The sequence below is a fragment of the Pyxicephalus adspersus genome, chromosome 4 (assembly GCF_032062135.1).
Source record: "Pyxicephalus adspersus chromosome 4, UCB_Pads_2.0, whole genome shotgun sequence".
Taxonomy (NCBI): Eukaryota; Metazoa; Chordata; class Amphibia; order Anura; family Pyxicephalidae; genus Pyxicephalus; species Pyxicephalus adspersus.
The window spans coordinates 31,981,650-32,125,828 of record NC_092861.1 but is presented as its reverse complement, the minus strand read 5'-3'; the positions used below and the strand labels follow the sequence as shown (position 1 = coordinate 32,125,828).

General features: G+C 37.5%; 2 protein-coding genes and 1 long non-coding RNA gene across 4 annotated transcripts; 1 reads left to right on the top strand and 2 right to left on the bottom strand.

Moving 5' to 3' along the window:
• The first annotated feature begins 11,144 nt into the window (after positions 1-11,144).
• Positions 11,145-19,017, top strand: LOC140328271 (beta-galactoside alpha-2,6-sialyltransferase 1-like). Its single transcript, XM_072407728.1, has 5 exons — positions 11,145-11,766; positions 12,742-12,839; positions 14,545-14,646; positions 15,126-15,300; positions 16,400-19,017. The coding sequence occupies exons 1-5, from the start codon at positions 11,145-11,147 to the stop codon at positions 16,639-16,641; spliced, it is 1,239 nt and encodes a 412-aa protein (XP_072263829.1). The 3' UTR covers positions 16,642-19,017.
• On the bottom strand, positions 11,615-34,118 carry LOC140328273 (uncharacterized). The gene is made up of 3 exons (XR_011920262.1): positions 33,849-34,118; positions 31,536-31,599; positions 11,615-11,750 (listed from the first exon to the last, which is right to left on the bottom strand). It is a non-coding gene; the product is annotated as an uncharacterized lncRNA (long non-coding RNA).
• A 32,253-nt stretch (positions 34,119-66,371) lies between these two features.
• LOC140328270 (vertebrate ancient opsin-like) lies at positions 66,372-140,651 on the bottom strand. Of its 2 annotated transcripts, XM_072407726.1 has the most exons (4): positions 139,837-140,646; positions 127,867-128,195; positions 88,936-89,169; positions 66,372-68,248 (listed from the first exon to the last, which is right to left on the bottom strand). In XM_072407726.1, the coding sequence occupies exons 1-4, from the start codon at positions 140,186-140,188 to the stop codon at positions 67,973-67,975; spliced, it is 1,191 nt and encodes a 396-aa protein (XP_072263827.1). In that variant the 5' UTR covers positions 140,189-140,646; the 3' UTR covers positions 66,372-67,972. The 2 variants fall into 2 exon arrangements, with proteins under 2 accessions (XP_072263827.1, XP_072263828.1); XM_072407727.1 differs by lacking the exon at positions 88,936-89,169 and having other exon boundaries at positions 139,837-140,651.
• Between the last annotated feature and the right edge of the window lie 3,528 nt (positions 140,652-144,179).

The window sequence follows — 144,179 nt, the reverse complement described above, 5'->3', positions numbered from 1 at the left end:
TTAGATTGTGAAATGCAGGTGTGAATTGAAGAGCCAGGGGTGTGGGCAACATTTAGGCAGGAACAAAGCAGAATAATGCAAACAGTGGAATGTTTACAGAGAAAAAAAAATCAAATGAGTAATGTTCGGTCAAGAAAAAATCCAATGACAAGGAAGAAAGTCATCACAATGACAAATCATTATAGTTATCAAACATTTCAGAAAAATTGACAGGAACATTTCCTGGGTTAGAATATAATATTGATGCAATTTTTGTTCTGAATGCTACAGCAGCTTGTGTGCTGCCATCTGCTTTGAGGAACATGGTGGACTGGCAATTACAAAATGGGCATCATTGTGAGTGTTTAAACCTTTGAAGGTAATATATATGTGCTCTTAAACCCACACCGGCACTGCTACCGTGGTTCTGTCCACTTTTGAACTTTGCAGCACAAAGTTGGTCTGCAGATTATTGGGTGCTGTTTATCCATATCTACTTCCAATAACTGATCTCTTTTTTCAAAGTTTGACTCTTATAAACCAATTCTTCAATGACACAGATGAGGATGATATTTGATCCCACTAGAAGTGGGCCCCTTTTCAGGACAGTAGATGTTATTTCTGAAGGTCATTATTATAACCATTGACTTCAAATCTCAGGGATAATACTAAAGGTATTTATGTTAATTTTAGGGAATATTAAATCTGGGCGTTGTTAGCACTGCCACTGACACCAAAAAACCAAGGCTTGTTTTACTTCTACTTTTTCCTATAAACCCTAGCAAAGTAAAGGGAGAAAATTGCCACTTAACAACCTAAATTAAGTAAACCCCTCTTCATAGGCTATGTCTACTGCTTTTACTATTTGGTCTTGCCCACAAGTATTTGGCAGGGGACATGTTATTAGTTGTTAATTCTTATTTGGATACTACCTTTGCCATTCAAAAGGCAAATTTTTTCCCACTACATTAGAGAAACCAGAAATTTTCCTGGAGAGGAACCACCAATGTTATGAATCATTTTATTAATATCTCTGTCTTATGTATAGAACCCTGAAACACATGCATATTGCCCATTATCCCCAAATCGTTTTTTATTCCTATGAGGTCTTCTTTGGTATGTCACTTCTATCCTTCTGTATTGCCATTGCTATATCATTTCCTAACTTTGAATAGATTTTGGGGCCAAGTTTATCTTGCCCTAACACTATGCAGCTCTGGCACTGCTTTATTGTATTGCAATGGCATTCTGAAGCTGAGTCTGCTTCTTCTGGTTGCTCAAAAAGAAAAAAACACACTGGGGCTTCTCTAAATTAATGTTTGCCATAGGGTTTATCAGTTCTGATAACCTTTATGACAGCATATATATACTGACATCATTATCATTAACCAGGTAATGGATTGTAGTCTAGCCAAATAACAAAACCTTGACTTACTGCTGTTGCTGCATTTGAAATTTCCTGGAATTTGCAAATACTTTATTGATATTATGTCTGACATCTAGCCTTTCCCCGATTGATAAAGAGGTCAGAAAAAGAAAGACTAACAAAAAGACCAGGTATTCCAACAGCAGCCCTATAATGAGTGAGCAGCCTCTGATCATTCATAATGATCTTGTTATAAATCTGATAAATAATTCACATTATTGGCTCATATCATCATGTTCTGTTTTATAGTAGATATATAGATATTGCTTAACCCCAGCCAAATTAGTTTTTTTTTGTTAAATTGTTTGGTTTTAGGATAAAATATGGATGGGAAGTGTGAGTTGGTAAAGTAAATCTTTCTTCACTAAGTACAGTGCTAAATGTAGACTTGCCTGGACCCAAATCATTGTATTTGCATGATTTTATTTTTGCTTGGATTGTTTATACAGCCTAATTCCTAAATCAATGATTCTACAAAATTAAAAATATTATTCTGTTAGCCTAGATGCTGAAAAGGCTTTTGATCGCCTCAGTTGGCCTTTTCTCTTTTCTACCCTGAACAAAATGGGCTTTAAGGGCCCCTTTGTTACGGCGAATGAAGCCTTGTACTCGGCCCCATCGGCCTCGGTTAAGCTACCCCACGCATCCTCTGCTGTGTTCACGAATAAAAATGGGACAAGGCAGGGATGCCCTTTGTCACGCCTGCTTTTCGCTTTATGTATAGAGCCTCTGGCGGCCTGTATCCGCTCCAATCTAAATATACACGGGATTCCAGTGAAAGGGAAGGAATACAAGCTCTCCTTATATGCTGATGATATCCTATTGACTTTGTCCCAACCGACTATCTCTCTCCCCAACTTATGGAAAGAGTTAAAGGTATATGGTGAAATCGCAGGATTTAAAGTTAACTCCTCTAAAACAGAGGCTTTGCCTCTTCATATTCCCCCACTGGCTCTGCAACCCCTGCGGGACTCCTTTCCCTTTATCTGGCAAGGGTGCTCCCTCCGCTACTTAGGGACACACATTACCTCCACCTACTCTTAATTGTACCCCTACAACTTTCCTCCACTATTTCGGGAGGTGACCAATATATTGGGTAAATGGCGGAACCATCCCCTATCGTTACTAGGTAGGATTGCCTTGGTTAAAATGATGCTCCTCCCTAAATTGCTATATTTATTTGAGACATTGTCAGTTAAAGTGCGCTACCGGCACTGAAAAGAGTTCAAACAGAATTTCTGCAATTCATACGGGCTTTTAAAAGACACAGAGTGGCTAAGCGTATTGTTTGTACACCCAGAGAGAAGGGAGGGTTGGAGGCTCCAGATGTTCAAAAGTATTATCTGGCGGCCCAACTACGACATCTTTTGCTGTGGACCTCCCCATCCCCCCTAGTATTTGTGTGGAACTGGAAAAGGAATGGATAGCCCCTACTCATCCCAATGTTATGTTGTGGAGCTCCTCCTTATTGTTGATGGGATCGGACTTGACAGCGCCTATGGCATTTACGAGGAATATGTGGAGAGCTTGCAAGACTAAATATAATCTGGCATCCTCTCCTTCGAAGTTAACCTCCATAATCTTCAACCCTCAGATACCTGATAGCCTCTCGAGTTCAATGGCTGGCCCCTGGAAGGACAGAGGTTTATATCAAATCAGGCATATTCTGCACCCAGTTGAGCGGAGGCTACTTACTTTTGCTGAGCTGGGCGATAGAGTTGAACTACCCCGTACCTCTTTCTATGCCTACCTACAGATAAGGCATTATGTCTTGTCTCTACAACCCTCAGCCACCTTCCAGGGCCTCACTGCATTTGAGAGACTGTGTATGGAGGGCCCCCGCACCAAAGGAACAATCTCCTCCATTAACCGTTTTCTGCATGCTTCTACACAGGGCAGTTCCTTTAAATTTGGTTATATGCTCAAATGGGAGGAAGTTCTAGGTCAGTCTTTAACCCCTAAAGATTGGCTTGATATCTGGGAGGCAGCGCATAAAAGTTATATCTTCGCCCTGTACAAAGAAAATTTGTACTAAATTGTACTTAGATGGTATCACACACCGACGGTGCTTCATCGTCTGTTTTCTAATGTAGATCCTATGTGTTGGAGATGTGGTGCCCACCAAGGTACACTAGAACATATATTCTGGTTTTGTCCCCTTATTCAGCCATATTGGTCGCGAGTCAATGATTTGATATCAGCAGTGACCCAGAAACATATGATATTGGACCCTCTTTTCCATCTCCTAGGGCGGTCCCCCTTAACTTTGCCAAAAATGTCCCGTAAACTGATATCCCATATTCTGGTTGCAGTGCGCCTCCAGATGGAAATCGACGCTGCCGCCCTCCCTGGAGATCTATATAATAATCTATACACGCGGATCCAAGAGATCTGCCTTATGGAGTACCTTACGGCAATCATTAGAGACACGATTGCTAAATTAGAGACGGTTTGGGAGGCATGGGACCATTATTATGTAAATTTCTCTGGCTGATATCTACAGCCAGGCTGATATCTGGCTGATATCTATTAAATGGGAAATGTTATATGGCTCAGGTCTTATCTGTTTCACCCTTACACCTTCAGATGTTTATAAGCTATTTTTTTTTGCAAAAATTATTGGATGATGTTTTTTCTTTTTTTTCTCTGTGACTCTGGAATATGTTTTGATGCATCCTTATAGTGTTACCACCCCCTTATGTTCCCCCCCCCCTTTTTTTTTTCCTTTCTGTACCCTGTTGAAAATTTCAATAAAAATATAATTTCAAAAAAAATTATTCTGCAGTTGGCACTATTTATAATTATCTAAACTTTATATATATATATATATATATATATATATATATATATTTATCTATTTATTTTTTTTACAAATCACAGTAACATTATTTAGAAATGAAATATTAGATTCATTTGTGCCCATTTCATTGTGATATTATACAAGCAAACTAATACACTAAAGACACTGGAAATAATTTATTTAAAATTTATTATAAATTTTATAATTTATCCCCTTAATAGCAGGGGAAGCAGTGTGGTTTGTCTGGTGTAAATAATCATATTAGCATGGTGTAGGTGATAGTATGGGATTTGAAAATTGAAACCCTTTAGCCATACACACAGAGAGTTAAATGGCGTACAAATACCTTGGAACCAAACCATTTAAAAAAAAATAAAGTTTACTTTATGTCTCGAGAGCAAAGTTCACATCATCCAGCAGTGTAAATCCACATCAGTCACAATGACTGTTACCTTGTCACACACCTATGCTAAACATTGAATCCCCTGCACCGATAGCATTTCCTGCATTATTTCTGCAGATTCCAGTAGTCATTCCCGGGAGAGCAGCTGCTAATTTTTGCATCATCATTCATAGTACAGTCAAAAATTAAATTAGAATTTGTAATTAAATATTCTTATTTTTCTGAATCATACACACAGTCATTGATCACAGTTACATAAACGTCTGTCTGCACAAACTAACAATGGTGTTTACTTACTTTTCCAGTTCCTTAAAGACAAAGGTTAGAAGCAGGTTGGGTCAATTCATTTCCTTTTATCCCCTACATAATATTGATTCCAAGCAGTAAAGGCATTTGTGCAATGTTACTTGAATCAGTCAGGTGAAAACATTTTGGGCCTGATTTATTAAAGCTCTCTGAGGCTGGAGAGGATACACTATCATCAGTGAAGCTGGGTGATCCAGCAAACCTGGAATAGATCTGATCCAGAATTCAAAACATTTGCTAGCAAATGCAAATGACTTTGAAGAAAACCATTTCAGATTTGCTGAATCGCTAAGCTTTATTGATAAAAGTGTATTTTCTTCAGCCTTGGAGAACTTTAATGAATCAGGCCTATTCTCCTTAATGTGAGACTGATCATTAGAGGCATAACATATCACCTATGCCTCTTCTGTAAAATACAAAAAAATGAATATAGGTTGGAGGGTAGTGTTTGTATATGCGTTGGAGAAAGGATATTTTTGCATTGAATTGCACAGTGTTAGGGAATTTTCCCCAAATACATTGCAGCCTGACTCAGAAAATGAATGACACTACAGTGAACTGCACTGCACTGCATGTGTTTTTATGTGTGTTACTGTAACGTAACAGTGTGAAAGGAACCTAAATGTTTTCTATTATTCTAAATCTAATATATTTATTTAAATAGATTATCTAATAGACCTAATTATGAAGTCAACAGATCCCTGTTCATCAGTATGACCTGCACTTGCCTACAATAAAAAAAAAAATATATATATATATATATATATATCTGTGTTATTAGCAAATTAGTATTTAGGTAATATGTCCCAGGTTTGTTGAATCACCCAGGTTATTCTACCTTCCCCAGTCTTGGAGAGCTTTAATATAACAGGCCCCTTTTCTTTATTCTGTCATTGTTCTCTGAGTAGGATAATTAATAATCATTACAGTAACTTTATAAAGTTCTAGAACCGAAATTATTGTGGATATTAACACAAAGCCGAAAATAAAAAGTTTCCTAGCAGGCATTATATGCAGAGAGGGGTGCTAAAGGTACAATGGGGGAATATGTGTGCAGAAGATAACCTAAGGCTATTACAGGGGAACAATATGTGCAGGAGTGGGGTGTGGATGGTATGATTGTGTGCAGTATGTGCAGGAAAGGAATTTGGATGAGAGAGTTTTGATGAGGTATGACAGAAAGCATTATGTACAGAAAAGTCTCAAGGGTATGAGAGCAGAAAGAATAGTTTTTTTGACTGGTTTAAATAACCCTATTAGCATGGTGTAGGTCAGGGGTCGGCAAACTTTTATGGCCACTAGGACATTTCAGGGGTGGGCGGGAGCACAGTAGGCCGGACTCTGAAAAAACACAGCTAAGATCATACTTACCTAAAAGATCATCTGAGAAATAAACAAATAAAATAAAACAATCGGATGGGAATCGGTATTCGCAGAGCGCGGTGACTGTTGTAATGGTGGAAACAATACTGAAGCATACAGCTCTGTAACAGTTGTCTCATACAACTTAAGACTACACTGACTCTGAATTGGAATAAAAGAGGGTTATCAACGGCCCTCTGGGTATTGATATGTTTATGAGCCCCACAAAAGTCAATGGCATTGTAACATGCAGGCATGCCCAGGATAGTGCTAGGCAGTGTCAAAGGAAAGACAGTAATAGAACCTCAGTAAGTATTACATCTGTCGAGGGTGGCTTAGTATAACTTAGAGGAAGGGGCATACAGTATAACTGCACTATATTTGAGAATACAGTAATTCTTTACAGTTTATCCTTCATTATATATTCCTATATTCATTTTACTACAACTCCATGCCCTTATTTTTGGGATGTTGACACATATGGATGATTAATGATGATTAATGGTACCTAAACTTACAGATTATTAGCAGTGATAATATTTCAAATCTACCAAACACCCAAACACACAGAATTCATGAGAAACTGACTTTTAGTTTTTTTATCTATTTGTTTTAGAAAGGATAAAGATCAGGTGAAATGGACCATTTATTTTACTTTTTCCATATGAGGGTGAGGTACAGTTTCTGCAGATGTATTTGTGTAGCAGATGTGCTGTAAAGCTGTGCAGAATGTGGTGAAAAAAGTATGATACCATTGTGTGAATTACTGTTGTGTGGTTTGAATTTAAATATAGCATTTTTTGTTTGTAACTCTGTTTCATTACATTGCTACAATATCAGCCATCAGCACAGTGTTGTATAAATAGCAATAAAACACAATACCCTTCTGTAGTCTTGGGTTGTGTATAGTTTATGGGGCTGAAGTTACATACTAGAAACGTCTCTTACTCCGGAACCGCCATTTACTAAATTATAGCTAGATGATGGAATTATGAGAGATTGAAGGGATGGAGAACTTCTGCTGGGTAATGGAACAAGTAGATGGTAGATTACTTTTCGTTTCTGGTGATCACTTCCAATCAAATTTATGATTCTTAGAGGATCAAAGTTGGTGAAAATTGAAAAATGTTCCTCTCCCTCTCGGACATTGTGTTTGTACATAGCTTTATTCTGCTTTCATCTAGTTAGTAATAAAATATATACCATGAGTGTATCTGTTTACTGAGGGCTGTTCTTTAACCAAGTGAGACTCCACCAAGAGTACACGGATCTTGACAAAAAAGAACACTTTTAAAACTGAGCTTATATTGTGAAAATGTGTAAAAACATTCCTACCTATTGTGTGACTGTTTATTCCTCAAAACTTTGCTAAAGACAAATACAATTACTTTAATGCTATAAATAGATAAAAGAAAAACCTGCATGCTTACTGTAGAAACTATAGGACATAATTATTTAAAAAAAAACTGCATTTGTTTCACAGTACTATGCCCATTTTACTACTAAAAATAACATTTATCTCATCATGTTAATATTTCTGTCACTTACTGCCCTCATGACAATGTTCACCAGGACAAATAAAGGAAGTAAATCTCTATAGCAGTGACACAGGCAACAATAAGAAACGCTAAAATATAAAAAAAGATGTTTTTCCTTTTTTATCCTGTGCCCCAAATAGTTGGTCTCAGTGTATGTGTGTGTGTGTGTGTGTGGTATGGACATTGGGATGTAAGCTTTGTAAGGGGTAGACTCTGATGTGAAGTGCTGTATTATATGTCAGTGGTGTATAAATATAGTAAATGCTGAACCAACATCAGTGTGTTCTTCCAATACAACTTCAGTTCATTAACTCACAAGGCAGAAACTGGGGGTATGCATAGAAGGAGAGGTAAAAGTAGTCACTTGTGAATGGTGTTGGCAGCACTGTGTTGCAGACTTTCTTACAAACCAAAGAAGCAATGGGGAAACATTTGCTAGGAAGATTTGTATATTCAGTGGTTTCTGCCTTACCACACCACATTCTGTAAGACCCAGGAATTAAATCATTTTTTGATTGCTTTGCAAAGATATGCTTTTCTGATCAAAACAGATTCTGTCACTTGATCATCATTGTTGAGCTGGAGACAACAAAGAACATTGCAGGAAAGAGAACGTAGAGAACTAGGTAAGAGAAGGAAGCTAATAAATAATTGGTATCACTTATGGAGTGCAGTAAACCATCATTTAATGTTCTCCTAGTTGATATACTTCTTTATTTCATTTATCTCAAAAATTAAAAGCAGTTCTTCATAGGTTACAAGTTTAGATGCAGCAAAAAACTCATCCTTAAGACGTCATGTGAGTCCAGTGAAATCTGTGCAGTAGTGCCACTCTTTAGGTGAGAAAAGCAAATAAAGGCATTATAGGGCAGAACTGTATTACCTAAAAAATGGGAAACGTGACACTTATGTATTAACTACCATGCACCTAAACTGGACCTGAAATGAAAATGAAATTATAGTTTGGCTTATTAAATGGAACATTTAGAATTGTTATTTGTGAATAAGCAGCATATTGCTGGTAAAGGTGATCAGAGGATCAGTATCCGATGTGGGTATTACACAGAGCACTCTGCATGTAAATTTAGTCTGTCTAGGAATGCCCAGGCTGACAACCACCCTTCAAACTGTTTTGAAATTTGTTTAATTCTTACAAGAGCCAACTCACTGCGTGTATCAGTTCTGGGGGTACTTGAGAGAGGTACTGGGCCTGATTTAATAAAGCTCTACAAGGCTGGAGAGGATATACTTTCATCAGTGAAGCCAGGTGATCCAGCAAACCTGGAATGGATCTGGTCCAAGATTCAAATATTTGCTAGCAAAAAGCAAAATAATTTGAATAAATCTATTCCTGTTTTGCTGGCTTTACTAGTAAAAGTGTATCCTCTCCAGCCTTGTAGAGCTTTATTAAATCAGGCCCACTAAGTCAGGGTCCTTTGTTTTTTTTTCAGGTAGATATGTTCAGCAACTTGCCATAATCTCATATTTCAAAGAGACCCAGTCATTACATCACTAGGTCTACAGTAAGGTATGTCATTAAAATTGCAGGGCTTATTTACATATTCAACCAGTATGTTAGGGGTTGGGCTACAGAATATAGATATTAAAAGTTAAATTTAATTTGGAACAACAGCACCTTTTTTCTTTTGGTTATAGTGGGAAAAGGTTTTCCATTTCAAGAAGATATGTATTCATGTATATAGGAGGAAGTTTATGCTTACTTTTTTTGGAGTCACTGGGACAATAATTTGTTTTTAAGTAGAGTTTTGCACTACACAGCTGTTGATAAACTTAAAGGACTTTGCAGAGATTGTGCAACTTGTGTGGCCAGCTTAATGTTGACTATTACCATACCAAGCTGTACATCCTGGAGCAGATAAAGTGCTTTTAGCATTCATATTAGATGCTAGCATTGCATTAGAGGACACAAAAAAGACCTACTAGAGGTCTTCATTTTTTAGGCACAGTTCAAAGAGGAATCCTCAAAAATCTCAAATCAATCAAGTCATCAATAAAATTTAGCTAATTGTGCTACCTGTTTTTTAAAATAGAATTGCATAAAAATACAAGTACTCAAGCACATTTCCATCAGATAACCATAATAATAAATAAATAAATAAATAAAGATAATCATATTGAAAGTATACCTGCTTCCTGTGAAAGGGTGGTACAAGCAATTCCTTAGTGAAATTTGTGGTTACACAAGCAATAAAATAACCTCAGCAAATCTTAGAGGATGAGATTGTTGAAGTACTGTTCAAGTTGTAAATTATCATTATATCTATCTATATATATATATATATATATATATATATATATATATATATATATAATTATTATTACCATCATACAAATTACAGTTCTATTTAACAGGCAATTAACATTAAGGAGCCTATGCATGAGCACATAAAATGTTACTTTTAGTTAACTCTGGTTACGGTAGAAGTTGTTGTAAAATTTGCATGTGAGATATATTTAGAATGTAATAATATAACAAATAACTGTATAAAAATAGCCAGATGAAGAAAGTACACCCTCTTTCCATTGTAAGGTTTTCTATGTCAGGACGTAAAAAAAATATTATCCGGTCTTTAGTAGGTCTTACTAAAGGTTTAGTAATTTAGGTATAGACAACTACTCATGATATAATATAGTGTGTCATTATTTTTTAATACATCCTTACCACTCCAGGCAGTAACCATTTGGATTCGATAGAAATGCAGAGCTAGTGGTTTATCAGGAGGCCCAATATACTCAGCAAAATGTCTTGTAAGTCACTTTGTAAAATTTATTTAAAATGATGATTTATTACAAGAATGTAAAACTCTGTTGTAGACAAGACGAATTTAAAAATGATCTAAAACTGTTACAAAACAATCATGTCCTTTTCAATTAATTACCAATTATTACAGCTGAGTGTTATTATGAAGTTGAAATATAGGAGAGAGATTTTATGTAGTACTCATTCTTTCTGTTCTGCATAATACATTCCTAAGGACCCCACCAGGTGTTTTTAACCCCAAAAAGTTCCTGCAGAATGACACATTGAATGTTCATTTACATGTGCATACCATGTTACCTTAGCTTTATACTACTTTGTCTTGTTAAACAATATCCAAGTTAAAGTTTATTATTATTTTTGTTATTATTAAACAGGATTTAGCGCCAATATATTACACAACGCTGTAGTTTATGCAAGGTAAATAAAATATAATATTTATTATATGTTTTATTTTGGAATTGTTTATTTGCTCTTTTAGAGAAGTCTTTTAATATAATATTTATGATACACTTTTATTGTTTTGTGTCTTTTTTTCTAGATCAGTAACAATGGTCCATTTCAGCTATAAAATAGGTTTTGTTTCCTCAATACTCCTTTGCATTTTATGTGTTGTCTTTCTGGACCTGCATAGTAATCCTTCATATGTACAAATCAGATTAGGTAACCTTAACCCAGCTTTCATACCCAGGCAAAACAAGTTACATTCAGCAAGGATTACAAATGAAGGTACTTCACAATTCCTCCATACAACTACTACAAACAAATTGACAAATGTTAAGAAAAATCCAATGATTATAAAGTCACCCCACAGTAACATTATAATGACAGGGATGGGATCTAATGCCAAATTGTGGCCTAAAGAGATGACATCCAAAGACCTTATACGGAGATTGCAACAGGTGAGGAAGAACTTCCAGCGTTTCAACAGTTACAAAGTTACATTCAAAGGACAAATAAATCAAAATCACAGTGCAGAGGAAATCCTTTGCCATCTTAAGAACCGGGTTAATGTTTCAACCCTAACATCTTGGGATCTCCCTCCGAGCGTTGCTTCCTGGAGCCAAGACTTACCCAAGAAGAGCCTTCAAGAAGAGGTGGGAAACCTTGGGCGTTGTGCTGTAGTAACATCAGCAGGATCTTTAAAATTCTCTAAACTTGGGAAAGAGATTGGTAAGATTATTAAAGTCACAATATTTCTCAGCTTCTTAAAAAAAAAGAATTATGGTAAAAAAAAATTGAAACAGATGTACCTTAAATACGTTAAGCTCAAAACATTTCTATACATTTATGGACAACTACAATGCAACAAAACTTACTATCAAACAGACCTCACTATGTTGGTAGTATTTGTAGTATTTAATTCAAATGAAATAGTTGTTTTACCACAGCAAGTTAAAAGAATTTGCATGCTTTGTATATAACAACCACAAACATGTAGGGCTGAAAAGCACTTGTGTCTGAGCACGTTATGGTGCCATTCATTGTCAATGACATCCTAATGCATGAAGGCAAAGACAGTATTTCCAAAAGAAAAAGAAGGTAAATTTGTATTATTACTGTGTCATGATTATTGACAAATGTATCACTATAATATTGCTGAAATGTGAAAATTGTTTCCCCAGTGATTAAATGCCTATGTTTGAAATTGCCAAAAGAGGACTGGGCACAGCAGAGCATTTTTTCTTAATTACCTTATCTTTGCCACATACCTTGGTTTAAAACATCTTTATAATAACTTAAAACCATACAAAAGCTATATGGGTATTTATAAGCATTTAAAATTATAGGCAGTGGTGTAGACTTAGCATTATGGGTGTACAGGGTTGGACAAGGTTGCCTCACCATCAGTGCTATCTGGGATGTTCCTCAAAGCACCAATAAAACTACCTGTGCCCCTGGAGTTCTTTATGTTCCTATAGGAAATCCAGTGTTGGGTACATGCATATTTTTTTCTGTGCCTTCACAGGAATATGCATTATGGAAAAATTGTAGATGGAGGGTTTCACAAAGATCCAAAAGAGCACTGAGGATGGACAGGTTACCCTTCCCTCTCAGGACAGACAATTCCATAAATCTTGCTTGCTATTTAGGTGTCTAATATAGAGCTACCACAAAAAATACTAATGTTGTTTGTTGTGTGTTTAGATTCCCATGATGCTGTTTTGAGATTCAACAGGGCTCCTACTGGGGGATTTGAGACTGATGTCGGATCAAAAACTACATTTCGTCTGATAAATTCACAGGTGAAAAAATCCTGTATAACTATCTAAACATTTTTTATCCCTAAAGGCAGTGGATTGTGTAGTGGCGGCCCCATCTTAATATTGACATAAAACATCCTGTGGATTAATGGCCTTGGCTGCCCTTTATTGTCAACAATTATGCAGTATACCAAGATATGTAACAAAATATGTACCATGAGCTTTTATATTTATTAGCTTATTATAAATAAAAACTACAGCCCGCTAGGCATGCTGGGTGCACTATAACACCTCATCTATGTTGGGTAATAGGCTTGGAGCCCTTCCCACTTTACCCACCCTACCTCCCTTTTATTATTATTTAGGAAATTGTATTGTTACTGCATGTTTTTTTTTTATTGACAAAATGTAAAATTGTTAAACATTTTGTGAACATTTACACACTTCTGTACCATGATTATACCATCTGTCATTAATTGTCATTTATATCATTCAATAAACACAAATTGGCCCATTAATATAAATAACAACAACAGTGCAATCAAGTAAAACTCCCCCCCCCCCAATAATACTTGTTACCCAAACCCTCTAGACACTGATGTTACAGGTCCTCAAAAAGCCCTGACCACCACCAACATCAATCTTGGGATCTGCCACCAAATTGCCTCTGACTTTGGAATGATATCTCACACATGTAGGCCCTTGACCATCTTTGTTCCTTCTCAGGAACACTATAGCTCAGTTCGTTCCCCCCAACCACTGAAATGATGGCCAAACACTACTGCCCTCAAGCACCTCTAACCACCACCCACACATTACCTTTACTCCAGCACTGGGTGGGTGAGCAACTTTCTTGCTCAAATTTCCAGAAAGCCTGCTTCCTTCCTCTCTCCCTCGTTCTTATAACCTCCCATCTCCACTCCCTTTTTGAATATCCCCAATCACCTTTCCTGACCTGAATATCCCCAATCACCTTTCCTGACCTTCCTACTTCACCTCTCACCCTGTTCCCTATCTCCCTGAGCCCCCTGTAATGGCAGCCTTTCTCATTTCCCCTTAGGTGTCTGTTTCCAGGATCTACTTACCTGGTATCTTTTTTTTTTTTTGTTAACATAACTGCAGTAAACTTAACTTTTATACAATGTTTACCAATTTGTATATGTATCATTGTACCGTTATGATTAGTATTTTATGGAATTCTTCCAAAATTTATGTCATACAATAAGTAATACTAAATTACCTTTTTCATCACACAATAAAACATTTTACTCTTTGACTATAGAGAAGAGAACATATAATAAATGTGGATTCTGAGGATTATGTGGATTCACTGCATCATGTGAAATGATATGTCAGTAAAAAACAACTTAAAAGTACACAAGTCACTTATGCATATGAATGACCAGGAAAATCAAAGGCAATTTTCCTATGTACCTCCAATGACGGGAAGAGCAGAATATCACACACATGTGTGCTTGGTTTGCGGACTAATGACTGAAGGAATATGGAGTTCAATTGGTCAAACTGGCACATGATTCACCTGTGCACACTAAGCCAAATGTTTCTGTCCTTAATGAAATTATGTGTAATGATGTGTTAGTTACATTTAACTCACCTATTCTATTGTGAATAAAAACACAAATATCTTGCTGGATAACACTACTAGTAAATTCTATTAGAATAATCAATTTTGTCATGAGTATGTTCCAAATAACCCCACTTGACTAACTTTTCAATCTTTTTACAGCTTTTTTCTGTTCCCAGTTTTAAATTCCAGGATAATCCACTTTATAAAAAGGGAATATTGATTATGTGGGACCCAGCACCATACAATGCAGATGTATATCAGGTGAGTCTGGTGTGAGACTTTGCAAAATACAAATATTAGCTAAATTATTTTGCACATGAAGTGTTCATGGCTCTGAACTGAAGACAAAACCCAGAGGAATGGAAAATAAATTAAAAGATTGAATAGCTGAAAAAAAGTTAAATAACCCATCTCATGGATTTAGTATTGAAGGTGAATCTACTGTCCTTCCAAGAGGATTATTGGGAATACAAATTACAGTAGATTTTCTACCTAGTGCAGACTTGTCATCTCATGAAATTTGGGTTACTCAGCCTTTCATCTAGCCTGGATAGTGATACCCTCCTTATACCCTCATTGCATATGTTCAGAGGTGAAAGTGTGGGAAATATATGTATTTTAACTAAATAACTGTTTTGTGAATAAACCAGGTGTGATTGTAACACATTCTGATCCATTAGCTCTGTGTGTAGACATTTCATTGTGCATCATTCTTTGTTTACATTTTATTTCTTCACCAGTGGTATAAGAAGCCAGAATATTCCTTCCTTGAACTATACACTAAGTATCGCAAGCAGAACCCTAACCAACCATTTTACATCATGAAACCAAAAACCAGCTGGCAGCTGTGGGATATAGTACAGGAAAACTCTCCAGAGAAAATCCAACCAGATCCACCATCTTCAGGGTCACTGGGTAGGTACATTCATGAGGTCATTCACTAAAGAATGTCCTAATAAAAATAACAATATACATCTGTATCAGAGAACTACCATTCTGTTGTAGATAGCTACCTATTCCATGTGCAGTTCCATTCCAAATTAATTCTCAGTTGTACGGTGGAGCAGGGCCCTATCACCATTGTCATTTTTCTGCTTTCTTGGATCAAGGCAGGCTGATTTCATTTCAGTTACTGACTTGGTAACCTCAAAAACCCACCTTTTCTTTATGGATACAACCTACAATTTCCCTATTCCCATGATGATGGAATGCACCTGTTTTTTGTCTGTGATAATGTTAGATCCTGGCCAAGCATTAGTAAAGCTACGTACACACGGCAGATTTTTATCGCCCGATAATCGGCATCGGCCAATTATCGGGCGAAAATCTTCCGTGTGTACAGTCGGTGTCGTCCATCGTCCGGACGACCGACCTGCCGGATCCACGGACGATGGACGACAGCCGATCGTAATGAAAGGGAAGGGGAGAGCGCGCAGCAGGGTGCCGCTCCGTCGCTCTCCCCCTCCCCTCTCCATAGAGCATGAACGGTGCTGTATGTACAGCATCGTTCATGCATCTTGCAGCCCCTTGTCGTTGGAAAGGATCGTGAAAGATCCTTTCCAACGACAAAAATTGGAAGTGTGTACGCAGCTTAAGTATTCAGACATCAATCCCCAAATCTAATACTGCATACTTGACCTATGGTTTAGCACACCCTTAGCCTCAGGGGGCTAGTAGCAGTGTCCCTGCACTTAGTTGTCACCCAGGACCTAAGTGTGTAAGTGTTTATAGGGTGGAGGATGAAAGACTGCCAAAAAACTGCATGGTTTTGGAATGTGGGAGGAAACCAAAGTATCCAGAAGAAACCCACACAAACTTGGGGAGAACCTGCAAACTCCATGCATATAGTGTCTTGGCCAAAATTCAAACCTGGGACCTAGTGCTGCAGAGGCCAGAGTGTTAACCTCTAAGACACCGTGCTGCCCTTCATTTTGTGTTTTTAGCTTGTATAATATATAATGAGATGCAGCAAGTTCAGGAAAAATACTTTAAATTACTTTGCGTCTCTTGCCAGGAATATTGCTGATGATGAACCTCTGTGATGAAGTCAACGTTTATGAGTTTTTGCCATCCACTCGTCAAAGCGACCTGTGCTATTATTACGAAAGGCACTATGACCGTGCATGCACAGTCGGAGCATATCATCCTCTAATGTACGAGAAGAATTTAGTGATGAAGATTAACCAGGGGGATATAGAAACAATTCACAAGTATGGGAAGGTAACATTGCCTGGATTTAGGAAACTGAAGTGCTAAATCCCATATGAGGATTACAGAGGTGAATACAAGAACTCTGAGAATAATAAAGTATGCAAACTTCTCCTACCCAGCTTTGGTGGACATGGAAGAAACAATGGTGTACCTTGGCTGACCACGAGGACAAAGAAACTGATTCCTTGATTGCACAAACACATTGTTCTACCCATAATTTAAATACTCTGGTCAGCTGGTTAGCAGCTGGGGGTATGGATTTATTTAAACAATAATTGAAAATGTTTCACCCTTTTAATGCAATTCCCCTTATTCCATTGGATATTTACCTTTATAAATAGTATTTATTTCCTATTCTTCTACCATGAGCCTTAACAGCAATTTAAAAGACTCCAAGCATGAAATAATTGCATCTTGTTGATGACATACTACTGCCTTTAATTTTTTTAACCGCATGGATTTCATACAACAGTCTTTCCCATTCCTTTTTCCCTTTAGGTTTTTGGTAACCTAAAGCTCTTGGAACATTATACTGCTAAAATGCAAAATTACCATGGCAAGTCAATCCAAGGTTTCCAAATTCACCTGAAAATACACACAATGCATAGGGGAAACTATTATGTTTTACTAATTTTCAGTTTTAAATCTATAATTTATGTTTTTGTAAATATATATATTGAATTGTAAATACATGTTTAATTCAGGGATATATATTAATAGTCATGTGGTGGGGTGCAGAAGCATAGCTGCAGCTTTATGAGGAATTTATGAACAAACCAAACAGGTAGGGGAAGAGTGGGTGACATAAGTTGCTACGTGTTGTTGCTTTCTGCAGCATACAACAACCACCCATGACTGAAGAAAAAATACCTGAGCAACTGGATTAGGCATTCTTTTAAAAAAAGGTATATATATATATATATATATATATATATATATATATATATATGTTTTTTTTATTTTTTCAACTTGTGTGGTTGCCTTAAGGGACAGTGGGGGAGGGGTCAGAATATGAGGTTGAGTGAGCTGTAGTTTGGCCTTAATGTATGGAATGCAATAACTGTTATGAAATTACTTGAATCAGGTCTTTAGGTTTTTTGGTTTTAGGGTTAAATCTAGTGCCACAGCCAAACTACACACCAACAAATAAAACTACCTGCCCAATTTTGAACACCTACACTGTGAAATCTCTGATCTGTTGAGGCATGGGCTACACTCCAAAATGTTAGCAGCAAGTTACATTGCCTTCACCAGCCTTTCTTCTTCCAGTAGTGCAGTCTGCTGGTATTTCTTTCCTATGTAAAACCATGCATTAGCATTTTACAAATACCATTACAAGAAACAGTGATTCATCAGAACCGGCCACTTTTTTCTCTTACACCTGGATCCAGTTCTGATACCTATTAAAATTGCTTTCCTTGGACAGGGATCAGCATAGGCTTTGATGCTAGCTTAGAGCTATGCACCCATATGCACAGCAAGCTCCAATCGGACATATTTCACTCATGACCAGCATGTCAATAGCATTTCTGTAGGCTTAGACAAAATGCCCCCCAACACATGCATGCGTGAAATAATGGGTCTTGGGCATCAATGGCTATGTCACCAGTTCACCTGTCCTCCCATGGTCTACATACAAAGAACACCATAGATACTCTGACTCCAGTCTTCAAGCCATTACAATTTGGCCCTTGTCAATGTCACTGAAATCATTATACTTGCCATTTTTTTGCCTCCAACACAACACCTTCAAAAACTGAATGTTCATTTGCTTTCTAATATGTCTTATATTTCACAGGTATCATTGTAATAAAAAAATATTATTAATTTACCCCAGCAATGTTATGAGTGATCAGTGTATTAAACAAATCTGTATGTATTTATTTATATATAATGTCGTAAATAGGTACAAAAAAGAATTGGGGTAATTTCTTTGTAATTTATGTTAACATAATTTAAATTATGTAATACAGGGAAGATGCACATTTTGTAAAATATATTTTGTAGATAAAAATGTATATATGTATATTGTATGCTAAATGTAAAACTAAAATGTATTATTTTATGGTACAGAATGAAAACTTACCTGTACTGGTATTTTTAGAGAATAGTGATAATGATAAAGTGATAATGTATTTGCACACATCAGAACATTCAACAAATATGTTCGGTTCCTTGACTTACATTCAATGTTTCTCATTTTCCCAGGCGAAATTAAAAATTCTGTGGAAAGAGGTTGATATGAGGGAGGTTTGAGCAATATTTCCTAGTCGCATATATTTAATGCTCATAATTAAAACAGCTGTATTTCTGCAATAATAAGAGAATACTGTGAACTAGCTCTGTATCAGTGTTGAAAAATGATCACAGATTTTTTGTATGTGATACATTTAGGTTACAAAAATAAAGAGTTTAAAAAGATGTCTTGTTTTGTTCACATTGCAAAGTGCACTCTGCAAAGGATATTTCAGTATGTTTTTAGAATGCTGTAAAAATTCATCTGGCAGAGAATACCCAACCATGTACCAGTAAATGTAAAAATATAAATGATAGTTTGTTTGCAATGGATTGGATAGATAAAGTCATCAGAACTTCGCCTCATTTCCTTCTTATTCAAAACACAATACTCAGTGAGATCTTTGCAGACTGATATTGTAATTCACTGCACTTAGTGAACAGCCTTTATCCTTTAGTAACAGCAAAGTAACCCCCAATGCATTTACTGTGCATGTAAAACTAATATGTAACCACCAGTTACTGTACTACTACTACTACTAATAACAAAAAGCTCCAAACTCTTAATTGGATGTACCGTCCCTGTTTTGGCCTCCATAGTTTTACATTTGTCATGTTGTTGTTGAATGGAAAACGTACTTGTGGGTTAAAACAATTGGTTATCCAGAAGTTTTTCTCTTCCCAGTTCTAATAAAGGCAAGGTTTACTTTTAACATGTTTCATGTTGAAAATGTTTTTTTCACACTTTTTCACAAGATTTTAGATGTGAACTGCTTCTATTCAATAAACTTTCTGTTCCTGTTCTGACTCATTTTCTAAAGTGAAGTGCAACCAGCTGAATGAGCAATGAACATTGAATATTTTGTAGGAACCTTAAAAAGAGTACATTTAATTTTAGCAACCTGTTGATCACACATAATCTTCCCCTGAACTGAATTCTCAAAATAATGTTTAACACCTCCATAAACATTTATTATAACCCTGAAAGTAAACCTGGCATAAAGCCCTGTAAGGGTGCTTAATATTTGTAGCTGGAAACATTTGTTAGTGCTAGTTCACTATAGTGGTTTTTACAAGAAGTTGTAAGCTTTTTTATCTAACACCCCCCCCCCCATCTCTTATCTACAGCAAACCTTTTCTCTGTGCCTAGCATTTCCACCCTCCTCAACTGTACCCCATCGTCCTCACTCATATACACTACCACTTCCACAACATCCTTCCTGCCCCCCTACCTTAACCTGCTACACCTTATCCACACCCCATGGCTTCATCCTCCCAATCCAATACCCCTGCTTCCACTGGACCTTACCCAAACTTCCTCTTATTCACTCACTTTACATACAAAATAGATGCTGATGGGTCAAACACAATTCTTTCCCTGAGCACAAAGGCACAAGCAGTCAGATATTGTGCCAGTCTGTTGTCAACAGTATACAGTGCCAGGTCACAACAAAAAGAGACTGGGTAGTGCCAATGATATGGTATGCTGTAGACACAACCTAATTACCCCTTCCCACGCGCACAAAACAAACGTATATAAAGTAAATCTAGGTTGATGAGAACTAATAACAATTGTATTGCATTGTATTATGGCAGCTCTTCCCCTGGTGTCATAAAATAGTTTGCACATTTGATACAGGACGCCTGATTATTGCCCCAGTCAAAAAGCAAGGTCACAGATTCCAAGTGTTTTATCAATATTCCTTTTATCAATATCAAATACTTCCTTAACCCAGACATAGTTGTGTAGAACACCTTTATCATCCAGTCAACATTTCCAGGATGCAACACCATGGATGAATGGCGTACACGTTTTTATAAGGATTCCAAAGACGCATTCCACATATCTTTTTACATGGGTAAAGATGTAATTTAAAAACTACTTTATAGCATCTAAATTTTTTTGGTTTTATGGATTCACAAACTAAAATAAAGTCCAAAGGCCTCATCATCTACAAATTGTGAAGCATGGCTTAACCTTCATCCAGAAGGTTGAGGTCTCCAGAATACAGTTTTTCTTAGTATTAGAAGCCCATAAGACATGGGCATTGTCACACTTACCTGTTCCTCACTAAAGCACAGGCATTTCTCTCCTGCACATGCAGGCAGTTCACAATAATCATGTTTGTACCAGCACTAAGGAGTCTCCATTTTTTATTGTCTAGGCAAAACATCCCCACATTCCGTCTCCTAAACACTGTTCCACTGAAGTACCCACACTCTGTGCCCTGCAGAGGGTTTTCAACCGTATTTGGGCCTCAACATCAGAACACCTAGAGCAGTCGGCTGCCTGTTACAAGAAGTTTGCGGATCGGCATCGCTGCAAGGCGCATCCTCTCCAGCCTGGGGCCAAAGTCTGGCTATCCACCAGAAATAATCATTGCAAGGTGCCTTCTCTAAAGTTTGCGCCATGTTTTATCTGACCTTATGTCTTCTCTGCCAAGGTTAACCCAGTTTGTTATACGTTATGCCTTTCTTCCCATCTCAAGTTGCCCAGTGCTTTCCATGTGTCCCTACTTAAGCCGTTGGTCCTGAACCACTTTTCTCGTTCCTCTCCACTGGCTACTCCTGCAACCGATTCTTCTCAGGAATTTGAAGTTCATCAAATTTTGGATTCCAAAATTTCTCGTAAGACGCAGATGTATCTCATCGACTGGAAAGGTTTTGGTCCTGAGAAGAGATCGTGCGTTCCAGCTACAGATGTGTCTGCACCTCTTCTTCCCAAGAGGTTTCATCTCCGTATTCCCCTTAAACCCAGACCCCGGTGGGTGGGGAGGCTCCGTAAAAGGGGGAGTAATGTCACACTTACCTCTTCCTCACTAAAGCACAGGCATCTCTCTCCTGTGCATGCGGGCAGCTCTGATGCTGGGTGTGCTTGTCCATGCTGCTGGCCAATCAGAAAATAGCCTCTTAACCAGCCCTGGCTATTTAGCTAGCTCTCAGACTGCATTTTGTGTTCGTGCAACAAGTTGTGTCTCCTTTGTGTCTCCATTGTGCTGAGCCCTTAGTTCTGTGAACTAGTTCCCGTACACCTGCTGCTTAATCCAGTGATTCCTGTCTCCAGCTCCTGTGTTAACCCTTCGTTGTCCAGTTTGTTGGTTCCCAGCCAACTTCCCTGTGCTGTTCCTGTGTTCCTGTCTGCCTGTGGATATCCCTGCATCACCTGTACCTCTGTACCTCCTGCTGTTTCCAGTGTCTCCTGTGTTCCCTGTGCCCCCAGTGGCCTCTGGGTCATTGCTGTCTGTCTCCTGGATCCCTGGCTAATGACCCCTGGCGTGTGACCTGACCTCTCTTGCTTGCTGCCTGTCTCGACCCCGGCTTCCCTTGACTATCCTTCTGCTTTGTGATTTGGTACCGTGCTTTGACCACCCTGGTGTTCCCAAGGACTGCAACCGGGCAGTAACCAGCGGCGCAACATCCTCACCATCAGAGGCTCTGGAGAAGACCTGATTACTGCTTAGACGCTGCGCCTTGGCCCTTCTCAGGGCTCACACCACCTCCATGCAAGCCATAGTGCCCCTCTGTCAGAGCATGACAGACATCAGTGGAACTTTTGCAGGTTTACTCGTCAATGGCTCTACACATATAGTAGGTGTCTGAAACTGCTGCAAGAATGATGGCATCTATTGCTCCTGCACATTTGGGGAACCTTCCAGTGTACTTGAAGCCTTCAGCCTACAGACCAATAGTCCAATTTCCTCTCGCTGTAGCTATTCTTGGTATAGTTAGGTTATTATTGGTTTCAGCAAATTGATTCTTAGTTAATATAAAGTAACAAAGAAACTTTTTTTGTTCACACTTTGAATATAGTTTCAATAACCCTTAATCTTTGACAAAAAGGAACAAATAAAATTTGACAGATTTAATTAATAAATCTATCTACAGACAATTCAAAGTCTTTAATAGTACTTTAATCCAAGTGTAATATAGTTTATTATGGCAGACTCAGCTTACTAAATATGTTTCTGGATGCAACTGCCTCTCCATCACATACAGCAACTGTGTGCTACTTGCAGGGACATAACAACAGACCATTGGACCCCATGGTGATATCTCTCACTGTCAACTGTGACAATTGTAACTGATATTGTAACTGATCTCAACATTTTGCCAAAATTAAGAACAGATGGTAATAGGGCTGTCATCATAGTCAGTGCTGTAGCGATCATTGTTGTTGAATAGATTTGAGGGAAGGTGATCAGGGGTAGCAGTGCACAGAATTAACTTTTATAGATAGATAATATGCTCCCAGTAGATCACTAGTCTTTTTTTTAACAATGACTAATTATTTAAAGTATATAATACATAAAGTATATATACAGTGCAAATTGTATACCCACCAATTCCTTCCACAACGTATTTTGAAACAATCACACAAAGGCAGCGAGTCAGATACAACCCACCTCAAATGCTGGCTACAGGGTCCCTTAGTGTTTTGGAAACCTTATTGGTTAAGGAGAACTGATACTTTAACTATAACATAATAAACAACAAAAAGCAAAACTGCATGTTCTTAGTTTCCAATAAGGTTTCAGTTTTTAACATCTGTGTAGAGAGTATGATTAGCTGACGGAATTATCACATGAGGCAATCTAGGTCCCTTTCACCATCTTATATTGCAAGTTAAAGTACGCAAATCAAATCAAAAATCTCAAAATTGCATGCCTATATTATGTTAAATGCACATATAATTTTAAAAGAGAATTGTTGTTGAAATGTACGATTTGGTGACAGGGTCTCTTTACCTCTATGCAACAAGTAAAACTTAAACTTTGTGAACTGTTAGCTCTATCCAGAAACATTCAAAGTCCTTTTAGTTTACTGTAATCCATGTTTTTTTTATAATTCTCTATATCAGACATGCTTCCAAAGTAACTGCATTTATTTGTCACATATTTGTGAGCTTTGTGTAAAAGCATAACCCTAAAATAAATAAATATCACTGATATCTTACCCCTTCCACTGCCACAGCAAGCAAATGTTAAAATAATAGTAATTAAAGTAATGTTATATTATATTTTTTACACCTGCACTGATGATGCTAAAATATGACTTAGGTTAGTTTATGGTCTGTTTGGCAGATGCTAGAGGCAAAAATTTGGGATGTTGAATCAGAACTGAGGTTTATCTAGCTCTTTGACTTTACATAGCAGGAAACTGCTGCTTGATGTGTTTAGCAACAATAGGTAATTTGCTGCCGGTAACTAATGTTAATATTATGTTGTAAGCCTCTTGTAAAGGTACAGCAGTCAGGGTTCCCATTGGCTGGTGGCTATTATAAGGTTCTACCCCGACAGTCATCAGCCAACGGGAAGGCTGGCCACTGTGTACCTTAACAAAAGATTGTTGAACAAACCTGAAGTTTACATTAGTTACAAGAAACTCATTGATACCCGAAAACCATACTTGTACACTATTAAAGTAATTGGAGGAGAAATTAATGGTCAGCCACCTGCTCTGTTCTCTGAGACAAGCTTGTTCTCCAAAGAACAGGGTGTTGTACCTATGCACAATTAATTGTGCATTTAATGCTGTTGGCAGATGTTAGATATTACAGTGGTTTTGCCAGAAGGTTATATATGAAAGATTGCTAAGAAAGTAGAGGTCCTGCATAAAAAATATATTTGAACGCTGCAGCTATTCCTGGATAACGTTGCTGACAATTTAGAACAGGTAACAGGTCACTGATCTGATGGAATCCTCATGAGTTTTTTGGGGGCACCCTGGTTCCTCTCCCAAAAGGTCACTGCTGTGCAATTTCCTCTTCTGCTGAATCCCCCTGTCCATTGCTCTGTTACTATTTGCCTTCAGCCCATGTTCAGTCACAGACTTTATCATCTACCTCTCCTCATCCTGACCAGATTTCAGTCTCACAATGAAAGCCAGGTGGTGGCCGCTCACTTTCTGAAAGCCTCTGTTATACTGTGTTATCTCTTATTCTGTCATCCTTTGGCCTGCACTCCCCTATTATTCCTCAAAGCAAATTCTTAGTTGGGCATCACAATGCCAACATGCTCCCTCTGCATGTTTTGAATCTTTCCTCAACATTCCTAGCATGAAATTCTGAAATATTCTTTAAAATGCTTATTTTGGACTGCTTTAGAAAGTCTGTAGGATTTGACATGGAAAGAAGTCGGTTCATGGCTCACCAGAAATTGGTTGATCTGTTTCTAGAAGAAAAAGGTTGTTTAAGTTGCCCTGTGGTGGGTCACCAACTTGTGCTGGGTTATACAAAGTGCTACAGTTGTAAGTATTCCTTATACAGCTTGTTCGTGCTAAAGCCTGAGGAGCCAATTCCATTCACCCCCTGAGACAACTACAGCTAGTGCCACTGTCTTTTTCTCTTTGCCCATGTTCCTCTCAGTTCTTGAATAAATCCAAAATATAAATTAAGAGACAAAAGTTGTCATTCATTTTTCATTATTCTGCAAAATATTGGCACAATGTGGTTGCAATGGTGACACAATTAACAAACATTTGCAGAAATCTTGTATTTTTTTCTTTTGGAATTAACAGTGGGGACCAAATTGCTCATCCAAATGATAAATATACAAACTGTATAACTGCCAACAGAACAACATGGAGAAGTGTACTTTAAATGGTATTTATATACAATTTGGATAGTGTTTTGAAAGTGCCCGTTCATTTTTTGTGTGAGAATTCAGCTGGGCGAATGTACTCAAATGAAAAAAGGAGAAATATAATGAACTGTAATAAATTTAGGACTGGGTCTACAGGGACTGTTTCCCCAGCATTTACCTGAGACTTTTAAAAGGCCATGTTGGAAATACAGGCGTTTTAAAGCTTGCCTTTAAAATGCTGGAAAACATCTATGCTGTGTTGTACTGCGTTTTTACCGCAATTATGTTTTCCAGCACTTACAAATGCAGACCCCCCCTTTGAAATTAATGGAAGCTGAAGGGTTAAAATAGCTAATCTAACTTGAGCCATATATGTTCCCGTAGGGAAGTTGTATTTCTTTTCCTGTCTACGCAGTTTAAATGTAAACAGATGTCGGAAATTGTAAATTCTTTGAGATACGATGTATGCCTTGTATGCCTTACAATGTATCAAATAACACTATATATGGCTAAAACTTAAATAGCTGTATGTAACTAAAGACCACCCCTTATATTGTGTATAAAAAGACCACCTTCTCAAGTAAACATTAGAGTATATTCCTAAAACCATACTGTGTGCGTGTGTGTTATTGGGATATCTTTCCAGACGTCTGTCTCTCTGGTGCAGGGGAAGTCACGGTGCATTCGAGGAACTAGAAGTAGAAGCAGATCCTTTCAGAAGCGTTTACCCGTGTTAACCTGTCTTTTTAAAACGTTGCAAGGAGCGTTATCTAGAACACTTACCCTAGTGTAGATAAGTCCTTAAGAGGTATTAAACAGATATATGCAAATGTACTACATAGAGAATGTACTGCATAATGGTATTTATCTATAAATGTATGGGATATGCTTTCACCTTGTTCTACTAATGTATTTTAGGTAACTTCCATTGCAACCTAATATTTTTTAAGAGGAAATAAAAGTACATCATTTCTATATAAAAATCTATATATTGTATTCTAGGGTTACTTTTTCAATACCATTTACACTACCACTATGTACGAAGCACTATAAAAACCAACACTATGTACTCAACCTTTTATATGCAGCACTACATAATTATATATAAATTTATGATCATTAAAACACTAGCTACACTTATAGGGAGCCTGACAATCAGGCTTCTAAATGTTGGAGTAGACACATTCCAAGGTGGAGAGCAGAAGCTTCATTCATAGAGTAACTGTTTTCTACTTTCCAAAATGACAGCTAATGGTAAAAAACCATAAAGAGTAATAAAACGGCATACAAAAATATAAAAATGAAGAATCACCATTTGAAAATGATAAAGAATATAACAAAAATGTAAAAATTAAATAAAATGTGCAAAACTTCAAAATAAAAGACAGATCACAAAGGAAAGTAAAGCAAACCCCCAAAGTCTTTTTAACTATAATAACAGCAAAAAGATCAGATTTAAGCATGTAGGCCCCTTTAATGATGTCTCTGGGTTGGTAACTGGGGATAAAGAAAAGGTGATTTCCTAAACTTTTTTATACCTCTGTGAACACAAAGGAAAATGGTAGAGCTTAAGCCCAAATTGCTAATACCAATGTCACTGCCTTAGATGAGCCACCATGGCTTAAAATCGATATAATTGAGAAACAGTTGGGCAAAATTAAGGTTGACAAAGCACCAGGACCTGATGGATTACATCCACGTGCCCTTAAAGAGCTGAGTTCAGTTATTTCAAAGCCATTATTTCTAACTTTTAGAGACTCTTTATTCACTGGCATGGTACCAATGGATTGGTGTAAGGTCAATGTGGTTCTTATTTTCAAAAAGGGAGCAAAGTCATAACCAGGTAACTACAGACCGGTTAGTTTAACATCCATAGCTGGAAAGGTCCTGGAGAGTTCGAAAGAACCACATTGAGTAGTTTCTGTGAAAAGTGAAAGTCAGCATGGATTCAAGAAAGACTGAATTTGTCAAACAATTTTTCTCTTTTTATGAGGAGGCAAGTAAACAGATAGACAGTGGAATATCAGTTGACATAGTGTACTTGGACTTCACTAAAGCATTTGACACTGTACCCCACAGATGGTAGTATGCAAGTTAGGGTCAATAGGGTTGAGAAAAGCCAATCTGTAAATAGATAGAGATTTGGTTTAAAGACTGCATCCAGAGAGTAGGGGTTAATGATTCATACTCTGAATGGTCTAAGGTTATTAGTGGTGTACCCCTGGGTTCAGTTTACCATCTTTATAAATGATATTGAGTTTGGCATTAAAAGTACCATTTCTTTGTTTGCAGATGACACCAAATTATCTAATGGAAGTCCATACAGGATGTCTATAATCTGCAAACAGACCTGGATGTACTGTTTGATTGGGCAGCCAAGTGGCAAATGGCATTTAATCCCCCTAGTGGTAATCCAGAGTGTGACTCAGGGTGGATTGCACTTGCAAAAAGTGGTAATCCTGAGTCACACTCAGGGTAACTTTAGAAGCCCCCCTTACCTTTGCCCTGCACTCCAGCGGCGATCTGATGGTCCCGCTGTGATGCCGGAGCACCGGTCCGTTGGGGGGCGTGCTCGCATCTCCTGGAAGATGGGATGCATTGTGCTTTGCATCTCCCTGGAGATGCAGAGCAGCAGCAGCAACGTTGGGGTCTACCAGTGAAATAAATTTAACACGGGGCGTGTACAAATGGGTGTGTACAATGACATACCCCTCCTTTGAACCCCAATTCCTCTGGAATGGGGAGATGTACAAAGCCAAAAATGTAGGTTCAAGTGGAGGACACCTGTGACTAACACCCCCTAAAATTTAATTGTTAGGCTATCATCAGAACATAAAGAACTCTGCCCATCAAAAAAATCTACCGTTACACATTGCTGGAGGCACCTGAACCCCAATTTCTCTGGAACAGAAAGGGGGTACAGGTGAACAAAATTGAAGGTGCAAGTGGGGGACACCTGTGGCTAACACCTCCTAAAAACTCCACCCATCAAAAACCCCTACCCTGTTACACATTGTTGGAGGCTTCTAGCACCTAAACCCCAATTTATCTGGAAACGGGGGTACAGGTGAAAATAATTTGAGGTGCAAGTATGGGACACCTGTGGCTAACACCTCCTAAAAATTCATAAAAACTCCTATCAAAAAAATCTATCCTGTTACACATTGCTGGAAGCATCTAGCATCTGAACCCCAATTTCTCTGGAACGGGGGGGAGGCGGTACAGGTGACCAAAATAGAGGTGCAAGTGGGGGACACTTATGGCTAACACCACTTACAATTGAATCGCTAAGGCATCGTCAGAAAATAAAGAACTCTGCCCATCAAAATAATCTACCCTGTTACACATTGCTGGAGGCTTCTAGCACCTGAACCCCAATTACTCAAGATTAGGGGGTACAGGTGAACAAAATTAAAGCTGCAAATGAGGGACACCTGTGGCTAACACCCCTTAAAATTTCATCGCTAAGGCATCGTCAGAACATAAAGAACTCTGCCCATCAAAAAAATCTACCCTGTTACGTTAGCCTCCAGCTTCTAATGTAACAGGATGATACGTTAGAAGCTGGAGGCTTCTAGGGGCATAGTTCAGTGTTTAATTTATTTCAAAGTAGGCCTACACATGCACACTTGTTGTAACAGGTAAAATTAAAAAAATATTAAAACTTTTAAAAGTTTATAAACTGTGTTATGTTTTGCGGCTCCAGACTATTTTTCTTTAGTGGAAGAGGAGGCAAAATGGCTCTTTTGATAGTAAAGGTTGCTGACCCCTGGTCTAAGTGAATGTGTGAGTTTTCTGAGGTTATTCACATGTGAACCATTCATCATTCTTGTTTATGTAAAAGTAAAAAATGCTTTTTAAACTGTGCAAATTTTGTAACCTTTAATATTTTCAGTATTTATAGAAACTGTAAAAAAAGCCATATGGAACTCAAATTTATTGTTTGTGCAACAAAGAGCAGAAAGTGAAACCTGCAGCTGCTGCTTTTTTATTTGTGCACAGAACCCCAAATCTCACCTTTTGATGTATTTCGGTTCTGCCACCCACCATTTCCTCTGCTGTTCACTTGCATTATGATATATTATACACACTAACCTATTTAATTATGGGGCATGGTGCAGTAATACATAGCAGGTGAATTTCTGGTTCTGCTAGTAAAAGCCACTTGTATAAAAAGAAGCAATGTTAGGCATTTGCAGGCAGCACTATGAGGCAGCAAGGGTGGCAAACCTCCCCTGGATGCTACATGTAGCATCGCCAAAAACATGCAGCAATGTTGCCACCTTTTACAACCTGTCATTAAAGAATAATGAACTAACTAAAATGAATTAACTAATTTGATTCAATGTTAACTATTTGTTATAAAGACCATCTGCTTTGTTTGCATATCTTAACAGATGCATCTTTTAGTTGACAAGCAATTGTAATAGAAGAAATATATACTAATTCAGCCACAGACAGTCTATGGACAGCAATTATGCTATAAAAAATCTTAAAATTTCAGCTCATTTGAAACAATTTAGCATTTTTAAAAAATGCTTCCTATTATTTCCAAATTCTGTAATTAGTTAATTTCATAGCTAAATTAGTGCTTATTATTGTGGCTCACCATAGGCAAGATGAGCTGTAGTTTTTTGGCAAAATCACAGAAAAATAACAACCTTTGCATTGATCACAATAAAACAGACCTAAAAATTATGCTAACTTACTTGCAAACAAAAAGTGCATGCAAACTGCTGATTTAAAATGAAATTGCATGTATAACTGTTCACCAAATAGATCACTTCCACAGAAACTGCACAACCTCCTGAAATGCAATGGATAGATTTATAACAGGGTTGAGGGTATATCATTCTGACAAATTCAGCTTTCCAACAAATGCCTACGTTCACTTGACTTTCCAAAGTCAAATTCACTGTAATTGTTTTTAGGCATGAGCAGACAAATTTCAATGGATCACTTTCATGTCAGAACTATTGTTTCTGTTTATATGTGAAATTTTCCTTGAAATATTTCTTTATTTTGTGAGGTGCTGTTTTTCTGCTGGAACATGTCCGATACAGTTCTAATTGCAATTTCTCCCAGTCTGTCAGCTAATTACATCCTCCCCCCTAAATAAAACACTGGCATTGAGTTGGTTATCTAGTACAGTGGTCGCCAACCAGTGGTCCACAGAAAAATTTGGACATTATTTCTAATTTTTATGTATTATTAATAATAAAACAAAAATAATATTCTAATAAATTCTTATATTCTGAATGACAATTTTCACCTTTATATTGCACTAAATTCAGGAACTGTACTATAGATGGAAAAACAAGGGAGGCGCAGTGTGACGTCAGTGTAGTGTTAAGTTGTATGGGACAACCATTGCCTAGCCTTGCGCTTCGCTATTGTTTCCACCATTACAACAGTCACCCCCGCTCCACCAATACCGATTCTCATCTGATTGTTTTATTTTATTTGCTTAGTTCTCAGATGTTCTTTTAGGTAAGTATGACCATAACTGTGGATTGTCTTTAACTGTTAAATTTAATGACATCAATTGGTTTGGCTTTGATAACGATCATTACTTGTTTGGTCTTGGATTGGAATGAAATAAACACGTAATGAGTGAAAAAAAGGAAACACATCTTTTGCATTTCTTTAATAATACCAAAGATAATGCAACTAATGATAATAGTAACAATAGTAATATTATCCTATTACTTAATTATGAGCTGATCAATGAATCATGATGAATGTATTTATCTTTTTAAATAATTTATATTATCAGGATTTAATATTATGAAATAAGCAGTCCGTGAGGTCGGAAAGGTTGGCGACTGCCGATCTAGTACACTGCAGTGACACACAGTCCCAATGCACCTTCCTGGCACACTGCAGGATGCAGCCATCCATTATTGTGCTTTGTGATAGGGTTTTTATACTTAGCAAATGCTGCATACACAATTTTTGGTTAATTGGACATCCTGGAATAAAGTACGGCAAGTTCTAAATACACCCCATAGAGTGAACAATCTTATAATATTAGAGTGAAAGTTCATATAGTTGTACTGCAGTAACCTTTCAGACATTACAAATACTTTCTCGGCTGAAGTATATATATGTCAAATGTCATACCTTCCGGAAGACATGTTATTTGTGTTCAACTAGGCTTCTAAACCAGATCTTCCTCTTTTCTGTACTACAGTAAAAACAAAAAAAGGCTTATTCAAGCATGGTTCTAACATGTGAAAAAAAAAGTGCAGAAACACAGATCAGCTCTTTGCTATTTTCTCCCATTAACCTGCTTCATGTGAATTGCATTGTAAAACTGGACATTAGAGCTGCCACATCCAGAATGAATTATAAGAAGAAAGAACAACACAAAGCTAATCTAATAATGTAGGTAGTAGCAATGTTAAAAAAAGTTAAAAGTTTTTTTTTTAATTGAAATTTTAACATTGCCCATTTAAACTTTTGGGACATTTAGGGCTATGGTTGTCTACATTCTAGTTAATATTTGATTAATGTGTCAGGGGGACCTAGGGGGATATGTTCCAAAAGAAAAAAAGTTAAACTTTTAAAGCCACTTGTCTATGAAAACTGTAAACTGAAGGCTTCCAAAATGTAAAACAGAAAATCATAGTCTTGCTAGGACCCTCATCTGACAGGTACTCTGCACATTGGTTTACATATTCCAAACTCATTGCTCTGCAGTGCAAAGCTGTGTATGGACAACTGAATGTGCATATAGCTGGAGGCTACGTCCATATTATTTGCTCTGGTTTTCCCTGCAGGTGCTCTCCAATTATACATAAAGGTCCTTCTTTAGACCTTCCCTGCAGACAAAGCCTACCTGCCGGATTGGGTATGGATTTCATCGAGGCATTTATCCTTGGATTTGATTGATAAACTATATCTGGTGCTTATTCTGTAAAATGCCCAGATCCCTACAAATGTGAGCAATGGGTTCCCTGGTAGTGTCATCAGCTGTGGTCAGAGAGGTTAGTTACACAGCACCTCATATTGTAATACAGTATATATTACATATAATACAATACATAATAATAATAATAATAATACACAGGACAACTTTGTGGTTTGCAGATATGGCTTTCTGTTTCAAAATAAATCTAGGATTCTATGTGCATGGATTTTGTATTATCTATGTTTAATAGTGAATCTGTGTTTTGCCACATATTATTGGTTTTCCTGGTTTTCTTCCAAAAGGCCCTAGAATGTGGATGCGTGTGTATGGAAAATGGAGTGTAAGTTCTTCTGAAAACAGGGACTCTGTGAATGCTTTGTGTACACCTTATATTGAAGCATAATGTATGTAAGCACTATATCAATATGAGAAATAAATATTTACATATTACAGAAGATTGTTATTCAAAGGAGAGGCCATCTCCTGATGACATGTGATGAAGATTGCCATGTCATAAACTGATTTATAGGAGATGAATGAATGAGCATTCTGTATCAAACTGTCTGGTGACAACGGGCCCTGTGTGCAACAACATTCTGTAATAGACCGACCAGTGACACAAAGACCCGTGCTAAACAGCTTCCTCATTTGAATTTTTTCTTTAATAATGTAAAAGGCTTCCATGGTCCATCTTGTAAATTAAATGTAACCAAACACATAAGTAAATGTGAGTACAACAATGGTCAGTAGACAGAAAAGAGGGCTGAATACAGGACAGGTGGACCATGTAAGGACTGCACAGAAGTCTAAGGAACATTTGGAAGTGACCTTTGTAATAGTAAAATATAAACAACCTAATCATATACCTTATAGTCATATTTAATATTAAACCATTACCATAAGCACGTATAAAGCTGCATCCTTGGATATTACTTTTTGCTATATTTCTAACAGAAGAACAATTGGGATAACTCTGTGCGGACAAAAGGATGATTGAAGGATACTAAAAAGCAATATGTGATTCGTAGGATCTGCTTTTCTCCTGTCTTCCTTCTTACTATTGAGCGCTGACTCTGGATGGAATGGACAATGAAATGAAACAGAACTAAGTTGGATATATTCAAGAAAACAGTTTGAATCTCAAATGTTGAAGTACTCCTGAAAAAGTAGATTATACTGTATATGAAACTTGTTACATTTCTATGATATTATATGTTATCTGGCTTTATAAAATGTAGATCGTACTTTTATTCATACTTATGTTAATTTTTTAATAATAAAAAATGACTATAAAATATTTTATAAAATGGATGAATTGTGATGTTTTGAAAGTCACAATTTGTCACGTGTAGATTTCAATGATAGAAAGAAAAAAAAATAGAATGGGTGGAGGAGAAGATAGAGGAAATAAAGGGCCAAAAAGTTATAGGGAATAGTGAGAAGGCTTTTTGTAACATAATGCTAGAGGAAAGATTATCCTGTCTAATGCGGAACTAAACCCAAAATAATAAAATCACACTTACCTTAAATCCCACAAATCAGTCTATCTGTCAGGAGGTTTCTTCCATCGGGTTCCATATCGTCCTGGTATCTGTCTTCTTCTTCTGCATCACCCATCACAGACGCGGGATATAGATTGGAAAAAGAATGCCAATCTCACTGCACATGCGTGACACCGGCAATTTTTTTTTCCATAGATGAAAGGACTCCTTAAACTGTATTAATGACATATGATTATGGTAGGGATTAGATTTTGAGCTCCTTTGAGGGACAGCTAGTGACATGACTATGGACTTTGTACAGCTCTGCGTACGTTGTTGGCGCTTTATAAATACTGGATAACAATAATGTTTTTTTTGGAGGTTGAATTATTTGCAATAGGAAATATCATACCTGTAGTCAGACACAAGATGGCAGTGAAGCTGCTTGAATCTGAGTAATAAAGTACTTGGTGTGAGTTCAGGGCAGGAGCAGACAATGTCAATGATAAATAATTTGTTACAATTATATTTAAAGTAAAAGTCAAATAAAATGTACATACCTCCCACTTGTTTTTCCAGCTCAAGTAAAGGACACATACACAACACACGACTCATGACTCTTTTTGACACCATGGGGGCCGATTTATAAAGCGCTCAAAGACTGGTGGTGTTAGAGTAAACCTGGGTGATCCTGAAAAAAAGGCTGCTAGTAGATTCATGCCAGAACTTTCCAGGTACAGCAAAGCTTTCCAGCTCGCTATCAAACAAGCAAACACAGGTTTTCCTGCAAGGATGCATGAATAAATTTCTTAGACAGTCCTGCAGTGTTTGTTACTGCAGGGCACCACTAGCACCACTGAAAGTATTTTGTACCAGGCTTTGTTACACGTCCCTGAACTCCTGGACTGACTAGTCCCTGTTGCTGTATTTTTTAGGGCCAACGCTCTTTAGTTCCAGGAAGACTGACTCAAATAAAATTGAAATGAGGAACTCACTTTTTGTGGGTAATAATAATTTCTTTGCAATATCACAACCTAAGACCGTTCTAACTTCTGCTTGTGCATTTGTCACACTGTTCGTCTTTATTATTTTTACTCAGGCATCCCCTGCTAAATTTTTACACACACTGCAGCCTTTTTAAAATCCACTTCAGCTGTTGAGAATATTAAGGCGCAGGCCTTGTGTAAAGCAATTATTGTCAATCAGGGTTCCTCTAGAGGTGGCAAGGGGTTTCTTGAGTTGTGGCTGATTGACTTCCATGTAATGGCAAACTCAAAGTTTTGTGATCGTTGCCAGTTTGCAGAGCCATAAGTATGACACCAAAGATCTTAAGCAAGCTGTAAGAGGGCGCTTTTTTCACTGACCAATCTAAGGTCCCTATTTAATGCTTGATAAGTATAGTTAATTATTATTATTATTATTAATAATAATAATAATAATAATAATAAGGTATACTTTTACAATTTACGGCATTTAGTTTTATTTTTTTAAGGGTTCCTCGGGGGTAAAAAGGTTGAGAAAGTTGGTTTAGGGGTGTAGTAACCCTTACAATTATACAAAGATAAAAAAAATAATGATTTTTTTATCATTAAGAATTATTGTATTATTCATCATATTATTTATTCATACGTACTAAATGGACCCAGAACACAAATCTAAACATTTTTCAGATACAGTACATACAAGAGTGGGAACTCAAATAGTTCATATTGTAATTTGTCTTTAAGTTAAAAACATTAAAAACAAATATTGAAATGGTTCTTATGAACTGATAAAGAGAACTACATTGATAATTTATGGTCTCTAAGCACCAAGGTCATACACAAAAAGTACCTAGTAATGAACTTGGTAGTTTGAAAGGTTGTCCTAGAAAATATTTGTTTGCTAATAAAACTTAGCACTTTAGTAATATGATTTTACATTTGCATTTTATATGTTATTCAAGACCATGTATTGTTAAGTATTTTGATTGCTTTGCTACCACAATACAACCTTCATTTTATGTATGATAATTGCTAATACATTTCAATAGCATTTCACTAAATTATAGGTTGCCACTGTGTTATCAAAACAGTCTTTACTTTTCAACAACAAAATGTTATCAGAGAACACAGAGTTCCACTCTAACCTCTGAGGTAGTCATAGTGGCTTTTCATCCTGATTGCCCCCACCCACCACCCTTCATTTTTCTTCCAGTTCCTAAGCTTTTTTTTTTATTTTGGGTTTATCTCAGGACTGTATCCTATATTTTTTAGTTTTTGTAGTTTACTTCTAATTATCCTTTTAACCCCCACTTTTTTCTTTTGGTTTCTTCCTCTAGTTAGCTCCCTCTGCCAGCCCCCTTTCCCTTTAATCTAGCCCTTTCTTACCCATGTCCCCAACCGAAACACCAAAAACTCCCTAACTCCTTAACATCCTGCCCCATTTCACCACCTCTTTAGTTGTAACAATTGTTGTAAATGACTTTTTATTTTTATACTTATTTGTATATATATTATTTCTCTAAAGATTCATGATTATAGTCCTGTTAGCCCTGTTGGCCTGTAGGACTCCAGTACCAATGGACATGTTACAGGTGTGTTACCAAGTCAGAGCTGTGAATGACTATATTGCACAGGTAATCTTCTGCATATCGGAAATTAGGTATTCAAATCTTATCAGTCGTTTTCTGGAGTGACACTGGGGGCCTGTGTAAGCCACAAGGCAACAAGGTATACCGAAACAGCAACTTTGGGATGAAAAACACACTTGATAGCCTTTTATCCAAGTTGTGAGATATCTAGCGAACCTCAACCTGCCAGATAGTTTATTATTATTATTATTATTAAACAGGATTTATATAGCGCCAACATATTACGCAGCGCTGTACATTAAATAGGGATTGAAAATGACAGACTAATACAGACAGTGATACAGGAGGAGAGGACCCTGCCCCGAAGAGCTTACAATCTAGTTGGTGGGGGAATTTCACACACAATAGGATGGGCGATATGTAGTGGTGGGAAGTAATGAGGGTTTAGCAGACAGAAGAAGATGGGTAGGCAAGTTTGAAAAAATGAGTTTTGAGCGCTCTTTTAAATGAGCAGAAAGTAGGAGCAAGCCGAAAAGGGGAGGAAGACCATTCCAGAGACTTGGAGCAGCTCTAGAGAAGTCTTGTAACCGTGCGTGTGATGAGGTTATGAGTGAGGATGTCATTAGTAGATCATTGGAGGAGCGGAGGGAGCGGCAGGGGGAGTATTTTTTAACCATGTCAGAGATGTAAGTTTATAAACATGTGTCACAGGGTAAGTGCCAAATTTGGACACACTATTAAGTTTTCAAAAGTCATTGCAAAATTTAAAAATTATTGGACCTGTTCAGTTATTCCCATCCAAGCTTCTGGTATGTGTTATAGCTTTAGGTTTACCCAAACACAAGCCTTAGTTATCCTCTCTGAGATTCCTGGGCCTTCTACTTTTGTTTGAGAACACATGGAATCACATGTGGGTAAAAGTTTCAATTCTGTGTGGCACCAGTGAAATATGCTCAATTTCACTGCGCAGTTTTCATAAGTTACTGTCTATTCTGTCCCTGACACACTTCTTTTGCAACATCTAGTAAGCCTTTGGGTGGCTACGAAACTGTAAAGATCCTTTTACACACGCAACGTAAAACCACATGGTTGGCAGTTTCTGGACACACAGCAAACTGAGTGGAATGGCAAATCCTACTGCTGGTAACCGAAGTTTACATATGTTTACAACAACAACAACAACTGTGTGGCTAAAGGTGACTTGCTACTTGAATAAGAGAGGTTGGGACCATCACAAGTCTGAAATAGCCAAAACGTAAGTAAGACAAGGAGAGACCTCTCAAAAATATAAGGGGTGCAAAAAGTCCCATTTTTCCCATCTTTATCTATGTTTGCTTTGAAGAGTCCTATGAACATGTATTATTAGTATGCTGTCAGATACTCTATCAAGAAGAAAAAAATTAGATATTAGTATTCACCTTTCAATTCTCTCTATTATTCTTTAAAATATTAGATTTGTCCACTGAATCATAAAATAAAAATTGGCGAAAAACCATATAGTATTTAATTGATATTTTAATTATTCCTTGCAAACTGTGAGAAGTAATAGCTTTTGTGCACTGTGTTGAAAACTTGATCAACTTAAATAAAATAATATTCATATTACAATTAATTTCAAATACAATTATGAATTTTAAAATATAGTATGTGATTTAAAAGACTTTAGCCACAATATTATAACACTTAGGAATTTAAATGTGATCTCCATAGATTTTAAATGCATTGATCTAGTATACAAAATAAAAAAATAAAAAATGTAAGATTTACTGCAATACTTAAATTTTCTCCAAACTTTCCAATTTGTGATCCTGCTTTGGGTATAAATGGTGGCCAGAAATATTCATCTCAGTTGAAAAAAATTACATAATAATAATTATTATTTTAACTTAAAAGTGTTAACTATATCTATGTTAACTAGAAAGTGAATGTTCTCCACAAATGGGCAAAAAACATGTTAATATGTTTTAAATGTTATGCCATGTTACATAAATGCTTTACAGACTGCAAAGACTCCTGTTCTTAAACAAGCTCACAATCTAATGTCCCTATCAGTTCAACTCCAATTTACAGGAATGCCAATGAACTTGCCAGAATGTTTTTTGAATGTTGGAGAAAACTGCAGTGCCTGAAAGAAACCCACACAAACACATGGGGAACATGCAAAATTTATGAATGTCCTGGCTGAGATTCAAACCTGGGACCCAAATGGTGCAGAATGGTGCAAGAGTGCTAGTAATGGGCTTTAGACATCAAATCCAGGTATGAGGAAACAGTGTTCATTTAGTCTTTCTTAATCCCAAATTTTCTGTAATCCACTACAGCTAACAGGGTCACAAAAAGAAGAGAAAGATTGTACTTCTATACCCTGTAACGCCTTCCTTCTCCACCTCCTGCATCACCAGCATTTAAACTTAGAAGATAGCTTCAGATCTGCTCTGTATCTGTAAAGCTGCGTACACACCTGCAATTTTTCTCGTTGGAAAGGATCTTTCACGATCCTTTCCAACGAGAAAAGACTGCACGATGCATGAACGATGCTGTACATACAGCACCGTTCATGCTCTATGGAGAGGGGAGGGGGAGAGCGACGGAGCGGCACCCTGCTGCGCGCTCTCCCCTTCCCTTTCATTAGGATCGGTCGTCGTCCATCGTCCATGGATCCGCCAGGACGGTCGTCGGACGATGGACGACGACCGACTGTACACACGGCAGATTTTCGCCCGATAATTGGCCGATACCGATTATCGGGCGAGAAAAATTTGCCGTGTGTACGCAGCTTAAGAATTTAAGCTGAAACATGTAAACAACACAAGAACCTGTTTAACTCTTGGTTTTCAGCACTCTCTAGTACTGCGTATCATACTACTCTATTGTCCTGGCCAGTGACAGCCAGGTAGTGTTACACTGTGCACTTGTGTTGCAATGCCCTTCAATGGACATATGTGAACCATCTATTTGGTCTCGTGTGCTACTGATCTTTATTGTGGTGCATTGACTGCCTTACCAAAACTCACAAAATATTGGATAATATTATGAGATAACACAACACACTGGGACAGTGTGAATAGGTCTTTTCTTTTCAAAAGAAGATATCAGTAATTATGGAATACACATTTCTTTCTTACTTTTATAAAATGAACATGTGCCATGTTATAAAGGATTACCTAATGGCTGCTCTTCCCAACGGCACATCATTCATTTCAAAGTATAGGGAGGATGTCCTTCACTGCCGACCTACCTTAGTGACAATGTCATACCGGTGATTGGAAATCAGCCACTCAAGCTCCTAGTACTGCACGAGGGTCCTTAGTCCTATGCTAGCTGTGGACTGTTTTAGCGTAGAACTTGCAAAGCCCATCCTTTTTTCACTTATCAAAGCCAAACAAAGAGGTTTAGGAACAAAAGTTAACTCACTATGTTCAGGTAGGTAGGTAAGTTATCTTGTTACATTGCTTTAGTTTGGCAAAGAACAAGCCCATTTTGGTGGTGGAAATGGAATTCTAGTATTGTAATGTTGTACAGATATAGGAAAAATCCTAAAGCAGTCAAGCTGCCTGTGACAATGATGTATTGCCCACCTTGAATATCTAAGACAAGGTCTTGCTGAGTTATTTGCCTTTGACATTGGCTGACTTTTTGGGATCTATGACAGGTCCCAGCTGGTAATATAACAGAGCATTTATCAGCTATGTGGGGAACTGTGTCCTAAGAGTGCTGACACTAGCTTCTAGTCTGAACTAGCAGGAAAAGTCCCCAAGAATCTCACCATCCCTGCTATACAATTAATTAACACGCAGACATGTAAGGTCTAGCTGCAGGAGATGGTTGACACTAATTGTCAGTAACCTTTCAGATTCTATTATGATCTTGCAGCCTGTGTTTGACTGACTGCTTTTTTTAATTTGGATATATAACAAAGTTGTCCTTGTCTTTATTTCAGACTTCTAATAACTCTTAGATTTGCTCTGATTACTTTATTATCAGCAAGTTTGAGATCCTCAATTCATGTAATATATTATTAAAAGAAAAAGATAGTCATGGCACTCCAAGATTACCCAAGGCTTTCTTATCTATTGCATGTATGTGCAGACTGTGCTATTGCCCAGCCAAATATCAATGCAAAATGATGAAATGTATGTGTGTGATAGAGAAATTCCCACAATCTAGATTTATTCAGGTCAGCTTGTTTAATAAAGTGTTAAAACAGAAGCCTTGCTTCTTTTTCCCTGTTGTAACACAATGACAAAAAGGTCACCTGTGTTACTAGGAAGTGTGCTGGACTGACGCTATGTGGGATCAAGGTATCTCAGATACTACATCTGAGATAAAAACAGCAAACAGTAGACTGTAGGGAAGCTGGTTGTTCCAAATTTCTTTTCAGGTTCTGGTTTTACTGAGAAACTGAAAGCGAAAGGTAGGGTTGATTCCCAATTGTGGGTCCCACTCTTTCCTAAGGCCCAGAAGTCTATTTAGCACTGCTTGTGCTAAGCAGCAGATGGTTGTAGGCTATACTGACTGTGTGTCAATTTGTGTTTGCGCTTACGCAAATAGGCAGTCAGGAATATATGTTGGCCAGGAGGTTTTACATTTTTGTATGGACTTTAGTATTGTTCACACTAACCCCGGCAAGGGAAGACTGTTTTTTTTTATTTCAATGTTTTTGTTTAATAGGGCAGAAACCCTAAAACAAATCCAGGGTGTGGAATCACATTACTGCCAGCCTGCCATTTATTGCTAACCCCTTACATTACGTATAGGTAGTCTCCTCCTGAGCTGTAAATTGTTTTTTTTCTCCTTCAGGCTGTTGAGTCTATAGAATTGTAGCATTAGAAGCTCCAAGCAGATGAACTATTGATGGCATCAGGGTCTTTCCTCCCCATCTATGATATACTGCATGCTATTCAATTTGTTAACCAAACCACTCAAAATAAAAACTTTAAATGCATATTAATGAATGTGCATACAGGCTAGGCTGCATTTTGTTGCAATGCAATGTGCTTGTGTTTGGAGTTGTAAGATATTACCAATATGTTGCTTATTACTGTGCATTGTTGTAATGAGCAAGTTACTGCAACACAATGATGCGAATTAGTCCATCAGTTTAGATCTTGTACTATCAGGACCACCATACTGTTTATATTGTCAACAAGCCTGGCACTCAGGTAAGTACCTTACTCCCTTTGCACAAAGGTACATGCTGGCAGAGAAAAACAGCATCTACACAATTATTTCAGGATAAACTTGGCTGCTGTGGTCTTAAAGGTAGTAGTGGCTACCAGTCCTTAAGAACAATATTTTTTTGTAAAATTACAAAATTATAAAGGGTTTTGCACTCTCAGGTCCAAGCATGAGATATACGATGGAAGTCCACTCTAGTATACAAAGCTATTTCACACCTGAGGTTACAAAAACAGGTTTGTAAAATAAAAAAGATAAATTCTAACAAATAAAATCCACTTCTCTAACACAAATATTTTAAAAACCCAATAATTATGTTCTGGAGCTGCAAGCAAAAGTGTTGAATGTTTAATTGGTGCATGTTATTATGCACTGCGTGCTACTACTGTGTTATTTACCACCTGCAGGTTGTGTAGTGTACCAACAAATCAATATATTCACTCACTAATATTAAGTTTGTTAGGTCATGGAAAAAAAACGATGGCTATAAGACTGAAATAGGCCAACTTTATTGACAAACCACCAAGCTACCTCATTGTATTAGAGAATACTGAAATCAAACAAATCGTTTAAAAACTAAAGCCAAATGGAATGAAAGGATAAAAGAAATTCTTAGGTGATTGGGCAATTAGTTCTGACAATCAATAATTAGTTCAGTTTGTTTGAGGTCTGAATTCTTCCTACTGTCACAACAGCTATATTATCCTAAGCAAATTGCAGGTATATAGGAAAACATATTGATTCCCACTTATTGCAGGCGTGATCACCACAATTACTGAAAGGCTTTATGATTCTCAAGACAATTGCTGCTTTTCTTACAAAGTATATTAACAGGAGGAAAGAAGTAACTGTCAATGGATCTTTATTTCTTAAGTGGCATGTCATTTCAGTAATGTGGCTTTTGCCTTAATGGAATACTGCTGCCATAAAGACCAAACAAGAGGCATTTTTTTATTATGTATGTTGTATAATTACAGTTAAGCTGTATATTTGAGATGTTTCTGTTTTAGTTTACTTCATCCAATTCCTGGTAATGTCAAAACAACTTTAATAGGACCACACGAAAGCTAATGCACGGCCAATATTCCTTCACATTCCATGATGATGAAATTACATTATTGCCAGTGAATCCAGCTGATCTATAAAGAAACCGAGTGATAAGAGCCCGGAGTACTAAATAAAAAATTGCTAAACAAAACCAAGAAAAAAACATAAGGCAGACTGTAAAACATGTAGGCCCCCATACAAATGTATTATTCCAGAGAAGCTTTTGATGAAATATGATTGCTTTTTCAGAAAACAAGAAGCATGTTTGGTTAAGAGATATATAGTAGGCAAGATTGAAAAAACATTTCACACTGAGATTCTATTAAGGTCTGATTGTTTAACATAACACATTTCTCATTACTTAAGATTGCTGCCTGAAAGAGTAACAATGAAACCACCTTTTTGAGTCTCCTATGTCTTTATAATCATGCAATCTAGGTAGTAGACATGCACATTTCCTCGCAGCTTGTATTTTTTGTTAACAAAGTGAGCCATTTTATAAACAATTTTACTATTTTTCTCAACTTTGTTACAATAATGGTTTTAACATCTCCTGTCCACCCACACTTCTAAAGCAGCCATCTATTGGCTTAAGGCTTAAAAGAAAATAAGGCTTAAAAAAAAAAAAAAAATATATTTATCAGAACTGAAATGCTAATGTGTAGAATAGAGGTCTGCTTTGCAAGGTGGACATATTTAACTAATATACAGTATATGTATATATATATATATATATATATATATATATATATATATATTCAATCTGTTTTTTTTGTTCGTGTCACTTCTTTCAAAAGACATGGGAGCGCTACCTGCAGGGCATTCAAATTGCAGTCCACACACTTGGCATTTTTAAGATAAATGGAGTCAGGTGTGCAGGAGTTACAAAAACAGTCAAAGAAAAAAAACATCAGATGAAAAAGTAGTAGAGAAGATGAATGTGATCCAAAAATTACACAAGTCAACATCTCATTTTCATCAGATATAATTTTATGTGGGCTTTGTAGTATTTTTGATGCAGATTTCAAATTTCAGTTTTTCTCTAGCACATCTAGTTTTTGTAATGCAGCCAATTATATATTGTGCGAAATTTGTTATAAATAGCCCTAACATATTACAACATTTAACAACAGTTTTCTTTTTTTTAGGTTAGAGACCGCACTACATGTGATTGATTTGTCATCATAGCTAGAAATTGCCTTAATGATCCAGACAGTTTCTGTTATGTGTGTGGTTCATTCACGACGAAAGCACAACATCGCCGAATTACCAAAGAACTTAAAAATATATACAAAATATATTTCGGCTGTCCACCTAAAAAATAAATCTTGGGTGCTACATGTCAACTGTACCAGTTGTTCCAACCGACTGCGTGACTGGCTAAATCAGTGTAAAGCTGCAACGCCATTTGCAATCCTGATGGTGTGGAGAGAACCGCGAGACTATCTAATCGACTGCTATTTTTGCCGCGCCAACAAACGTGGATTCTTAGGTAAAACTGAACACAAAATTGTATATCCCAGCCTCGATTCTGCAATTAGGCCTGTTCTCCATGATTATTCATTGATAGTTCCGGTACCACCACATGATGGATTTGCTTCTGTAGGAATGTGCTGGAGTTGCAGCCAGTTCAACCCCGAATTATCTGATCCTGACTACTTGGCCGATGAAGATTCAGAACCAGGGACCTTTACACAAGCAGAGCTGAATGATCTTGTTCGTTATCTAAATCTCTCCAAAGACAAAGCAGAACTTCTTGCTTCAAGGCTTAAACAGAAGCACTTGCTTGCATAGGGTGTAGCTGTAACTCACTACAGAAAACCAAATCATACCTTGAGAACGTTCTTCACTAGTGGTGGCTCAGGGTGCTACTGTCATGATATAAATGCACTCTTTAACAGTTTGCCACAAGAGCATGTTCCATCTGAATGCCGTATCTTCATCGTTTACTCTAAAAGAAGCTTGAAAGCAGTCTTACTGCATAATGGTAATTCCAAACCAAGTTTACGGATTGCCCATTCCGTTAACCTAAAGGAGTCCTATGACAACATGAAGTTATTACTTGAAGCAATCCAGTATAAAACACACCAGTGGAACACCTGTGGGGATCTAAAGGTCATTGGCTTGCTGATGGGGATGCCAGGAGGATTCACAAAATATTGCTGTTTCCTATGCCTGTGGGACAGCTGATCTACGGGAGACCATTATGTCAAAATTACAAATGGATCATTGTAGTTGTTAAGGACAGGTGATACTTAATTAGTAGGTAGGTGTATATACTTTAATGGATTGTATTCATTTTGAAAGCAGAACTAAACCCACTTTACTCACCTGTCCTCTTTCCCTTGAAGGGAAGCACTGTTTTCTGCTTTCTTCCCTTCCGGTAGACCATCTTCAGCCATGTAGGGACAGGATGGCATAATTCATGTGTACATCTGGAGTTCATTTATTCCCAGTAGGCATAGAGGTAGCTGGGATTGCCTTGTGTCCTGCCAAACAAAGCTGACTCTGTACATCAACTTGGAGTGATCAGACAGGTAGGAGGAAATAATGTAGAAGTAACATCTCCTGTCCCTTTCTGCAATAATACCGTGTATTCTTAAAAGTGGTTCTTTAGTTCCATTTAAAAGCCTGAAGCCAGTAAACAAGATATAAGCCTTGCATTGGCTATGCAACAGAGCCCTTAGATTTCATAATTCATTTCACACATGCTGCACTACATCTGAGCTTTGGCTCTCCTATAGAACCTTGATGGACATTTTATGTCTCAACACTTAGGGTTAGAGTTCTCAGCTTGATGTAGTACTTAGTGTCAGTGAGTACATAACCATCAAGGCACAAGTCTAGATGTGATGCAGAGGACGTGCAAGGTTACAGATTTTCACACCAGTTTCTCAGATAGTGCCCATAAGGTCAGCAATGACACAGCATAGCTTTTAGCACCAGTGAAAGCGAGTGACAGGGGATCGCTCTGCCCTCCCTCCTAAGACTAAAGCCATACAGAAGCTTATAAAACCATATAATGCAGGCATTTTAACAGTTTTTTGTGCTCTGGCTGATGGCAGCTCAGGGAAAAGAAAATGATTTTTCGTATGCACCTGATAGATCTCTAGAGAGCTTCAGAGTTTGGGGACTGAGAAGATTGGATCTAAGTGCTGATAACATTTTTCTTTTGTACTTCTTTGGTGTCTCAGATAGTTTCATTAGATCAATCCCAAGGGAGACTAATGGCAAGGTCACAGAACATGAAAAATACAATTTTGTATCACAATACACCAGACATTTTAAAGCTGTGTGCATCAGTGTATGGACATCATGACAGTTCCTCTCAAGGTGTAAACTCTTAGAATAGTATAATTTCTATGGAGTCGAATATGCCAGGGAAACTATTCTGCTAATATGTCTTAAGCGACACCTCAAAAAAAACATGTCTTAAATAAAACCTCCCAATACTTAGGGAAGCAGTCCACCCCTCCCAACGCAATACCCTCAGATGCCTAAATTTACCCTTACCACGACTTTTTTTTACTACCTCTGAAAGGTTATCAGCCAATACTCATTCCTGATGATGCAATGTTAACATGCCTGTTTAACTGACTTCCTAAATCCTAAAAATCTGTTGCATGCCTTCCTTGAAGATCTTGCCAGTGAGAACATTATTTCAGGATTTTATTAGATTTCTGCCTTGCAATTAGCAGCAGCTTTGTCATTGTGTTCTGAGGATGAAGGGTTCTTCAGTTGGCAATCGAGCTGCCTGTCAGTGTGCAGAAGTCCCTCATGGCATGGTTAGGAATCACTGTAATGTTGCCCAAACTAACTACAATCCACTTTTGATTACATTTAAGACAATCTGCAGCCTATATTATAAATATAATAATAAATATAATATAATATAAATATAATATTATAAATTCATATGATACTAACTGTTGATTGTAGGTTCCAATAAGCATGCAATATTTGTGTAACTAAAATCTGTTTGAAATAGTATAAAATACTATTATGTAATTTATTTCCCAGTTTTTTAGTAGGATGAATGTCCACCTTTGTAAATGTCCAGCAGCCAGACAAATCCTTACTTGTAGCTAAAACTGATTAGTATGGCTTACAAATGATACAGTCTGTAAATATATTTCATTAAGCCTCATTGGAGTCTAATTTATAACACACGGCTGACAAAGGTTTTGACAGAAACTAAAAATAAAGCATTGGCTTGATCATTTTTTAGAAGATAGATATTTTCTTTTCTTACAATAAAGCATTGTAATGAACAAACTGACCTGACAAATGCAGATGAGACAGTGCCATTTTTTTGGGACTTTAATTACAGTTGTCTTCAAAAACATGATGGGTAATGATTAGAAAATATGTAAAGCCTCTTATTATTTTAATTGTGTTGAGATGCAATATAAATATGTATTTGTGTTTGCTCATTTTGTTCCAATGAAACATGCTCTTGTAGAATGCCTGACTTTCATGTATTCTTATGGAAGCAGACAAACAGCTAAATAGATAAATATGTATATGTAATTTGTTTTAATTTCCTAAGGATTTGTAATACTGGTCAGTCACTCATTTATTCTCGTAGAAGGAAATACATTGTAAATGTTTAAGAACTAGGGCTGGTTACCACTATGGATGTGCACTGCAAATTTGGAAACATTGGTTTACATTGGAATGTATTGCTTTGGGATATATGCAATGTACCATAATAAAGCACAGCATTCAGAATAAATGGCAAAACATGATGAGTGTTACCACAATGCATGCATTTCCATGCTACAATGAGTGTGGTATTGCAACAAACTTGTAAAAGGGAGCCCTAATACACACAAAACAAGGTTTTTAATCTAAAAATAGCTCAGAAAAAAGATCGGAACTGCATAGTTTGAAGGTTTTCTTTACCTACCTATTCTTTAGAGCTATGTATGTAGCTCAATAGTGGTCAGTAGATTGCTTTAAACGTTCTCATAGTAAAATGGATCTGATATATGTTACAGATTTGTAGCAGGGAACATTCGAAATATAGTGCTACATGAAAAAAGAAAAAAGCTCTGAAAATTTCATCCAGTTTTGAAATATTACTACAGGAGGTTCTTCTAACATACACTGAACACTGAATTGGAATGTTGTATCTACAAGTCAGAGTGTATGACATAGTATTTGAAGTATATGTGAACCAAATCCCTAAAAGCTTGTACATATTTTAACATTCCAATGTATTTCAAAAGTCATTTTCAACACTCAAATATCTATAGATTTTATTAAAATATTACTTGGTGATGTTTTATGAAGGTCATTGTCTAGGCACTTTTGTTATAGGGTGACAATGTTCTGTCCCTGTTTGCTGATTGTTCATCTGCACTGACCCGGTGTCAAAAAGGGGCTTCCCATTCAGACTACAAGTGACACTTTCAAGTATTTGGGTATGGTTGTCTATTGTCACCATCTGGAAACCCACACTGACACATGCCATACAGCCATCACCAGAATTCATGCATTCATGCAAGTTTATGCAAGACAGAAGTGAAAATATAACAGTATTTTAGCAAACTAAATGTAGTTGAATAAGGGTTTCCGTTTCCTTTTTATGCTATTTTATGGGAACTAATCTGAACAAACCAGTAGATGATTTCTCATTAGTAACTGGCCATGTAGATTTACTGATAATAAATACTGAAGCCTGTTGTAAACCCTTTTCTTTATTTTTTATGAATGTGACCTTTTGCTGAATTTCAAACAAGTCCTAAAAGTAGATAAAGAAAACCTAGTAAGAAATCAAACAAAAAATGTATATGTGGTCATGTATTTATTAAAAAAATATCCAATCACAAATCTGTGTGTGATAAAAGTAAATCTTTAAAATTATCAAAAAATAATTGAGAAATTTAGAGTCTGGGGTTTTCAATCAATGGGATGACAATGTTTTGACCTGTGGTAGGAACAGGCATTCCCATATGCTTTCTGGTAGCTGGTACCTTGCCAGCCACTCGGCTATCCATACCTCTTCATTGGTTCGTAGATGAGCTAACAGTGTACAGAAATGTTAGGAGCTAAACCACTCATGGTTATTCCTATTTATTCTCTATAGGGTACAACAGGTGAGAGAATACATAAAGCGTTTCACGACACAAACCAGCTCTGGGGTTTAGGAAAACGCTAACTGCACTGAACCCTCACCACTGAACTGAGCAAAGCCTTCGTTAAAAAGAATATTGTTACATTATCCATTAGAAAGCGTAAAAGGTTATAAAATATGTCATAAAAATGATGTACCCCAAATTTGTAAAAATAGTAGAAGTCACATCAAACAATACTTTCACACAATCTGAAAGATTTATTATTAATATTATTGCTAAAGTTGAGGTAAATACATAGTTTAAAAAAATCATAGAAATAGACAATACAATATTTTTTAAGCTTAGTCCAGTATTTATATTGGTATGTATTCCTTTATTAGTGAAAAACCTGCTAAACACAATTATATCATACTATCAAGTCTTTTTATTGTAGCTGGTGTTATCTGTGATACCCTTCATACTATACCACTAGCACTATGTACAGAAGAAAAAACACAATAGCAAAATACAATAGTGTGTGGGTTCTGAAGAAGCAGCTTCCTATTAAAAACAGAAAGCAAACACACAAGTCACTCTGGGCTTCTATAACTTATGTTAAATACTTCTGTGAATACATAAAGTAATAAGATATATATGAATCTAAATACCATGACTCTCTGTCAGCAATCCTGAAATTATTACATTCTATTAAATCACTTTGTTGTCTATAAAAATATAACTGGCAAGACATCTTAGAAGTCTGTAAAATATAAGAAGACATTTGAAGTAAAAGGAAACAATAATATAAGTCTACCTTTTGGCGTTCTGCATTGCTGTTCAGGAGGATCTTACAAGAATCTTTAGATGACACATACGTTTTTATCTTATGCCGCTATCCCCCTTTTCTTTCTACTCTTCTTTACAGAAAGGTGTTCTTAAGGGCAGCATATATGATATTTTTACATTTCCAGTAGGAGGTGGTACTCCGTAGGATACAAAGAAAACAGGTATACCGTTGCTAATGTTACTTTTGACACCAAGGCACAATTGAAGTCAGTCAAAGAAACAAGCAGCAAAAGGAAAAAAAAGTATTACAAAAACAGTATTTCAGAGGGGTTACAGCAGAAAGTTTTATATACAGCCATGTGGAAAAGAAAGTACAACTCACAAAAAATGTTGAGGTTTACTTCATTTAAGTTCCTACAATACAGGTGATTTACTTGAATAAATCAGTACAGAGGAGGGCCCTAGCACACGCTTTTAGACTAGTAATAATTTGTTGCATAAATTTGCATCAAATCACCTCTGATAAGTGAAGTTCCTAACTAAAGTTCCCAGGTATAGGACCTATATATAGAAATGCACCAACAGAGAGCAGGCTTACCCGGGCACAGCTATTACTCGGAAGCATACAAAGAAAACAGTTATACTATTGCATACTTAAATATAAACCAATCTGTATAACTTAGTAATACATTTTTATTTTTCCCTGAGAACACAGGTTAATGCTTTGACTCACGTATAAACCTAGGAAACAGAATGCAGTCATCACGGCTAACATTCAAAACAGTGCCAACATGCCAATAAAATTTACATAAATAAATACATCCATGGTATGGTAAATTTTTACTTTTTTTTAAAGGTAAATATTTTGAACTTTTGAATTGGTTATGATGGATTAATTTCAAAGTTCTTTTGTGTGTGGTTGTTGACCACCAGTAGATGGTGATGTGTCCTCCTGTAAAGTGTGTAACAAACTGCATTTGTCTCCGATGGTAAGAGTTTTTTTACACACATGAGGTATCTTCCTTCTGGCACCAAGTACCAAATAAAGTCAACTAAAGGAAAAAAAAAGGTTGGCAGAGGGTTTACAGTAATATAACTTAAGATATACAGGTTTTATAAGGTTCAACTTTTACCATATTTAACAAAAAAAAAAATGCAAACAAAGCGAAAAGAAAGTTGGGATTTTACTAGCAATAGTCAGTTTTATTAATGCCAATCAAAGCACATATACCGGTACATGACTGTGAAATAAAATTTATTTTGTTTTTATGATTGACATAATTAAAATTGGATATTGCCTGTAAAATCCCACATTTCTTTTCACCTTGTTTGGAGATGATTTTCCTCTACTCTCATTAGATACATCTTGGAATGTGGCAATTCTATTAATTGTTTGATGTTTATTTAATGGGGTATATTTTACACTTTTTAAAGAAGCACCAATTCTCAGCTTAGCCCAACATGCAGTTTTGGGAAACATAAATTAGAATAAATACATTTTAAGAACCTTTTTGAGCACCGTAGTTGCTGAATGTTTTACAGAATAATTCAGATCTATGCGGTGTCCATGGTGCTGAAATAATTTCGAGAGCTTGCTACAGCATATCTGTTTGTGAAAATTAGATAATTTAGTAAAGTGTTCACTTTGCAAAACTAATGTTCTCGTACTTTAGTGAATAGGGTAAAGCTGTGTTTGCTTCAATTGTCTAATCAAGTGCAATAAAATACAATTTTTTTATTTTGGACAAGACTGAGTATTTAAAATGAACATCCTGACATCTTCTTTTACAGGCTACTTTTAATTCTGTTTTTTTTTTGTAGCAACAGGGTCACCTTAAACTGTATGTAAACTAAAAATACACTTTTCTAACTTTTGGTCTGTTATCATTAAAAGCTTTAATATCTGTTTGATAAATGCAAAAAAAATTATATATTGTGCATCATACAAATTTGCAACTACCATTATGATTTATTAATCACCTAGGCGGTTAACCTGTGCCTGGTTCGGGGTAAGAAAACTTGCTACTATCGATTACCCCGAACCAGGCGCGGGGTAGCTAAAAATATAAACACGCGTTACAGTGCAACCTGATTATACAACATTGTATGACAATCGGATTACAATTGAAAAAAAATACTTACCTTGTCCCCGCAGCTCTGTCCTCTTCTGTCTTCATCCGGTGTGTGCAGTGGCGATCTCCGGGGTTTCCCAGTGACGTCGCTGCAAGCGTCGGTGTGGGCGGGAGGCGGGGCGGGAAATATAAATAATTTTGTATTGAACTCAATACAAAAAAGCTGTATTGAGTCCAATACAAAGAAATCTATATATATAAAATATATATATATGTATTATATAAGCTACTGTACTGTTACATTACATTATACACTATTTTTTTTTTAAGATTTTTTTTTTTAATGTTTTATAAAAAAAAAAAAATTTTATTAGTTTATTATTAAATTTATTAAATTTTGGACATATTTCGGTGAGGTATGCCTAAGAATTATAGCCTACAATCTAAAATAAATTTCCATGCAAAAAATGATTTTTTTTTCTTTTTGCATGGAAAGATATATAACACCCGGTGTTCGTGTACACGTCCCTCTGCAATTGCTGATGATGTCAGTGCATATGTCCATCAACGGGGGTCGTAGCGGGAAAAAATTAAAATATTTTGTATTGGATTCATAACAAAGTCCTGTATCCAATCCAATACAAAATAATACAAGATATATTTATGTGGTTTGTATGTAGGTATGTGACGTTGGACTGACTCTGTTTTAAAATTTACCACACTAGGGAGGTATTTTAGAAAAATATATTACTATACAGTATACCGAATTATTGCATTTTCAGTATTTTTTATTTATTTATGCATTCTAGTTTAAGCTGATTTTTGTGTTTTCTAGTTAATTTTATTATTTAAGTTAATTTTTTTTTTTACATGATTGTGTGTTTTAAACTTTATTATATTCAGGATATCTACTAGACCCTTGTTCAGACATATTTCTGTAAGTTACAGGTCTACAATTTAAAAAAAAAAAATCATGAAAAACAGTGTACCGCTTTTGGTACAGAAATCTAGACATCAGTGTAACGCCCAGGTGGTTAAAGCTCTCCAAAGCTGGAGAGAATACACTTTCAACAGTGAAGCTGGGGGATCCAGCAAACTTGTAATGGATCTGATCCAGGAGTTTCTGATCCAGGAGATCCAGGAGATCAATGGGAAGGTTCGGAGGAAGAGCACCAGCTGGAAGCAAAAGGAAGGGGAGAGGATTGATGAGGGAAAAAGGCTGAGTGGCTTGTGCAGTATGCACAGGCAGGGACACTCTAACATTTTGTTGATGGGACCTGCAGATAATCAGCTGTCAGATCACATCTACAGAGCTTGGTTTTAGCCAGCACCTTCATACACTTTAAGATGTGATCACCAACACAAAGTTTCGGTAAAAACTTTTATACCTTCAATTCCTGACTATCAGACTGAAAACAGCAAATTTTCAGCAATGGGCAGGAAGTGCAACCCTAAAGCAATTTGTAGCTCCAGTAGGTGTGAACTATCCAAGAAGCATATTTATGCAGAATTTACTATACCACCAGGGGCATATAATGCACATGGGGCATATATAATTACTTCTACACCCTTGAACTGGTAAAAGGTTCCAAGTGCTGGAAAAGTTTAAACAAAAGGATTCCGCCACCAGTTTACCAGCAAACTAGCTTTCCTTTAATTCTATCTCTTACTTATGGGGAAGAACACTTCTTATATTTTATGCATTTATCATAGTGTAGCCTTTAGCTCAGGGAAAATGGTTTGCCTTGTACAGAACATGCCAGAAACAGAATATACAGAAGGCTCTGATAAAGCCTCACTTTAAATAAATGATCAAATCACTACTGATGTTGAGAGGTTGAAAGGTTATAATTTCAGCACAGTTCCTGAACTCTGAGTGAAATGGAGGGAATTTAATTTTGTAGCACTGTATTGATTTCTTTACTTTTTAATTTTCATGTGCTCTTTTGTAAGGATTGAAGCTGCAAGTCCAAAAAAGATACACAGAGAGCTTGTGAATTTTGTGCTTTGTGAACAAAGGAAGAGATAGAAAAAGTGATAGTTAAAAGTGATTTTCTCTGCTGAGTGGTCATCTTGGGATAGGCAAACATTTACATCAATAATAAGCACTTTCTCCTGTGAGGTCTTTCCATCACCTTTAAACATTTTATATTTTATCCCTGTCTAAGAGCACAGATTTTAAATATGTGGAACCTCGGGGGTACAACTAGCACATTCAAGGCTGATTCTTGTCTGTCAAACTACATTTATTATTTTAGTTTCCATGTGTGATACAAAATAAACTGGTTTAGTTATTTTTGTCTTTTTAAAAAGTATAATGATCACTTGGAAAGTGCTGATATACAATGAAAAGGTTTAGGCAATAAATGCATATACTGTATCTCGAGGGTACTTTATAAACAGGCACACACAAGGGAGCACTTAAAAAAAACGTATACACCCCATGGGGTACTTTAAATAAACTGGCAAACAGGCCAATATCTGGACATTGGATGAAAAGGGTCTTTTTATGTTGAAAGACAGAAGAATACACAAATATGTAAAATACCAAGCTTGGTGTATGCTTTAAAGCTGTATGCAAAGTTGCAAAAAAGTGCATTTTTTTATTTTTTATTTCTTGTACAATTAACTTGGCTTACATACATCAGAACAACCCATATTTATTCTCTGCAGTTAGGAAAACACAAATAATATTTTTAATTATATTGGTTATAGTCTTGAATGGATCAGAAACAAATCTGGCAGAATTATCCACTAAACGATAGGGCAGCATGGTGGCTCAGTGGTTAGCACTCTGGCCTTTGTAACGCTGGGTCCCAAGTTCGAATTTTGGCCAGGGCACTATCTGCTTGGAGTTTGCAGGTTCTCCCTGTGTTTGAATGGGTTTCCTCCCACATTAGGTTTGTTTTAGGTTAATTGGCTTCCTCCAAAAAATGACCTTAGATTGTATTGAAGACATATGACTATGGTATGGGCATTAGATTGTGAGCCCCTTTGAGGGACAGTTAGTGACAAGACTATGGACTTTGTACAGCGCTGCATAATATGTCGGCACTATATAAATACTGTATAATAATAATAAAGGATGCCACCACTTTGGACCACAGCACCTGCTTTCCATATTATTTCCACATGCAGAAGCCCTATCTCTTCCTGGAGGCCTACCTGACCTTCTACGAAGGTAAGAAGTATATCTAACTTTTCTTATCAACTATAGCAATTGGGGAATTAGGTAAGTAATGCATTACATGCATTATTACATACCCATATGCACTAAAAAACACATCTCCAGTGCACATGAGTTTTAAAGCACTACAGCACAACACACAATTGTGAGTTCTAGTTCTCTTCTTTCATAAAAATATTGCATCTTCTTGGACATCTTGGTTTGTTAATGCAACATACGTGATAAAAAAAATGTTAAGTGTGAAGCCAGCCTACAGAACAACTTCATAGAGTTATCCTATCTGCCCTTGTCCTAAAATAATGTCATCTATGTGAACGAAAACACCCCCCCCCCCCTTACACAGGACAGTGGAATCCAATCGTTTGCCTCAGAACAGCTGAACAGACCTTAAATCAAGAGAAATTCTAGCAACACTACTAGCTTCCTTGAACTTCTATCTAATATTCAACATTTCAGTTTTACTAAAATGAACATTTCCATTAGTTTTACTTGGGTTGATGTAACCATAATACGGGTGATTACATACACAGCTCCAGTGTAAATATGATTTATAGGATTTTACATTTATCAGACATTTGCATTTACCATAGTTCTTTACTCTAAACACAGAATAATTTTTTTATTTTTTGAGAAACATATAAAATTCTTTTTGATTACTATCTTATTATGCATGGTAGGAGATATAAAGCAATGGGATGTAGAGTCTACTGGTAAACTGTAATCTTATATGTATCTTTACATCATTTTATCTTCATCCTACAGAAACTTTAAACCGACTGGAATAATAGAAGCTCACAGTTCCACAGTGCGCTTGGTTTTGTTGTAACGATCAGACAATAAATGCAGCTGAGCGTCATCGGCTTTTCATTTCAGATGTTTAAGTACTTTATTCATTTTGAGCCATTACTGGCGGGATGTGTGAACACTTTCACAGGACTTGGCAAAGTTGTTTGAAAATAATTCACACTGCGTTTGCAAGCTGCTTTTATTTTGTATTTTATGAAATATTTTCTTTTGGAAGTGGCTAGTTGGAACAGAGGACTGGAGGAATAAATTATTAGATTAGTTGACAATTTGTAAATTTGAGGATTCAAGGCCTAGGAAACAAAGTACCATACATATGTAAATGTTACAAATTCAGCCCTTACTGTAATACTCACCTCTATTCTGACTCATACTCTCTCGCAGACTCAGTCTTTCTCTGATCCAATACTGCTCCTTTTCTCAATTAAATGATTCCAAGGAAAGGAGCTGGGTGGTGGATATGGGAGGTTTTAACAGAAAGTGGAGTAGAACTTTATAATAAAACAGCTTTTTTACAAATTAGGTTTACAACTCTCAGTTTCATATTTGGTGAGATATTTGCACAGGTTTACTGCATTCCTTATTACAACATGAGTAATCATGTGTTTATAGGTAAGGCAGACTATGCTACCTTGCCATTGATTTCTAGGAATAAATTTTATATACCTATTTTTTTCATTTCTATAAAATAAATCTAAATATTCTATTCTATTTACCTGTTTATTTAGGACATGAGTTTACTGGGGGTTATGTCTCTTAGGTCTTTTCATAATTAGCAAAGGGTAAAAGAACCCATCTCAGCTCGCGTGAAACCATCATATAACCTTAGCAGTTCCAATAACCCAGAAATGGTTAGTTTCACATATCTATTAATATGAGTGTAAGCACAAAAACTAACAGGTAGACCAATCTAAATCTGTGGTCTCTATACTAACAGTGGATGATCATCAAAAAGAGCAACCTCAGGTACATGGGCCTAAAATGTTCATGGACATATGCATTGACAAGGTTAGGGTTTAATTATGACTCTTCTTAGTCTACCTGTTTGTGGAGACCCCCTGCAACCACAGATCGTTGTGACCAAACACACATTCAGATCAATAATATATAAATATATAAAATACTATTAAACATAGACCAGCCTGTCACCTCTCATAAAATGCTATTATAGGCTTTCAATTTTAAAAGGAACAAAACCGTGGCTTGGGGCTTCTAGGGTGCTCTGAACTTTAGTATTAAAGAGCCTCTGCTATAAACATAGGAAACAGGCATACATACAACTAAAGCGAGAACAGATTTACCTATACTGCTACCCAGGGGTGGACATAGAGAGGTGCAAGGTGTGCCATTGCCTAAGGGCCCTATACCCTCCTCACCAGCAACAGACCCTCAAATCTGTTCCACAGGGTAGACCAAAGTCATTTGTGCACAGGGGCCCACTGTTGGCAAACACAACACTCCATACACACGAAAACCTCTACTAATATACTCTACTAGAGCCAGAGACTTCCATGAGTGTTAAACTTGGTTACCCACAGTATCCACAGCCTTATGCCAACCTTCATAAACTTTGTGTTTTGTTGTGATGTGAAGGCAAACAGCAGAAGCTTTATGTTTAAAACAAAACCCTGGGCTAAATACACCAATAAATACTTATAGTATATGGTAGCTCTATATCTGCCACTGAAAATGTATTTCCTGTCATTTCCCTCCTGCAAATTATACAGCAGTGCCAAACAGATTTTCCTGTCTGGTGGGATAAGAGATCTAAATTTAAATCTGTTGCAGTTACATTTACAAGTCTCATCTATCTCCAGCCTCCAGCTTGACGGCGAAAAAAGAAGCAGCAGACAGATAAACCTATATGTTTTCATTCTGCTCTCTTAGCACTGCAACCTAACTGATTTGCTCCTCATGCTACTTCACTTTCCCCTAGGGTAAACTCTGCTGTACTGAGGCTGCATAAGGCTGATGCCAGGTATAATTCAAATACTTATAGTGCATAAAAATAATGATGGGATTTTATATACAAATTTAAATTTACACTTGCCAGACGTTTGCTTTAATAACTATGTTTCTATTTTAATAGGTTTTTTTTTTACAACCAAGCTCTATCTCTGTTCTTAATAAGTGTTTCATATTCTACTATTATAATTCAGTTTGTATATAATAATAATATATATACATGTCTTGCTTTGAGTGAGACATGGTGCACTTACCTGCCATCACTGGAGACCCTATTACTCAGAGCAGAGACATTCAGAGACCAAGAGCAGGTGTGCAGAGACACCGAACAGCTGGTGAACATCAAAACAACAAGCACAAAGCACAGAAGAGCATCTCTACATGTTCACAGAGCTGATGTACAGCTGCCAGGCACATACAACTCCCAGCTCGGGGCCCTCACATGTTAAATCATTGCTAACAGTGGGACAGCGACCGCTATTTCTATAATAAAGGTATGTTCCTCCTGTGAACGTAGAAAATGGCAAATGTCCTTAGATGAAGACTCATAGCTTTGCTTAAATTCAATACATTGACTTATGTTATCTTTCAGAAGTTAAAATCACACATAATTATCAGGCGCTTGCAAATATTTTCAAAGCTGTCCAAATGCTTTTGGCAAATGTTTAAAGCACAGCAGGAAAGAGCCAATTATTTTCATCTTCATGTCAAATGCCTCTGGAGTTAGAAATATTTCAGATGACTCTATTAAGATAATCTGACCTTGGAGGCTTCACTGTTCATCCACCGCATTAGAGATCAGCTGCTGATACACACTGCCCTGCATATATTACTTAGGATACACACAGCTATGTATTAAACCTAACACATACATACCACCCCGCATATCATTACCCAGTACAGGCACACTGCTATGCATAATGCAGGACCGGCTGTCTGGAATGAAATCTTGGCACTATTAGGTCATGGTATGGGACTGGTCCTGCTTTGCACCAATGCCTCAAGTACTGGATAATGTAGGTATTTTTTTATTAGAGATTTATTTAAAGTTTAGTAGGGTCATGAGTTATGAAAAGATGTGTATCTTCAAGTACACAATACTTACATCAATTGAAAAAGTGCTATTTAAACTAGGTAATCTAGAATGTGTGGTAAGTCTCGTAGATATGAGGATGTTGTTCAAATGCATGGCGAGATAGTGAGGTGTCCAACAGCATCTGAGGTAGAGCAGGGATGAGGTATTCATTTTTTCCATCAACAAAATAGTCACGTGACAGGTTTATATCATGTGTCTACAAATATTGAGCTTAAAGCAGAACTTTCATTAAAATGAAAAAATACCAACTAGTTTTACTTCCACAGAGCACCCAATCCCTCCACTCCTAGCCTCGATTCAGTCCCATACTGTCCTGGGTTCTTCCTTCATACTGGCACAAAAAAAGCGCCTGGTGCCGCCATCTTCCTTTATCTTCTTCTGCATACATCACCCAATCTCCCACTACGCATGAGCAAGATCAAGTGGCAAAAAAAAGTGTACAAAAAAAGAGCAGATCCCACTTGGCATGCATGACTACAGCATTTTTTTTTCATTACAGAAAAAAGCCCCATCTTCCCTAGATCAGGCATGTGCAGAAGGAGCAGCCTGAGGCTTCCTGGGATATGTGATGTAGGATTTACAGGAGGCTATGTGCTCAACATTCATTAAAACAGGAAAAAAAGCATTTAGGGAAAAAAAAAACACTAGCTAATTTTATATACTCTTTTATAGAAAGTTAAAATTAGTATGTCACTTTTCCATATCTCCATAAGTTTGGGGTTGAGTAAAAATGAAGTCTTTATGAACATGGAATGTACTTTATAAATAAAAGGTAATATTAATAATAGTGGTAATAGTTAATAAATATTAATAGGGAAGTCACCTATTGGTACTGCATAGCATGGCTGAAATATAAGTTTAAGTGATTTGTATACTTAAAAATCACTGGATATAAATAAGGGAACATTGGAATATTGGAACATTGTCAATGTACACATCAATAAGCAAAAGTTTAAAAACTAACTTTAGACAGATGTGGTGCTGCAAAGGGCAGGCTTCAGGTCTTATATGGGCTGGGATCTTAGGGGAATGTGGCTGTATATTAGAACAGGGGAAGGAGCAGAAAAGGACATTTTTTTACTCTAAACATTCCTTAAACTTTGTGGTTGCATAGCCTGTTACAAGGCTGGAAGGATCCAGAAGTAAAGATGAAAAAATATAAAAAAATGTTCTTAGTTCCCCACATCTGCTGTTTTTCATGGTAAATAGGGACCTCACTTTTTTGTCATCAGCTGATAGGAAAATCACCTAGCAGGGTAACAGACAGTAATAAAAAACAAGGTCAAAAAACCTTTGTCAAAATGTTGGTTCCTCGAGATTGACCTTCGCTTTTTGTTCTGTAAAAGTTGATTTTGGACATAAATGTCTTTTAGTTCCTGGCTCTCTTTAAAGTATTTTTAATGTATTTCTAATGCAAATAAAATATTTTTTATCCCAAATCACTAATCATACAATCACACATCAATGTTTCCCCAACAGTCCAGTCCAATCTAGCTATGTTTCTTGTAATTTGTATAGTCCCTCTGCCTTCCATGCCCACTGACCAAGCAGCTGAATTATAGACAAAATCTTTGCACATATAAGCACATACCGGTATGTAATGTCGTTCTCTCTGAAATGCAGGGTATGCTTTTTTATCTTCTAATTCTGTGTTTTATGCAATAAAGGAAGATTATTTTAAAATATATTGATAACAATCATGAATTACAGTCTTATCATTTTGACTGCAGGGATTCACGTCTTGTTGACATTAATAAATCTAAAACTACAGAATGCCCTTGAAAATGATCAGATGATGGTTAGTAATTTAAAGCTGTCCAAGGAAATGCAATGAAAAGGTCATGTTGTCTTAGCTGACACATCTCAGCTGTGTTTTCTGCAATGTGTATATTACATTATGAATTATATGTTACCCCTAAAAAATCTGACTTTTGAGTAAAGCCTGGCACAAAGGTATAATTATTTTCACAATGCAATCTTAACAGCGCTAGCAGGGGAAAAACTATTGTCACAAAATGCAATTGATCACTTTCAAAAGCTAGCTAGTTGTATTCGATTTTACAATGGTTCTGTCTTTTTACTTTCTATATTACTTTTATAACATTATTCCCACACAATACATAATAAAGTAGTATCAAGTTTCTTTTCAGGATTTTTGCAGCTCCACCAATAGCTTTCCAAAGTTGTTTCATACTACATTCTTCTGTTCTAAACAATTTCTTTCCTGATTTTCAGCCACAATGCATACTACCTTGACCACCTCTTTTTACAATTCTTTTCATAAAACTTCTGGCAGTGGTAACAGCTACTAATAACTATCTGCTAAAAAATGTTATTTTACTTTATATTAGATGTAAAAGAAATAACCCCTTCTTTACAACATGTATTACAATCTCTATGTGTCATCTTGGATTATTTAAATGTTCCAGGAAAATGTTTACATTTTCATTTGATCTCATTTATGTCTTGTATCTCTAAAGGACTGTTTCATATGTAACTGAATATATCAACATATTACTGTAAAAATCCTCACAATCAAATTCTCAATACCCAAAGTAGAACTTTGTCTTTTATTGTGTTTGCTTATTTCTGTACCATTTATTTTAATATCTAATGCCTTTATAATTTTTCAGTACCTATTTCCTGAAATAATTAGAATAATCCCTATTTAAATATGCTGGGTTAAAGGTGGATTATTTCTTTTAAAAGCCATATTTAGTTTCATTCTGAACTATTAGATTTTGCAATGGATAACCAATACTTTTTTACTGTGAGCCTTCAAACAAATATTTGTAAGTCTGTAAGTCTGGAATTTATTAATTATTGCTATGTAGATTAATTTAATTCTGTTCTCTAATATTTTCTTTTGGTCTTTAGAATAAAAAACTCTCTCTTGCTTAAAATCTAAAATGTACTTTTTTGTTGGAGGATTACTGACCCCCTCACTCCATTATTGGAGTGTTAGCCTTCTAACAAATATTTTTTAAATCTACAAACAGCTGTATTTTCTTAATTATTGTCTTGTGGATCCATTTAATACTTTTCTCTAAAAGATTTGCTTTTTGTCTTTATAAAAAATAATACAATATTCATAGGTAATCTGATTCTTGAATAGCAAATTTATCACTGCATTTTTACTTTATATAAAAAGAAGGCTTGTTGTATTTTTTGAAATAACCCATTCCCACAGCGGTAAAGATTGAATGGAAAACGTGCAGCCTCCTGGGAAACATATGTCACCTATCCCAAGAGGCTGCTCATTTTGTGCTTGCCCAATCTTGGACATGCACAGAAGGGCATGCATGATGTAAAATGAAAGCCAATCTTACGAATGTGCAGTTAGATCGGAACATTTTTCTTTTCCTTTTTTTGAATGCCCCGTAACACATGCAGTGTGAGATAGAATGATGTGGAACAACCTGAAAGAAAAGGAAAAAGATTGCGGAACCCGCTGTTCAGTCTGCACCACACTGAAGAAGGAAAACAGGATAGCACAGGAGTAACTGGACTGGGGTTGCAAAAGGAACAACGGTTTTCCACCTATAAAGGTGTTTTTTTATTGATTAGTTAGTTCTGCATTAACTTCCTGAGTGGCAAGGTAGTTAAAAAAATAAAGGCTTACCTGGTCCCATCAGCATCCCCCGACGTCCTCCAGTGTCCTGTAATCCTCTGGCCACGTCCTCTTCGTCGATCTGTCTCCTGGTGACTGCGCTGACATTTTTCCCAGGAGTTCCTGGTGACAACGGTGCCTGCAGGCCATCGCTAGGGGCGCGGCAGGAATTTCAAATTATTTTGTATTGCATTCAATACAAAATAACTGTTTTGAATGCAATACACTGGATTTAATTGTCTAAAAGCAGGACATTGTCTTTAACAAAAATGTATTTCACAGTAAAATATAATAGTATGAGTATAATAAAGTTTTAAACACAAAATCATGTCAAAGTTTATTAATAATTTTTTTTTTTTTTTTAAATGTATTTAATTTATTATTTTGACATGATTTTGTGTTAATATTGATATTGTGATATTTAGCTTTGCTGGTAAAGTTATGAATAAATCTATATTAGGAGATGTTAACTGTCAAAGTAGATGTAAAAAATGTATCTTCAGTCTGCTGACTCCAGATGCCCAGAAAACAAATAATAACATTACATGTTTCATCACATGAAGCTCTTTACAAGAAGGACTATAAATGCACGGTAATGCCAACTACTTTAACTGAATGTGGATTTTCCAGTACATAACCACACTGTTTAATCAGGGACAGTGGTAACTTTTTTGTGTAATAGAAAAGTTTCAACAATGTATTGATCTCATGCTGAATAGTTCTCTTGAGGCAAAATAATAGTAATAACAATACTGTTATTTTCTATTATAAGCCAGAGACAAAAATATGACCAATTATAACACATAGGGTACATTTTGCAAAGGAGAACAAGAAGCTCAATGTTTATATTTCAAAAGATATTACGTTTATGTGACGCCAGCTAAATAATAGAAAAGAAATATTATCAAACTAAGTATAGGATAATCAGATCACAGTCCAAAGTCTCAGTCCCACAAATAAAAGGAATAACATGCAAAAACATGCTGTATATTTGCTCTGCCGAAGCTTTTCTGAAAGAGATAAAAATGTGTTTGAAAGAAAAATATTAGCAAAGTAAAATCTCTTTAATTTGAATGCGCCACATAAGTAGGGATGTAGGAAAGTGTTTTAAAAGAACAGTTTTTCTTTAAATTGTTTATTTAAAATAACATTGTTGGTAAATCATGATGATGTGAACATTTAAAGACTTCTTGTAAACAAAACAAAAAACTTACCCCACCAAGCACATTTATCTATTTAAAGCTGCATACACACATGCAATTATAGTCTTTGGAAGGGATCTTTCACGATCCTTTCCAACGACTAAGCACTGCACGATGCATGAACGAGCACTGTACATACAGCAGCAGAGGAGGAAAAGGACGGAGCGGCACCCTGCTGCGTGCTTTTCCCCTTGCCTTGCATTACGATCGTTTGTTGTCCATCATCGGTGGATCCGCCAGGATGGTCGTTCAGATGATGGACGACAAGCGCTGTACACACGCCAGATTGTCGTCCGATATCGGCCCTGAGCCGTTATCGAGCGAGAATCATTGGACATGTGTACGTAGTTTAAGAGGAATCCTCCTGTAAATTCCATTAGACTATACCCATGATAGGGAAAGTAGATTGTGTGGATATTAGAATGTAGCTGAAGAGCTGACAGAAGGAACAGTCAAAAACAAAGTGAATTCAAGCTGTAAATAAATGTAGGCAGACCAGAGCAGGAGGTAGCTGAGCAATGAGATGAGCTCCTGACTTCTCTCCTAAAATGTGTAATGCTGTTTCATCTACTATCTGGCTGTTACAATGTCATTCTTTAATTTACCAGCTGCTATGGCCTCTGCACCAACACATATAATTATAAACAGGAACAAACAAGAGTTATGTATTAATAACACAAGGACAAATGAATAGCAATACTGCTTTGCTGTGGTAGGTGTAACTGCATTTCAATAAATTTAGATAAAGATAGTAAAGATAGTATTCAAAACAAACAAAATGTAAGTAATTGGGAGGTTGGACTGAGACATAATTGTATTCTTATATTTCCCGACATATAAATACCTACACAAGTGCTTATAATTATGATACAGGGAAAATAACTTTCTGCTATATTACATTGATGTGTCCCTGAATAAATTATAGTCACTGAGACTATAAAGTTTATTTAATGAGATATGAACAATAAAAATCTTCATAAAAAGCCTTCTGGTCACTAAGTTTAAGATAAAAAGAAAAGGACAGTCAAATCCAAGTCAACAACATTACAAATACCTTTTTAAATGTATGTTTTTTTATATTTTTAATGCTTCAAAAATAACTTTTACAATTTTTAGTACAGTGAATAAAGCTTTTTCATTATTTAACAAGTTCTCCTTTTGCATATAAAGGTCTAAAGGTTTTGTTTAGAAAAAATATTTTAGGTAGACTTCAGTGTAGATGAGGATGTTTGGCAATGTTCGATAATTAAACTTACTTTTTTGTGAATCCTGCAACAAAAATTGAAGAGAAGAATGGTAGTGTTGCCAATGTTACCAACAAACAAATCTAGTGTTTTTGACTTTTGCAAAACAATTTTTCACCGACATCTCAACACTTGGGACAACAGTGCATTTAAATAGCATTTTTTTTCGGAATGGATTATCCGTATATGTATAAAGTGTTTTCTGAATTTTTACATTAATTGGCTTCTTAATAAAAGTTTGATCTTAATCTATTCTCTAGACCAGTGTTTCTCAACCTGGGTCTTTTTGTTCTGGAGTTTCTCAACCAGAGGTTGTTAGGGGTTCCTTGAGCAATGAGCAATTTGTACCTCTCAGGTCAGTTAGCACTGACATATCTAATCATTTGGCTATCTGTAACATGTCTTCCACTGGCCACTAGCAATGTAAGAGTAATGTACAGTGAGCTGTGGATATAGTAATTATAGCAAAGGTGCCCAATGGTAAAAAGGCAGAGAAAGGTTATACTAGATCAGGGGTGCCCACACTTTTTTTTGGCTTGCAAGCTAATTTTAGAATGTCCAAGTCAAAATGATCTACCAAGTTAAAAAAACTTGGACTTAATAACTCCTGTGCGTGGTAGAGTTTATTTTGAAAGGAAGGGCTCCGCAATGAACTCACGTTGCCTTTGTGATCTACCGGTAGATTGTGATCCACCTGTTGGGCACCCCTGCACCAGATTATAAACTTAGGGTTCTATTTATACAACAGTGAATTAAATATTCACCAAATCCACACTGCTTAGGAATTAATAACTGCCATTGAAAAAAACATGGTCCTAGATTTTTCTCCAGAATATGTTTGGTGAATGTCAGATTTACTGATTTAAAACTAGACCCCTTAGTTAGTATAATTGGTGCAATTGGTAATAAACACTGAACTTTAGGCAAATATAAAACACACAAAGTAATGAAAGTCTATATTCATTACAACATTACTAAATGTATACTGTAAACGAATGCAGTGTAACTACATCAGTTGGTCCTAATATCAACCTCTTATAGTCCCTGTAGAAAAAAGCTGGGAGTGTGAGAGGGATAAGCACCACAAGAAACCAATCGGTTCATGTACTGATAAGAAGCATGTTAATAGAAGCATACAGGGAAACATAGATTTCAGCTCATCACCGATCTTCTGGTATCACTGTAAAGTCACACAGACTGAGGATGGTTCTAGATGATCTAAGTTTAGAGAAGGTGGGCCACTATATCACCCCTGTGTTGTAGAGGTCTGCAGGTAGGAAGTTTATTTGGAACCAGGAAATCCTCTTTAAAAAGAGCCCCCCAGATATATGCCTCCTCAGCCTGGGGAATGGGTACCTATTCCCACAATAGGTTAAAACAAAAAAACTACACACTGAAAAATGTTCTTTTTTTTTACGTAATACTTACCTTTGTAGGATTCAGCAATGTTAAAATAGAATCCCACAACGATCGATCCAGTGGTGCTTGCTTCACATCAAGCACCGGCTGTTCCCCACTGTAGATTGTCAAGAGTTCTAGGTGGGTGGAGCTCATGGCATTGCATTCAGCTAATCCAGCAAGATGGTAGCTGAGGACAGATATTTTCCCAGCATGTGTACATGGGTTACATGACTGTAAGATGCCTAAAGTACTGATCTAAACTGAATATTGTAAATCCTAATGGTAGACAAGCTTGATAAAGAATGCTGTATTTTAGAAAGCTACATTTTTAATACACACTGATATATGCAGATTTCACTGAATAGCAGCAATTCACATGAACAGACAATAAGACATTGTTATACACATATATACATTGAAAGGTATTATTAGGAATATAACAGACATAAAAATACAATCTTTTTTTACATACCACTGTACATTGCACAATACACTATAATTTACATAAAACACTGATTTTAGGCAGTATCTCTCAGGACAACATATACTATACATTCAGAAACATTCAAATAATAAAATACAAAACTCTAAAAAGAAAAAAAACAAACTGTAAAAAATGCAAAAATCTAGTGTGTTTTTCACACAATACATCAATGACAAAACAAATGTAAACACTCTGATCTTTCCAAATAAGCTCAAGTTTTCTACATTATAGGAATATATAGCTAAGTTAAGAGCATAATTTTTATTCGGTTTAAAATCATAACTCTATATATAATATAGCTTTATAGTTAAAGAATAACTCCAGTCAAAACAAAACGTAAATATTAAATAGGGTGGGTGAATAACTTATTATTTGAGACTACTTTTTTAGGTCTTTGCCCTATGGCAAAGGAATTTAGCGATTTTGGACCTAGTCCTATAAATGTACATAAATAAGCTGTAAAAATATTCATTGTTTAAGTGGGCCAGGCTCAGATAATATATAATAAATGTTTTTTTGGTTCATGATTCTTTAAAGAGCTGCTGCATTTTTTTATATCATTATACATGTGCTGGGTTCCAAAACAAATTTGTGTAATTTAAACATTTTGCCACTAAAAATAGCAGTAATTGTTCTTTGGTTTCTCATGACCCTATTTATACTAGAATACAGAACTAAGTGATGAGAACTGTCACTGTTTTAGCAGTGCACAATGATTTGCCTGTTATTGTAGGTTTAATTGTAATACCTGTAATGTACTTACCAGCATTGGACTAAAGTCTAGTTTAAACTTAAAGGAATCTATAATAAAACAAACACAAATATACAGGACAGTTTTATTCCACCCCAGTAACCATGTATTATTTAGCATCTCACCGACTTCACTATGGCCTTATTTTAAACCATTGTATGCATCTACCAACACAGAGTGCCTACCCATAGATACATAATTAAAATTAGATCAATATACAGTGAAACCCATATACCTGGAGCTCATATATGCAAATAAAATGTATTTGTTTGCTTATAATTCTGACCATGACTGGAGTTCTCCTTTAGCATACAATCAAAGTATTTGGTATTGCAGTTTGTTCTCTGCCCAGATGGTCTGGAGCTCAAAAACCTCAACAATGCTCATGAATGCTACAGACAGATTTGGTTCTGCTTTGGTTATCCAATTGGAGATGTCCAAATAGGCAAAGTCAAGCATTTAGGACATTCTTTTCAGTCTGATTCTGCTATCTATAGTCCAAATACTGTAATAGCATTTCAGATGAAAAAAGTGCATAAGCCCCTTGAGAAACAAAGAACAGTAAATAAAGGCCCCAAGCAAGGATTGACATGCACAGGTGTACAGCTAGTACATTATAATCCTTTTGTGACATACTGGGTTTTTCTGATAGGAAACTGTGCTACGAGTGTCTTTTCTTAGTGTTTTAGTGTTCTCCTAGTCAATAAATTAGGGTGTGTAATGGGCCACCAAGATGACAGATGGTTTTTGTTGTAGATGCCATGTTTTTGTCTCTTCTTGGCAATGGGGGGCTGGTTTTGTATTTGCAGTGGAGTTTTTGTCTTCTTCTGAGGTAGGACATTTTGAGGAAGCAGCGTTGCAGATCTGGTTCTCAGGAAGCTTACGTGTTGCCAAGCAGATTTTGGTGGTTTTGGAGGAGCCTTTTATACTTGAGGTTTGAGGAGCACTGCTGCAATGGAGTAGGGCAATGAAGCATCTATAGAACTGAGAAGAAGATAATATTATCATACTTGCTACATATTTATGACAAAAACGTGCTAGGTAAAAACAAAAATATATTTGTGTTGAATAAAATTATAAATACCTTTATATACCATCATCAATGGTTTTATTAACATTTTTTGTGGGGTTGGTCTAGAAAAATGCAAAATAAAAGCATTTTGTATTGTCTTTGAATAACAAACTACTTATCACACAGGCTTACCGGCAATTGTTTCCCAGTTCTTTTATTTGAAGAATTAACTAATTTAGATTTGGAACTTGTGGTACCAACAATGGCCAGGCAAGTGGCATTTTGGGAAAAAAGTTACAGAAGACTCTGTTTCTGTCATGATTTTTCCTTAAAACTTGGGAATTGGAAACTGAACCCTTCACAGACCTCCTACATTGGTCAGGAAATCAAATGGTCAATTTTCACAATGGAGTCTGGAGCTATATTACTCTCTGTACTGGGTCCCAAGTTTGAATGTCGGTCAGAACACTTTGCATGGAATCACATTATTCCTGAATTCTGTTAATCTTGAACGTCATCTCTAAAAAGTATTAGCTGTGAGGATTGAGTTTAGCATTACCATGTTTTTTTAAAAACCATAATGAAATGGTTTTCCCCCTCTCCCAGAAATTGCCCTTGGTATGTGTTGACAATAAGGAGCAGAGTGCAGTACTGGCTGTCAGCTGTTGGGCATAATATGGATATATAGGCATAATAGGTGCTGCAGTTTTCAGTTTTTTGGCATACTGGTCTCAATCATTTTGTGTTGCAACCCACCACACCTATTTACACCTTGTCTGCTTAAAGATTTTTTTTGCTGTCCACATGTGTGCAGGAGAACACCATAGACAACTATGTGTATTTCTCCTGATGCTGTCAGGATACAGAGAGGCCCGTAGCAAGGAACTAAGCTAAGGGGCGGCATGATAGGAGTGCACGGGCTGCCCAAGATAGGGGGGTAATGGTTAAAGTTTTGAATTACAGAGAAAGGAGGGGATAGAGAGAGGGTCAGGTCCGAAGTAAAGGGGGTGGAGAGAAGAAGGGTTATAAACAGTTAGAAACAAAAGTTAGGGACCGTTTTTTGAGGGAAGAAATTTCCCACCCATTCGTCCTGTTAAAAGGAGTTGGGGTAGGCGGTTGAGGTCTGGTGGAAGGTAAGAGTCCTGGGTTAAATATGGTGGGGGCACCCAAGTTGGTGGGGTCCCCCTTTAACTAATGAACAGTGTATGCTTCTGAGGCAGTGCTGGGCTACTAGGAGCCAGGGTGGCATGATGGTATTGCTCAAGATTGGCAATGTAATGGTGATGCGGACTTTACCTTCCGGACCGGCAACCTAGTTGTTTGGGTTAAACTGTTGGTGTTGTGTTAGGGATTGTGTTATTATGTTAATAAAGATGTAAATTTATATGTTATGTGGATGTTATTTTATTTTATGTGTATGTATATATATATACATACACAGAGTTATATTTTATGGAAATAGTTATTTGGTTTCTTATTGTTAAATAAACGGCTGCTTGCCAGCCATTTTAAGTGCAACAGGTGTCATTGTTATGTAAGGGGGGCTGGCAAGTGGGGTGGGGTGGTTTTATGTGTGGGGGGAAGTCTTGGGCAAAAAGGTCCGAGCTACCCTAGTCATGAACTCAAACAGTAAAAGGATGTTTTTTCTTCAGGACATTTTATGTATTTAGTACACAGGAGGTCCGATTGAACACTGCAGGAAAGAAATAAATGTGTAACAAGTTAAATGGGTCTCTAATGTGCAATTGCACTTTTATATTCTTACAGCTTCAATGGTGCAGTTATTACACTTTTTTACTGTTTGAGCTGGCATTCCTTTGAAATGAATACTATCATGTATCCTTGATATTGATCCTTGATTTATGTGGGGACCAGATTCACTCATTACATGTGAGGGCTTCCGAAGGCTTTGTTCCAGCAGTCATTGTAGTATTATGTAATATTTTGGCTACATTTTTATTCAAATTAAGTGGCTCTAAATCAGTCAGTTTTTAGGTACTGTTACATACAAAATCATAATTTGATTTGGTATTTCTGCTATGTATGTTAGAAAGCAATGTAGCAGATCCAATTTAATGCCTTAAAGCCAAACTAAAAATTTCACTTTCAACATTTGTGATCAGGCAGGGCTTTATTGCAGAAAGATGCAGGCATTGTCCCTTCTGCGATAAGCATTCTTACCTGCCTGATTGCTGTCCTAAGCTGTCAAAAAATTACTTCCACTAAACTCCTACACCTAGAAGAAGATGGCTGCACCCACAACAGATTGAGTACAGGTGAGTGCAAATAAAAAATAAGGAAAAATTGCAGATGGGATTTTATTGCAGATAGCACATTGCTTGATCACATTTTTTAAATAAAGGGTTTCATTCTGCTTTACATTAGATTTACAATCTGCCAACAAATACCTCTCCAAATCTATACTGACCATTGAGTTATCCTACCTACCTGTAAAAAATATAATTTCCTTAGTATGATTAGTGCTGGTTGCAGATAATTTGCATGATTATGTCATAACTTGTTCAGAGGGAGAGCTTTACATGTGAGACAAAAACCATTCTGCTGCTCAGTTCATCCATCATCTTGCTTTTTTGACTTAGCAATAGGAAGTTTATCGCCTGCTATATATCTCCTACACCTCACAATGGAAAGAGCAGAGTGTGGCCCCTTCCTGTGGTGCAGGTTCCAAAAGAAAGCAAGTTTACTTATTTCAGATACTTATTCTTCTCCCAGAAGTAATAATCATATAACAGAGAATTTACTAGAGCAAGAGGAACATTTTGATTTTATGTTCTGCAGTGCTTTACATAAAATAGTCAAACCAATGTCAATATTTCATTAAAACATAATCACAAAAAAACAACAAAGCTTAGATTAAGGATAAGTACACACATGCAATAATTGTCTGTGAAATGGAGCTTTCACAATCCATTCCAATGACGAACAACTGAAAGATGCATGAACGAGTGTTGTACGTAGTTCTGCTCTATGGCGAGGGGAGGTGGAGAATGACAGAGTGGCACCCCATTACGCTCTCTCCCCTTTACTTGCATTACTATCATACATCATCCATGGATCCGCCAGGAGCACTTTACACACCCCAGATTCTTTGTCTGATATCAGCGCTGAGCCAAATATTGGACGAGAAACATTGCACGTGTGTACGTAGCCTAAGTTTATCTGGCAGCCCACGGATAAACAAATCTGACTTTTCAAAAATAATTATAACATTAATGTTCATGATAAGACTTACATCCTGCAAGTGGCGGCATTTTACCCTCTCCTGTATACATTACACCTCTTATTGTAAAAAATATTTACAGATAACAGAATGTGTCTTTTATATTTTATAGAGAACACATAACACACAGTCATTTCCCAAAAATCCCTGATTCCCGAGACTCAGCTGTAGAAAACAGAATTTATAAAAGAGTAGATTCTGTCATTCTTTTAACAACCTAGAACAAACTGCAATAGTGTAAAGGTTATTGAGAACAACCTTGTGGTTTGACAACCAAAGTAATCAGCATCAATAGAATGCAAAGGCACTGTATCATAAAGGCACAAACATTATTGATAGAGGTTCCTTTGCTGCTAACATCCCTACATATCATTTACTTTGCAAAAAAAGAATGTGCATATTTTACTGTTTTTGATCTGCTGAATTTCAATTACCCATGAAAGCACAGGAAAAATAGAGGAACGTTTCCAAAGAAATGTCAGTTTAGACTTCCATTACAGACAACTATAGTAAGGAACACAATGTTTCGAAGGACAGACATCAAATCTTCAAAGTACTGTCAATGTTTTACCAAAACCAGTGTTCTATTTATGCCCTTGAAGCTATATAGGACCAGGAATCACTAATCTACTACTGCTGTTCATCATGGTTGCAAGGTGTGCCCCATTCTTCAGCATCTTTATGTTAACTATACCTTTTAAATAGGTCTCCTGGAAGCTATATTTCATCAGCGCAGATGAATGACAACTATGGTGCAGAACTCCATTGAAGTCAAGAATGTTGTGCTGGCCATTCCCTTCCATCCAAACCAAAAACAAAAATACACTACTTTGGTATTTCTAGGAAGCAAAAGATACTGGGAAAAAATATATTTTGTTATAATTTCTGATAGTTGGTACTAAGCCTCCACTATTTTATTTGTAAGGAATACTGCTTATCACTAGCTTTAAACTGTAAACTATACTGATAACACGGCCTGCTGTTAATCAATGACCAGCTCAAATATGACAGATTCTGTAAGTGCCTATGTTATGTACAGTGATATGAGATAGATCAGTGGCCAGTAGAAGGACCCCGCTTTGGGGGCACACCAGCCAGAACCTCAGGCCATGTCTCCTGTACGGATCGCAGGCTCAGGGCGGTGGGTGGCTTGTATCTCTGAACACAACCTTCCCACTCTCCCATTGTAGATCTAGACCTGTGATGGGAGAGTGGTTGGGTTCTGGCATCATGACGTCACTCTGGGGGAAGTGTCTTCCCCTTTTGAGTGACACCTGACTCCCCGTGCATGCGCGGTCCAGAATCCATGAAATTTGTGGTTCATGACAACTAAAATGTTGGCGACCACTGAGCTAGATGCCATCCTCATACTATGTTGTTTGAAGGTAGTTTTTCACTGATGGATTCATGGATGCCCAGGTTCAAGTCCTCAATGATTCAGCAAATTATATTTTACCCTAGGAGTAGTTTAAAAAAGTATGGGAAGTTTTATTCTACGCTATGACAAACATGCCATTACAAAGTAAAGAGGGAGAGGGGTATTTTCATTCTGCTTCAATAGCAACAAAAAAAATACTTGGATACTTTCAATAACATGCATGAAAGCTGTACAGGGTATATGGGGATAGTAAACATTTCACTGACAGTCTGGGTGACAGTGTACTTTGGAATATTTTAATTTCTTTTACAGTTAGCTTGGCATACATACAGCATCCTGATCATTTCAGTGTGAAAATAAAGTTTTTTTAGATAGCTTACCAACAACTGGTAGATAGAAATTGTACAGTAGCTTTCTGTGGCTGTCGCTGTTGTTCCTGAATCAAAACTCCCCTGCTGCCTGTAAATTTCTTTCAAGTTCTCCTTAAGATTTAATAGACTGCAAATCAGGCAATGTAATAGGCCAGCAGTAGAAATTATCATAGTGTACCACAGGAAAAAGTATATGCAGGTGTTTTACTACAAAAATTGGAGACCGCAGATGGCACAGCAGTGCAATTTAGGCCAGCCACAGGACAAAGGTAAATAGAAAAGCTATACTGCAGTAAAACTCTCTAAAAATCTCTTCCTATGAAATATGTTAGCTTTCCCCATGCTTTTTCTACCACAGTCCTCCATTTACTAAGGCTTCTGTGTACATCTCAACCCCCTTCCCCATTTAGGGGACTGGTCTAAGCAAAATCTGCCTTGGCATCTTTAAACCCATAGGTACTACAGAAACAATGCATTTCATTATGGTTTTTAAAAAAACATGGTAATGCTAAACCCAATCCTCACAGCTAATACTTTTTAGAGATGAAGTTCAAGATTAACAAAATTCAGGAATAATGAAGCTTTGACCAAAAAAAATGCAGGTTCTCTGCTGGATATGTGGCAAAACCTAAATGATTAGTGCATAGTTTTTACCCCATTAGCAAAGACATAGATATATAAATGGGTGGGCTCACAGTTGCCATATATGACTAATGTATCTGGAAGTATGTGCTCTTGTTAAAGGGCAGCTCCTATCTGTTTTGTCCTAACAGCAGACTAAAATATTATTATTAAACAGGATTTATATAGAGCCAACATATTACGCAGAGCTGAACATTAAATAGGGATATGTATGCATTCCACACTTGGAGCCCAGGGCTGTAATTTTTTCTATATTATATAAAAATGTCAGTGCATAGAAATAATTGTTCCTTCAACCAATCTTTGTTTGCATGTGCAAAGGTAGACTTCTTGTGTCAAAACTAACAATTCTTTTAAGCACCGTTTTGTCTAATGCATAAAAATGATGAATGTTCACGCTGAAAACATTTGTTACAAACAAGTAAGAGGTGATGGAATTTTAATTGAATTTAATGCTGCCACTGCAACATTGGTGTTAATCTAAAGGTAAATTGCATTTTTTTGTACATTTTGTCTTTAACAATGGACATTATGCCAGTGATGTTTTTAATGTAATGCTGTTTCAAAAGTCTGAACTATAAAGACAGCATGTTTACCCAATGGCAAAGTCTCACTCATGTAAAAAAAAATACAGGTTGGCAACTATGCAGAATCTGTCATTAATGAGTAAGCATTCTCTGTAAGGATTTTAGAATAAAAATTCCAAGCGGTACCGGAACAGAGATTGCATTGGCACCAATATAAACATTGCTTGGATGATTCAGGATGTCTGCATTATCTGTTCCAACACCTCTGCTGTAATGTTATTGTTTATCCTCTTTATTTACTGTCCACTGTTATTAACCACCTGAGCGTTACACTGATGTCTAGATTTCAGTTCCAAAAGCGTTACACTGTTTTTCATAAAGTTTTTTTTTTAAATTGTAGACCTGTAACTTACAGAAATATGTCTGAACAAGGGTCTAGTAGATATCATGAATATAAAAAATGTTTGAAACACAATCATGTAAAAAAAAAAAAAATTACAATACAAAATGAGAACAAAATTCAAACTCTCATTTTGTATTGGATTGAATACAAACTCCTGTATCCAATCCAATACAAAATGAGAGTTTGAATTTACCAATTACATACGTTGTATTTATTTTGAATTATTTTGTATTGGATTGGATGCAGGAGTTTCTATTCAATCCAATACAAAATGTTTGAATGAGTTTCAATTTGAATTTCCCGAACACGCGCCGACGTCATCGTATGCGCCGACGTACACGCTACGGAAAGAGAAGCCGGCCGGCTTCTTCTTCTCCGCTGGCCGGCTTCTTCTTCCCGGAGAGGGCACCCAACGCTGGAGGACGACGCTGGAGATCGACACTGGAGGACGACGCTGGAACACGACACTAGATGATCGCAGCGGGACCGGGTAAGTGATCGATAAACCCGAACTGTTCGGGGTTATCGATAATTGTAATTATTTTAAACCCGAACCAAGGTCCGGGTTATCGCTCAGGTGGTTATTACTGATGTTATTTACTGACCCATGATTTACTTGTTCAGTGCTAGGTGAAAGAGCCTTTTTAAAAGTATATGGATGTGTTCGTGGTACTAATCCTGAATGCTTTTGTGCTTTTTATGCCCCTCTTATTAGGCATTCACAGCAGTTCACTGTAAAGGCTAGGAAGTAAAATCAAATGCAATTAAAAACAAATTCACAGTGTTCAATTACATTTTCAGACCTCTTTCTCTTTTAATATGTAAAATGCATTATAAAATAATTTTTCTGTCTGTGAAATGGTGCCTAATGCCAGCCTTTAAAATGCAGTTCCTGCTTCCCTTGTTTAAAGAGGAATAAAACCTGTGATACTCACCTGTGCCCGTTCCCTTGAAGGGAACCAGCTTCCTCTTTTTTTCCTTCCTAAAAACGATCTTTGGCCATGGTAATTGGCCTGCACAGGAATTCAACTATTCTGCACACCCACGGATCTAGTTTTTTGCCAAATACCTGGCAAGATCAGACAAGTGGAAGGCCTTACTGCAGAAGGGACACCACTTGCCCCTTCCTGCAATAATAATATTTTTATTATTAATAAACAGTATTTATATAGCGTCAACATATTACACAGCGCTCTACATTAAATAGGCAATAATGACCTTCCCGATCGTGGAATCTTAAAAGTATAACTCTGATTCCACTATAACTCTATGTCCTATTTAGCTATACATTAATATTTAAACTTTCTTGCACAGCTGCTGTATAGAAGCGTGGAGATAAACATAAATTAATAGAAAATGAAAGTTGTTAATGGAAAATTGATTATTTATAATGAAACACAAACTAATAATTTATTTCAAAATCTACCTATTAGAATTGTTGAATATTTGATTACACAAATTACACCTGAAAAAGCTATAAAGTATATAACTCCTAAACAGTCTTAGCTTCTAAGTATACTTCGAGTTGTACTTTAATAAAGAAAAATAATTGTATAACCTGACTTCATATAGCATAAACCAATAGTGTATTGCATTACTCCAGTCCATTAATCTACTCCTTGCCCTCAGAATATGAACCTTTACGAAAACAGCTTTCATTTTCTTAAATGCTTCCTAACTTTCTACTTATGCAGAATTGTTTGAGTAAGTTGAGTAAGTAAGTCACTGCGAATGTTTAAGAGTTTAAGTTACTGATATCTATCAATTAATGCGTTGCTCAGATTGGCTGCCTGATTGATATCCCCATTTCTAGCAGTTGAAGGTAGATCTAATCACTCATTGGCTTCTTATAATATTTAGAAATCCTGGTGAGAAAATGTGTGCTGCACTTAGAATACCATTATATCATTTTTGCTCTAATAAAGGTTAAAAACAGCTAAATTTTAATACATACAATACATTTAATACTTCAATTTACCATTAAAGAAAGTGCAATGTTACATATTGTGAGTGTTACATCACCCCAATCTAGTGTCAAATAGTAAATTACATGAAGGACACCACAATACCAGTATAAAACATTTAAGACTTGCGGTCAACTGCAGTGGTGTATCGCTGTCCCAGCCACACACCCAACCGTTGTTGTGTAACTGTATGGGAGAGGTTGGGAACCAATCTGTGCACATGTAAGTACGTGTTTTTGGTTGAGTTGCAGAGCAGTTCCTGGAAGCAATATGTTGTTTATGTCCATGCAATCCTTCTCTGGAGGAAGAACCATACCACAACCACAAGTGCAAGGGCAAAGCATGCAAATTTGTTAACCTGCAGTGCAGTTTGCTATGCACCTAGGAGCAGCTTGCCATGCTGCAAGTGTGAAAGGCTCACCATTGATCAGCCCAAGTTATCAGCTTGGTGGCCTCAAAAAAAAATTCAGAAAGAAAGTGGCTTCAAAAAGATATTGAATCAGCATGACAACCAGGTGAATAATGTCTGCAGAAAGAGAATTTACCTGTAGAAATTTCCATATTCCTGACAGTAGTTCTTTAACTTTCCAAAACAACAGTAGGCATCAAGAAATAAAATGGAACTGTACTGTATTGGTTTAATTTAATACATTTGTATAGCTTATCTGGGTAACAAGCTAAGCTGAAGACATTTCATTTCTTGTATTTCCGAAATAACTTTATTTTTTTTTAAATAACACATTTTTTTCCTGTTGAGAGTCAACATGACTTACAATAATAGTATGACTGATGGTAAATAAGATGTATTGATTAAATCTTTTCCAGAAATAGTTGGCAGCGCTAATGAAATGAGAATGTATGGAAGAGGTTAGTGAATGGCAGGCGGTAAAAATATCTTTCCCTCCCTATGTGTTTGTCCTCCTGTATCTCCCACCCCGCTGGGTTCCTACTGAGAACACATTTTTCATAACAAATAAAGTGGGAGGATGAGCGGCAATTTGGCGTTTTGCCTTGTATTGTGGCTTTTCTGTCATTAAATTGAGTAATTCAAAATAAATAGGACACAAGGAGTGGATCTATAAGAAAGCATTAGATGTCATTGAAATGTGTGTCATCTCACAATGTAAATGCTGTTACCTGGAGTGCAGTCTGAGACCGAGCGCACCCTGACCGTCAAATAAATTTATTCTGGATTTTGGAAGTCTGCAGTAGAATAATGTTTCTGTAATAAACCTCTGTGACCTGAGCTGCCCCAACACACAGCTGCTGTAAGATTTACAATGACTGGACTTAATATACTTTGGTGCCTTGGATTCTACGGTGGGGGGATGTGCAGGTGAGAACATTCAGATGGATTGGGGGGAGCTTTTAACAGGCAAAGTGTATTAGCATTTTCACAGCAACAGTAATCATTTTAGGAATAGAGAAATTACTCAAGCATTTCAAGTAAAACCTTTGTGACAATACACACACTGCAATTGCTATTTCCCCGGCTCACTCTGTGTCCTCATTAGTCATTGAGTAAACATGGAAGCTGAGTAAATGTCATGACTTGCATAATGGGTGACTGACTCATTGAGAAGTCAAACACTGGGCATGAGAACCAGAGTGCTACAAATTTATAAAAAAAAATAGGACAACTAATGCACTACCTATATTTCTGTTGAACGTAATGACTAAGCCAATTAAAAATGAAACCTTTCAGTAAAAGTAGAAGACAACTTTCTTGTTTTAACAGTTTTAGAACCTATTCTACAGGTGTGCGGTATTACACTTACATATACGTGTTACAAATACACGTAAATAACACAAATACAATTAAAAGTGAAGTGAATTTAGAGCCTTATTCTACACTGTTGTTTTACCTAATACCCAGAACTACCTAACCCAGACTGCAGACTGGGCCGTGCATCATGGTCCACCCCTGAACATGGTACCCTGGGCTCACAGTCCAATAATGCAGAGATTGGAGCTGATGTTATTAAAACAGCATTGCCTTTAGATCCTTCAGGGCACATTTCTCACAATTTACCTGGGCTCATCAATGACCCAGACAATGGTTTGATTTTTAAACTCTCTCAAAAAGTTAATAGTGGAGTTGGCCTACCAGATATCAAAAAGTACATAGCCTCCCATTTTTGTACAATAGTAGACTGGTTCCGCCATATGGGTTGGAAACAATGGGAGGGAACATTCAGCAGGAGCACATTGCAAACCTTTCCTGTCCTGAAGTTCTGACAATATTCCCCCAGTGGTATGCACACACCCCACTATTGGAGCTACCCTTTATTTGTTCTCCAAATTGACCATGCGTCTAGAATCCCTCCACTAGGCACCCTGCTTCATCCAGTGATAGTTAACCCAAATTTTGCTGTTATGCAATGCCAGTAGTCTCACACTCTCCATTGAATATTCTCTAGGGAGCTGGATAAGTGTTCAATCACATTTTACTTTTTAATCTGTCATCGATAGAGATACAGGTGATCCACAATAAAACCCACCACAAATATAACTAGTTTACAGTCAACATGTAAACTGTATCAGCATTGTCAGAACACTCCGTTCAGTTAGACTGTTATAATCACAATGCAAACATTTATTCTTCAGTAAAAGTACAAAGGCTTTAGTAAATAGTAGGTATAGTGTACCCAGCCTTTTTCTTACAGAGAGCTTCATGGCCTTCTCTACTTTAACTTTTCTCAGATTCATCCTTTGCCTCCTTAGGATTTTGTCAAATCTGAAAACTTTATCACGTTTCAGCATCTCTTCCCCCCCGGAACAGTTTAAACCTCAAACAGGCATGCACCACTATTGGTGTAGCCTACCACATGGTCACCATATTGTATTCAGAATTAAGATCCATCTTATACCCCTCCTTTTATATTAAAATGGGCTAGAAGTTTAAATGTTGAATTCACCTCAAAGTATCAGATATATTTACCCTCAACCACAGCTCTTCAATTAGCACTAAGTAACAAGAAACTGGAAATAATTTACTTACCTGTTTGTAGAGGGTACCGGTGGTTCTTCACTTTGTGTCTATCAATCAAAGATAACTGTTGGTGTCACTTGGCGCAAAGTACCCTCACATTTTACTAAGTGCATGGAGGTTTGCCTTTTTGAGTATTCATTGTATACTTCAGTGATTTACAGACCTTCCTGTTCAATTTTAACCTGATTTTTCTCTAGCACCCTAACACTTTCAGCAACAAAACTCTCTGTAAAGCATTTTATAGTATCCCTGTGATGGGGCACCAGACGGGAACTCCTTCAGTGGCACAATGGTTTAGCTGGATTAATGAAATGTACCAGATTTAAGCCCTAACCTCTACCCTGAGAGGGACAGAGGAAGTCACTAAGATGCACAGGTTTTTTTGGACAACATTTGGCTACTCCATGGACCATTTACCAACCATAAATTCTTGGGGGTTATCTCACAAGCTCATGACAATATTGTATATTCCCCCCTTTTTACCCCTTTTTTCTTCCTCCCCCTCTCTCTTTTTCAATCTTTTTTTTTTAAACTCCTCTTCACTCACCTTATTTCTTGTTTATGTCTCTGTGTTAACCCACCTTCTTCCAAACCTTTTTTGTACCACTAATGGTACCCCCTGCAAAGAAAATAACCAAACTGTTTAGGTTCTCAAGGAGATAGAATCATTACAGGTTTACAAAATGTGTAATCTTTTTGAAAACTCTTCTTTGATGCTGTGGATGTATGTCTCTAGTATTAATGTTTTATATATATATAGTTAGATATATATATATATATATATATATATATATATATATTTTAATAATGCTACTTCACTTTCTACTTTATATATATACACACAACTGTGTATACTGTTATAATTTTGCTCTGTACCAGGGACTTGGGAATTTGTTTAAATCCTTGAATCAAGTTTTAGACCATTCCAGGAACACAGGCTTTGTACTTTCCTTTGGTGGTTACGTTAAGTCAAAAGTTCCACCTAATTTTTGTCCAACATTATTTATGCTTCGTCTTCATCTAATTAGAACTGGAGATGTCAAAAAGACAACAAGGAATTTACACTTGTATGTCTTATAGATAGTTGTCTACAACATTTGCAGTTCAAACAACCACCCTAATAGGTGCTTTAGGCAGTCAAACAACTCAGTATCTGAAGTGCCAAGGAAGAATTAGTTCACCATTTATAGTTTGTTGCTTTATCCTTTTTTAATAAAAGCAAACAGCTCACTTTTGTTTATACCACTGAATGATTCTGTTTGGCATTCAAGATAATACAGAAATTAATATTTCCATCACAGAACTGGGAACTCTATAGTTACCAGGTGCTGCAGAATTAGATATCTTTCATGATCCTTTTCAACGACAAAAGACTGAAAGATGAATAAACAAGCTCTGTACATACAGCACTGTTCTGCTCTAGGGGAGGGGGGAACCGAGTGTGCGGCACCCTTCTGTGCTCTCTCCCCTTCACTTGTATTGCAGTCATTAATTTCTGAAATGCTCAAACAAGCCTGTCTAGCATGAACAACCATGGCTTGTTCAAAGTCAGGTAAATCATTTTTCTGCTTCTCAGTTGAAAATTCAGAAGGTCGCCTAGAAAATGTATATATTCCTAAATGTAATGAATTTCTGCCATGTGATTGCATGATTAGTACTTTACAGTGCTAGGGAGTTGAACCAGTGTACCCTAAAGTGGCCAATGAATGTGGATTGTGTATATATATATATATATATATATATATATATATATATATATATATATAACCGTATTTTCCGGTGTATAAGGCGATTGGGCGTATAAGACGACCCCCAACTCTAACCAATCAGTTAGGGGTCATGTTATACGCCCAGTATTGTACTGTTCCTTCTGCCTGTCAGATCTCGCTATTGTGCGAGAACTGAGAGGCAGAAGGAACAGTACAGTACTAGTTCTAAGTAATGAATGGACGCGTTCCTTTAATGAATGGGCGTTTTCCAGTGAAGAGCCAATCCAGGCTCTCCACTGGAGTGCCAATCCAGGCTCTCCACTGGAGAGCCAATCCAGGCTCACGTCATCCTGTGCAGGCTTGCGTTGCTGCACAGGACGCCGGACGTGAAGGAGGACTCGCGGGGACGCCGGATGTGAAGCAAGCTGCAGGTAAGTATTGGTACCCAGCGTATAAGACGACCCCCGACTTTGGCACAGATTTTTCGGGGTTAAAAAGTTGTCTTATACGCCGGAAAATACGGTATATATATATATATATATATATATACACACATACATACATACAATCTATATAATTGAAATATATATATATATATACATATATATATATGTATATTTGATTGAAACAGTAGGTAAACAAGTTGAAGAAGAAGTTGAATCAAAACTTTTTTTAACTTCTGGATGCAAGAAAGTATTTCTACTTCACTCAGGTTTTTTGCTGTCCTTGGGCCCATTATAGAGCTTTCCCCGCATATCTGGGTCTGGTGACAAAGCCATAGGTATCACAGACTTATTTATCAAATACCACAAAAGGGCTTGTAATGCAATTTTTTACACACAACATGCAGGCGGGGAGCAGTACCTGCGCCGTATTGCAGCTTATCTTATAATGTTGTAATTTGTTGTTTGCATTATCTGCATGCTGGCAGATCCTGGGTGACCAGTAAGAGGATCTGTCATAGGCAGAATGCTAGAATTATATGCTCCACTTACTATGAAAAGAGTCAGAGTCCAGAGCTATACTCCGAGAAATTACATGTCGCTAAAGAAAGCTCTGTTTGTAGAAAAAGTCTGTCAGTCAATAAAATTAGGATATTCCTAAATTTTATATGCTAGCAAAAAACTGTGAGATGGGTGGAAGCTTAAGAACAAGAGCAATAAAAAAAAAGCATTGCTGCAAAAAAACTATATACCGTATATACACGAGTATAAGATGACTTTTTCAGCACCCAAAATGTGCTGAAAAACTCACCCTCGGCTTATACTCCAGTCAGCACCTGATTCGGCAGCCGCCTCCAGCGGTTTCCATCCCCTGATCAGGGGCTGCATCAGGCTGCAGCAGCGCAAAAGCCGGAAAAACGGCGGGGGGTACGCCAGAGTTACGCCGTAGTTCATAGCACAAAACATAAGAAAAATCCACTTACCGTATTTTTCGGACCATTAGACGCTCCGGACTATAAGACGCACCAGGTTTTCCGCACGGGAAAACAAGAAAAAAAAAATTCATTTGATTTCCCCTGAGATCCAGCGTGCGGCACTTGTGCCCGCCCATGAAGGCGGCGCCGATCGATATGCATTCGGACCATAAGACGCACCCTGATTTTCCCCCCACTTTAGGGGGAAAAAAAGTGCGTCTTATGGTCCGAAAAATACGGTACCTTGTTCCGTTGTCATCCTCCGATGTCCTGCTAGTTCCGGCAGCTCCTTCAGCCGCCAAATGCAGAGACAATCTCCGGTTTCCTGGTGATGTCAGGGCATGCGTAATATAATAATTATATTTTATATATATTATACGTGCCACTGAACAGTTATTTTACATGTTTAACTATTTTTTTCAACACATTTTTTTTTTTATTTAAAGTTTAAAATGAATTTATTACATTTATTAAATATTGGACATATTATTAATAAATATTGTGCCTAAAAATTAAATGCCTACAATGTAAAATACATTTCCATGCAAAAAATTTAACACTTTTTGTGTGGAAATACGGAGAGAATTAGAACGCTAGGCCTGCAGTGGCTGAATGCAGTACCGCCTTGTACCGCTTTCAGACACTTTTTCTGGACAAAATCATACCGCCAGGGAGGTTAAAGAGAATTTAGTGGTTAGCTACAGTTAGTAGTATACCTACCCAACCACTAAATTCTCACTATAGTATTTGTTTACCGTATTATGGCTGTAGTGACCGTATTATGCAATTTTATTGGTATATATTTTGAATATTGAAACCTGGCAGTAGCTGCAGCATTTCCCACCCTTTTTATACTCGAATTTGTCCTGTTTTTTAAGGTAAAAAGAGGTACCTTGGCTTATACTCGAATGGACTTATACTCGAGTAAATACAGTAACCTAAGAAAAAAATAAAGAATTTAAAAAAACACGTTTTATGACAAAGTAGGTAATTAAAATAAAAGTAGAATAAATGAATCCTGTATTATCTATATGAACATTTTGCCAATGTATATCTAATTTTAATACATTATTTACAAATAAAACTAAAATATTCCTGACAAAAGATATAAAACAGCATCTTTTGGTTAAATTTTCTATACATTAATCATGCATATGCTTCTGAACAAATGTTAATCTGTGTTTAGAAAATTTGGTAAAAGTATTGTAAAGTACAGGTAGTTTCCTTTTCATACTTGTGCTGTCATGCAGCTGGTCTGAAACTAAATTGGTAGACATTATGGTGGATGACAATTGCAGTTGTACAGTGGCTTAAATTAAGTAAAAAAAGTTAAGATTGCAAAAGGTCAAAAAACAAGTCAAGAACATTTGGAGGGAAACTCTCAAAGTTATTTTAGGTAGTTTTCTTAGAGAAAATATAGCTGTTTTCTGTCAATTTTGCTTTTTTACATTCATCTGACTTTCCAGCTCTGTCCACCTGCCACAGCTATGAGAAAATAACTCTTGGAATAAGCCATGACCAATTAGAAGAGACCCCAAGGGCATGTTCAGCCCAAAAGCAACCAGTCATAAGTGAAATATCAATTTTAGGTTGACTTAGATCCCTATTTATAATTCAGTGCCACAACCTGTTTGTAACCTTATCCCAACATGAAAAAAATCTCCCCACGATTTTAAACCCAAAACTTTAAGTAGGGCACCATTTATTCCAAATTGTAAAAACACAAATTGTTTTAAAAACATGCTTGGGGATGCCTTAATTTGAACCAATTTACATACCAGTCATAAAGAGTAAAGACCTTCCATCTCCGCAGTATAGGCTGAGGATTCACAATTGATAATAGAAAGGACAATAGTTCAGGTAGAGCATTATAAGTAAGATTAAAATAATGTCTCCCTCTTATCAAAAATTTCCCAACCACCAGATTTAAAAACTCAGTAAATAAAGAAGATATAGAAAGAACCAGGGATTTTTGTTGGCAACATTCAATGTGTTATCAGATAGTTGTAACAAAATTGATTACATGTATTCAGGCACAAAATAATACTTTGTGAGGGTGATGGAAAAAAAGAGCTTAATCCTATTCTGGCTCCTGATGTGAAGTAGCATCAAAGAAAGTTCCCAAATCTCTAACGGTAAGGAATTGATGCCTAAAAACTTAAAGAGATCTGCAAGATTTGAGTTGGCATGTAGAGTAAGTGGTCTCTGATTTACACACAATGAAATGGGAATCCCCAAATATAAGTAGACCCAGCTTCCCTTACAGTGTCTACTACCGTGTTTCCCCGATGATAAGGCAGGGCCATCAAATAAGACAGCCCCCCCCTTTTTAGGTAAAAATGAAAAATAAGCCCCCCCCCGCAAATAAGCCACCCAACGACCGTACACACGATAGATGGTCAACGATCGTCGTCCAATCCGATCCGCCGGTCCGGTCGTTCATTTCCAACGACTATCCTCGTTCGTCGGCGTCGTTGGTTACTTTTTTTACGAAGGATTTTTGCCCAATCGATCGTTCGTCGTTCATTTCCAACGATAAAAATTGGAAGTGTGTACGCAGCTTTATTCATTTCTCCTATTACATTGTGTATGTTACTATGGGAAGCTGTATGCAGGATGCCCTTCCCCGTATATCAGCCTCCATTTTGTTTGCTTTAAAGAAAAAAAATTAGTCAGAAAATTTCACAGTCTACACATCCCTTCAAATGGGGCTCACCTGTCAGTGTTTAGCGTCTCTTTGTGGTCCTAACTGCCTATGTGCAATGGGTTGGGCACCTCAAAAATTGATGTTCGAGGCTTTCCTTTTTTGCAGAGATGTGGGCAACACTGGTGACTTTCTATTAGTCATATAATTTTAAATACAATGTAAAGCTTACAAAAATGCACTCCTGCATCCCCCAATACCAAACTTTGAAATTGGCACAATGTCCCAATAATATCTCACTAGCGTCTGAGAAGTTTAAAAGTAACCTTTTTTCTGCAGAAGATCTGTATGATTATGGGCACCAATATAGTCAGAAGCAGCTGCGGCTCGGAGTTGCCTCTCTACGGTCCTCAAGGAACACAAAGAGGCCAGGATTTGCTTATAAACAGTATTTACTTCTGTCCATTGTAAGAGTGTTAAAAAGAGTATTATTTCTCCGAAGACTGGAGTTGGACAACCCTGATATATAGAAAGTAGTATGTTTCTGAACTGTTACAATTGCAAATGAACTGCACATGGAAAATCATCTTACCTTAAAAAAATGAAAATGTGCAGAGTTGTTTTGGAGGAGATCATTATGTAAATTAATTGGATTTTCAGCATATATCATGTTCACACTAACCCAACCAATATTTTGTGTTCTTTTAAAGTGTGCCTGTGGCCAGACAATGAACATATATATAATACAACCTGTTTAAAGTAGTATAATAGCTTTAAACACACTTATCCCTGATCTCTTAGGGTGCTTTTACCGTGAAGTTAAACTGTTTAGGATCCGCACAAACACTCTAGAACACTTTAGAAATATATATATATGTAGCAGTAAAATTATGTGATACATGGTGTGGCTAAGTCTTCCATAAAGTTAGGATATCAAAGTAATAAAACTGGATATGGCACTCCATTCCATTTAATTTTAATGTTGGGAAAATGGCAGGAGCATCCATTGACTTTGTCCAAGCCCATAAATTCAACAGAAGCAAGTGGTAAGAAGAAAAGCAATAATAAGAAGGGTAGGACTAGGGAGAAAGGCAGCACTTTTCCCAACACCCCCAGGCTCTTTAATGAAAGTTAGAAAATGTAATCTTTATAACTGAGACTGTAATGGCCTATGCCTAGAGTTTGTCATGTTTATCCTGAGCAATGGCTGCCAAATTTTTTAAGCTTCCTTTATTCTGGTTTTAACTTAAAAATTGATTTATAAAAATTTAATATTATGCTATAACCTGTTTAAATGACATTAATATATCCTGCTGATTATTTTGATTTTCCTTCACTTTGGGGCAAGTCTACAACATGTAGCACAGTTCCTAATTGACAATACTTGGTTCCTATTGAACCGTGTATTGAACCTAGTAAAACAAGTAAATAGTATGTTATAAGAAATTGTCAAGGCTAATATACAGTGTACGTATTGTAGTAATTCCGTGCTGTAGAAGTCCAAATTTATTGCCATTCTGTTATATCCACTGATTTGCCCAACTCTACTTTTTCTTGGAAGCAACAGAAGAAGTTTATACCTCACATAGATAAAAAGAATACCCTTTGCATCCACAAAGGGAAACAATTAGTAAAGTCCACTTTATTTAAGCTACATACCCACTTCCAACAGTTCTCCCCCAATAATCAGCTCCGAGGTATATATTGGGTAAGAATCTGGCATGTGTACAGCGCAAGTCGCCCATCATCGGAACGACCGTCCTAGCAGATCCACAGACGATGGACGACTAACGATCGTAATGCAAGGGAAGGGGGAGAGCGTGCAGCAGGGTTCCGCTCCGTCGTTCTCCCCCTCCCCTCTCCATAGAGCAGAACAGAGCTGTATGTACAGCACTTGTTCATGCATCATGCAATAATAGTCGTTGGAAAGGATTGTGAAAGATCTTTTCAAACGACTATTATTGCACGTATGTATGCGGCTTTAGAACTGATTACATGCTAAGGTATATCATGAAAAATGAAATCTCTTCTAGACTTTCTACTGTGTCCACTAAGTCTGTAGATTCTGAAAATCAGTCTGTAGATCATGATTTACCGCAGCTGCAAACAGCAGCTGAAGCAGATTATTCACAATACCTAAGTATAATTATAAAGAAAAACAGAACAATTTGCATTTACCCACCACTTACTAAGCAATTAAAACCAAACCTTATATTTTATTTTTAGCAATATGCTGAAAATCTTTACATCTACATTGAACAATCTGTGACAACTGGTGCTAAAAAACATGTTTATGCTGAATATTATGATATATATGCAATGCTTATTACATAATAGTGGAGAATATGGACTCTTTTCCCCAATATGCCCCAAGTAGGAACATAATGAACGTAATGAAAATATCCTTACAGGAAAGGGAATGTAAAACTCTTTAAAGTAAGTGTGATCTTGAGACAAGCCAGCGATGTCTGGCATAAATGAGGAATTCACTTGTGACCATCCTGTTAGTCTTGTAAAGCTAATTAAGAAACAGAAAGATAATTATTATCAATGTCAATTATTCCTCATCAAAACAATGGGCTTAAATTGAGAGATATTGGCAACTTAGTGAAATTATTAGTTATAAAAATGAATAATAAAAAATAAAAATAATTCAAACACTCCAACAATGTTTTGTAGGGAGAAACGTTCAGCAAGGAAGCTGTAAAATCCTTTACCAGTACTGGTTTGCAAATACTGTGCTGTGCAGATTGAGATAGTTCACCTCCAGTCCACAAATTGAATAGTTTCAAACATTGACACTTGACTGATATTTTAACACAATAGAGATTTGTTTCTGCTATTTGTATTGTAATTCTTTTTATCCCCTATAGGACAGGTAAGACCACTAAGGACAGGTATAGGACTGGTAAGGACCACCAAGCAATGTCTCAGTTATCTTACCTTATGATTCCCATCTTTCTCAGGGATAGTTTTTCTCTGAATTGTAAATAAAGATAGGCCCTTAGTTACTGTGTAAAATACCTTAGAACAACAGATTTCCAGATTGCAGAAAAGCAAAGGAGGGGGAGTAACAAATCAGAATATTACAATACCATAAAGCAGACCTAAAGTCAACATTTTTTTTAAAAAAAAAAGGTGTTGCACTTAAAAAAATAAAAAATGGTAATGGTCTCATCTAGGTCAGAATTAGTGCAGCAAGGATAAAAGTGCCAGGTTTTACCATGCTTCTTGAAAAAAAAAGTTAGCTACCTTCAAAACTTCAGACTCCTCAGTATATCTTTGTATAAAACTTATAGCAGCAATATAGCGTGGTATAATAATGTTCATTGTGACATTGTTTGTATTTATCTTCTGCATTATTAACCTACCTGCTTGTTTAGAAAGATGTAGATGATAGGGTTGTAAACGGTGCTACTCTTTGCCAGGACGGAGGGTATAATGCTAGCAGAAGGGGTGATGAGGCCGGGTCTTCCAAAAGTAGCAATTAGGGCCATTATTCCATATGGCAGCCAGCAGAGAAGAAAGCAGATGACCATCACAATGACCATAATGAGAACTCTTTGTTCCCGAGTTCGGGCTGTGGCTTTTGTGACACCGCTAATCTGCAGAAGACACAGGGCAATATTATCCACAACTTTTTAAAATGTCTCTTTTTTATGAATTGCATTAAGTTTCGAGTCGCTACCTCATAAAGCATATGTAATGGTAACAGAACAAATTTGGGAACTATGAGAAACTGACAAAATCACAAATTTCACTGCAAACTTCAGGCAGTTATACACAAAACCAAGTAATACAGGTTATATTATATTACAAGTAACATTAATATACTAAATTCCCTAATATATATTGAAATATGTCAGATCAGAAGAAGCAGCATATGGAAAGAGTCCTCATGGAGAGGATGATAGAGCAAAGTGCCAATCTACTGCTTTTACTTTCATTGTCCAGTACTAAAATGTACAGAAAGAAATCTGATCTCCTGCCCTGCTAGACAACACTGTGCTATGAACAAAGCTATAAATCTCACTGGGAGGACATAATTATCAGTCCTATACCAAGTATAACAGTTACCATATAAATTACCACAGAGATGCAATATTTTGTGTCTTTCATATCTGCCAGAGGCTCAGCTATAATGGTCAGTATTCAAACTTTGTTAAAAATACATTAGAGCCACACTCAATACGCTTATCATAATGGGTTTTCAAGTTCATTACACTGTAATGTGATTATATATAAATAACAACAACATGTATGTCCTGCTTTAAATGTCATTGAAAAGTTAACATGTATCATTTTAAATAAAAACATGTCTGATGTTAATCCAATAACTATCAAATCAAGGTGGATTGGTTTGCAGAGTTCTAACAGGTATAATGAGAAGGTGTAGTTAGGAAAGTACACATACGTAAGTTGTACTTTTTTAAGTAAACCTATCTTTCTCACATAGGGCCTGATTTATTAAAGCGCGCCAAGGCTGAAGAGGATACACTTTCATTAGTGAAGCTGGATGATCCAGAAAACCTGAAATGGATCTAGTTCACGATTGAAAACATTTGCTAGCAAATAGTAAATGACTTTATCCATTGCAGGTTTGCTGGATCACCCAGCTTCACTGATGAAAGTATATCCTCTCCAGCCTTGGAGAACTATAATAAATCAGACCAAATAATACTCTCAGGGTAAAAATATCATGGATAGTTTCTAGGCAGTTGTAATCTAAAAAGTTTACTTTACAACTGTACCTTGATAATACACTGAAATCTGCAGATGATCATTATTTCCTACAATCATGATAACGTCTTTGCTATGTCTATAGTGTAACATTCTGTAAACCTTGCACAGCTACAGCTCTATGTATTGTACTCATACTAGATGACAGATCTTTGCCAGGTTCCATGCCATACCCCAATTATGATATGGTATGAAATGTCTGTATAGCCCATGAGGCTGAGACATACAATACTGCACTGATCCTTGAATACCCAGGCTTAGTACCATTCTGTACTTGGAACTAATATTGTCCAAGCAGCCCAATCATCTGTCTGAGGGATAACTGAAATAAATAATATATCTAACAAATTAAATATAATTTTATTATTAGCTGCAAGGCTTGGGACATTGATGGCTTTGCTTAAAAACATTAATCCTTAAAAATGCTAGAAGGAAGAATCAGTCAGATTTATTAAGTAAAACTTTGTTCTAAATTTAAATTACAGTACAATATTGTACCACCGGAGGGTCAGAGTTATATTTAGAGAAAACCAAGAATTTCAGAAATTCAAAATCATGAGTGAAATAAAAAAAAAAGGGGCAGTGAGTGGGCAGCAATGTCATAAACACTAATATAGCAAGAGACACAGCATGATTCAAATCATAAGAAACTGACACAAGAAGAACACAAATACAGAAATGTACATATTATATTATATAGAGAATTGTTCATGCGTCTAACACCTGTTTCATAATACAAAATATGTTTATTTAAATGTAGGCCTACAAGCAACATTTTTTGTTTTGCAAGATGTAACTGAAATACATTGTGACTTAACTGGAGCATATAAACAGTATGAACATTGGCAGGAAACAATACTTGAATGCATTCTGCCTCATTGCCTCTTTAACATACAATATATTCCCAATTTATTACTATCACAGGCTCACTCAACAGGCTGTTAAATGGTCCTAGGCAAATCTAGCTCTGATTTATAGAAAGAGAGTAGAATTCAATGTGGGCAAGTTGTATGCACAGGCATCAGCATCGTGCACATGCGCATTCACAAGACTAAAACTCCCATCTTCATGGGCACAACTGTCCATTTACAAATTTAATGTTCCTGGCATAGAAGCAGCAAGGAGAGAATCACTTTCCCTTTAATATTGTTTTTTTTTAATTTTGTTAGTGCAGTATTCTTTTTTGGAGCACTAAGGTCTACCCAACACTTCCTCTTAACAGATGATTACAGAATTTGTTAACAATTTTATTTTGTGAACTGGGATGTGCTCAGAGCACAGCGATTATGAGTGCATTGAATAGATGAGGGATGAGTATGTGCAATTGTTTTCTCTGTGGTTATCACCAGCAGCCCACCTTTCCATGTTCCAGAACAGGATGCCACCAATATCCTTCTCTTCTTCCAGATGATCTTGGTTCATCTTAATTGGCCACGCCGGGACGACGTAAAACAATGGAGGCAAAAATTCATTAATTCCCAGCATGTGCAGGGGAAGCCGGGATGGCAAGATATCCTTGCAACCAAAAATAAAGCTGTGAATTTGCAGCTTAGCTTTTTTTTGAAAGATACCCGGTGCAAGCAGCATGTAGGAGAGATTATTGTAGAACGGACATCACCTGTCATCTTTTTGCAATGACCTGCCTGATGGTAGAATATTAAAAGGGGAACTTTAGTTTTGCTTTAACTTCAGCTCTGCGCCAAAGATCCTCATTGCACCCTACCCCAGTACAAAAAAAAAAAAAAACAGTTTCATTCTATTGCTGTCAAACAGGAAAATCTGCACATACAAGGGAATCCGGGATTGGGACACTGCACATGTGCAGCTCAGCTTTGACTTCAGAAACCCAGTGTGATCAGGCAGGTAAGAAGCATTATTGTAAAAGGAATATTGTCTGTCCTTTCTGCAATCAACCTAAAAGTGAAAGCTTTTTCACATTTCACTGGTGCAATCAGGCAAGTAAAGGTATTTTGTTAAGTGGGACTGTTTCAACTTAAACAAAGATGGTCAGAGAACCCCTTCCTTTTAAAGGGATGTAGCTGTTAGAAGCCCAAGCTGATATCTTTATAGTGACAAACAGAAACAAGGTGATGTATATTATACCTATGTGCTTCCTTATTTATCTAAAAGATGCTGATCTAACACAAGCTCTGTTTGTTAACTTCATCTATGTATTTAGTTAGAGTGCATCCTAAAAACATGCAGATAGATTCATCGGCTTACCTTCAAACTGGCTTTGGACAATTGATAGATGACTATGGTACGGGTTTTAGATTGTGAGCTCCACTTGACAGACAGTTAGTAATGTGCCTATGGACTTAAGATGTCAGCTCTAAAAAAATGCCTAAATCAATACTTACCTGTGCTAGACTTAGGGCAAGAATTCAGCGTTTATTCTAAACAAGTTTCCAATACATAACCCAGAACAGGTGAATCACATCACAAGACCTTGGAACAGCAAAGAACCTGCAGTCATCATGAAAACTTTATTAATGTCTCAAAAATGTGTCTAAGCATTACACAGATAGAGAAGATCATCACTAAGTATTGTCCTTTTGTCCTTACTTTAAATTACCCCAAGGATTTACGGACATCTAATAAAGAAAAATTAGCACTTGATTCATTAAACAAGAATACACAATATAAAAATAAATGAAACAACATTGCACAACCTAGAACTTGATATTTTTTTGCAGACTTATCAGGGAAGCTCTGGACCTGAACGTTTATTATTAAAGATGACTTGGCTGATAGATTTGTGTGATTACCAGGCTGGACATTTCCCTAATAACACATTGTATACTGATTCTTTCAGTTTCCTGATATCTGCTCTATAGAGTATAATTACTCTTCATGCCTTTACATTTATTCTTTTTACTTTGCTTTAATTAAAGCCAAACTAGTTATTTTTAAGGAGTTGGGAAGAGCTAGAGCTTGCACTCCATTTCTGTTCCAGGCTCTGCATCCTTATTATAAAGTTTATTTGGAATGGTAATGTTGTAAAAATCCCACCGTTTTGTTTGTTAATTTAAGAGATAGAACTTCCTAACCTTTTTTTCTTTTTGGCGACACCATTATTAGGCATTAGGATACAATAACTCCTATCTCTCTGACCCCCATGACATTAGGACAAGAAGTTAGTGGAACTTACCTCATTGGGAACACATTTTTACACTTAGCTGTACTATTCCATTTGTAACTAAAAAAAAAGTTACAAGATCCTATAGATTCCATTTCAAAAGATTATTTTTATAGTATTATATATCAAACTGGGACTTTTTTTTTTGTGCACAAAACCTGGGCTGAGGCAGAGCTGCACAGTGAAGATCTCTGGAGCAGAGCTAAATGAAAGTATTTGGCTATGTGGGTTACTGTTAGACAACAAATGCAGATCTAACCTGCCAAGATGGCACTACACATACATGGAAAAGCCCTTCCTGTTCCACTACTAGTGTCAGAGCTAGTGTCAGAACCACTAGTAACAGTATGATAGAGGTGAATGGTTGTTGAACTTATGTCTGTATAAACAACATGGTATATGTTTAGCTGGGGAGACAGCTAGAACATAAAAAATCACAAATTCAATAAAAGTAAGGTTGGCCTTTACAGTTCAAATTATACTAAAAAATAGGTTCACTTAAATGTATTTATCAGTATCATACGACTTATGCATGAAATGATCTAGTGACTAAAGTGGTTTTATAGAAATGACCACATAAAATGCTCTGTCTGTAACAATAAGAGAAACAAGGTATTAAGAATAAACCCACAATGGCTGGACCCAATTTAGTGTAAAAAAACAAACATTATGGTTGTATTTTATGTTTCAACACAATAACAATCAACCACTACAATAAATGTTGATGTATTTAAATGTTGCATTGAGCATTGAGTACCTTCTGTTTAAAAAAAGCCAAAGGCCAAAAATGTATTGCAAGGGCATTCTGGTTAGAATACAGATCTGTGGATTCTGGGTGGTCTTGGAACTTCCCCACACACAACCTCTGTATTTACACATTCAAAACAAAATCATTGGTAAGACTATGTTTGCAGAAAAAGTTTAGAGAATGAACATGACCTTGGAAAGTGTGGTATTTAGAGATGCTTACAGCAATAATACTTTATATGTTTTTTTCTTTTTGTTGCACAAAAATACCATTAAATAGGATTATTTTGTAGAAATACACACAGTTAAAAAAAAAAAAAAAGATTCAGGGTCAATGTAGTTTTCCTTTATTAAACCAATGTTCAGAGGATGGCCTTGTGGACATCTGTCTTTAATATTTTTGCTGAATAGAAATTGTTCCTTGCACCATGTGAGTGAAAAATAAAACTTGATTAGTGGCTCTGAGCAACTGTTCCACCGTTCCCCAGATTCCCATACTCCAACATTCCAACCCCTAGAGAGTGACATTTTACTGACATCTTATGTCTATACCCATCATCACTACTTTCCATTTAGACGGTAGATACCGCTGACATTATGGATTATTATTGCACCAGATTAGACAAAGCTTGTCATGTTTACCTTTCTGTAGTTGGAATAAATTTGAATAGAATATGGAAATTAGCGTTTGCATTCAGCTTAGATAAGTATAAGGTTGTGCTCTTTGAACAAAAAAGAGAACTCATTGATGGAGAAGTACCTGGAAGTGATTGTCAACAACAGACTACGCACAATGTCAGTATATTCTAAAGAAAAGGTCACAAAGATCTAATCATACTGATGATTATGCTGTAATGAATGCATTATTTTAACCCCTACACGTCTTTGGAAGTGGTATAATAAATATGGATATCAATAGCTGTAATATACATACATGAACAAATGTCCTTTGCTCTTAGTGAAGCCAGACTGCTATGATCTATTGTGGAATAACATCTTAAATGGTAGCTGGTTGTGTTTCAATAAGATTGGTTTCACATGTTGTGTGCTTGGTGGTGATGGTTCTACTCTCTACCCTGTTGCTGCTGTTCCAACCTTCAATGGTGTATTAAACAAGAAAGGAGAAAAATCATAATAGGCATCCTTAATCACAAGGATTGGCTTTGTCTCATGGTTGGTTTCCTGAAGAACCGTTTTTTATATACGTGAAATGCGTCAAACAGTTTACCATTGAGAACCAATCTACTATTGGCTATTGTTCCTTAGTTGGAATGATTGTTTTTTATGAAAAATATTTCTATGTGATTATTTAAATAAAATGTAATTGTTTTTTTAAAGAAAACATACACAAGTCATGAGAATATATATGCCTAAAAAGACCTGTGAATCATTTTTTTTTTAATTGAGTTTTTTATTGAGTTTTATTTATTATTATTAATAATTATAGGCAGGATATTCAGAGCCAGAAATGCTCAAAACATGCATATACCTTCATGCATCTGACTTCTATGGCCTTTCAGAGTTGTACTGTGTGCTCCACGTATGTTAATGAATACAAAAGCTTGTTGGCAAGCTAAAAACAATTGAAAGAATTTAAATGTTAATTGATTGTGTGTGTTATGCACATGTACCCCTCTAACCTATTATATCTCTGTTACTGTTTTGTTATATTATCCACCTATTGTGTTTATACTGCTTTCCCTATGAAACCTTTAATAAAAACACAACCTAAAAAAACAACAAAAACAACAACACACAACTGAAAGGAAATTTAACGACTGCAGATAGCAAAAGCCAATATTCAGTTTTAAAGTCCTATCCCATGCATGTATAAAAACAAAAATAATTTATAATGATTCACAAAGGAAAAAAAAACACTAATTCAAGAAGGTAGTAACACGACTATTTAATGTACAGCGCTGCGTAATATGTTGGCGCTATATAAATCCTGTTTAATAATAATAATAATAATAATAACAAGACCAATAATCACTTCCCAAATATGTTAAAAAATGTGAAAAGTTATAAGAGATTTGAACGCCATCCAAACGTTCCTAAAATTGGTTGTTGGAAGTTGTTTCTCAGGTTTTTATAATTACCAGCGGAGAGACCTCCCTATTCCTTGTGGTGGTTGTGTGAGTTGAATATACTTACTTTCCTCTTTGAAGTAAATTCTAGTGTTGGTCGAATATCTCGCTATTTGATTCGACAGCTATTCGATTGAATAGTGAGACATAGTTCGGTTGATTGAATGCCGAATTCGAACACTATTGAAGTCAATGGTGGGAGAATTCAGGTTATTTTTAGGGACTATTAAGGGCTGCAGGAGCAATCAGATTGCTTTTGCAGCCCTTTGCTAGTTGTATGTGTTCTTGGATAGTGTTTCTCTATCTAAGAATACAGGGAGTCCTTTCTTGCTTTCTTTGCTTTGTGTCTTTCTTATGATGTACCAAACTGTAGATTTTGCCACTCCTAATATTGTAGCAATTTCTCAGATGCATTTTTTTCTGTTTTTGCAGCTTAAGGATGGCTTGTTTCACCTGCATGGAGAGCTCCTTTCACCGCATGTTGTCTGTTCACAGAAAAATCTTCCACATACAAGCACCCCCCTCAAATCAATTATATTCCTTCATTGAATTTGTTGGTTTACCATGTTAAAAAGCAGGCTACAGTTTTAGTTCGAATTGCCTAGAATTTAGCAGAATTTACATATTCCTAACAGGACGTAAAAGTGCTTTAAAACAAAATGCTTGCATGAAATGTAAAGTAATTCAGTCTCAAATTTTTTACCTGCCTCAGGATCGAGGGATGCTGCACAGCTCCCAGAAGATGGAACCTTGCAGCCCTTTTGTCACTTGGAACGCATTGCTGGTTCCTAAAGAACTAATGTTTGCACGTGTGACAGCTGGAGGCAATGAGCAATACTGTATCGCTCACTGCCATCTTTTTCATTCTCGGCTGCCGCTGGGAGAAGCATGAAGAGCGAGCTCTGTACACACAGCACAGTTCTGTTCTATGGAGAGGAAAGGGGATAGCTGGACCACTGTACACCTTCCGCCTAAGAAAGCATGAGCAAGGTCACTTGTTTAGTGCACCAATTTTATGATATATGTACAAGGTTTAAAGCAGACCTAAACTCAACATTTTCACTTTACATAAAAGGGTAGCCAGCCCATGGGGGGGCGTGGCCGGCTGATGGCGGAGGCAGACGTGTGTTAGTGCTGCTCCGCGATCCGAAGGGGGAATCCTCATTAATCAGCGCTGCAGCGCCCTTACTTACAAGCCAGGATGGGTCCCAAGCCTAAAGGGAGCCAGAAGGGACGATCCGGTGGCGAAATCCCGGCGTCCAGAGTCATCCCGGGAATGTTTCAGGCCAGTACCAAGGCCGCGATCGACCAGGCAGCAAAGCCGCGGCCTCAATTTATTGCGGGATCCGGATCGCGAGGGGACGCGAACCGGAGCCCCCCCGCGGATACAGCGCAAGCCACAACTTCAGGCCTCCTAGACCAGGCCACATCAGCTGAGCCTTCACCAGAACAGGTACCTATTTCCCCTTCCTTTGTTCAACTAAGCCCTAGTGCTTCTCCTTACTCAAACGAGGGTTCCAGGCCTCTATTTACCCAGGAGGGAGATGATGATAATTGGGATTGGAAAACACACCTCAAAGCATTACCTACCCGCTCTGATTTGGATCATAGTATTGGGAGGCTGGAGGCGAGTTGTAAAACAGAGTTCCAACATATTCAACAGTCCCTGCAACAAGTCTCTAATGCTACCACTGTACTTCAGAATACCTGTTCAGAACTTTCTTCTCGAATTTCTACACATGATACTATCTTAGAACGCCAAGCGGCGCAAATTAATACGCTCTATTTGATGCAGGATGATGTTGAGAACCGCAACAGGCGCAATAATATTCGCATCCGTGGGATTCCAGAGACAGTACCTAACTCTGAGTTACATAACGCTGCACATTCTATTTTTGCCAACCTCTTGGCGATCCCCCCAGATGTGGACATTGAATTGGATAGAGTACATAGAACCCTGGGCCCTCGGGGGAGAGACCCTCAGCGGCCTAGAGATGTGATTTGCCGTGTTCATTTTTACAGAACTAAAGAAGATATCATAAAAAAGGCAAGAGTTACCGAAGTCCTTGAATATGCTGGAGCCCGCATACAGCTGTTACCAGATTTGTCCAAACATACTCTGGACATGCGGAGGGCGGTGAGGCCCATACTGGAAATGCTCCGGGAACGGAACATCCCCTATCGTTGGGGTTACCCTTTCCATCTAATTGCTCGAGCTGGCAGTAAAAATTATTTTTTCAGAGGTCCTGCAGACTTACCCCAATTCCTGAGAGATCTCAGGCTTCCTGACGTACAAATTGCTGAGTGGCCTATGGTTCCTGTATCCTTACCTATTGGAGGCCCCTCCCGTCTGGATCAACGTACAATCTCCTCTTCTATTCCACCTGATCGTCCGCGAAGTCCTGGACATGGGACTGCATCTCCCCCATCAGCATTGACCACCCAATCTTAAGGATCCCTCATGATGTGATGGCTGTGTGGATGCCTGCCCTGCGATCCGATGTAACTTGACTCGGAGGTCCACTGAACAGTTCTCTTATGCAAGGTCATCTAGATTACTGGACATATCATTATTGTATTGCTTACTATTCGACTGTCCATCCTCATGAGGCCTATTGATTGACTCCTCTTGGGTAACGTATGGAACTGCCCTCTTGGGTTTCATTTAGTTACGACATATATTGTGTAAATTGGTAGATTCCCATGTATTTAGAGTGTCCTGCATGTAAGATGTTTCTCAGAAACGGACCATTAGTCACATAACCTCCCTGATGTCATATGTCTTGCTTCATGTATGGATATGATTGGGTCCCGGGGAGGTATCCGCGGGCCTCACTCATAGCAAAATGTGTTTTATTTTTTATTTTTTATTTTTGATCCCTTTATTGATTGCATTTGATTAGTGTATTGCTCTTCGGTGTTACAAATTTATTTAGGTCCCTGAAGAGCTGTTCTACCCCTGGTCCCCCCCATGCACAGATTCATTCCACGGTTCCAGCTGGCTTCTCATAATACTGGCTCTTCCCCCGAATGGATCTGTTTACAAAGATAGTGCTCTTTTCCTCCCCCATTACCCGGTTACACTACCCCACATAGGAGTACCGCCGGTAAAGGCGGCGAATAAGGAAGTTCCTTACATTTTTTCTAGTTTCCCATAGACGACTGGGAACTAGCCCCCCCCAGCCGTCAGCTGATCCTATCCCTAACTTTCCATAGCCCTTCCCGACTGGTCTTGCTCCTGGACTTTTAGACTCCTCTTTCCATAGGAGTTATTTGATATATTCCTCATTTCATAAACATAAATATGCATCCTAATCAGCTGAACAACTCTCGAGGTTTGAAAATACGCTCCCTTAATGCCAAGGGACTTAACAGTCCTAATAAGAGATCACAACTTTTATATAGCCAACATAAAGCTAAAGTACATATTCTAATGCTCCAAGAAACAAACTTTTGTTCCCAAAAGATCCCTTCGCTACACAACCGTTACTATACTAATTGGATTCATAGCTCCAATCCTGAAGGTAAAACTAAGGGGGTCTCTATAGCCTTCCACAAGACTATCCCACTTCAGGTGCTGGACACCAGTGTAGATCCACAAGGGAGGTATGTTATGGCTAAGATCTCCTTATGGGAGAAAAAGTTCACAGTAGCTTCTTTCTACTCTCCAAATCAACAACCAACCACAGCAGCTGTCCAGTTCCTGAATAAAATTGTTGCTTTTGCGGAGGGCACTATAATAATTGGCGGGGACTTTAATTTCCCCCTCGATCCTAGAATGGACACGTCCACAGGTCATTCCTCTGTTTCCTATTCTAGATTGAATACATTCAAAGCTAAACTACATGATCTCCAAATGATAGATGCCTGGCGGGCCCTGCACCCCGGCGACAAAGATTATACGTTCTACTCCAACCCCCACGGATCGTACTCCCGAATCGACTATGTTTTTACCAGTCATAGACTTTTAGATTGGCAGCCGGAGTCAAGCATTGACAGTTGTCCATGGTCTGATCATGCTTCAGTATCTTTGACCATTCAGATCCCTATGATAGGTTCACAAGAGTGGTCATGGAAATGTAACGACTCCTTGTTTAGAGATTCTGTGTGCGAGCGAGCTGTCATAGATACTATAAAAAATTTTCTAAAAGATCACGAGGCTGACGAGACTCCACTGCCCTTGCAATGGGAAGCCTTTAAAGCAGTTCTCCGTGGGGTCTTGATTCAACAGGGGTCTAGACTTAAGAAAATTAGATCTCAGGAAATCGCTCGCACGCTTGACAACATAAAGCAACTAGAACGATTACATAAAAGCAATATGTCCCCGGATGTATTTTCCGACCTTACAACTGCAAGAAGGCGATTATTGGAATTGTATGATTTTGCGCACCAAAAATATAGAGATAAATATCGTAAATCTTTTTACCAATACGGTGAAAAATGTGGCAGGTTATTGGCTAGGGGACTTCACCCGAGGTCGGCCGCAATGTATATCCCTCATATAAGAAACAACAAGGGTAACCTCACAGCCTTTCCCCAAGAAATCTTATCAGAGTTTAGACAATATTATGCTGGCCTATATAACATTCAGACCGAACCGCACTCCCCTTCTTCACTCACTGATTATATAGAATCCACTGCATTGCCGGGATTGGATCCTGAAGTATCTGCAAGCTTGGAATCTGCTTTTACAGTGGAGGAGGTGTCTGCGGTAATCAAAAACACTCCGGCCGGTAAAAGTCCTGGCCCAGATGGGTATACGCCCAAATTTTATAAGGTATTTGTAGAACTTCTAGCCACGTTTATGACTAGAGTGTTTTCATCTATATCTGGGGACTCCTCTTTCCCTCCTCAAAGCCTGGAGGCACATATCGCTGTCATACCTAAACCCGGTAAAGATCATTCGCTCTGTTCAAATTACAGACCAATTTCCTTAATTAACGTGGACGCAAAACTTTTTTCTAAATTGATAGCTAATCGATTATCCCGTCACCTGCCGACCCTGATCCATACAGACCAAGTAGGCTTCATTAATGGTAGAGAAGCCAGAGATAATACACTGAAGACTATATTGATTACTCACGCTGCTAAAATAGCCAAAACCCCTGTATGTCTGCTATCAGTGGACGCTGAAAAAGAGTTTGACAGAGTAAATTGGGCCTTTATGTACCAATCATTACGTCAGATAGGTTTGGGCCCACTGATGATAGCCAGGATAGCCGCCTTATACTCATCCCCTACGGCTCGAGTACGGGTGAATGGGGGTCTGTCTACCCCATTTCCAATTGTTAATGGTACTAGACAAGGCTGCCCATTGTCCCCGTTATTATATGCCATAATGATGGAACATCTTGCGGTGGCTTTGAGGTCGAACCCACAGGTGCGGGGGATTCAGATTGGGAAACATCATTATAAATTGTCTCTATTTGCAGATGACTTGTTACTGTATGTATCATCCCCGCAGACTACCATCCCTGCCATTTTGGAGGAATTTGACAAATTTGGAACTCTTAGTAATTTTAAAGTGAACTTTGATAAATCCGAAATTCTTAATATCTCCCTTCACTCTGCCCAGGTACAATACCTTAGAGACCGTACTTCTTTTAGACTTTGTAACGAGAAACTCAAATACCTAGGTATCTATATATCAGACGATCCAACTAAATTATTTAGGTATAATTATGATCCACTGTTAAGTAAACTGAAGATGGAATTAAGTAGATATGATCTACTCCCCCTTTCATGGTTCGCCAGAATCAATACTCTTAAAATGGATATTTTGCCCAAAATGCTATATATCTTCCAAACGGTCCCGATTTACCTACCTTTGGCCTTCCTCAGTAAATTACAGACGCTTTGTAGGAGGTTTTTATGGAAAATGAGACGTCCAAGAATAGCATTTCGTTATATTACCAGACCTAAATGTTGTGGGGGAGCTGGGGTCCCTGATATTAGATCTTATTATAGGGCGGCCCTACTAACTCGAATAGTCGATTGGTTCCATAATAGTGAAAGGAAAAGCTGGGTGGTCTTGGAAAATGCTCTATCCCCAATTGATCTCTGCTCTATACCTTGGGTAAACAGATCCAAACTGCAATTTCTCCATCCATTACCAAGCATTACTTCTGATCTCCTACGAGAATGGGACAATCTCCTTAAGACAGATCATTTGTCGACTATAGTAGGACCTATGACTCCCTTGTTTGACAATCCCTCATTCCCACCGGCAATGAATGCTAAAAAATTCCTCTCTTGGTCAGTTCAAGAGAATAGACAATTATGCAGTATACTCCAGAATGGAAAGATCCCATCATTCTCATCACTTGGCGCCGGAGTGCAGAGGCTCCCCTCAATGTGGATGCGATATAACCAGTTGTCCTCATTTGTCTCGACCTTTCTAGATAAGGGTCCCATACAGCGTAACCCCACGACCTTTGAATCTGTACTACGTTCCCCTAATAGACCGATTCATGTGATATCACAAATCTACGAGATCCTGATTAAAATCCATACTAACAACGCCCCCACCTACACAAGATACTGGGAAAAGGAATTAGGAGAGGTTATCTCTCCGTTGGACTGGGAAAAAGCGTTTATTTTAACCCATAAAATGTCTCTTCCCTGTAAGGTTCAAGAGACCAATTACAAAATTATATCTAGATGGTATCTCTGCCCCCTAGACGTCCATCGTATGTCTCTTTCCCTATCCGATAGGTGTTGGCGTTGTCTTACCCACCAAGGTACTATGTTACATATATGGTGGGATTGTCCCAACATCCGTAAGCTGTGGACTCAGATAGCGGATATTTATAACACTGATTCTGGTTCAGACTTGCAGATTACCCCCCAGATAGCCCTGCTATCTATTTTACCGGGGTCCATAAAGGCTAACAAGAAGGATGTATTGAGACATTTCCTTGCAGCTGCCAGGTCTATTATCCCCAGGAAATGGAAACAGACCACAGCCCCATCCTTGAAAGATTGGTTTACAGAATTGGAAAAGATACAACACTTGGAGAGGCTTGTAGCAGAGGACGACAATAAATGGGAACAATACAAACTAATATGGTCTGCATGGGACTGGTTCAAGGAATCCGCTCAATTTAAAAGTTCTTTGGCATTAACCTAAGCCAATCAAAGAGAGAGTATCAGTGTAGTTCAAATTATCTTGAAACGATATGTAATGCTCCAATAGTTTAAATATGTGCTTGGCCAGTCGGGCGCTACCCCCCCCACCTCCCTTCCCCTTCCCCCTTATCCACCCTGCTGAACCCATATCTCTCCCTGGGCTGCTTAGTTGATTATTCCCCCCCCACCCCCTTTTTTTCTTGTTAACTAGTATTATGCAAGTGCTTTTTGCTATACCTGTCAGATACATCCAGAGATGAGTATGTTAATAGATCCACTAATACATGTGTTGGATTAGTTTTTCCATTCCAATTAATGCAGGGATATAAGTTTTTCTGGCCATTGTTTTTTTACATGTATACTCTATTGCTGTATCTCCCTTTATTCCCGGGTTATATATTCTGGTGGATGTATAAGCACTTATTTGCACTGTTAGACAATTGTTAAAAGTAATATGTAAAGTGTCACACGTATTTTCTTATTGTTTATGTTACGGGAGAATTTTGGTCCTCCCCCTTTTTTTTTTGCTATGTTCATATACGTGATATTTTCTGTTATGTGCTGACTTTTCAAAAATTTTAATAAAACTGATTGAAACAAAAAGGGTAGCCAGCCCTTATATGTAAGGGGAAATATTGTTTTTTTTTTGTTTTTTTTTAAAGGGTGCAGCACCTCCCCTTTAAGTAACGATCACTGCGGCAAAAGGAATTCTAGGACGGCGGGGACCAGCTTGAGGGAAAGTCCAGTGCCATCAAGGGATCTGCGGGATTAAAGGTGTCATTTTTTATTTTCAGTTTAGTTCCGCTTTAACTCTATAGTTGAAGTCAGCAGAGAGTCACCTCATTCACTAAGCTAAGTGAAATATTCTTTGCTAATGCAACAGCCTAAACTCCTGCAACTTCACAGCCTGCAGCACCATTTTAATATTCAGCCAGAAAATGGCTATAACCTATAAGGTTATGCTGTGAACGTGCACCTTATAATAGAGGACTGAGGAGGATTTTAGCTTGAAAGATTGTAAGGTGCAAGGTAGGGCTGCACAATAGGGAATGCTGGAATACAATACATAAATTACTCCAAATTCTAGAGATCATTACTTGGGATACCTTCTTACTCACAATTTACATACAGTAAGCTTTGTTAGTAATCTAATATTTACATAACATCTATCTAATATTGCCATAACAATGACACACTAATTTGAGCACATTAATCAGGGGTGTATATTTGTAGTGTATACAATGGGTTTAGGTTCTATTAAACCATACCCACTGTTTAGTTTTATGTGACCAAATTACTGTTTGCCTTGGCCTGCCCAGTGTACCACCAATAAACTCTCTTTAATGTACATATTACTGACCTAGGTCTTCTACGGTTCAAAGATGGACTACTGGGAAGATGTTTAAAGATGTTACAAAGATGCTGTCTTAAAATCTTTAATACAATCATTATTTTTTATTAACATTCAATCATCCGCTGATGGCCATTTAACAGTAACTAAACCACCACATCCTGGTCACAAATGCCCACAATAGTCTTACATGGACAGACTGCAGACTGTTTATAAAGAAAAACAATTACAGTGTCTCATTTTTCATTTTATTATCATCAATCTTTTTCCCTATTCTGAAAGCCAATAGTTATGCACTGTTAAATAAAATGCTGCCTTTCAGAACAATTCATCTAACCATTTAGAAAGAATAATAAACTTGAAACAATAATACAATTCCCAGCACCTGCATTTACTTTCTAACAACATAATCTACAAGGAGATGTTAGGACCCCTAAAGGGAACTGGGATGTGATGTGATGATAAAATGACCTTGCTCATGTAGATGAGGCATCTCCCCACTGACCAACACTGTGGGACATCACCCTCCCACCAGGAAAGTAAAAGAGTTCAGGTTAACTTTCAAAAGTTGCAGTGAAACAATTTACCACTTCTATAATTCCCTGGATCTGTGCTTCTTCTACATCTGCTGCTTTCTATTGATATCATGAATAGACTTGCAGTGGTACTGCTTGTTGATCATTCTCCCACTAGTGATCAGTAGGATAACATGAGGAAGCAAAAACCTGCTCCTCTACCTCCTATTCTAAATGTTTTGATATTAAGGAACTGATTGATTCTTTGAAGTCTATTCATAGGTAGGTAAATGTACCTTCTTTTTACTTTGAAGCTCAATTTAAAGTCCACATTGAAATCATTTGATTGAATCAGACACAGAGTAATTCAGTGGTTTTACCCCACTGGACTTTACTATTTACTACCCAAGATGGAATTAAATACATTTTAAAATACACTTAGTAAATATGCAATCAACAGGGGTCTTCGCTTCTACTTTGTATTATTTTTCATTGTACGGGGAACAGATAACAATAAACATATTTTACGTTAGTATTAGTTACCAGGAAAGGAAACTAAAAGTAAAATAAAAGGCTCTATGAAGATACATAGTGCATGTTCACCAATACACATTTCCCAGTATTTCTGTAACATATCCATTCATTTTAGACATGAGTACCCGCATTCAAGCTGGTAAAACACGTTTTAGTCATATTTAAATAAATAGCCTGTTTTGTATGATCTTCCAAAGCATGGTCAATGTTAATAATAGGATGTCAGTGAAAAATACATTGTTTAGACATCAGGCAGATGAAGGTTAACTGAACAGAAGCGTTCTACTACCTGTGGTTAGAAATAATACATTCTAACTTCCAATAGGTACTTCACTGAAAGCATCATTTCATTTATCTTTGAAGTTATTTTCAGTTTAAATTAATTTAGTGTTCTTACTAGTCACATTGACATGCATGTGCTTCTTTTGGAGCCCCCAAGGCAAATAGATAATATACTGAAATGAAAGATATTCAAAAAGCAATATGCTCCTTGCTGAGTGTAATAAATACATGTTCATACTGATTTAAGGATTATTGGAAAAGAAGTGAAAACTTCCTGCAATGTTAATTTTAATGTTTCCAGTTGGGTAACCATTTGGCTAGGATCAGTGGGTCAAGGTTCAATTTCACCTGCCCTGTGTATATCTAAAAAAACAAGGCAGGAATAAAAAATTTAAGGAATCTGATTTGCATCTCCAATGTATTTGTTTCATTACTGATTAAGAGCGAACTTTCCATACAATTGCATTTCCCGACCTCATTGGTCTCATCTATACAAGGTAAAAATCAAGAGAGGAAACTGATCCTGTACAAACTGCGTCCTCCTTAATATCTAAATACCAGTAAGATTTACACCACAGCACACGCAGCTCACTTCCCAGTAGTCCTATCCTACTTTCATTTTCTCCTTATCCACAGATTACAGGGAAATTGGGAATGGATAGAAGCAGACTAGACTGAAGAATGGGCAAATATGGAAGTTAAGGCTAGATGATAGCTCTTATGGAGGATAATGTAGAACAAACAGAAAGTCATTACCAGAGTGTGCACAGAAGTGGGAAACAGAACAAAGAAAAGAAACATGCCAAATTATAGAAGCAGTGGATCACTGGTCAAGAAATTGGCACTAATAGAAAAGGAGCAAAATGACAAGGCAAAGGGTATTTGGGTAAGCTCAGCTTTTCTCCTCAGCTTCTTTTAGCCATGTGCACGACCCGGCACTTTTCAGTAACCACCCGGCTGTTTTTCGGTGGTTACTGAAGAATTGGGTCACAATACAGGGGCTGCCACCCACCTACAATTTCTTTCCACCCAGCTTCAAACAGTTTCTGGATATAACACTCTGTTTAATTATAAAGGCTAAAACTTAAAAACTAGCAATTTTCAGAGGAGCTCTGGAAATAAAAATTTACATAAGTCTCTGAACAGAATCTCAGATTAGCTACTTTAAGATACACTAGTACCGGAGGGCATCGTTTGTATGACATGAGCATTAAATAAACCATGGCAGGGATGAAAATATATCACAAGTAGGGATGAGCGAGAATTTTAAATTCGATCTTGCGGTAAATCAGGCCTTTATTGCTTACCGAATATGAAAGCGAGAACAGCCTTATAAATTCGGCTGTTGAACTCTAATTTTTTGGGACCTGCAAGAGTAATCAGGAGAGCGAAGCTGACAGCTCCGCTCCCCTGATTGCTCTTGCAGCCCTACCAGAACTGTAGTATGTGTTCTTGGATGAAGATTCTCTATCGAAGAACACAGGAGTCCTGCAGCTGTGCTCATTTATGAATACAGGTGTGGGAATCATCCTGTGATGATTCCCACAGCTGCATTTATTGATAAACACAGCCGCGGGACTCACACTGACAGGATGAGTACCACGGCTGTGCTCATCAGTGAATGCAGCCATGGGAATCATCCTGTGATGATTCCCACGGCTGCATTCATTCATGAGCACAGCCGCAGGAATCCTCCTGTCAGTGTGCGATCCCCAGGCACTGAAGGTTAAATGAGGACAAGGCTTCACATTCATCATCTCTAGTGCTCTCACCCTGGCTGAGGACAGGTAAACCCTGATGATGCTTGAGCTCATTGATGAGCACAGCCACGGCACTCCTCTTGTCAGTGTGAGTCCCGCGGCTGTGCTTATCAATGAATGCAGCCATGGGAATCATTCTGTAAATTCCTTGAACTTCCGATGGTTCCACGAAATCAATTCGCAGACATTTCATTGACCCATCGAGGAAATTTTCGCTGTCAGAGACTGTCAGAGGCCTTCTCGCTCATCCCTAATCACAAGAATGCTTTTTATAGTGGATCTATATGATAGAAGTATTCTAATTCCAACTATCAAAGCAGAAAATGAGAGAAGCAATGCTACTCAAGGATTTATTAATATTACTAACTTAACAAACTGAGAGAATATTTGGCTTTTTCCCTGGAAGCTTTGCTGGAGTTAAACTACATACATGATTGAACGGGACTAGCATGCCCAATAAATATTATATAATACTAATATGCCCAATGTAAAAAAAATACCATTATTATATCACAATCATATAATATACATTAAAGAATGTGGGTTTTTGTACTAAATTTTTGATCTGGCATTATAACTACTATTTCTAGGCATTGGATATTTACCTGTAGGTCCTCCCCTGCCAGTCTCTCACCATCACTTTTGCTTGAAGGTGGTCTACTTTGCCTATTTTATTGTAAGTTCCCTAGGGAGTCTTTATATTTATAGTTATGCATGGTAATTTGTTATTCATTCATTTTCTTTTTTACTGAATACAGGTTCCTCTCCTTTTTAGGCAGCGTACACTCGAAAAATGTTCAATCCTTCATGATCGTTTCCAGCATCAGAGAATAACAGATAAATGAACACGTACACAAAGCTCCTGTTGTGTTTTTTTGGAAGGGATGGGGAGGATGAGAGAGTGGCACCCCACTCTCCTTTATCTAGTGTAGCAGCCATTGCTAATTGGTCATTCATGGATCCCTCCTGACAAGCATGACCATTCATCCCTAGAGTCATCTGATGTGTGTACAAAGCCTTAGATAATATGTGTATGCTCTTTCTGAGGAAACAGTGAATGATGAAACACGTAGAGGAGCAAAAGTAATTTTTAATCATTATGATCCAACTGTATTTTTATTAATGTCTTTATGACTCTACGGACTGTTCCTAATCATAAATACAGTGCTACCTTAATAACCAACAACTACTAAAGCTATACCCCAGCTTCCCTCCTTTTTTGTATTCATTACGCTGAACACCCTTATATTTGTTTTACCGATTCATCATCGTTAATTAACCTGCTAATAAAAAAGTACTGTTGTGCAAGCTAGGTATTAAGGATAGAAATTGTTCATAGATCCTGACCCATAGTAGATAAATCATAGTCCTCTAAGAATCCCTGGGACAGATTTGTATTTTTATGACCAATTGTTTTTTTTTCTGCCAACAGCATATACAATTTTACCACCAAAAGATCTCCTTTGCAGTATGTAAACACCATAGAGATGCCATTTAAAGTTCAACTAAATTTATATTATACAAGGCAAATTTAAGTAGCAGGCAGGTTGGTTGGAAAGTATGAATAGTGTATATAAGTGTTGGAAAAAACATCTGTTTCATGGGGCAATTGTGCTTGCACACTGCCCTACATTCCATTTCCTCTCATCTTGGAACTTAGGATGCCAGACTATATTTTTCAGGATCTCTGCATTACGGTGGAAACCATGTGTCTACATAAGTAGAAATGATTGTAGTTCTAGAAAGTAGGTGGCTATTAATAGACCTTGGTCTGTTAACAGGAAACTAACAGGCTTGACTATATTGACAGGTGCACAGCTACACAAGCTGCTTTTTTTGTAATTTGGAAAATTCAGACAATGTTTGCTTTAAGACTTTTCCTTGCGTGTTTTGGGGGTATGTTTAGCTTTAATGTCCAGGTTATATTTAACACACATACATAATTAGTATGAGTAGCATTTCTCATGGCATACCTAACCAGCATTTATTGATCAGTATTCAGTTTCTGAGATCTACAAATATGTGACTTTTTTGTTTTATGTCTAGCTACCCCACTGTCTTCCTCTTCTCATACAGAGCACAGCGTGATAGTCTTCCTCAGTAAAGAGCACAAAGGAACTTTGTTCTACAATGCAGACAAATAGAGGATGTTGGCATTTTGAGCTTTTATTGCACTTTGTTCCCATCAGCATAGAGGAAAAATGTTTGTTTTTAAAGAATAAAATTGGAATAAATACTAAATTACTGAGTGCAAAAAAAAAAACAACTCTGAACAGTAGCTGATCATCAAGGGCAACAGGGCTCAATTTAGGGCTAAGCAGTACGTTCTTTCCATCATAATCTCATGCATGGTAAAAAATAGTGACCAGTACACCCAGAATTACATAATCCGATGTATGACTATATATCATACATCAAAAAATCTACAAAACAATAAAAAAAAGTATACATTTTTTATCATTCAAGGATATTCAAACAAAATAAAAAAATAGATATAATTACTATCACCATAAAAGTTTTTCTTTCACATATTTTTATTTATTATTTTTTTATATTTGTTTAAACAATCTTTATCGTTGCTTTATTATTACAAGCTATAATTAAAAGATGAAAGCAAAAATGTTTACATCATTATCCCTGGACTTTTCATTGTAGCATAAAGAGTGACTATAAAAGCATCATAAAATCTTTATTGACAATCACTGAAAGAAAAAAAAAATCAGTAATCTCAACATGTTACGCAGTAAATAAACTTTAGGATGTTTAGTACACTATAACTTCAAAAGCATAATCCAATGAGTAAAAATTTAAATGCACCATACAAACATATCATACCTAAGAAAAACTTTAAATGGACATTAGGTACTCACATTAAAGCATCATATATGATATAAAAATGAAAGTTGCAAAAATCGCAAAAAGGACAAATTAAGGTGGAAAGTAAGGTCAGAGGTAGTCACCCAACACTAAGTATAAATATAAAAAGAAGGTAAGTATTCATGAAACAAAAGATTAATTAGAAAGTGGAAGCTAAGGCGATTATACTCACAATTCAGTATATAGGGTTAAACATTAACCATCTGCCAGTCATAAACCACACTGCATATGGGTAAAAGCAACTTTCAAGGAGATCTATTAGCAGCCAAAAAGTCCCCTGGACACAAAAGAATTATAAAAAATATTTAGTATACATCTGCAGAGAAAGAGCCCTCATGTAATAAAGAAATTTACGGGTAACCTGGAGAGATATCTGGAAGTCACCATAATTGGGACAGTTTTCCTGAACCACCCAAAAATGAGGGGCTTATTCAAAAATGTTAAATATAATAAGTTACAGCAATCCAGACCATAAGTCCTAAGCATTATTATTATTAGCCAGTATTTATATAGTGCTGCCATATTGCACTGTACAAAGCCCATAGTCATGTAACTAGCTGTCCCTCAAAGCAGCTCACAATCTAATGTCATAGTCATACGTCCTTAACACAGTCTAAGGACAATTTTTTAGGGAGAGCCAGTTAACTTGTGTGTTTTTTGGAATGTGCGAGGACACTGAAGTACCCAGAGAAAACCCACGCAGTCACAGGGACAACACAGGGAGAACAAACAAACCCCTTGTAAATAGTGTCCTGGCCAGGATACAAACCTCTGACCTAGTGCTGCAAAGAGTGCTAATCTCTGATCCAACTGGTATATATTTGTGTGTGTAAATATATATATTAAACATCATATGTATATCACCTTTAAAAAAAATACATGTATATAGATAAGTAAATAAATGGTAATGCCATTAGGGTATTAGGATAAATGAACTATTGTGAGCAAGTGCAATGGCTAGAGATATCAGACCTGCAACAAGCTGGGAAGAAGATGCTTTAACTGCTGCAACAGAACAGGGGTCTCATTTAATATTTCAAAGAGAAACAGAAATTCAAGTTTAACACTCCAGAACAGACTTTCCTAACCAGAGTTTCATGGAGCCTTCTCAGTCCATGGTGGGTAAGCTCTGCTTATGCATTATTACATGCTTGGTGAACATTAAGCTTTTATCAATCCCTTTAAAGCTCATGATAAATGCAAGAAAATGCTATCCCTATAATACTAATGTTCTCATTCTAACGAGTTGTATCACATCCAGGGCCATTCAACCAGAAACACTTATAAAAGACAGATTGCAGGGCACCATGATCCTTTCCAATTGCACCCCGGACTTACACTGTATCAGTGGTGCAGATATGAGATCAGCTCTGCTCTGCACACCACATGACTGGCCAAAAGTGAAGTGATCAGAAAAAGGAAAGTTGAAAAAAAACACTTTATTAAACATTATTACTTTGGGGAACCACAAGCAGGGCAGGGGGACCTCATAGGGGGAGGTGAGAGGAGAACTAGAGGCCCAGATCTTCTTGTAATGTTAGGGACACTCACCCATACCCATGGAGGTTGTCAGCTGTTGTGGGGTATATAATAATAATATAACTTACAGTACATAGAATATTTAGAGAATGCCTCTAGAGAAACACCCACACAGCTCTACATTTCAGTTACAGTTAACAAAAAAAAAATACCTTGTACTTTCAGAATTCTAAATCCACAATTCAAACTATGAAAAGAATTTTGCTTTTACATCTACAAAGCATAATTTCCAGCTATCTGGATCCCACAGTTTAAATATTTCAAGAAATCATCTTCTAATGGCATCAAAATAGTTGTTTTGTAAAATGGAGTGCAATTATTTTTGTGTGTGGGATGAAATATGTTATCTAATAGGATTATGAAAGTTTGCAAGGTGAACTGACTGACAGCCACCAATAGGAAATTGGATTTCATTGATCAGACTTCAGTGTCTGAAATGTGATTAACTAATGAGGAAAAATTACAACAAATCCATAAAATTCTACTACAAAATAACGGCAGACAACCTTTAAGGGTTTCAGTTAGCCCTTGGGCTGATATTTTCTACTTATTTTCTACTTTTTATTATTTATTTTCAATAAACCTTAAAACGTAATGCTACTTTATTTTCTATAAACCATACTATGAACACACAACTGTTAAAGTGGAACTAAAAATGTGTGATCAGGAAGGGTTTAGTTATAAAAAGCACACCAGGCACATCAAGGCCTTCATTTATTAAAGCTCTCCAAAGCTGGAGAGAATACGCTTTCATCAGTGAAGCTGGGTGATCCAGCAAACCTGGAATGGATTTCTTCAAAGTAATTTGCTATTTTCTAGCAAATGTTTTGAATCCTGGACCAGATCCATAACATATTTGCTGGATCACCCAGCTTCACTGATGAAAGTGTATTCTCTCCAAGAGGTTAAATAAATCAGGCCCAAAGACTTCCTCCGCGGCTGCTTGGACTAAAAATTCTCCCACTTGAATTTACGTCATCCCATCCTGACCCGAAAAGAAGAAAGAAGATGTCCGCACTACAACGTAATAAGGACAGGAAAGTATAAACTGAGTTTCGTTCTGCTTTAAATAAAATAAGTGATAATAATGCTCTGGCCATCATTCTGGTAATGACAACCCTAAAAAATGAACATAAACTGTACTCCTCCCTTGCACTATTGCAACTATTGCATAGTAATTAAAAAGAAAGGTTATAAGTGCTCACATGGACAAATCACATAATCTCTCAATGCTGCACCGGAGGAATGGAAAGAGAGCAAACTTGTCATTTTTGCAACTAAACTGCCATTTTTTGATTTTTTAGTTCTGCTTTAAATACATTGCATTCTTACAAAGCAGTTACAAAGGCTGTATCCCAAATAAAACAATAAAACAGATGTGCAGTGACAGATATTCTTTGAATCTTGTCCAATTTAACACAATTAGATAAGCACCTATAGTACTGTGTTCACAAAAGGCTCCCAAATAAGACACACAGGACAGTTGTTTACAGGTGACACCTTGTGGTTATGTTAGGAATTGCAGACTTCAGTTTAAAAGCATTGGGATTCAATTATTCCCCTCAAATCCAAACAGTTTCTTTATTTCTAATTCCAATATATGGAAATAAATTCCACAGAAAACACATTAAGGTAAAATATATGGTTTTGTTTCTGTACCTGGGCAATACTATCTTCCTGTACACTGTTCTCGCATTTCATTAGATTCATAAAACCCTAGGTAATAAAGGGATTACTACTATAGGTTTTATTCTTATATTATACTTGCTGTGTAACAGTGGCAGGATTGGGATATCATTGTAGGTTTAGGGGCTGACCCTGACAAGGGCAGATAATACTGGACGAAAAGATCTCAGGTGAAGAACAACTTGCAGGAGTTGATTTTTTTTACCTAAAGCCCGCTGTCTGCAGGAAAAACAAACATTCTTCAGCTGCTGCAGTCCAGCATACTACAATTGTACTGTCTAATGTTTATGGGTTCCTTTAAATATAGATATGGCATTCTAAAACTTCATAAAATAATGTCTATGGAGTTCTCTTCAAAAGCATAAGTATATTTGAATCTAAATTTAAAAATGAAACATGCCTATTAGTATTCACTAGCAGAGTATTTATCAAGGACAAGAGTGTAATGATAAATTGACTTGTCTCAATGTGGATCCGTTTCCCTTATTCTGGATCAAAAGTATTACAATTTAAATGGCTTGATTTTGATTTACTTTTTCTAAAGAACTTTTTAATGCATATTTGGTACATTACCTAAAGTCTAGACAGGCATAGAAGATACATATGTATGCAGCTTTGTCATCAGTAAAGCACCATTATATGTATTTTCAAATGCAAACAATGTTGGGACCTGAATTTACCTCTTGAAGTCCCTGAACAGCAGGACTGGAGTGTGAAATGAAAAGGAGGAATAAGAAGACAACCAGCTCATGGCATAAAACACAAAAAAAGAAGAGAAGAAAGCAGACTGATAGAGAGATGAACTCATCACAGTGCTACATCATCATTTAATATCCAGTCTCGGATGACTCGGGCTCAGAAGACGCAGATTAAATGTTGCTGGCCATCATTCATCGAGTGTCTGAAAAGAGTATTATAACAAAATCTCAATAAAAAAGGAATATTGCAGGAAATCATGTATTTATACTTGAAAGTACTATGTTTCGATTGTTATTTTTGTCTAGATTTTTGCATAAAAAGAGAGAAGACTTCCCTTTTATATAAAGTAAAATGCATTCTTTTTTTAAATACAACACCTGTTTTTTAGGGGTGCAGCACCTCCCCTTGATTGCAGCAGTGATGAAGACGGGATGGGTGCGCAGAGCCTCCTGGGCATATGGGATACCTGGCTGGTCCTGCCATGCCCGAAATGCCGATCTCACCCATGCGCAGTGAGATCGGCACTCAATTTCTCCCATCTACGTTACCCGATCTGAGATCTGTGCAGTGCGAGATCAGGTGACGTACAAAGAAGAAAAAGAAGAAGGCAAAAGAAAATAGCAGCGCATGACGCTTCCTTCACGTCGAAGGCTGAAGGAGATTACCGGGACGATGAGGGGCCCGATCAAGGAATCCTTTTTCTTTTGAAGTGCAAAAGTAGAAAAATATCAGGTTACTTCATAAAATGAGTGCTTGACCAAAATGCTTAATATGTCCTAACCACAGTAGTAAATGCTTCACAACATGCTGTAGTATCAGAGGCGTTATGCCAAGTGTTTTTCATTGCCCAAGCATCAATGCAGAAAAATCACAGGACAGGTATTCCACAGGGTTACCGTGTATTCTTATTGGGAATCATAGGTTACCTTATTTTGGTTGAGGAACTTTACTGAATAATGGCATAATCCTATTATCTGTGTTTAAATGCATACATAAGTCAGTTTACCATGTACAGTTCTCTTTTTTCAATTTTGTTATGTTGTATTTATTTTATTTTTGTGTTGTCATTTATTTCTCATTAATCTACACTCCATACCCCATAATGAAAATAAAAACAGAATTTTAGACAATTTCTTTTCTTTTCCAAGAGCTGGTGGCTGGGTCAAACTGACCAAGCAACTCGAAGGAGAAGGGCCATAGTACGAGAGGTGACCAAGAACCCAACAGTCATTCTGTCTGAGCGCCAGATATCCTGTGTAGAGATGGGTTTAAGGTCCTGGAGGATACCTATAACTTCAGCCCTGGAATTGGGACCAGGGCTGTGAAAGTCATGATGAAGGGGTATCCATATACAGAAAAACACTTTTTGTCATTTATTTTCATACTAGTCACAAGTCTTTTATAGCATCTCAGATCTCACAGCCTCAGTGTAAATTATAAGCCCTCTCACCCCTGTCACAATCACAGCATGCAAGTGCTGAAAAAGGTGGCACTGCAGTCAGTAGAAAAGAAATAATGGTGATAATTATGACCATGACATTTTTTTTTTTTTTTTAAGAACTACAAAATGCTGTCATTTTTAAGCTGACCGGACACTCTGGGAATTTACAATAGGAAAAACTGTATTAGGAATAAAGGGTTAATTTCAGTGCTGTCCAGGATGACCTGAGGTTCTATAGGCAATACATTTACACTACTACGATTAACAGATTCCCTATACTGAATAGTCTGCAAAGAGAATCTGTGACAACAAATCTAAAGTCTTCTACATGAGTCGGCTCTTCTTGGTTCAAAATGTTACAGTAGAGGGACAACAGTGTTAACTGCAACGTTTGTAATTCTTAAAGCAAAAGTAAACCATCAGAAGTTTGGGATTCCCAAAACTACATTTGTCCTTGGTTTGACAGATCAGAGCTACAAAGTTACAAAGTTACATTGTAGGTTAGGTTGAAAAAAGACATATGTTCATCAAGTTCAACCCCAAGGGAAATAAACATATCCCAGATAAAAAACCCTATAAGACATAGTTGGTCCGGAGGAAGGCAAAAACCCCTTGTACAATTTGCTTCAACAGGGGAAAAAAATTCCTTCCTGATTCCATGAAGCAATCGGATGTTCCTGGATCAACAGTCACTGTTATTTTTACTTTAAATACCTTAATACCCAGTTATTTTCTGTGCTTCTAGAAAAACATCCAGCTTTTTCATAAAGCAATCTATAGTAGTTGCTGAAACTACTTCCTGAGGGAGCTGATTCCACATTTTCACAGAACTTACAGTGAAGAATCCCTTCCTTATCCAGAGCTTAAACTTCTTTTCCTCCAGACGCAAAGAGGGCCCTCTTGTTCTTTGTAATGATCCCATAGTGAATAATGGGGAAGAGAGTTCTCTATATGGACCATTTATATATATATATATATATATATATATATGTATATATACAGGGTGATCATTTCCTCCCTTATACATCGCTTCTCAAGGGAGAATAGGTTCAGTTCAGATAATCTCTCCTCATAGCTGAGCTCCTCCATTCCTTTTTATTGATTTAGTTGCCCTTCTCTGCACTCTCTCCAATTCAACTTGTGCCTAAAACTGGACTGCATATTCCAGATGTGGTCTGACCAATGCTTTGTACAGGGGCAGGATAATGTCTCCATCTCTGTAGTCTATTCCTCTTTTAATACAAGAAAGTACTTTACTAGCTTTAGATATTGCAGCTTGGCATTGCATGCTGTTATTAGGTCCATGATCTACCAGAACCCCCAGATCCTTTTCCATTTCTGACCTCCCCAAATGTATTCCCCCCAGACAGTATGAAGCATGCATGTTGTTAGCGCCCAAGTGCATAATTTTACATTTATCTATATTAAATGTTTGCCACTTGGTTGCCCAAACAGTACATCCAGGTCTGCTTGTAGATTATAGACATCCTGTATGGACCTAATTCCATTTCAAAGTTTGGTGTCATCTGCAAACACAGAAATGGTACTTTTTATCCCAAACTCTATATCATTTATCAAGATGTTAAACAGTAAAGGTCCCAACACTGAACCCTGGGGTACACCACTAATAACCTTTTCAGAGTATGAATCATTAATTACAACTTTCTGAATGTGATCTTTAAGCCAGTTCTCTGTCCATTTACAGATTGACTTTTCTAAACCTAACTTGCATCGACCCTAACTTGCATATTAACTGTCTGTGGGGTACAGTATTAAATGCTTTAGCAAAGTCCAAGTAGACTATATCAACTGCTACTCCACTGTCTACCTGTTTACTTACTTTCTCAAAAAAATAGAGTAAATTTGTTTGACAACTTCTGTCTTTCTTGAAGCCATGCTTATATCACTTATATTATTATTTTCTAGCAGGAACTTCTCTATGTGGTTCTTTATCAAACTCTCCAGGACCTTTCCAACTATGCAAGTTAAACTAATGGGTCTGTAGTTACCTGGTAATGACTTTGCTCCCTTTATGAAGATAACATTGGCCTTACGCCAATCCATCGGTACCTTGCCAGTGACTAAAGAGTCTCTAAAAATTAGGATTAATGGCTTTGAAAAAACTGAGCTCAGCTCTTTGAGGACACGTGGATGTAATGCATCAGGTCCTGGTGCTTTGTCAACCTTAATTTTTCCCAGCTGTTTCTCAGTCATATCAATTCTGAGCCATTGTGACTCATTTAAGGCAGTGACATTCATTAGTAAATCTGCCTTGTCTTTATCCCCAGTTACCAACCCAGCGACATCCTTTAAGGGGCCTACATGCTCAGATCTGATCTTTTTGCTATTCATATATTTGAAAAAAAAATTTGGGGTTTGCCTTATTTTCCTTTGCAATCTGTCTTTCATTTTGAAGTTTTGCACATTTTATCTAATTTTTACATATTTTGTTATATTCTTTAAAGGTTTCAAATGATGAAGGTGATCCTTAATTTTTATATTTTTGGAATGCCCTTATGGCTTTTTTAACATCAGCTGTAAGCCACATAGGTTTTAATTTTAGCCTCTTGAACTTATTACCCATTGGAATATATTTTTCAGTGTGCTTTCTTAGAACAGACTTGAAACATTACCATTTCTATTCTGTGTTCTTTGAGGACATTTTTGTCTCCCAGTCCAAGTCACAGAGAGCCGCCCTTAATAATGGAAAATTTGCTCTCTTAAAACATTTAATTTTATCTTTCCTGTTTTTGCTTCCTGTTTACATTAAATGAAATCATATTATGGTCACTGCTACCCTGATTCTCTTTTATATGCACATTTGTTATACGCTCTGCATTGTTAGAAAGAACTAGGTCCAGCAGAGTATCATGTCTAGTTGGGGCATCTATAAACTGTACCATAAAAAAAATCTCATATTCGATTCACACATTTCCTCCCTTTTGCTGTTCCTGTAGTGCCATTCCTCCAGTCAATGTCAGGGTAGTTGAAATCTCCCATGATTAAAACACTTCTGTGAAAGACAAGCTACAATCTAAGTACGGAGCTCCAAGTACTGGTGGCCAACAACTAAAGATCTATTTAAGAGCAAGTGGCCCATCAAAACCAACTCAAACATACAAAATACTTTAACCTGTAAAAAAAGGGAAACCTTTAAGAGTGCTGGAACTCGGCACGCTGCCACTAAATAGGTAAAGCTGCCAGTGTACAGCTAGCAGGGTCTGACTGGGGCATCATCAGTATATGGAAGCTCTGGGAGATTGACCAGTTTGTTTCTCTCTAATAGCAGCCAAAATTGCTGCAAAACTGCAAAATTTTATATTTATTACTGAAAAGGTTTATTCACCAAAGCTATCTGGCCGTTTAATGCAGGTTTTTTTTTTTTAATGTTCATTCAAATACCATTTCATTCAAATAATTTCATTCAAAGGTCCTTGCTCAGGTACTTATGTGGTGACAGGACTCCCAATTCTACATCCCAATTTTTCTGTGTCCACACTGTAACCAGAGCCTCCCAAGAAGACTAAAAAGTTTTGATGACAAAAAAAATTGCACAGACATGTTCCACTGTTATCACTGTCAGATACCTGCAATTTACTTGATTACAAGGATGTAGACAGAAAACAGCTGGGAAGAAGTTGGAGGAGATCAGCAATGTTCACAAATAATGAATGTTCACAAAACGCAAGGCACAATATAATTAACTACTACAGTTAAGGTAAGTACGCCTAGCAGAAGCTACACTTGTGCATGGCGCTGCACTGTGCAGACAATAGCTGATGATTGCAGATCAGTAGATCTCGGTGGTACATTTAATAATGTGGTGCCGCTAATACAGCCCGAGTCCTTGTCAGTGCCCCAGAAGACCTCTAATTACCATTACTACGGTCACAGAACAATATTACCATAATTTACTTTGTAATTTCCCACAACAATTTCCCTTGGACACATTAATCATTTTTGTACAAGTTATATAATCAAGTGAAGACTAAACAAATATTAACTTCACATAATAAAAAGCAGCATAAAATATGCATGTTGGAGTCTCATGCCCAGTTCCAAGTGTATAATCTCATTAATCACTATTAAAAAGAGTATTAAAAAGGAAAGTCACATACTCTTAGTGTAAATTGACATTGCTTAAAACCTTGTTTACTGTGTGTTAAATATTGTTTTTTTTCCCATTTAATTATGCTGGAAATGTTCAGTTTTAGGTGAGAGCCATACCCTTTACTGGAAAAATTATATTTTATAATTCAATATATTATTAATTCAGTGACTCAGTACTACTGTCAATTTCACACTCAACGTCACACGTTTCCCTTAAAGTGGAACTAAACCCAGTTAATACTCAACTGCCCCAATTCTGTCACAGGAGCCACCATTTTCTTTCCTCTTTTTTTCCACATTCCAATCAATCATCGACCATCTCTATTGCCCATGCTGGGAAGACGTAAGTCTCACACAGGTTCTTTCAGTCTCTGTAGCTGCAAGGATTTTCGGGTATCACTGGCAACAAAACTTGACACCTGGGCATCAATCAGGCATCAATCACTCCATCGTTCTCCCCGTCCCCTCTCCATAGAGCAGAACAAAGCTGTATGTACAGCACTGTTCATGCATCGTGCAGTCGTCACTTGTTGGAAAGAATTGTGAAAGATCCTTTCCAATGACAATGATTGCACATGTGTACATAGCCTAACACAGATTTCTTTCCACATACCTTGAGACTGAATGAGCAACAAGAAAGAACAGGACAAGTAAGTATTTGGGATGGGGGTAGAATCAGTTGCTTTGCTCTAAGTGGGCAAAACACAAGTATGCTTTAAAACGATATGTAAAATGACAAACTTCAGTATTCAAACTGAAGTGTGAAGCTATGTACCTCTGTCTTTTTTTTTTTTTTTTTTTTTTACATATGAATGGTCAATATAACCACCCCATATCTCCAATTGTGTGTTACTTCCCCCACCTGCTAGGTTGTAAGCTCTTCGGGGCAGGGTCCTTTCCTTTTTCTGTGTCACTGTATGTATTTGTTTGTCATTTGCAACCCCAATTTAATGTACAGCACTTCATAATATGTTATAATATTATAATAATAATTATATATATAAGAACTATGAAAAGTACCTTAATTTTTGGACATGTTGAAGCAAGCCCAGCCTGACTGAAACATATCCCTACTTCTTTGGGTTCTAGACAACATACACATAATAAGATAACTTTATCTTTATATAATTCCATCCCCTCCCCTTTCCAACCAAAATCCACCTTTGATTAGATACTCTCAAGTACAGGAGATAGAAGTAAAGCACTCAGCTCAGGCACAGCTATAACACACAATTACAATAACAAAATGGCTCAGTCATAATGTAGGCTTACTGGTGATCTAGAATGCAAACTATGTAAAGCATTTATCACATCAGCCTTTTTTATGTAATTCCAATGTCCTGTTTGCCTTTTTCATGCTTTAGCGTGGATCTTCATTAGCTGACCACAATCATTTGCTGTAAGCCCCGGCTGTCAATGACATATCCTCCGGGCACAGCATTATTACACAGCCTGGGTTCAATGTGTAACACTGCATAGGCCGGCTCTCACACATCATAACACTGAAATGTGAAAACATTGTTTTATGTGCCATTGAAGCCCCCCGCTTCTGGAGAAGAGTCACATGGCCCCATGGAATATATATTTATATATATACATGGAATTAACCTATTGACATTTGTGGCAGGAATGGTGTGAACCTGAAGTTGGTTTTGATTAGAGAAGCATGCTGGGATTTCTAAGGAAGCTTAGCACATCCTGCAGGCTTGTTAGTAATCTGTAATATTTTACTAGTTAAGACACCGTGTTAAGGGTGCCCCTTCTGTGGCGTTTTTTCTTTGAGCACAGCAGACACACAGAGAATGTTTAGAGCTAAACCTGCTATCAGAATAAACATTGGATATTCATATTTATTAAAGGAAAATAAAAACCATTCTACAGTTTTTAATACTTGTATAAAATATTAAGGCTAAACTCCAGCCTTTTATTTGCACATATAGATACTCCACATATAGCTAGTCCCTGCATTGACACTTCCCCTGCATCTGATTAGCTATGGGCCACAGAGACTGGCAGAGAGTCCGGGCTCCTGAGGACGGATCTTTTACTTTCATGTTCAATAAAATGTATTACAGCACACGGACAATGTAATTAAAATGTATTAAAGGTACACTTAACAGGTAAGGAGAGGAGGTTTAAATTGACTTTTAGGGTGATCGATAAAGTTTAGCTTTATTCCTTAAATTACTTTGCCTTTACAGAAGAGGTTTTACTTTCCCTAAAGAAACCAAAGCACTAGATGATCATTTTGACTGTCACCACTCTACCTGAGCCAAAGACAGGGTGATTAAAGTGATCCTTTAATGATTTAGCTGTCTGTGTGCTTTAATTCTAGCTGAATAGCAGGACATCAAATTAGGCCGTTCACAGCTTTGTAGTAAAAGAACTGCTTCAACCGTATTACTTCATACCAAAATATGGACTTCAAATGTACCTTCTCCAACATAAATAAATCCAAAATAAACGGTCCTAAACTAACTGAAAAACACAATAATGAAAATAAGAAAGTACACCTATTTAGTCATTTACAATAAAAAAGACAAATCATGTACATATATAATACCCTTTTTTTTGTACTTAGACATTGCATAATACACTTTGGGTTTTGATAACACATAGCAAGGGTAATATGTAAGTGCAACAGAAACAAAACTACCTTGTGACTATATACTGACACACAATTTTGGTTGTTTAACAAACTGCAATTTTTGTATGGAATTTGTCAGCTAATGGTTGTTTTACCTTCCAAAACATTGCTAAATTCAGAAAGATTCTTAGTAGAATAATATTACTGATATTTATATTTGAAGTAACTATTTGTTATTATTTTACTATGACAGTTTGTTTAAGGCTAAACAGATATCTATCAAATACAACATATACAAATATCTTGTTATACCCAGGAAAAGGAAATTGCCATGTTCAATGTATGCTTAAAGACCAACTCCAGCCTGGAAGTGAAATTGGGGAATTCACAATGCTATCCAGGGAACACTGCAACTGTGACACAGACATGATGTTTGCTCAATTTACTTTTAGCCTGATTTCATAAAATTATTTAGGACCAGATTCAGCAGGATATCTGCAGCACATCTTGGCAGGTTTGCCATCATTATCACATGCTGTGCAATCTACTTTTTTCTGTGAACTACAGAGGGCTCCTCTGAGAACCTGGAAAAATCTAAGCCTGCAAAATGTAGACTTCAAGCCATTCAGGAAAGATAAAAACAGCGTACTAAGTTAGTAATTAGGACAGCATGCTGCAGAGGACTGGTGGTGGAGGGACTTATGCAGCTGCCCTGGAAGTTGCTGGCATTGGATTTAAATATGTTACACAAAAGTTTGATCATTTTGACTGCAGTACACTTTTAACTTGATGGATAGTAAGATGTTAAAAATGATCTCGCTATGCTCCCAGTGTAAAAAAAAAAAACAAAAGTCACAATTTTTCAGGGGACTGTGTTGAAAAGGCCTCTACAGATATCACAAAGTGGATGCATCATTTTCCTGACCTTTCCATGACCCACTTACTACTACTGGAAAACCATTCCTGCTGCACCCCATGGTGAAATGTTCTTTCAACTTTTCCACTGAGCTTGCATTTCAATTGCAATAACTTAAAAGAGAAAACCCGAAGGTAGATTTGTATCAAAATTCATGGGGATGTTGTGTTGTTAGATGATTTTTTGGCACCAAGTTATTCAATATATCTATACACACATAGCACCCCCCCTACCATTTAACCCCAAGGATGGCACCTGCAGTTCCAGAACCAGCTAAAAGTCTAGCCAAACTGATCTCTGCTATTGGGAGGAGAGCAATTCTCTAGTGTTGGATCTCCTCTCTGACCATACGTCTGTTCCTGACAAAACTGCAATATATATTCAGAATGGAGTGGTTTGAGATCTTACTGCAAAACGACACACAAACGCATGGGAAAGTTTTATTGCTACCCTAACCCCTGACCAAGATACCAAATGCATAACTGCTTTTAATACACCTCTTGGTATGTAAACAAAACTCTGGAACAGGATTCTCCCATTTCTAACATACCTGCACAACAGTCCCAACCCTATCCGTGGTAAAATGTGCTCCTGTGATTATGGATTGTCCTTGGTGCCATGTACAACCATGGGGTCACTATTTTTTGCGCAGCCATTGTTACATCGTTGATAGATAAATATGTAACTGCAACTCTGCTGAATGCTCCAATATGAGCTATAAACTTGTTCTGATGTGAATGAGCCCGCTGTTTATTCAATGTTGTTGTATGGTCACATTCTGTTTTAAGTCCTGTAATCTTCTTGTTCAATTTTCAAGCCACAAAATAAAAAATATTTCAGAAAAAATGATCAGGTTGTTTTATTTATTACAGGTGTCTCAAACTGCAATCCTGGAGAGTCAGGATCCACATACAACTTTGCTATTATTCTGACAAACAGAAACACATTTAGTAAGGTGTGGTTTACAAAGAGTCAGAAAATGTACTGTTTATGTGTAAACCACGGCCAGTACTGGAGTTGGGTGATCCTGATTTATTATATAACCTATGAAAAGAAGCCTAGTGGTACCTAGAGATACAATTCTCTATATGAAATATGTTTTGCCTGTCAATAGATTCATTTTCAGATATGGACTGCAGATGTTGGAAGTTATGTGGCTACAATGGGTAACTATACATTTCCTTGTTAGCACTCTTCTAACAAAAAGTATGCTTCTGCCATGACTTCAAAGGGTACTTCAGGCAACTATAAGTATTCGAAAGCAAGGAAACATTGCCTGACTTAGTCTACCTCTCTGACCTTTATTTTGAAGTGTCTGATTTTCCCCTCTGAACACTTTCACCTGGCAAGAAAAACCTTCTAATTGTTCTCCATCCCCGGGAACACCTAAAATATTGCCTGAAATTAGGCTCCTGTTGTTGCCCTGAAATAAATTTCAGCTTCTCCCAACACAGCAGCAAAAGGTATGCTTGAAAGGGAAATGTGGATCTACTCATTCTACTCTTTTTGCAGTTTTCGTATGAATTTCAAGTCCCAAAGGCTGCTGGAACGTGACCCCCAAACGTGCTCCATATGGGGCCAGTTCTGAATAAACATAGGCTGCTCTAGAAATTCATCCAATGCGGTAATTTTCTATGATGTCTGGAATTTAAAAGTAATTCATCATTATTCTCAAATATTGAGGTTACCATTGAATGAAAAATACTAAAGGGACCACTACTGTTGCAAGTTATATCTGTGTGTTTTCTTGTCAAGTAGAATTGTCTCATTTACCTTACATCCAACCATTCATAGTCTTATATGTTTCAACAATACTCCACCTAGATTACCCAGCAACCTGCAGCTTCACTTTTTGTGCAGTCATTAATGTCGCCAGCATCAACGGTCTCAGACTCATATCACAAACTCAGTCATGTAAACATCTGAAGGCGTGGCTCATCCAATAGGCTTGATTTATTAAAGTTCCCTAAAGCTGGAGAGAATACACTTTCATAAGTGAAGCTGGGTGATTCAGCAAACCTTAAATGATTCTGGTCCAACATTGAAAACATTTGCTAACAAATATCAAATGACTTGAAATCCATTCCAGGTTTGCTGGATCACACTGCTTCACTGATGAAATTGTATCCTCTCCAACCTTGGAGGGCTTTAAATATTCAGGCCCTTTGTTGGGATAATGATAAGATAATCAGGCCAAATGTATCCAACCCAATCACTTGGCATCCTTCAATGTTATTCATTTTTAGTCCTTAAGGATCTGGAGAGAGGATTTTCTAGCACTGTGCAGTGCTGGTGTGTATTGTTGCAAGATTTGGAACCTTCCGCATTCTCAGGACCAGGCAAGACAAACCAGTGACTTAGCCACCACAAAGATGAGCTTGTTTTTAAGTAAGGGAAGTATCTTTAAGTTCTTACTTTGACTTTTTTTCTTTTCCGCTTTCCCCTAGTGTTTTGTAGTTAGGAGGGACGGGGCTGTTCGATAAGTGGACGTAATGCAAGGTTTGCTTAAAAAAATAAGCCACTAAACAAGTTTTATTCAGGACAAATTTGGTTAAACAAATGTATAAAAAAACGCATAAAAAGAGGTCTCAAGCGCATGTAAAAGCCATACCAAAAGGAAAAAAACCCTAAAATCGAAGAACAAATTTCTTTTGTGAAAATTTTTAGCCAGTGAGCAACCTTGAAGATGAAAAGTGAGGTCAGCAAGCTGCACAGACAGAACCAATTTAGTTCTGAGCCAAGCAGAAGAAAAAAATAAAATGTTTGTTAGTGAATGGCATCTTCAGCAACAACATTGCCAAGAATATTAAAAAAAAAAATTAGTGACTAATAACGTGAACAATACACAATTTGTTCTCTTCCTTTGATCTCATACAATAGAGTAAGAAAAGGGCTGAATTCCCACAGGGCTAAATTAGATTGAAACTCAACAACATACTCGACAACCCCCCCCCAAAAAAAAAACATTTCACTATCATGGAACTGATTTTCTGTACTAACCACTCTCATGGGTCTTTTGAGGTCTACAATGAAAGAAGAAAATAATAGTAGGTCTTGATAAATAGAATAAAGCTTTTCCTTTGAAGCTTTTCCCATATGGGTAACTTTCATAGGCCTACCTTACATTGTATGGTCTGATTATATAAGAAAATCCATCAAAAAAAATGTTAGGGAAATATGTTAGGAAATACACACTATGGAAAAAACGTACAATACATTTCCAGACTATAAAAGTTCTGTAACATGTTTCACCCATCTCCTGGGCTAAATCATAGAAACTGAATATGCCTGTAAGCTGAGCAAAATGCACTAGAGGATTTTTAAAGACAGGAAATGTATTGTGATGGACTTGTGACTGCCTACATCTATCACATTTTAAGTAAACTGAATGTTTAAGTTTTATCTTGGAAAGTGGCCATCACATTTTTTGTTCTGTAAATATATATCTCACATTTTGTATAATTCCACGTTTCTGCATGTGATTGAAAAAAATAGTGCTATATATCCAACTCTACATTTTGTAATAATACCTAATGTCTGGGAGGCTCTTCTACTAAAGTGTAAGAACAACATCATAAGCCCAATGTGACTTGCACTCATATTACGATTTCTATAAAACAGCCCTCCACCTGCTCCAGGGCCCAAAGATTTGTGGGTGTAGGCCATAGAAGAACTGTAAAAGCATAGCATAGCAATATTGTATGAACAGCCTAAATAGTGGGATTTAAACCGCTCATACTCTATCCTCCTGAAGAGACATATATCTTTACACCATAGTGATCATACCAGTGGCTAGGTGTAAGATGGTGCAAAATGGTGTAAGTTCCTGCATCCAAGTGAATGCCACCTTTCTTTTTTTTGCAAAGTACCTAACCCACATTCCACACTTGGTCTCCAGATTCGGAATACACAACTACCAAAAGGTGTCCAGATTCGGAATACACAACTACCAAAAGGTGTCCAGATTCGGAATACACAACTACCAAATGGTGTCCAGATTCGGAATACTCAACTACCAAATTTCTGGGCACATGAGTTACTTTTAATGTAAAACAAATAAAGATTTCTGCGTTTTATATCCCAGTATATCCTGTGTATCATCAAATATTGCTCTGCTTTTCACTATAACACAGTGATAACACCAAGGACTGAGTTTTTCCTTACCTGTTTGATGGCAACCAACAATCTCCCGTAGCAGTATACAATGACAAAAAAAGGCAAAGCCAAGCAGAATAGGAATAAACACACGATGTAGGATGTGTTTATGGCATCACGGGAGTGCCAGTTTACTGAGCATGTGGTACCTGGTCCTTCTGGGCCATAGCTGCTCCACCCAAAAAGTGGCGGTAGAGTCCAGAAAAGAGAATATACCCAAGAAACTAGAATTCCCAACCAAGCTTTCTTATAGTTTGTTACATCTGCTTCTGTGCTCCCGAGCATGGTGCAGTAACGCTCATATGACAGTACAGCCAGAGATACCAGGGATACTGTTCCTGTGGAATACAAGTTGGGGAAAACATGGTTATATTAAAGGTTTGCAAAATTTCTTAGGTTTCTCTAATATAGATTGACAATTATGGTAATGTTATGAAAACCTCTGCTTTCTATGATTAGATTTATTATATTATCTTATGATGGCTGTATATTATGAATATATTGGTATTCTGTATGACAAATACAACAAAGAATGACATAGCAATGAACAAGACTACCTTGTCTAAGCCTAGCTCAGAAAAGAACATTACATTTAAAGTTGTACAAATCTTACATTTTGACAGATCAAGCAACACAGATAAAATAAAATCAGCAAAAAATGAAAAATGTGAAGTTCATTGTATTGCATGTTTGTTTGATCAAAAAATAAAAATGAATAAGGTTTACAAATTATTTGTTTTGAAAAAAATAATCTTAAATATCATTTTTTTTTATTCATATATGTATATTTTATATAACATCTTTCAAGCAAGAACATGACATGAAGATAACAATATGTAGACAATGATCTAAAGAATTTTGGGATGCCAAAAAAATGAAAAGTGTCATCGCTAACTAAAGGAACAGTAAGTCACAATGATACAGATAAGTCAATGAGAAAAAAAAAGAATCTTGCAAAAGCAAGATATGCTATGTCACTGTGAAAAGGTCAAATAAAAGGAGAGCTTAACCAACATACTGGCAAATGTATGGATTTTGCAAGACCCAGAAGAACAATACAGAGTAGCAAAAAGTTTTTTTTACATGCTTCTGTTGTGTCAGGATTATTACAGAAATGATTGAAAATGCTTGTACTAAAGGTATGGGAGTGATAGGTGATAGATCATACAGACCATTAAAAGCTAAGTGGATATATATTGTTTTGTGTTATCGAGAAGGATATAGATGGGGTAACGGCTTCCATTACATGAAACAACATGGATTACAACAAGAACAATTCATTATATTGGGACAACTAAAGACATGTGCTGAACACTGAACATATATAACCCCTTGTCCTGGCAGCTCTACAGATATTTTTCATGATTAGGATTAAATTACAAAGAAGCCTGTCCAGTTTAAGTTTACCTTAATCTTTTAGTTTGTTTTTTTTATAGAGTAGGGAGGGTAATAGCCCCTCATGTTATTTTTCTGTCTGTACTGGGGAGTTTTTATCACAGCTTACTATGTCACATCTTTCTAATAGCAACACAAACAAAAAACACATTTTAATTGAGTGGGAAAGGGTTAAAAGTTCTGCCATTGGCCCTGATTTATTAAAGCTCCCCAAGGCTGGAGAGGATACACTTTCATCAGTGAACCAGGGTGAAACCCGGAATGGATTTTCTAAAAAAGTAATTTGCTATTTGTTAGAAAATGTTTTCAAACCTGTACCAGATCTATTCCAGGTTTGCTGGTTTACCCAGCTTCACTGATGAAATTGTATTTTTCCAGTCCTGGAAAGCTTTAATAAAGCAGACCCAATGTGTTTAGAGGTGCTTGACCTTCCTGTTCTAGTGGAAACAGCTACCCCAGATTTCTGTTTTTATAACACTGGGGCAGAAAGGTGGAAACAATTCCCCATGGTTGGTTTTAGGCAAAAATGCAAAAAAGAGATTGTTAAACATATCAAAGAACTTTGGTAATACCAATGATAAAATGGATAAAGATAAAGAAAAAAGAAGTTTGCTAGGACTAATTAGGGTGAGTTAAGGGTTACAAATGTGTTAAACATAAATACATTCCATTTTTTTAAAGGCAACTTGTAAGGTTCTAATATCATGAAATATAACATGATCTATATATGAATACAATAGTAGGTACAACAAAGCCATTCGTATTTTCTAAATGACACTGGGAGAATACCTGTGTTCACACAATGATTGGCTTTGCTCAGGACATGCTTGTATTCATCAATGCTGAAAGGATCTTGCAAGATACTTGCGGAATCACAAATGGGAGCGAGTTCAGGTCCACACAGTCCCATGTGCTTGGCCCAATAAAGCGAGAAAAAGTCTTACATTCCCATCATAGAGGCTTAAAGCAGACCCATCACCAAAAATGTTACTTTATATAAAAAGAGTAAATAACCTTTTCACATAAACTAAAAATATCTTAAATATCTTTAAATGTAAAAAGCATAAAAAAAAATAAAAGGAGGGGAAACCCCACGGCGATAAAGACTAAATGGGAGAGCGCAAAGCCTCCTAGGATACATAAGACTGGTTGCCCCTCGATCTTGGGCATGTGCAGAAGGGGCTTTTTGCTGTAACATACGTAGTAAGACTGGAACCCTCCCCCCTCCCATTTACAGCAGGCTACGTCACCCGATCTTAAACCTGCGCGGGCGATATTAGGTGATGTAGACAGAAGAAGAAAGAAAAGAGAAGAAGATGGCAGCGCCCAGCACTTCCTCCACTCGGGGAGGAAGGAGGATTACAGGACGCTGCAGGATACAATTAAGGAAATCACCGGAGGGATCGGGGGCTCTGTGGAAGTAAAGGTGATGTTTTTTGTTTTAAGGATAGTTTTACTTTAAGTAAAGTCTTCAACAATGTAAATAGGTAAATTTAGAAATAAGAATCTGAATACAAATCCAGAAATGAAAACTCTTCTATCCAAAACTAAAAAGGCACTTAGAAAACTCCATGTGTGCCCCAATGATAATAATAAAGGCAATCTCAGGCGGCAGGACTCATTTTCTGGCTAATAAAGATAACACACACATCGTGCTGGCTCCTAAACCTTTTCCTTTTCAAAAGTTTGAAACAAATGACATTACAGTCTCATTATAAGGTTTAAAGGATCCCACTAAAATTTCCAGACGCAGCATGGGAACAAGGCAATCTTCTTTATGGCATTTACCCATAAACAGTATGAGAAGATTTGTCCTGTGATTACTAAAGGAAAACACTTATTCTGCTGCCTGGATCCTGCCTTATATTAATCAGTCAGATTATAATTCTTATTAAAAGAACAATGCTGAACTGATTGTTGTGATATGTTGTCTCAGCCTTAGAATTCTTTCTTCCTTTACAATGCAGACAGGTGGAAACACAGCACGTGCCAATTTACTGAAAGGATATAGAATTCAAATTGCATTTCAGTGGTCATCATTCTCACCGACAGTGATTTAATTCATTGCTGTAAGAATAGTTCTGCTTGAATGAAAATTGCAAGTTTTTCTTAAAGTACCCACTTGCCTGACTTCTACCGGAGTTTCACCTATAAGTCCACTTTTTTTGCAGGTGGGGTCTGGTATTTCAGGTCTCTTTCTGGTATTATATTCTCCATTTATAAGTGTTGGGTTGAATTGATTAAGGTTACAGGTTGTTAACTCTTTGAAAGGAATTCTCACATAAATTTAAAAAAACAAGATTTGTTTTAGTTGATTTTTGTTTATAGAGCATTGCTTCTTAGCATACCTCATTGTATACTAAAAATAAATTTGACCCAATTAGATTTCATCTGCCATTGGCCCAGCCACTGTTACACTGCATGCCTTGAAAATCATGCCCTAGTTATGCCTTCCATTTCCTGGATTTGCCCCTATTATTGTACTAAAATCTATGGATTTCCAGTGCAATATTATTATTATTATTATTATTATTAATATGAAATTGTAAACTTTCCAAAACAATAGCAATAGGTTTGGTTGGTTTTTCAGATCCATGTGGTCTGCTGCAGGTTCAACCACAACCCAGGTGCCAACCTATCACATTCAAGTCAGAGGTTCAAGTCTTTAAAGTCATGGATTCTACATTGCTAAAAAATAGAACAATACAGATGTGCAGGAGTTACAATATCCCTGGCTCTGTGCAGCAGTGCAGCACATGGAGTTGAATGTAGAGCTTAGACAGAAAGCCACCAGGAGCCAGATAGAGTTTTTTTGTCAAATAGTACTACCTCATTGTGTATTTTTGTTTTTATGGTTTAGGTACATTTTGACTTGAACACACTTATATGAGGATTATATAGTCAGGAGGAGACCTACCATACCAGATCCTAAATAGCACTGCATGAAACCTTCAATCATTGGTGGTGGTCTTGTGGAAGCTGGGGGTCTAGGCAAGTGGTAATTCTGAAAAAAACTTGCATATTTCCTTTAAAGTTCAACAAAACCTAAAGAAAAAGATGGAAAGTTGTTTATTGCAAAAAAAAATGGACAGATGATGTCTATTAACTGCCTGGTTGCAATTTTTTAATTACACTCATGTTCTAGCTCCATTGCGGGCACTGCCATGTTTACCCAGTCTTCTGGGTTCTGGATCGTGAGCCATCTTGAATAATCAAGCTATAATGATGCAACTCCTATGCATGTGGATAGCAGTTCATTCATTTCCAACAGCCAGGGGTAAGCTAGTCTGCTATCTGTGTCTATATTGGCCATGATTTATTAAAGCTCTCCAAGGTTGGAGAGGATACAATTTCATCAGTGAAGCTGGGTGATCCAGTAAACCTGAAAGGGATTTCCTAAAAGTAATTTGCTATTAGCAAATGTTTTAAATCGTGGACCAGATGCATTCCAGGTTTGCTAGATCACCCAGCTTCACAGATGATAATGTATCCTCTCCAGCATTTGGGAGCTTTTATAAATCATGGGCAGCACGGTGGCTCAGGGGTTAGCACTCCAGCCTTTGCAGCGCTAGGTCCCAGGTTCGATCCCCAGCCAGGACATTATCTGCATGGAGTTTGCAGGTTCTCCCCGTGTCTGCTTGGGTTTCCTCCGGGTACTCCGGTTTCCTCCCACATCCCAAAAACATGCAGTTAGGTTAACTGGCTTCTCCCTAACAATTGACCTTAGACTATAATAATCACATTGTATGACGATGGTAGGGACATTAGATTGTGAGCTCCTTTGAGGGACAGTTAGTGACACGACTATGTACAGCGCTGCGTAATATGATGGTGCTATATAAATACTGTATAATAATAATAAATCAGGCCCAATGTGTCTATCAGAGTGTGCTACCAGCCAGATTTGTGGTATTCTTGACAGTGGATGTGTACAGTGACACCATAAGTAGCACAATATCATACTGCCTAACAACTCTGTGTTACATCCCTCATATCTCCTCAAGCATGTGGATTCCTGGTATCGTGCAGTGGGCGGCACATACCCAGATCAGTGTACATTGAGAAAAAATATGAAGAGGGAGTTAGGTTTATTTTACTGCAGATGGAACATTGTCTGTCCCTTCTGCAATAATACCCTGCCCACTCACAATTTTTTCATATTAAAGTTTAGTTCCACTTTGAGCTGGGCTGATCTGACAGCATCTAACTGTACCACTGTCAGTAACAATGACGCCCACTAAAATGCCATTTCTTTTAATAGTCTTCTAGTTAATTGGCACGTGCCGTGTTTCCACCTGTTCTCATTCTGAAAGCAGAAAGAATTGTAAGGCTGAGACAACATATCACAACAATCGTCACAGCATTGTTTTTTTCATAGGATATATAATCTGTCTGATTAGTATAATGGCGGGATCCAGGCTGCAAAATAAAAGAGTGTAACAATAAAAATAGAAAACATAATTAAGAAGCCAATGGGGTATCCAGCTGTCTGCGTGACACATACACAACAGCCTCTTTTTTTTATTAGAGAGATGAGAACTAGAAAAGTTTATAAAACTTTGAGAAAAGTTAGCTCTATTCTCAGATCACCCGTCACCTGTCACTAGTCTCCCACAGTAGGAATCAGCAGCAGAGTGGGATAATAAAGACAGCTAACTGAATGTGGCACCTCCTGGCACTGTCAGTTCACACTTAGTCCTGATTACAAGTGACACTTTCTCACTATCACACCACATCCTGCTACACAGCTCATGAAGTCCAGCCAATGCAAGCTGGCCCGACTTGTAACTATTAATTGAATTCAAGTTTGTATTATGTACGGAAGATGTGTATATGTCAATGTGATTAAAAATCTTTTGTTTTAATGTTTGAAGACCTTTTTCATGTCGTATAATTATATATGCATCCATAGCCTCATAACTCTGCACAGGATTTGCACTTTGCTGTCCTCTCTGATTGGAAACATTATACTATTTTTATTACAGCAGATATTGTAGAGCAGCGGTCACCAACCAGTGGTCCGCAAGAAAACTTTGGTGGTATACAAAAGATTTTGGACTTTATTTGCAATTTTTATGTTTTAATAATAATTAAAAAAAAATATTCCAATAAATTCTTATATTCTGAATGACAATTTTCGTCTTTATATTGCACCAAATTCAGGAACTGTACTAGAGATGGAAAAACAAGGGAGGCGCAGCATGACGTCAGTGTAGTGGTAAGTTGTATGAGGCAACCATTGCCGAGCCGTACGCTTCAGTATTGTTTTCACCATTACAACAGTCACTCCGCTCCGCAAATACAGATTCTCATCTAATTGTTTTATTTTATTTGTTTATTTCTCAGATGCTCTTTTAGGTAAGTATGACCTTACCTGTGTATTTTCCTTAACTGTTATATTTATTGACATCAAATAGTTTGACTTTGATAACTATCATTTCTTGTTTGTATTCAAGTTAAATAATCCCATAATGAGTGAGAAAAAGCAAACAAAATAGTAATTAGTAATATCAAAGATAATGCAACTTATGATAATAGTAACAATAGTAATACTTCACTTTAATGTGAGCTGATCAATGAATCAGAGCCTCCACAGTCCTTGTCAGGCACCATTAGGAAGATCATTATTTTACAAATGTATTTATCTTTTTAAAAAATTCATATTAATGGTCCGCTGAATTTAAAATTATGAATTTAGTGGTTCGTGAGGTCCGAAAGGTTGGCGACCGCTGTTATACACTGATATACGTCTCTCACTGATATACACAAATCAACTAAATGGTGAATACATATTTCTTTAAAGATGTGGAAAGAGTTGGAAAGAAAGAAGTACCAGTGACTATTGTCTTTGGAACCAAAAATGATTTGCATATACGTTTTCACATGAGCAGGAAGAATAAATCTTCCAATGGGGACACTTCTTCTGAGTACAATAGGCTAAGATAGAATTTCTAAACTTGGCTTTTGTGGAATCCTGATATTCTTCCAGAGGTTGCTGGGGGTTCTTGAGGCAATGAGCAGTTTGTGCCTCTCAGGTCATTTTAAGTGACACCAATGATCTTTTTGGCTGTAAGCCATGCAATGTAAGAGGCATTCATTCTTCCTACTGACCACCACACTGATGATACCCTGTTTCCCTGATAAGACACTGTCTTATTTTTTTTTGAAGGCCAAAATATGCTCTAGGGCTTATTTTCAGGGGGATGCCTTATTTACCCATGAAGAAGACTACAGTACACAGTTATTGTTCATGTGCCATTCATGTCCACTTCTGATCAATCTGTGCCAATCATTGTCCCCTTCTGATCAATCATGTGCCATTCCTGTCCCCTTCTGATCAATCTGTGCCAATCATTGTCCCCTTCTGATTAATCTGATCCATTCATTGTCCCCTTCTACTGTAATCAATAATATACTGTACCATTTAATGTCCCATTCTAAAGCTTACCGTATATAGAGTGGTATTGCTCACAGCAAAAAAAAAAACCTGTCTGAACTCCTGAACAAACTCCTGCAGTCTCCGTTAGGGAGGGATGAGGGAAGCTGCCTGTGTTTGCGTGGGCGGAGTCACGTGTGTTTGCGTGGGCGGAGTCACTTCAGTCCTGTCACTTCCTCTTCATGAAGAGGACGCACGGAGGAACCACACGGAGGAACCACACACGGAGTCACCCACCGCACCACGCGATTCTGGTAAGTAATCGGTGGGTGGCTTATTTGCGGGGGGGGGGGCTTATTTTTCATTTTTACCTAAAAAGGGGGGGCTGTCTTATTTGATGGCCCTGCCTTATCATCGGGGAAACACGGTATGAGGTGTGGAAAATGGTAATATTGTCAGAGGTTCCTGAAGACCTGAAAATTATTTCAAGGATTTCCCTTATTAAAAAAGGACAAGAAAGGCTGCTCTAAGGCAATGGCACCCCAACACATTACCAAACACATGGGCACCACACATTAACACAGGCATGGGCAAACTGCGGCCCAGTACGGTGGTTTCTCTGGCCCTTTGAGTGTTACACGGCTCTGGCCAGCGCCACTGCGAGCAGGGTCAGAAGAAGTACCCACCTGGGGGGGGGGGGGCGCACCGGCCAGAGCCATGGAACATGTCCTGGCTGGTGGAGGTGGGCGGGCTGTGTCCCTGCACATAACCCGCCCACTCTCCCAACACAGGCTCAAATATGCGATGGGAGAGTGGGCGGGGTTATACTATCATGACATCAGGTTCAGTGGCATCATGATGGCATAACCCCGCCCACTCTCCCATCAGCCCGGCCCTTCTTTTAAATTTTTTTATATGGCCCCTGACTGAATAAGTTTACCCACCCTTGCATTGCCAAATTACATACCATGCATGTTTTATTGCAAAAGGTGATTTGCCCTTATTGGAGACCTAACCAAGAACAGTCATACTCAGAGCATAGCACTCTATAGGAGTGAAATTTGGATTCAGAAAGAACTAGAAAGATCCTGTACTATACCTGTCACACTTATTTGTGACCATCTGGTACTTTAATACTGTTTATAATCATTTATTTCTGTACTCCATTGGCAAACCTACTACTCGTCAGATCCCAATAGTCTCTGCATGGCCCAAGCTCCCCTGAGGAAGCTAATGAGGCAAAACGCATCGGGCATAAAGGACCTAAGGACTTCAAGGTATACACATAAGATCCAGTTGGTCCAAAGGACTTAGCAGGATCAATGTTCTTTTCTTCTTACTATCAGAATATTATCTGTCAATTTGGCTGAGAATTAGAAGTTACTCTGCCTTTCTGTATATTGTGAATACAGGTGAGGCAGGATATTCATCTCATCATTGTTTGTATATATGAGTAACTGCACATCCTTTGTTGTACTGGTAATGAATTGAAACATAAGCAGCAAAATGACCCCTTTTTCTCAGTCTTCCTTTCTTTTATTATCTGTTACATAAACTTAGGGGTTTGCTGCAATACAACTATTTACATTTATCTATACCATACACCATAACTTATCCATTCATTTAGTACCCTTATTGGAGACATTTTTCACTTTGGCAAAATGTTATCCCCTATTGTGTGCTACTTCCCCTACCTCTTAGGTTATAATTTCTGGTAGGCAATATCCTCTCCTCCTGTGTCATTGTTTGTATCTGTCATTTGCAACCCCTATTTATTGTACAGCGCTGCATATGTTGGCACCTTATAATAATAAAATATGGAACAGCAAGAAAGTACAAATTTGAATATAAGATTTGGATAAATAAGTAAAAACTCAAGCTGGGAACTCCAGGAAGATACATTCGAGTTTCCACTGTGAATCCCAGAAGAGTTGCTGTATACACATGAATCACAACGTGGACACAAAATTGTGGTTATTAAAGATTTTCAGGAAGTCCAAGCAGAACCCCCTATCTACTCTATTCCATGTGTACAACATAATGTAATACATGTTTGGCAATCCACCCATCAAAGTTACAAAGCCCCCTCTGGTCAGTGTTCCAAACTGACACAGGCATCTTTACATATCCATGAATAGTCATCATTTAGGTTTCCATGCGATTGGTAAAAATATTTCAGGAGATAACAAGATTTAGAAAATAAAAACAGTGTGTTACAGGAAATATGTTTTATGTTTGAGGCACTAACGTGAAACAGCTATGCATTTCAGGAAAGTCAGAGTAAAGTCAGACGTCCTTATTTGCATACAAGTTTAGAAGCAAGAGGTAAAGATGACAGCCAGGCAACTTGCATTTGCAGAAGTAGAATGGGCAGGCTTTATATTTCACTACTTAATAGACAAATGTGAGCAAACAAACATGGGTTTTGAGATGTGGGAGGAAAAATATTGAATTATGGGTAGAACATACAAACTTCATGCAGATATTGTCCTGACTGGAATCTGAACCCAGAACCCAGCGCTGCAAAAGCCAGAGTGCTGATCACTGAGCCACCGTGCTGCAAATCTGAAGTTTTTAAGCTGTCACAGGAACAGAAGTTGAGGGTATATTATAGGGACTTTGTTCTGCTGATAATTGGGAGATATGTCTTACTATATGAAGGGATCTCCTCTTACTTCCTGCTGTATCTGCAGGACAAGAAATGAAGGGAAATCCCCTGAGAGACATAGAAGATCATTGTGCAACTGAAAAGCAAAATTTCATCCTAGATTTGTATTGAGTGAGTATGGGATAGAACCTATGGCAGATTCCTATCTATGTGGGGAGCTTTAAGATACATATGCACAAGATAATATTTACCCAAAATGAATGATTGTGATCATTGCAGGCAAAACTCTACTCTGTGTACAGAAGTCCTCTAACAATAAATAATTCTGGCAGATCAATTAACCAGGATGACCGCTGTACTTTCCAATGGAGAATAACACAGAGGGGTGCCACTTTCTCACCCCCCCCCCCTCTATAATACAGAACTGCATTGTGTGTACAGCGCTCATTCCTTCATCCTCTCACTTCATGTTCTGCGTACAGGGCAGGAAATCTCTTTATAAGGCTCTGATCCTGAATAAAAAATGTACCCTTCCCAAATGCAAGATATATATAAGTGTTACATGTGGGTATACTTAAGGAAAAAGTGAACTTTTTTGATTCCAAAGCAGATGTGACAATGTAACACTAAGCAGGCTGAGTGCTGAGTACAGCACAATACAATGAGTACAATGTGGGAACAAAGTGAGTGCCGGGCAGAGATGAATGAATGTCGGTGAGTGCAGAGACAAGACCACTGAGTGCCAAGGTGAGCGCAAGGGAATGACATGGTGAGTGTCATGGGAAGTGGAGAGGGGTGACATGGGGGGAGCCAAGGTGTGTGCAGGGTGAATGTCATGCTATGGGATGTGTAGAGCCAATGCCACTAAGAGTTCTATAGTGAGTGCAGGGGAATGATATGGGGAAAGCCGAGGTGAGCACAGGGTGAATGTCATGCCATGGGGAGTTTAGGATCAACAGCATTGTGAGTACTAAAGTGAGTGCAAGTTGAATGTCATACCATGGGAAGATTGGAGCTAATACCACTAAGAGTTTCATGGTGAGTTAAGGGGAATGATATGGGAAGTGCCAGGGTGAGCACGGGTGAATGTCAAGCCATGGGGAGTGTAGGGTCAAAACCACTGAGTGCAAGGTGAATGTCATGCCATATGGAGTGCAGGGTCAATACCACTGTGAGTGTTATGGTGAAGACAGGGTGAATATCATGCCATGGGGAGTTTTTGGTCAATACCACTATTAGTGTCATGGTGAGTGCCAAGGTAAGCACAGGGTGAATGTCATGCCATATGGAGTTTAGGGTCAATACCACTGTGAGTGCCTTGGTGAGTGTCAGGGTGAATGTCATGTCATTGGAAGATTGGGGTCACTACCACTATGAGTGTCATAGTGAACACGAGGTGAATGCCATGCCATGGGGAGTGCAGGGTCAATACCACAATGAGTGCCATGGGAAGTGGAATGATATGGGTAGTGCCATGCTTTGTACCATAGTGAGTGCAGAGTTCTGAGTGCTATGCTGCGCCCCCCCCCCCAGGTCAGCCCTGGATGCCCCCATTGAAGTGACTTGGAGTAGTTTGCAGGGTATTGTGGTGAATACTCACCGAATAACGTGTTGACGAACCCATACCAGACACAGCCGGCCTCTCCTATCAGCCATTGTCCCTGGGTACTGGCGGCAAAGCTGAAGGGGGTGCCCAGGATGCAGACCATCAGGTCACTGAGGGAAATGTTCATTAGTAACATATTAATAGGGGAGCGCAGAACTCTGTACTGGCAGAACAGAACCAGCACCAGCAAGTTACTGAAGAAACCCAAACTTCCAATGATTCCCAGGAATATGGCGACCAGCAGGTGTCCTGAAGGGGATAAGTTCCCGGGCTCCGTCCCGTACTGCTGGCTACAGGTCACCCCGCCGCTCTCACTACAGCTGGGACTAAAACTTGGGAGAGCCATGGCAGGAGCCCGGGGTGTCCGGCGAGCCACTCCTCACACTTCTCATACACTTTTCTTCTTGTTGCTCTGTCAGGGTACCATGTGCGGGAAGGAAAGGGTTAACAGTAGCAGCAGTGTGACAGAATACAACGCCTGCAAGGCTCCACCATGTGGCAATTTGTTAGCTGCCAGCCCCGTCTTATATATGTGTGTGCTTGGGTGGGCGGGGTTGGGACGCGTGCACCTGGGGATATGGGTGGAGTCTTCATAACACATGCAGAGCGCCCTCCCACTTAACCCTTTCATGTCTGTACTGCCAAAACTCCCACGTGTAATGCTTTGCACAGCACCATTCACCATTCCCTGGTGGACAATACATCTCTGCCATTACATAACATAGATCTGGGAGATATCACCGCAGAGTGTTGTGCTTTATATACCCCCTAACTTTTGTATAGATGTACAGCCTGACGTAGAAATACATATTATGCATGCTTTACACACATCTATAAGCAATGTTTGCAGGATAATTGTCTGGCTATATCTCACTTTCTAGGTCACTAACCTACATCATACGGGGACGTGGCTTGGCTGTCTCTGGGTGAAGACGCATGTTAACCAGCTCTCTGCCAACACTTTGTAACAATCGATCCTGCAGCGCACCATGGGGAAGCAAAACAAGCTTAAAGCCCCCACCACTCCAGCAGTGCGAAGACAGCGAGGTACGGCTCGTAGCAGCGCTTCCTTCCTCCGGCAGGTCCTGACCCGTCCCTGCACCCCAAGATGGAGCCTCCTGAGCCCCCCGGTGTGAGGAGAACCATGCAGCCCGCTCACAATAAGCAGATCAGCCGGCATCCTCCCCCCTTACAGATCTTTTCATGCCGGAATCCTCAGGCTCACAGCTAACTCCAAGCATCTTACAAGGTACGGCTTCTCCTTCTATCAGACCGGGGAATCCTCGCCCTCCCCCAGCTCAGCACAGTCTCGGGGCTCCCCCACATCTCCCCAGGAGCAAGGGGCCAACTTATCACTGCAGCCTATGAGACCCCATCACACTCCCACCATCATAGAGACCCCCTTTATTACCACCTAGGGAGGCAGGGATAATACCTCATCTAGGGGTGCTCCTCACAGGTCTAATGGAACTTCTGCCCATCCCTCTGATACTCCCCATCATGGAACCCACCTAGTGCCATTGCTTGGCCAGAATATCTCCATTCTGTGCCCACTAAAGAGGACTTCTGCCTCCTAATCAATGAAGTGAAAGAAGCCCTCCGAGCTGAGATCCATTCCCTGCGCTCTGACCTCCACCACTTAGCGGATTGGGTGGATGACTGTAGCTGGCCAGCTAAAACCTGTCCTAGGTTATTAGTGCAGTCTTTTTTCACCCTATGTGGAATCTTGCATTTTTTTGCACAGATTTATTGCCCAATTATCCAGAAGATTGACATTATGTCTACTTTGGCACCTGACCACATTGCTTGTGTCCTCACCTCTCCAGGACTGCATACAACTCTACAATTTTCTTTGCAACTTGGCACTAGCATTTCAGTTGGAATTTTTTTTTTTTTTATTTGGCATGTTTTCCCTTGCCCGATCATCCTGAAGATCGGCACCATGTCTATTATGACATCTGGATGTGATGATTTGGCCTTATTTCACCCTATGTGGAATCTTGCAACTTCTGCACAGATTTAATTGCCTTATTATCCAAAAGATTGACACCATGTCTACTTTGGCACCTGACAACATTGCTTGGGCCCTCAACTCCAAGGACTACGTACAACTCCACAGTTTTCTTTGCATCTTGGCACTCGCATTCCAGTTGTTTTTTTATTTGGCATTTTTTCCCTTGCCTGATCATCCTGAAGATCGGCACCATGTCTATTCTGACATCTCGATGTGATGATTTGGTCTCTTTTCACCCTATACAGAATCTTGGAATTTTTCTTACACTGAGTTAATTGCCCAATTGTCCTGAAGATCGACACCACATTTACTTTGGCATCTAGCAACGTTGCATATGTCCTCACCTTTCCAGGACTCATCTTGTTTGGAACTGTAAGCTATTGATATTGAACATTTGTACTTGTCATCTCATATGATTTGTATGCATGCTATAATGATATCCCTGGATTCCTGGGTGTCTGAACCCTCAGCACATGACCTCTCAAGGGCTCCCCCTACTGCTGGATCCATAGAGGTGACTCTAGCTAGATATGCTAAATGCATCAATTTCCTCTGCCCCCCCCCCATATCCAGTGTACTTATTATTATTATAAATAATTATATTAATAATATATTATTAATTAATAATAATAATATATATTTTTAAACAGGATTTATATAGCACCAAGATATTACACAGCGCTGTACATAATGTTAGGGGTAGCAAATGACAGACAGATACAGACAGTGACACAGGAGGAGGAGAGGACTTGTGGTGATATCTGATTAGGATGCCATCCCTTACACACATTTGCACCGTTCTGCTGAGTTTTGGAAGTATTCTAGGAGAACAGTCCATTTGTCCCAGACTAGGGGTATACCCCAAAAACTTGGTGCCTCCCTAACCACCCCACTTAAAAATTAAAATCTGTCCAGTTTATTTAAATTGTTTTGTTTTTTCTTCCCTTACCTAAGCTTGTTTGAATGCAACCTGGTTGGCAGGCCGGGTACTACAATGTCTGGTTTCATGTGTAAATGTTTAATACTATGGATAGACGGGTTTGATCATGCACCATTGGGGCCTTCTGCCATGTCCTTTGAGGTATTTGTCCATCAGGGGGGTCACTCACTGGTGGAATTTTGGGCATGGAGGAGGCTCCAACCTGAGTTTTCTCAGATATTAATAATTGTTGTTTTTTATATATTCCTTGCTCTTCTTTTCCTATTCCTCCCTTTCTATCTCTTTCACCCTCTTTGCTTCCTTTCCCATGGGTTGGGTCCCTGGATACAGTTGGAGTGTTTAATGATTTCATTGCTTGGGCGTGTGTGTAAAGGTTATCCCCTATGCTTATTTATGATCCTTATTTCTCATGATACCTATGACCAAGCTTAAATACTGTTCCATTAACCCCCCTAGCGCTATCTCTCTCTCCATATTTCCATGCAAAAAGCGGTACAATTTTTTTCATGGAAACTTATTTTACATTGTAGGCCTATATTTCTTAGGCATAACTCACCGAAATATGTCCAATATTTAATAAATGTAATATTAAAGGAGGAAGACAAGTCCCCAGAACCTGCGGGGGCGCCGACTGGGCAAGGTAAGTGGGTTTGTGTTTTATTAGGTGTGACTGGGGAATATCAATTTTTGCATGGAAAAACCACCCCGAGTCACACACCTAGGGGGGTTAAAGCTAAAGGGTTGAATTCTTATGCTAAACATAAACTACTTCTACAGGACCTGAAAAGGCAGCAAGCTGATATAGGCTTTGTACAAGAGACACATCTAGGTCCTAATAACACCCTGATCGAGGAAGGCCCCCAGGCACACCTATCTCTGTTGTATGGTAATAATTTATGAAGTCACCACCTAATTGGGTTGTAGGCCCGACCCAGTCTATCCCCCACACTTTTTTTTCTTTTGTTTTCTTTTTCCTTCCTTCCTTCTTGATTCCTTTTTTATCTTTGCTGTTTCAATCATTGGTCCACACAACGGGCCCACAAATCCGGTTTAACTATCTTCAGTGGTCATATACCGTAGGATTATGTATGTATTTTTCATAAAGAAAACCAACTTGCTACTGGATTGGATCATGTTCATAGTATCCTGACATCTTGATAAAGTTCTGCCTTTTTTTTTCTTTAATATTGTGTTGAAACAGTTTTCTTTTCTTTTTGTATGCACCTACTGTTTTGTAAACACGATCTGTTTTAATTAACCAAATTGTATTGTGCATCTACTACTGTTTGTTTTATAACCTTGTTGTGTGCTTTCTTTGAATGTTTCACCTTTTCTTTCTGTTTTCTGTACTCTCGGTGTTGTTTAATGTTTTTGGTTACTGTA

Coding starts and splice junctions, on each gene's coding strand:
- LOC140328271 (XM_072407728.1), top strand. CDS start 11,145: ATGGTCCATTTCAGCTATAAAATAGGTTTTGTTTCCTCAATACTCCTT. Junction 11,767..12,741: donor TAAACTTGGGAAAGAGATTG/GTAAGATTATTA, acceptor TTGTGTGTTTAG/ATTCCCATGATGCTGTTTTG. Junction 12,840..14,544: donor TTCGTCTGATAAATTCACAG/GTGAAAAAATCC, acceptor ATCTTTTTACAG/CTTTTTTCTGTTCCCAGTTT.
- LOC140328270 (XM_072407726.1), bottom strand. CDS start 140,188: ATGGCTCTCCCAAGTTTTAGTCCCAGCTGTAGTGAGAGCGGCGGGGTG. Junction 128,196..139,836: donor GTTCGTCAACACGTTATTCG/GTGAGTATTCAC, acceptor TGTATTCCACAG/GAACAGTATCCCTGGTATCT. Junction 89,170..127,866: donor TGTTGGTTGCCATCAAACAG/GTAAGGAAAAAC, acceptor TGTCTTCTGCAG/ATTAGCGGTGTCACAAAAGC.